Consider the following 144,179-nt stretch of genomic DNA (forward strand, 5'->3'; position numbering starts at 1 on the left):
ATGTAAACCTTTGGCATTAATCCCATGGTATCTTGTAATCATGGGAAGCAATAAGTCTGAATCTGTTACTTCTTCATGATTCGTCCCCTGAATTTCTAGAGTGTCGATCTGTTTCCATAACCCCGATGAAGCCTATCTTCTCACCTCTCGGGCTATATATATGGGCCATGGCTGTGGATCAAAAAACAACCTACTTCGTCCCAAACCCTCTGTGTCTTTGGTGCAATTTTGCTTTCTTGTAGGTTCGAAGGCATGGAGAACAGCAAGAGGTCTGCTGAAGAGTCCTTTGATGGGTCTGTGTCACCACACCAGCGTCTTCATCATTAGGAGGATGCAACCCGTGATCTTGAGTGGATGGACCTTCATCTGAACATGCAGCAAGATGCTCCCATCATCTCGGAGCATAGGGTCGACTCCACTCAACCTCCGAGGTCGTCTTCATCAATAATTCGCTGCTTGCTCCCCCACTACCTGAGGAAGCAGATCAACAACGATGATCTGATCGCATCCATCGATCAGGTTGGCCAGAAGCTCACCGACTGCCTCTCCGTCGTGGAATCGGCTTTGACCACTTTGGTTCAGCGCCGACCACCCTCTGAATCCGATCCATCGGAGGCCAATCAGGAAACTCCAGGGGTTGCGGCCGCCATCCATCAAGATGCCCTAAGGGGCAGATCTGCTGACCAGGTGGAGGACAGGTTGGCCGAGGCCGAGGCCAGAATTATGGGTGAGGTGCCTACCATAGTTTTCTGTTTCTTCTTAGTTTTGTCTTCAAGATCTTGATTATCCCTTCCTCGAATCTTTCTAGATCTATCGGCCTAGTTGGAAAGCCTTCGATCAGCTACAGAGTACGTGGCAGGATTAGTCAACGCCTAGGGTGCCATGCTAGTGGTTAGCTTGTATGACGTCCCAAACTAATCAGAGAGGTTGCCCTTCACGGTGTTCGTCATGGTGCTGCCATGGCATTGGCTGTTGCGCAAGCTCGCTCTGGCCATGAGCTTTGACTTCTTCCCCATGGTTTTCTAGCCACCGAACACCCTGAGGATCATGAGCGCCTGGTCAAGGATTTCTTCAAGGCCGCCAACTCCGTAGCCCTTGCTTCCTAGGCCGAAGACATAGTAAATAAAGTGTTTTTTGGCCTTTAGCTTGTAATAGGAGAAGCTAGCAAACAATCTCTTCATTTTAAGTGGTTTCTCTTTTGCCCTGTACTCATACTTCACATACCAATCTGTGTTTGTTCTTGCTCTATAGGCGATACATATCGTACCGGCTTTTATCCCCTTCGGGTTTATTTTGAACTAGAGGCGATACCCTTCTGGTATCGGCTATTAGAGCCGATGACCGAACAAATCGGCTATCAAATACTAATCAAAACGCTAGGATAATATTTCTTTAGATATTTTCTATTGATTGCTCTGTCAAACTCATCTTCTCCTCCTAGTGTTTCTAAAATATAAACATTGCCAGGTGCACAACGTTTGATCCGATAAGGTCCTTCCCAATTAGGTGACCACTTGCCGAACTTGCTGTCTCTTGATCCAATCGGTAATTTCACCTTCCAGACCAAGTCCCCTTAAGAAAATTGCTTGCTCTTGACCTTCTTATTGTAATACTTCGCAATCCTTAGTTTATTGGCTTCGATATTTTTAAGAGCACGCAGTCAATGACAACTTAAGTCTTCTAAGTCATCCATCATAAGATGCTTGTAAACTTTGGCTGACAAATCATTTTGCAGTGTGACACACCTCGATCTAGTTTGAACTTCCCACAGAAGGACCGCATTATGACCATACACAAGTTCATAAGGTGATGCTTTAATCGATCCCTGACAGACCATCCTATACACCCATAACACCTCATTAAGCGTTGAATGCCAATGCTATAGAGAGACGGGGATATTGATGAAGATGTTAGCCATAGAATCAAAGCAGGGTGGAGAAGTGGTGCCAAGCATCTAGTGTCCTATATGACAAAAGGGTACCACAGAAGCTAAAAGGCAAGTTTTATAGGACGGCGATTAGACCTACTATGTTGTATGGTGCAGAATGTTGGCCTACGAAAAGACGACATGTTCAACAGATAAGTGTCGCAGAAATGCGTATGTTGCGTTGGATTTGCGGTCATACGAGAAGGGATCGAGTTCGGAATGATGATATACGTGATAGATTAGGGGTAGCACCAATTGAAGAAAAGCTTGTCCAACACCGGTTGAGATGGTTTGGACATGTCCAACAGAGACCTCGAGAGGCACCGGTGCATAGTGGAATCCTAAACCAGGATAGTAACGTGAAGAGAGGCAGAAGAAGACCAAAGTTGACTTGGGTAGAGGCAATAAAAGGAGACTTGAAAGGATGGAATATACCCAAAGACTTAGCCTTAAATAGGACTGCTTGGAAAACAGCTATTCACGTGCCTGAACCTTGATGGCTTCTGTTAGGTTTCAACTCTAGCCTACCCCAACTTGTTTGAAACTTAAAGGCTTTGTTGTTGTTGTTGTTGTACTATTTTCTTAATTCGTACGATTTCTTATGAACATTGGTTCACTAAATTTAGGGGTCCAGTATCATATTAGTCATGTAATATATATATATATATATATATATATATATATATATATATATATATATATATATATATATATATACATACATTTTCTTCATGATTATGCCAGTTAGATGTTGTTCCATGCTTGTGCTATTTGGCTATTTTTTCATGCTTATGGTAGTTACTGGTGCCACTGAAACTGTTTCCTTAAAGCATATCTTCTTCTTTGTTGTGATAAAAAAAATCTTCTTCTTTGTTAGCAGAGATGAACTATGTCACTATGTGTAGCTCCAGGTTCACAGGCTTCAAACAGTTATGCTGGCAGGTAACTAGCATTGCTTTTTTTCCTGTTGCTGGCATCCTTATTGAATATTCTACAACATAATCTATTTGACATGTTCCAAATTTCTAATGATTGAAGGTTTCTTTATGATTCTGACCAATGTTAGCACTGTAATAGTGGCATACATGTTGCCCAATGGTATCAGATATCCTTAGTGTGTGTGTGTGTATCTGACATATACGAACTGAATTAAAATCTATTTCCTCTTTGTTTTTAGCCATTTTTGTTGTTACAACAGGCCATTTAGTCATCTGATATTTTATATTTAAGCTACATGTATGAACTGAGTTAAAATATTTTGATGTTTCAAGAATGAAGATCTAGGCTTTCAGGAATTTTAATCTTTGTGCTTATTTTGTGGTCCATAACTTTTGTACTATTCATTGCTCTTTTGGGTGATGACACTTCACAATCATGAAAAATGTCAACAAATACGTTGTTTTATCTTCTATCTTGCTTTGTCAGAGCTTACATATTCTTTCGTGTGAGCCAAGGTTTTTGCCATCCTAATACTTGACAATTTATAGTCATGTTTGTCGGACTTCAAACATTTATTTCAGCAGGGTGTAGCACTAGACATGTATAGCTCATTTGAGCAGCAGAACATTACCTTATCTAAAACATTGTACACCTCTTATTAAGGAGGTAAAGTTTGGTTGTTTCCCCTTTTGTTCAGTAAAGTGGCCAAGGGCCACCTGGACCCGGCTAGCCTATATGTTTTGTCTCCTGTTAAGATTATAGATCTGAGTGTTTTGTAACAAACTAATATTTCTCATGATGTAGTCAACAATGCAGATTAAATAATGAAAATATGTTCACTACTCTTTGCAACCTCGATTTCCCCCTTTTTTAGATAACAAAATTTGTTTATACAGTGCTTCTGTATTGTCCATTCCTTCCATATGTTGTCTTTTCACAGTCCATTGGTTTTACCATTGCTAATGGCGTATCTCATATAGGACTGAGTTATGCCCAGATAAATCTGTCAACTACAACATGCTCAAATGTGCAGTCCTGCCTGTGCTTTCTTTGATCTCAGATCTTTTTGCTCAGGTTTGGTTCCACCTGCGCACATCAGTTGTTTCTTTCATCTTTGCTTCTTGACTACCTCAGCTATATTGTGCTCCCTGTCCTTAGTGGTACAGGTGGTTGTTCATACCCTTTATTCAATTTTCTGATTAACTACACTATATCCCTTTCTTGGAGAAACCATGTATCATTTCGCTGGATGAATAAACTATTATGTTGTTGGAGAACATATGATGTTCGCTTGATGAATATAGCAGCTTATACTTTCCCTTTTGGCTTCTACTGATGAAATGTAGCTAAGCCACACTGTCGATTAGGTGAATTGAATTTTTGGGTTCATCCAGGGGATTGCCGTTTACTTTCGTGGTTATTTCTTTCTAATCCTGACCACACAGACAGTTGATTGATTTGAATTTTATTTTTTGAATATGCATGTTAAAAATGACAGTTGATAACCTTGCCTGATTAGATGGTATTTGTTTTATATTTGTTGGCACAGACGGTTTTGGCTTAAACGATCGTAGATTATTTACTACTGGCTAGTTTGGTGTGAGAGAAAAATATTGTTCCAGCTTATAATCCACGATCGTATACGAGCAAGCGAACAGGCTTTTAGAATTAAAAAGCACAAAGCATGACAAATACACATGTATACATTTATACTCCCTTCCTTTCTGTTTACACACACCTGTGCATGCCTGTGATTGTTTTCGTAGCACAGGCTACCTGCTACTCTTTTGCTTCCATGTCTATAGTTATATCCTACAGGCTCAAAGCACATGCTATTCTTTTTGCAGTTGAGTTCTGAACAACTGAGTTATGCCTCTGGAATTAATCTGCAGGTGGTTCAGCTGGCATAGTGACCTGTAGTCTTCGAGCGCCTCCTATTATCTAAAGCGAGCAGAAGAACGAAGCCAAAAAAATCAGGCTTTTCAAAAGGAGAGATGCTATTTCTTCTTAGATGAAAACAAAAGTGAAGTGTGCCATTACTGTTTGCTTATGAGAGAACATAACCTTAGGTGTGCACCATGTTGGAATGTCAAAATACCAACCTTTTGTGTGTGTATACTTATTTCAGTATAACATTTAGTGAGCCTTCTGCTGTGTTTCTAAGCTTATGCTTGCTGTATAAAATCTTCTAAGCAGTGTCTAATTTTGTCCAAAATTTTTGGTGTTTTAGATATAGGCTTCACATATACTCTGGAATTGTTAGTTTCAGACCCGGTCACTGAATTGTTTCAAAAAAAAAGGTCCAGTCACCGAACACAGAGAAAACAAGAAAAGAGGCTACAACGTGTTATTACCAGCGCTCAGCCTATGCGGGCGCGGCGGAGCGCGCCGGACGTCCTAGTTACTGTCAACAAGAACACCGAGGAGCAGAGGAGAGACGAGGAGCAGCCACATCTTTTTAGTGAAATTTGTTCATATTTCTCCCATCCTCTCAAGACTCGCCAATTCGTGCCCAAAATCTCCCACCACTTCTTTACTTGATTGGATAGCAATGCGTATATACCTCATTGTATAATCATATTTGGTTATGACTATGTTCTAGTATATACCTCATTGTGTAACCATATTTGGTTATGACTCTGTTCTAGTTACAACAGGTATTATACCTATACCTTTGCAATGCTTAATTCTGTATAAGTTCTTGAGTTAATTAAAGCATTTGTCTTAGTAGATTGATGGTAAACGTGGTGGACATCTAGGTCTTAGTGATGCAACTAAGGACATGTTTAGATACCATGAAGTAATCTTTAGCTAGCTAATTTTAGCTCAAATTAGCTCTAGTGTATCTAAACGAGAGAGCTAATAAGTGGATTAATTTTTTTTAGCCAAGTCTTCAACTGCCAGTTGTTAGCCAACTAGCTAGCAACCATAACTAATTTCGACTAATTTTTATCTCAACTAATAACTAGTCATGTGTATCAATCATGTCCTAATAGCGCGCGCTTTGTTTGTTCATCTTACTCTTACTCTTGACGTTATGTGGCAAAAGAAGAGAGGGGGCAGGAATGACTTATTATTAATGTACTCCCATTAATTATTTTTGTAAACCATGTCTAATTATGACCGGAAATACTATCATTAGCATACATTTGTGAAAATTAAACTTTCCATTTTACAAGTATATAAACACGTTGTCCAAGCTGAGAACGAGCATTGTTTACTGTACGAGTTCTTTTACGGCCACACGTGTGCCGCTTACCAACCCAAATGGCGCCTCTACAAAACAAAAGAACGCTACTAGAATAGTCGCACGCACAGGCACAATCACGTGGAGCGAACTGGGAAGCGTACAAAAGCTTGGATCTGACGAGAGAGGGGCCAAAGAAGAACGGATTCGCGTGTCCAAAGCCTCAAAGGCAGAACGAAACATGCCAGGTGCCACCACCTTGGCTGATTAGCACTAATGTCTCGCTACATGTTCCTAACTACGGTGTGCGATTCAATCCACAAGACATCGAGTTCAAGTAAATGATGATAAGGTGTCCGTGCACTTATAAGAAAAGACGTTCTTGAACAATTCTAAGCCTCCTTGCACGTAGTAAGGTCCTCAGCAGTGTCCGTGCACTTACAAGATCTACACTCTACAGGCAGCCGTGTTCAAACTTGAAACTAATAAACAACAAAATATTGCGTCAACTTGAACGTCTTGAAGAAGCTAATGAGAATAGTTCAGGGCGAAAATTTAAACTGAAACCTATGTAGACAGTTGGGGATCGGTACAACCGCAATTAAGAGTTCTTGACTCACTGGAATCCTGCAGAGTTCTTTATTGGGGGTGATGATTTGTTGCATTCGAGTATGGTATATTTCAACACAAATCAGTTATTTTTATTTTACAGTTTGCGCTCTGGAAGTAATGTTAACGCCTTAAACCCATAGCTGATGATTGAACTTTGTAGGAAGGCAATGGCATCTTGGACTCGTGATATATGTTTTGGTTTCTATTGTATTGCTCGAATTTATCTATATTCCTGAAGGAAGCATTTCAATAACAGACGACCATAGTTCACAACCCTTGGGACTTGTTACATGGATGTATCAGTTTAGATTGTCATACAATAATAATTGAGTACTGAGAACCAGCGTCCTTTAGTACAGTGGATGCCAGAGCTTCGCCGATTTTCACCTAGTGTTCCGGTAGTTCTTGTTGGAACCAAACTAGGTAAGGTTGATACCATTATAGCCTAAACAATCCAAACATAATAGTTATGTATTTATCCAGGCGAAGACAGATCTTCTCAGTTCAAACTTTCTGCCACTGCAGATCTCCGTGAAGACAGATCTTACCTTGCTGACCATTCTGCTGCTTCCATCATCTCTACCGAACAGGTAATATGACCAAAGAATGGAATCATCATTCAATCAATTTAGGAAATTTTTTCTTAAGAACTCAAAGGGGCACAGCAGTCACTGCAACTGATAACATTATTCTCTTATAACGCTAGGGAGAAGAGCTCAGAAAGCAGATAGGTGCTGTGGCGTACATAGAATGCAGCTCAAAGACACAGAGGGTATGTTTCTGCTCATTACAGTTTACACTTTACAGCCTGACAATATCTGGTTCTCCCTTGTGACATCCTCTCCAAATAAACATACGTTGTCAAGAACTTCAGGAAAGATTAATAATGAGTTTTAATCATCTGAAAACAGAACATAAAGGCTGTGTTCGACGCTGCAATTAAAGTAGTGCTGCAACCACCAAGGAGAAGAGAAGTCACCAGGGCCTTGTTTAGTTGCAAAAATTTTGGCGAAATGGATACTGTAGCATTTTCGTTGTTATTTGGTAAATAGTGTCCAAACATAGTCTAATTAGGCTTAAAAGATTCGTCTCGTGGATTTCGTCTAAACTGCGTAATTAGTTTTATTTTTTATTTATATTTAATGCTTCATGCATGCGTCCAAAGATTCGATGTGACGGGGAATGTGAAAAATTTTGCAAAATTTTTGGGTAACCAAACTGGGCCCAGGAAGAAAATGAAGACAAGTTCAAATCAGTCTGTGAGGTAAGCTGTGATCATGGACTGATCTCTGTCAAAGTATTATCTTTCGCTGTACATAGAAATTTGCACGGTATGAATTAAATTTTGGTGGATCCATTGTGCTAACAACGTGGAGGATTTATCATGAATATTCTATTGCTGGGTTGGTCAAGGACAGAATATTTAAAACCAAACCCATGTGACTTCAGAATTTTAAATTAGGGCATAGTACATCTCATGTTTACAGTTTTGAATGTAGCATCGCTGAGTCTCAAATTTACACCTAGACAATTGGGCATTCAATTAGTGTTAGGCATTTTTTCCTTCCCTGCATATAAAAATTTGGGAAATTTGTAAGACAATCTACATCAGGATTCAGGCACATCTTACCTTTGTGTTGTGATATGGACACTACAGGTTTTGTTTAAGAACTTGCACCAGCCATTGTGGCTTATTTGAGCAATTCATGCGTTATCTTCAAACCAAATCGACGACGATTATTCAAATATATTTTTAGAGAACAAAAATACTCGACATGTTTTGAACTACCTTATCATGTTATTGATTGCAAGTTTCTTCACTAAGAGCTCTTGTCACTTCTCAAGTCCTGTTTGAAATCGCTATCTTTTATAGTACTATTATCTATGCAAATGCTCCTTACATACAACTCTACATACTAGATGAAACAAAAACAAAAGAAAACGGTACAGAGTGGAGCAAAAAAAAGGTTACATTCACTAATTTTTCTGAACTTTGTTTTTAACCTATACAAAAAAATTGCAATCCTCTATATATAGCCTGCTTTTGTATTTTACAGTCTTTATTGATTTTTTCCCAATTATGTATATAAGCATTTTACAAGAAATGTACTTTATGTATACTAGGAGTGAATGCTTCATAAAAAAAGGGAAACTGTAGAAGGTAGAATTATCCAATAAAATTAGGGGCACTAAGTTAAACATACTACCTCCCTCAAAATAAATCAATTCCTAGAATCATCCTAAGTCAAACTATCTTAAGTTTGACGAGCTTTATAGAAAAAAGTAACAACATTCATGAAACCAAGGACTGTCTTAAATATTGGTGCTCTTTCTATAAACATAAAATAGTTTGACTTAGGGCAACTCGAGAAGTTGATTTAATTTGAGATGGAGGGAGTACATAAATCGACCTTCATTCCTCTTAATACCATGGATCAAAAAAGGAAAATATTACGGTTCGACTCAAGTAAATGGCTATGTTCTAGGAGATCATCATTTGTAAATCATGCTGTTATCACAAGGTATTTCAATGTTTTAACACTTCTCGGATGATTGTGCAGAAGATACCTCTGTGGAAGTGCACGTTTCACATGGTAAAGCACAGACTCTTCTGCAATTGTTGTACTGGATTTGCCAGATGGCGTCAGCTCTATGAATGAATAGTTCCCAAGGCAGCCACTGGGAACTTCTGGTTCTCTTCTACCTTCCGATAGAGAGCCCTTTTGCGTTCTCCAGCTGTGAAAAATGAAGGAAGGTTCTAGTTTCTACATTCCCTACGAGTTGTACCTCCATTAATATGAATGGTGGGCTATTTAGTAGTTTCAGCAAAGTGTGAAGTGACCCTTCTATGCATGTTTTGTTTCCTAAAACTGCTGTCGCTAAATGCCCATTAATCGTTATGGTCGCACTGGGAGAAAAGAAGTTAATGTAGACTATCAATTTCAGTTTTTACTATTCATCGTCAGAGATGCATGTCCTCACTTTACATTTACGAGATGTGTAACCAGCGGCATTATTGTCACTGCTGAATAATCTGAAAAATAGGTGAAAAGTTTGAAATGCAGCACGGACTGCATTTGCCGAAGATGTCATATCTGATCCGTTTCAATCAGGTTGGAAATGGATGGCTTTTTTTTCGCAAGCGTGTCCTTTTGACACGTATTTCATTAAGAAGAAGTAGAGTTGAACAGGTTACAACTAACTCAGGTAATCCAAAGATTACCCAACACATAAAAAGAGAGAAAGAACAACGAAGGGAAGAACCCACAACCCCAATACCCTACTAGCCAAACCTGCGAGAAGATACATCAACGCAAAAGCTGCCTACAGAGCGTACCAGGCCACGGTGACAAAGCATCCACCTAGAGAACTCGAAGAACCAGCGACAACGGCGGCAAAGTATCCGCCCGAGAGGATCAAAGCAACCTTGGCGGCAAAGCATCAGCAAGGTAAGAGGCCCACACACGCTCGGCAGCAAAGTATCTGCCAGAGAAGGGGGCCAGCAACAACGACGACGATGGATGGCTTTTTTTTTTGAAACTGGGTAGATGTATTACTCATGGGCTGAAACCGCACAAAATTAGTGAAGAATTATTTTTCTTATGTTCTTGACATTATTGGTGTTTAGTTACTAGCATTTCTGGAACGTAGTTCTGCAACCATGTATTTGTATGCTGCAAATCGGTCCCGAAAGGTTAAGCATCCGTTCACAGACATTGATCAATGATCACAATTATCACATTCAGTTGTGTGCACATGTTGAATCTTGATCATGGCTTCAGGCGTTGGACTCTTGCTGAAAGCACACATAATCAAACCATGAACAATGGGCATCAAAATGCTGTTCTTCAATCTATTCCATCAACAATTATATTTCTAGGATTTTTAGAACAACTAAGCCACATGGAAAAAGACTAAGGCCGGTAGGAAAGGTTGAGAATTGATCTAATTATTTTAGAGTGCGCAGCAAATCTAACCCATCTCGTTATATCCACGAGCTAGTGCCCCTAAGACCCAAGCTTAGGTCCATAGAGCCCACTGGCATACAAAGACATCAATTTATGACGTGGGACTAAAACTAACAAATCAAAGCCCCTTTAACTAAGGTTACTCTAGGAATGCTTTCATTTGTAGACAAATCTGATGTCAGAAATGCATATATTTGAGGATGAAGAAAGTGTATTGTTAAAGCCCGTGGTTTTCTCAAGTTCTAGTGCCACTAACATTGATTATAAGAATGCTATCAGGGACTGCTTGAAAGCATCTAGGCCCCTAGTTGGGTTTCGATGATTAATGACAATACGAGATTACTATGACTAACGTGTGTTTTACAGAGGCAATTAAGTTAGGTCATGGTAATGGCAATTGATTGGGCAATCATGGTTGTCATGCCCTATGATGGATATCGTTTCGGTTTTCAAAGGATGGACGACAAGGTTAAAGATGGACTAGTTCCAAGTGTCGTTTGGTGCTGAAGAGACACTTAGAGTAGTTTAGGACTTTTTTTTCCTTTGGCCGTACTATTAAGGGGGTATGGACTAGTAGCTTGACCTAGGTGAGTCTAGTGGGTTAGGTGTGGTGCACACTTATCAAATCTAGCACGATGTAGCTCAGGAGTAGCCCTAAGATCAATTGGAGCAAACTTCATTCACATATGATTTCGAGTTGAAAGTGAATGGAGGGTCAAATGACTGACCGGACGCTGGTCTAGTTGTGACCGGACGCTAAAGGGTGAGTTCGGTCAGTTTATTTAATCAACTGGAGCCGTCTGGTTGCGACCGGACGCTGAGTCAAAAGTGACCGGACGTTGAGTTCCTGCGTCCGGTCAACTCTAGAGAGGGAGTTTCCTGATCAGACGCGTCCGGTCAATGCTGACCGGACGCTGGTCAGGATCCAGTTACTTATCGGACGCTGAACAGCGAAGTGACCGAACTCTGGGTGCCAGCGTCCGGTCAACATCAGTAAGGTTCTAGAGAGCAGTTTTTGTGACCGGACGTGTCTGGTCAGTGCTGACCGGACGCAGGTCAGAGTCCGGTCACAACTTAACGGCTCTATGGCGGGATAACTGACCGGAGCGTCTGATCACCCTGACCAGAGCATCCGGTCACCCCACAAAGTGCTAACTCAACCTCCTAACGGTTCGTTTTGAATGAGGGGTATAAATACTTCCTCTATTCATCCAAGGGAGGTCTCTTGCCCATTTGTTTAGCTGAGAAACACCCTTGAGAGTGCTAAGGAAAGCAAGAGCCTAGTGAAGTGATTGAGATTTGAGAATCCAAGATTAAGGCCTCATTAGTGCAAGGAGAGTAGCAAGTGTGCATCCACCCTTCTCATTAGGCTTGTTGTGGTCAAGTGAGAGTTCGTGCTTGTTACTCTTGGTGATCGCCATCACCTAGACGGCTTGGTGGTGATTGGGAGTTTGGTGATCATCCGTCGGAGCTTGTGGATGACCCAACTCAAGTTGTGAGCGGTTGTGGGCGATTCACCGCGGCGGAGTGTCAAAGAATCAGCCCGTAGAGAGCACTTGATCCTTGCGCAGATCAAGGGAGAGCTACACCCTTGCGCAGGTACTCCAACGAGGACTAGTGGGGAGTGGCGACTCTCCGATACCTTGGCAAAACATCGTCATGTTCATTCTCCTCTCTTTACTTTAAGCATTTATATTTGAGCAATTCAATTTTTGTCTTTACATTCTTAGAATTACCATGCTAGAGTAGGATTGGAACCTAGGGTGTAAAACTTTTGTGCGGTAAAACAATAGGAACACATTCTAGGCACAAGGGGTGAAGTGGGCTAAGTGTAGGGTTTGATTATTGCAAAGAATTTTAGAATTAGCCATATTCACCCCTCCTCTTGGGCATCTTGATCCTTTCAATTGGTATCAGAGCCTCATGCTCACGAATTTAGACTTAACCGCCTAGAGAAAGATGTCCCATGGGGATGGACCTCCTCCTATCTTTGAGGGAGATAATTTTCCTTATTGGAAAATCTGTATGGAGGCTTACTTAGAAGCTCTAGATATTGGAATTCTTAGAGCCGCCTCTCAAGGTTTCCCAAAACCTAAGGATCTCACACACCTTCAAGATGATGAAGTCAATTATGAGAAATGGAATGCAAAGGCTAGAAACACCATCTTTAGAGTCCTTTGCAAAGATGTGTTTAATCGTGTGCGGAACCACAAGAACGCCCATGCACTATGGTCGGACATTTGTGCGCTCCATGAGGGAACAAAGAGTAAGCATGAGGAACACTATCATCTTGTCATGAAAAAGCTTAATTCTTTTGAGATGCTTCCTAAAGAAAGTGCTAATGAGATGTATTCACGCTTAAATATTCTTGTAGAGGAAGTCAATGGGCTTAGACTTACACAAATGCAACCATCTGATGTTGTAAGAAAGATCTTGAGTGTCCTCCCCATTGACAAATATGGGCACATTGTGACCATGCTTCATCAAGGTGATCTTTCCACTGCTACCCCAACCCAAATATTGGGAAAGATCAACGCACATGAGATGTATATGCACATCACACCACAAGATGGCTCTTCTTCCACCAAGAAAAAAGACTTGGCATTCAAGGCTAGTCAAGAGAAGGGCAAAGCAAGAGTTGAATATGAGAGCTCAAGTGATGATGAAATTGATGATGCAAGTTTTTCTCTCATGGTGAGAAGAACCGCCAAGATGCTTAAGAAGCTCAACAAGAACGGTGTCAAGTTTGATAGCAAAAAGAAGAAGTTCTTCACTAGCAATAGAAGGAAGCCAATCTTCGAGATGGATTGCTATAATTATGGAGCACTTGGTCATCTAGCACATCAATGCCCCAAACCAAAGAAAGACAAATACAAGAAGAAGTACAAGGGCAAGAAAGATGACTCAAGCAATGAAGATGATGATGAGAAGAAGAAAAACAATCCATACAAGAAGGATGCCAAGAAGAAAGATTTCCACAAGAAGAAGAAAAATGACAAGGCATACATCGTCGGTGATTGGCTAACGGATATTGATTCATCAAGTTGCTCATCCGATGATGATAGTGAGAACAAGAAGGTGGCCGCTATTGTGATTGACTCTTCATCATCTTCACCGACACCACCACCATCATCCTCTACACACCTATGCCTTATGGCCAAGGGTGAACGAAAGGTATCAAATGATGATGATAGTAGTGGTGATGATCATGCTAGCAATGATGATAGTAATAGTGATGATGAATTTGAATCACCTTCTTATGATGATCTTGTCAAGTTGCTTAACCAATATACTAAAATTATTAGAAAGAGAAGAGCTAAAAATGAAAAGCTAGAACTTAAGAATGATTCACTTTTAGCTAAATATGACATAGCGGAAAAAGCTAGTGTTGAGCTTAGAGAAGAAAATGAAGCTATGTCATCCAAACTCAATGAGCTCAAATCTTCTAAGAAGGAGCTTAAAGAAAAACATGATAAACTTGAGAGGATACATAATGAGCTCATCACTAGCTACAACATGCTAAAAGAATAATATACAAATCTCAAGATCAATCATGATAATCTTGTTGTTTCTCATGAGCTATTATCCAATGAACCACATGATGCTACTAACCATGTTGTTAAGATTGATATAGCTACATCATGTGTTGATTTTATTATTGAGAGCATTGAGCAAGGTTCTAGTACCAAAGGCAAGCAAGTGGTTTAGTCCAATAACTATGATGAGTATGTCAAGATCAAGAATGAGAATGAGAAGCTCAAGAAAGATCTTGAAAAGCTATCAACCACCAACACCATTGTGATAGAGAACCTTGACCATGATAGTGATCTAGCTCTTGAGAATGAGATGCTCAAAGAAGAGAACAAGAGACTAAAGAAGGAAAAAATCATGATGAACTCAAAGAAAAGAACAAGAATCTCAAGTTAGAAAAAGAACATCTCAAGACCGGCTTGAGCAAGTTTACAAGAGGTCAACATCTTCAAAGTGAGCTACTCATGAACACCGTCATGAAGATGGATAGAAGTGGAATTGAATACTTGGCACATCAAGAGAAGAAGGCTCAAGCTCAACACCAACAACAACACAAGCCAAAGCCAAGGCCAGAGAGGTGTTTTGAGTGTGGACAAGAAGGTCACTTTGCCCATGAATGTCAAACTCCACCACCACAATCCTTTCCCAAGCATGCTAGACCTTTTGCTTTCAATGCTCATTACATGCTTAGAAAGGACTCTAGTGGTAAAATGAAAGTCATGTTCTTAGGATCTCCCAACAAGAATAGGCCTAAGAAAATTTGGGTTGCAAAGTCACTTGTTGAAAAAGTCAAGGGCCCTCAACAAGTTTGGGTCCCTAAACAAGCTTGATCTCTTGTGTGTAGGTGAACTACAATACCGGTGGAAGTCATTGGGTAATTGATAGTGGTTGCACTCAACATATGACCGGTGATCCTCGTATGTTCACCTCACTAGATGAAGAAGTTGTTGGTCAAGAAAGAATTACATTTGGTTATAATTGAAAGGGCAAAGTTAACGAATTGGGCAAAGTGGCAATATCAAATGATCATTCAATCTTAAATGTGCTATATGTTGCTTCTTTGAGCTTCAACTTGTTATCCGTTGGTCAATTGTGTGATCTTGGCTTTCAATGCTTGTTTACTAAGAAGGAAGTGATTGTATCTAAGAAAGATGATGATCAAGCTATATTCAAGGGATTTAGATACAACAACCTATATCTAGCGGATTTCACCTTTGAAGATGCTAACTTGAAGACATGCCTATTCATCAAAACATCACTTGGGTGGCTATGGCATAGAAGACTTGCTCATGTTGGGATGAGCTCACTCAAGGAGCTTATGAAGAATGAGTTGGTGAGAGGGTTGAAGGATGTGAAATTTGAGAAGGACAAGCTTTGTAGTGCATGTCAAGCCAGCAAGCAAGATGCAAACACTCATCCAACAAAAGCTTTCATGTCAACAACAAGAGTGCTAGAGCTCCTTCACATGGACTTATTTGGACCAACAACTTACAAAAGTTTGGGAGGAAATCTTTATTGTCTTGTGATTGTTGATGACTACTCTAGATATACATGGGTGTTCTTCCTTCATGACAAGACCGAAGTTACATCATGTTTCAAGAAGTTTGCCAAGAGAGCACAAAATGAGTTTGAAGTGAAGTTCAAGAAGATAAGAAGTGATAATGGAAAAGAGTTTGACAACACAAACATTGAAGCTTATTGTGATGAAGTTGGAATCAAGCATGAGGTCTCCACAACATACACTCCTCAACAAAATGGTGTAGTTGAGAGAAAGAACCGGACACTTATCAAACTTACAAGAACAATGCTTGATGAGTACAATACACCCGAAGCTCTATGGGCGGAAGCTATCAACACCATATGCTATGCATCCAACCGCTTATTCCTTCAAAAGTTTCTTGGCAAGACACCTTATGAGTTGCTCAATGAGAAGAAGCCGGATGTCTCATTCTTCTAGCTGTTTTGTTGTAAATGCTACATCTACAAGAAGCGGCAATACCTAGGGAAGTTTCAAAGATGTTGTGATATTGGCTTTCTTGTTGGTTACTCATCAAAGTCCAAAGCATATCGGGTATTTAATCATGCCACCGGCTTGGTTGAAGAAACATATGATGTGGAATTTGATGAATCTAACTGCTCCCAAGGAGCACATGAGAATCTTGATGATGTAGGTGATGAACTATTGAGGGAGGCTATGAAGAACATTCCGGTTGGAGACATCAAGCCTAAAGATGATGAAGATGATGTACAAGTGATTGATCCACTTTCTTCATCAAATGTGCCACAAGATGGTGATAAAGATGGGAGAGTAGAAAATGAAGATACTCATGTCTCTCATGATCAAATGATGGCACAAGCACAAGATGTTGATGCTCCACAACCTCCCCCTCAAGTGGTTGATAGAAGAAAATTCACCTCTACTACAAGCTCATCAACAAGATCTCATCATAGGGAGTCCTTCAAAGGCTGTAATGACTCGCTCTCAAAAGCTTGCTTCATTCATTGAACATCACTCTTTTGTCTCTTGTATTGAACCTAAGAATGTAGAAGAGGCTCTTCAAGATTTGGATTGGATAAATGCCATGCATGAAGAGATGAACAACTTCACTCGCAATGAAGTTTGGACTCTTGAAGAGCGACCACAAGGTACAAGAGTCATTGGAACAAAGTGGGTGTTCCACAACAAGCAAGATGATCAAGGCGTTGTAGTGAGGAACAAGGCATGACTAGTTGCAAAGGGGTTCTCTCAAGTTGAAGGGTTGGATTTTGGAGAGACCTTTGCACCGGTTGCAAGACTTGAAGCCATTTGTATCCTCCTTGCATATGCATCGCATCATGAAATGAAATTATATTAAATGGATGTTAAAAGTGCATTTTTAAATGGCTTCATAAATGAACTAGTCTATGTTGATCAACCTCCCGGGTTTAAAGACCCTAGATATCCTAATCATGTTTATAGGTTGTTCAATGCGCTATATGGGCTTAAGCAATCCCCAAGAGCTTGGTATGAACGCCTTCAGGATTTTCTTATTGAGAAGGGCTTCACCATTGGGAAGGTCAACACCACACTATTCGCCAAGAAGCTTGATGGAGAAATCTTTATTTGTCAAGTATATGTTGATGATATCATCTTTGGGTCATCAAATGAAGATTATTGCAAAGAGTTTGGTGAATTGATGTCGAAGGAGTTCGAGATGTCTATGATTGGAGAGCTTACATTCTTTCTTGGTTTTCAAGTCAAGCAAATGAGAGAAGGGATTTCCATCTCTCAAGAAAAGTATACCAAGGATCTTCTCAAGAGGTTCAATATGGATGAATGTAAGCCAATCAAGACACCAATGTCATCTAATGGACATCTCGACCTAAATGAGGGAGGTAAAACGGTTGATCAAACTCTCTACCACTCTATGATTGGTAGCTTGTTATATTTAACCGCATCTAGGCCTGACATCATGTTTAGCGTGTGTATGTGTGCTAGATTTCAAGCTAGTCCTAAGGAAGCTCACATGGTTGCCGTTAAAAGAATCCGTAGGTACCTTAAGCACACACCAAGCATTGGTCTTTGGTATCCCAAAGGAGCTAGATTTTAATTAGTTGGCTATTCCAATTCAGATTATGTTGGTTGCCAAGTTGATAGGAAAAGCACATCTGGAGGGTGCCATTTGCTTGGTAGATCACTTATGTCATGGTCCTCCAAGAAACAAAATAGTGTGGCTTTGTCCACCGCCGAAGCATAATACACTGCCACAGGTGCTTGTTGTGCACAAATACTTTACATGAAGCAAACTTTGCTAAACTATGGTGTAGTTCTAGAAAAGGTATCTCTTTTGTGTGACATTGAGAGCGCGGTAAAGTTTGCTAATAATCCGGTTCAACACTCTCGCACCAAGCACATAGATATCCGCCATCACATTCTTAGAGATCATGTGGCTAAAAATGATATTTCACTAGAAGGTGTAAGGACCGAGGATCAATTGGTGGATATCTTCACAAAACCGCAAGATGAGGCTACTTTTTGTCGGTTGAGGAATGAGCTCAATGTGCTTGATTTTAGTAACTTCACTAAAAAATGAGCTTGTGATGTCCCTTGCATTGCACTGTAATATACAACATGTTTAATTTTTTGTAATACATTTAGGGCTTGTCTGACATGGTTAAGATAACCGCCAAAAAGCATGTGAAGAAGCTTAACCTTGGATCAAACTTGACAAGCAACTAGAATTACTTTCAAGTATTGCATTGCATATGCATGTGTGTTGTTTTGTCGTTTCCTTTTGATTACCCTTTTGTTGCCTATTTTCTTAAAAAGAAGTATAGCCTAAGGCAAAATATTTTGAAAAAATTGAGGGTTTGAGAGAGGTCACTCACATCAGTCCTAATTGGTGTTTATTTGGGTTTTATTAAAGTTGGGACTTGATTGGGAACAGGCAGCACGAAGGAATTTTGAAGATTTGCTGAAAAAGGGTGACCGAACGCTGCACCGGACTCTGGTTTCCAGCGTCCGATCAGTTCACAGAAGATGAACAGAAGCGCAAAGGAGTGACCGGACGCTGAAACAGTGTTCTTCCTGCATCCGGTCAGATGGTGTCCCTGCGTCCGGTCAAGCGAAGAAGATGAATACAGGATCGACCGGACTCTGGCTGCATCCGGTCAAGGGTAATCGGATGCGTCCGGTCGTGACTTGAGGGGATATGGACCTCTCTGTAGTCGACCGGACTCTGGGTGGCAGCGTTCAGTCATTGCCACCGGAGCGTCCGGTCAGTGGAAAACGTTTGGATCTAGGACTCTATTCCATTCCTTTTCTCATCTGTCATGGGGGCCCCATCATATAACCAGTACCAATCGCGCTGACATCGTCCATGCCCTTGCCGCCGCCTCCACGCAGCAGCGTCGCGCACACATGCCCTAGCGCCGCCGCGCCCACACCAGCACACAACCGAGCCCACGCCACCACCGCATCGCCGCCTGCCCATGCCACCTGCTGCACCGCCTGCCCGCGCCTCCGCCGTTGAGCCACCAGCTTCCACGCCCGCAGTCGTGCTCCCTTCCCGCAATAGCGCCGCCATGCCCGTGCCCTAGCTTGCGCCGCCATTCATTGTCTCCACCATCGCGTCGTTGCGCTCGCGTCCGCACGTCGTCAGAACCCTAACCCTAGGCATTTTCCAGTGGTGCCCCGTGATCCGTTCCTTTGCTCTTCGGTTCGCCGATTCATCATGTAGCAAGCCATCGCCTCTAATTTTGTATCTATTGCTTGCTTCTTAGGGTTTCGTATCTCTAGATGTATATTATAATTATTCATATATCCAATCTATTCTATTGTGCAACGAGTCGTTGTTTTTGAGGTTGCTTTAGCAGTTGTCAGATAACTCGGGGCCAAGCCCACAAGTACAGATCGAGGCCAAGCCTCAGAAGTGTTAGTTGGCAGTCGGTTCTTATTAGTGGTAGTAATTCTCTATAGCTCTAGCAATGGCATGTGTCAAGAATGTCAGAGGTGGTCCAGGTGATAAGGATCCAAGGCCTCTGCCTCGCTTGACTGCTTAGGAGAAAGGCAAGGCCAAGAAGACTACGACGAAGAAGCGGAAGCTCGTCGATGTAGAGGCTGAGAGAGCAGCAGCAGCTAAGCGAGCAGAGAGAGGTGGAGCTTGGAGTGGTGTCCGTATTGCAGATCAGCTCTCACCAACTCAGAGGGCCGCCGTTGAGAGGGTTGAGAGTCTTCATGGTAGTCTAGCTGTGACTATCATGTTTGGAGGACGACGTGTCACCTTAGAGGAGAGTTAGCCTTAGGGGGAGCCACAGCAGTAGACACAACCACCAGTGCAGTCAGAGGATACTCATCAAGCTGAGCAGACTGAGCAAGCAGAGCAGACCGAGGAGATAGAGCAGGCACCTCAGCCATAGTTACGACGCTCTGGTCATACTCACGCTCCGGTGATGCCGAGGCCTGAGACACAGAGGAGGGGTTCTCGTCTGCCTCCTAGACCACAAGGTCCGCCTCCAGTGACTCACCTTGACTTGAGGGCAGCCACAGCCAAGCAGGTGCAGCAGCTCTGCTTTGTGCAGTTTGAGGACTGGTTTCCACTGAGGCGAGATGAGCATGCTTTAGAGCACTTCTACACACCACTGTAGGAGGATTTCTATCAGGCATATCTTAACAGTGGAGTTGCTTTCATATCACACAGGGTTTGCTCTATTGAGGCACTTGTAGCAGCAGCAGGTGAGCAGATCTGCCCACACCTCTCTTATCTATCAGGGTTGATAGACCTACTTGGATGGACTAGCTGATATGTTCTATCATGGGTCCATGAGTTCTACTCTTCACTTTGGATTGACCTGGGGCACATGTTCATACACTTTACATTCAGAGGCCATGACTACAAGCTGTAGAGCTCAACGATCAGAGAGATTCTCAGGATTCTAGAGTCACCCATCCGCCTTCACGAGGTTTGCTATGGTCAGACAGAGCCTCCCAGACGCCCTCACGATGGTCTTGTGCCTCCCACAGATCTGGTCCGACCATGCTTCACAGAGCCATTTGGCGAGGGGTCAAGTAGGACACCATGGGATCTTACTCCTATAGCTCAACTTCTTGATGCTATCATGAGGAGGACCCTGCTCCCGAGGATGGGTTATCGCGAGGGATTGACTCACATTCAGTTATGGTTGGTGAACTCTCTTGTGCAGTAGACAATATTTGATAATTGGGATGTTATTCTTTTAGAGATGGAGGACACTCTTGTAGAGGGGTTCAGAGGCCATCGTCAGTTGCCCTATGCTCACTGGATCACATTCTTGATTCATAAGGCAGTTACAGTGAAGTCTCCAGAGACGATGGCAGAGTATTGGTGCTACTACTAAGTTTCCTCCATACAACATGACCCAGATGCTCCGTCATAGCAGTGCGAGGACACCTAGCCAGCCGCACCATCGCCTAGAAGTGTCAGAGACTGTAGCCCAGCAGGATGAGATTATTAGGGGCATTGCAGCGATAGAGGAGCAGTAGCTAGATGCTCAGCTAGAGGGTGTGGTTGAGAGAGACCCTAGTGATAGTTCAGATGATGATTATTAGGCTATTCCTCAGATGCCTCCTCGACCATATGACAGAGAGGCCAGTGGCTCCAGCTTTGCTCCACAGCCACCGCAGACAGACCTCGCTCTTCTAGCTATTCTTGAGCGGATGAGGCAGCATCAGGCATGCCAGGCCTAGGAGATCGCCGCTGCAGTAGCATAGGTTCAGGATAGACAGGACGAGTTCTAGAGACAATAGTTGGCCATACAGCAGCAGCAGCAGCAACTCCTGATGCAGCAGTAGTTACTTGGATTTATGTAGCATGTTGTCACTGTTATTGGGGTTGCTCCACCACCGTTGACACCTCAACTCGGCCAGTCTGCCACCACTTCAGTGACTCTAGCTATACAGCCCAGTGGGCTTCAGAGTTAGGGATAGCTAGCTACTCAGTTTGCTTCACCTACAGAGCAGGTGTCCCAGTGGTTTGCTTCGCTAGTGATAGCCCAGGGTCCTCAATTCACACCTATTGTTACGGGCTTCACACCGGCTCAGAGTTCCTCGGTGCTTGTGACTGACACCCCAGTTTCCAGCAGCCTTGGTGCCACTTTCAGCGAGCTTATAGGGCAGCCTACACCGCTAGAGTTGCGAGTCCCTATACCTACCACCGTTGCTCCAGTTACTGGGACTATAGAGATGCTCCCTTCTTCTGTTGCATCATCAGAGCCACCTGCTTCAGTGATACCTACAGAGTCACAGGCCGCACCAGTCCTAGAGCAGACCCAGACCACTTCAGCTTCACTTCCAGCGATAGAGGGTTAGACAGCTCAGAGCTCTGGATCAGGGCATGATGCTACACAGTTTCAGATCGCTCACAGTACCTCAGCACTCGACTCATCTGCTGCTGCCCTGCCGACAGACCCTTAGGTTTTGGTGCTTGACGCCAAAGGGGGGCAGGGATTGAGTATATTAGATCTAGGAGCGATATATCTAGGGGGAGCTTATGATTTATTACTTTTCGCTTTTTATGTGTGATACATTGTTATGCATTCACGTTTACTTTCATGCATTAAACTACATACGTGTGATTGTGATACTTATGTGATATGTGACATGTGTGCTCTCTACTTTGATCTATATATATGTCATGTCACTTCATTATGCTCATTTGCTTTGCTTCCACGTTTTACTCCAATTCAAATGAGCTTTATTTCTTGTACTCATGCTTATTTCATATCTATTGAGTACACCATGTTGGCTTGGGTTATATAAGCATGCCTAACTCCTTTGCTCTTATTGTCAAAAGCTTATATGAACCAAGCATGTTGAAAACCTCATCTCTTACACATACTCGAGGTTGTATTGTCATCAATCACTGAAAAGGGGAAGATTAAAAGCATCTAGGCCCCTAGTTGGGTTTCGGTGATTAAAGACAATATTAGATTACTATGACTAACGTGTATTTTGTAGAGGCAATTAAGTTAGGTCATGGTAATGGCAATTGATTGGGCAATCATGGTTGTCATGCCCCTACGATGGATATCGTTTCGGTTTTCAAAGGATGGACGACAAGGTTAAAGATGGACTAGTTCTAAGTGTCATTTGGTGTTGAAGAGACACTTATAGTAGTTAAGACTTTGTTTTCCTTTGGCCGTACTATTAAGGGAGGTATGGACTAGTAGCTTGACCTAGGTGAGTGTAGTGGGTTAGGTGTGGTGCACACTTGTCAAATTTAGCACTAGATAGCTCAGGAGTAGCCCTAAGATCAATTGGAGCAAACTTCATTCACATATGATTTCGAGTTGGAAGTGAATGGAGGGTCAAATGACTGATCGGACGTTGGTCTGGTTGTGACTGGACACTGAAAGGTGAGTCCGCTCAGTTCATTTGATCAACTAGAGCCATCTGGTTGCGACCAGATGCTGAGTGAAAAGTGATCAGACGTTGGATTCCTGCGTCCGGTCAACTCCAGAGAGGTTCCAGAGAGAGAGTTTCCTGATCGGACGCGTCCAGTTAGTGTTGACTGAACGCTGGTTAGGATCCAGTTACTGACAGGATGCAGGTCAGAGTCCGGTCATAGCTTAACGGCTCTGTGGCGGGGATAACTGACCGGAGCGTCCGGTCACCCCACAGAGTGCTGACTCAACCTCCTAACGGTTCGTTTTGAATGAGGGGTATAAATACTTCCTCTATTCATCCAAGGAAGGTCTCTTGCCCATTTGTTCAGCTGAGAAACACCCTTAAAAGTGCTAAGGAGAGCAAGAGCCTAATAAGATGATTGAGATTTGAGAATCCAAGATTAAGGCCTCATTAGTACAAGGGGAGTAGCAAGTGTGCATCCACCCTTCTCATTAGGCTTGTTGTGGTCAAGTGAGAGTTCGTGCTTGTTACTCTTGGTGATCATCATCCCCTAGACGGCTTGGTGGTGATCGAAAGTTTGGTGATCATCCGACGGAGCTTGTGGATGACCCAACTCAAGTTATAAGCGGTTGTGGGCGATTCACCGTGACGGAGTGTCAAAGAATCAGCTCGTAGAGAGCACTTGATCCTTGCGCGGATCAAGGGGGAGGTACACCCTTACGCGGGTGCTCCAACGAGGACTAGTAGGGAGTGACGACTCTCGGATACCTCCGCAAAACATCGCCGCGTTCCTTCTCCTCTCTTTACTTTAAGCATTTATATTTGAGCAATTCAATTCTTATCTTTACATTCTTAGAATTGTCATGCTAGAGTAGGATTGGAACCTAGGTGTAAAATTTTTGTGCAGTAAAACAATAGGAACACATTCTAAGCACAAGGGGTGAAGTAGGCTAAGTGTAGGGTTTGATTATTGCAAAGAATTTTAGAATTACCCCAATTCACCCCCTCTTGGGCATCTTGATCCTTTCATTGTTATACATTGATATTTCTCCATTGACTAGTTTGCAAACCTAGGTTGCAAGCAGGAAATTACAGGGAAATAACACAACATACTTGAAAAGAACAAACAATATTAGTGGTGCCATTCTCTAGCATCAAATTTAACGAGTTAGTGATAAAAAGATATACAAGTATAGATATGGTTACGTCACAACTTTCTCTAGCACCATGCCTTATACACGTGTTCCATTACATCCTGCAAACTTAGCTTTTCTTTGGCATTGCAGCAAGTTTTGTATACATTTTTGCCATCGATGTTCCATTACATCCTGCAAACTTAGTTTTTCTTTGGCATTGCAGCAAGTTTTGTATACATTTTTGCCATCGATTGAAAGCCTCTGATGTCACCGGATCGTAGAAGATTGCCTACAACAGTGACATAAAATGAATGTATAAGAGCACAGCACAAGATTTTTTGAAGATTCAGATTCAAACTTACATAAGAAAATTAGATCAAACTAGATACACCTATCTACCATCCAGAGTAAGTTGCCCAGGTCGCTTGGATTACTCCATGAATCAATCCATTTGGAAATGAGATATTTATCATATTGTTCGCCACGGTGGGGAGGAAGAGTGTGGGGAGGAAGAGAGGCCGACTGCGCCTAAGTATACCTATATATACGTGTAGACGAATATCGGGCCATCCTTTTCCGTGGCGGGCTTTTAACGTTGTCCGCCATGGTAAATTGATTTACCATGGCGGACACCTTACGATGTCCGCCACGGTAAATAGGGTATTTACCGTGGCGGACATCTTAATATGTCCGCCACGGTAAATCGATTTACCGTGGCGGACACCTTACGATGTCCGCCACGGTAAATAGGGTATTTACCGTGGCGGACATATTAAGATGCCCGCCACGGTAAATCGATTTACCGTGGCGGGCAAAAGTGCCCGCTGCGGTAAATAAAAAATGCCCGCCGCGGTAAATCGTGGGATTTACCGCAGCGGGCAAAAATAGGTGCCCGCCACGGAGTGCAAAAGTGCAGCGCTGCGCATATTCGTTTGTGTAGTAGTGATACATTCTTAAGTCAAGATGGGCCAGAAACATCAAGGCTATGTTTCAATAAGGACAAGTCATATTAACAGTGGTTCTTTAGGTAAACACTATTAGATGAAACTGGTTTTGTTTAATGCAAAAATTAGAGAGCTTGGCTTCAAAGGAAAAAAATGCAACCCCCTCAAGAATTTCAGTGAGGAAATGAATGTGTAGATGAAAATTGTGAACCAGTTCATGAAGGCAATGGAGCAGATATCACTTGACTCATGTTGACAAAGTTATTGGTGCAACTCAACAGTCTACGGGGTCATTAACTTGAGAGCTGCTGCTGCTCGAGCTGCTATCTCTCTCAGACAAACATATGCTAGGAAAAGAAAGTGTCCAAGGAAGATAGCTGCTGCACAAGATACAGCTGAAGAAGAAAACAGTGATAATTATGAGAGAGATGAAGCACAAGGGCAGCAATCTGAATCAAAAGTAGGAACGGATGAGGATGAAGATTCTAGTGCACCTGCAACTATAGCAGCAACTAGAGATGGAGGGGCATTTCAATTGAATGATGATTTGCTTATTTAATTGGCTGGCTGCTTGTGTTGAATTGTTGATATGCATTCAGCAACTAAAATTGTGTTGCCTGTACTGTACTGAACTTGTTTGGTTAATTGTTTTTTTTTCTTGAATATGCAAGAGAGCTGGTATCAATATATTAGGAAGAAAAGGGTTTTAGAACCCATACACACCACACAAACAACAACACATATACAGAACACCCACACATTAAGTAGCTCGCCAATGACTACAAACAGCAGACAACCTCGACCATCAAACTAACTATTACTGGACCCAAGGGCGAGGAGATGTGTTTGGTTAAGTGTTATGTATGCTGGCTGCTATGATAGCATGTTTGCTGATTCAATCCACATCCAAATGAAAGGAGTCCATGGAATATCCAAATATGAGATCCGAATCCGTGTAGAATTTAAAAGGAAGAAAATCCAATCCAATAACTGTAAAATCCAACAAAATATCCAATTATCAAAGTACTCTAAGGTTTTGTCATGCTGCTGGACGCCTCTAGGTGATTCCAATTGCTACAGGCGGCCGGGCAGAGCTGCGGGTTGAGATTGCAGCGATTCAGAGGACGTTGTGGCTCAAGCACATCGCTGTGGCATCTGACGCGGGCTTTGCCTGCGGCAGCCGCCGGCGTCGCTGATACATCTGCTGATCATCCAACACAGCCGCCATTGCATCGTATGAAACCAAGGACGGAAAGACCTCATCGATTTTGCTTCGTGCCACCACGCTGTCATGGTCTCTGGATGATGCCCTGGCCACATGCCCATTCCTGCAAGGGGAGGAGGCCTAGGTGGACCCGGCACTGCCCGACCTCACAACCGTGTTGTGCGCTGCAGGGGACAGCAAGTGCTGGCACAAGCACGGTACCTTCCTGGCCCTGACATGACACCATCTTCCAGCCCAACATCGGCCTCACCCACATCGACACCCCAGCCACCCTCTTCTGCGTTCTCAAGAGGTAGGGGCAGTGTAGAGACACACCTTACACCAAATATGGGGATGACCTTTATATATATAGCCAATATGACCAGGTATACAAGGAATACAATTAAGTATACATAACAGGTGCTAATTATAGCTAATCACATATAGACCTGCCTAATACCCACCCGCAGTCTAAGCGGGAGGATCCCGGACCCATAGATTGGACCTGAATTGAGTAAACAGATGTACAGGAAGGCCTTTGGTCATGATGTCTGCGAACTGGTGAGAGGACGGCACATGAAGAACCCAAACTTGTCCCAAGGCGACCTTCTCACGGACGAAGTGAATGTCAATCTCAATGTGCTTCGTACGACGATGATAAACGGGGTTGGTTGTCATGTAGACAGTGCTGACATTGTCGTAGTAGACAACCGTCGCCGAAGCAATGGAGACGTGGAGCTCCTGCAGGAGCTGGCACAGCCAGCGACACTCGGCCACCATATGAGCAACAACACGGTACTCTGCTTCTGCACTGGAGCGGGAGACCGTGGTCTGACGCTTAGAGGACCAAGAAATCAGATTGTCGCCGAGGTAGACACAATAGCTGGAGGTGGAGCGCCGAGAATCTAGGCAGCAGCCCAGATGGCATTGGAGTAGGCGACCAGTGACTGAACAGGGCCGACACCGATGTGGAGGCCGGAGGAGAGACTGCCCTTCAGATAGCGTAGGATCCGCTTGATCATCGAGAGGTGCAGCTCGCGAGGATCATGCATGAAGAGGCACACCTGTTGGACGGCGTATGCCAAGTCAGGACGAGTCAGCGTGAGGTACTAGAGTGCACCAGCAAGGCTCCGGTACGCGGACGGATCAGCAACAGGAGCACCGGCGGTTGCGGATAGCTTGGCCTGAGTGTCGACAGGTGTCAACGTAGAGTGACACTCAGCCATGCCGGCACGTTGAAGAAGCTCAACGGCGTACTGTCGCTGGGATAAGAACAAGCCGTCGGCGGAGCGAGTGACGGAGATCCCGAGGAAGTGATGGAGTGCGCCCAAGTCAGTCATGGCAAACTCAGAGTGGAGGCGCCCAGTGACCTGCTGAAGAAATGCCGTCGAGGATGCAGTAAGGACGATGTCGTCGATATAGAGGAGCAAGTAGGCGATACTGGTCCCGTCTTTGTAGACAAAGAGGGAGGTGTCGGAAGTCGAGGCGACGAAGCCAAGCTGGCGAATGTATGTCGCAAAACGCTAGTACCAGGCTCAGGAAGCCTGCTTCAGGCCATAGAGGGAGCGTTGCAACAGACACACATGGTCAGGAAAAACAGGGTCGACGAAGCCTAGGGGCTGCTGGCAGTAGACGGTCTGCTCCAGATGTCCATGGAGAAAAGTGTTCTTGACGTCTAGCTGATGGATAGGCCAGGCGCATGAGGCAGCAATGCTGGGAACAGCCCGGATGGTTCCTGGTTTGACCACCGGGCTGAATGGCTCGTCGTAGTCGATGTCGTGGCTCTAGGAGAAGCCATGAACCACCCAGCGAGCCTTGTGGTGGGCAAGGGTACCATCGGAGTGGTACTTGTGCTTGAATATCCACTTACCTGACAACGTTGGCGCCGGGTGGCCAGGGCACGAGGCGCCATGTCCCGTTGTCGATGAGCGCCTTGTACTCCTCAGCCATGGCCACATGCTAGTTTGGATCAGCCAAACTGCTATGGTAGTTGGTGGGAAGCGAAGACGAAGTGGTTGTCGTAGAGTGACCCACATACCGCATAACCAGTATGGCCCCGGACTAGGTCCGCGTGATGCGTCGTTCCTGCTGTACAGGAGGTGCTGGTGGAGTTGCGGGCACCTGTGGCTACTGGACAGGAGCAGGAGCCTGCTGTACAAGGGCAGGAGCCGGTCCTGGTGCTATAGAGGACCCATCATGCGCCTAGGGACGCCGGCTGTAGACAAGTCGGATGTCCTGAGCTGGTGGAGCAGCGTGAGCAACAGCTGGAGCCGGGGCAGCCGCTGGAGGAGCAGTAGGTGGTGGATCGGCTATTGGTGGAGCAGCAGGCAGTACGGGGCTATGAAATAAGATCGTGGGGTCATCGGTCAGCTCCTCAATGAATCCTTGGTGTGGCTGCCCAACAGCAGTGGGCAAGGATGCAGGATGCACCGACACTGTAGTACCTGTGAGCAAAAAATCTAGGTCACTTGGTGAGGGCCTAGAGGGATAAAGCCCGAAGGGAAAACAAGTCTCATCGAAGACCACATGGCGAGAGATGATGACGCGCTGAGTGGCCATGTCGAGGCAGCGGTACCCCTTGTGGGAAGAGGGATAGCCGAGAAAAACACAAGCTGTGGAGCGAGGGGAGAGTTTGTAGCGAGCCATGGCGGTCAAGTTCGGATAACATAGACACCCAAAGACATGTAAGCGGGAGTACTCGAAAGGTTTGTTGTGGAGGAGGGTATATGGAATGGTGTGGCGAACAACAGAGCATGGACGCCTGTTCAGAAGATATGTGGCTATGGCGAGCGCCTCAGCCCTGTACTGAGCAGGCATGTGTGCATGGAGAAGCATCGTGCGGCTGATGTTGTTCAATGTGCGAAGAAGGCATTCAGCCTTGCCATTTGTGGGGAGGTATATGGACACGAGAGGCATAAATGAATACCACGGGAAGCAAAGAGAGTATGGAGGGTATTGTTTACGAACTCAGTGCCGTTGTCGGCTTGGACAGCTTTGATGGCAAGGCTGAATTGAGTGTGGACATAATTGCAAAAATTTGTAATATGTGTGGGGACTTCAGATTTGTGAGTGAGGGGAAAAGTCCAACAGAAATGAGTGAAATCATCAAGTATAACAAGATAATATTGATACCCGGATAGACCGGCAACCGGGGATGTCCATACATCACAGTGAACAAGTTCAAAAGGCATGGGGCTAAATGAACTAGAATCTAAAAAAGGAAGACGCACATGTTTGCCAAGCTGACAAGTGAAAGCATCTAGGCCCCTAGTTGGGTTTCGGTGATTAATGACAATAGGTGATTACTGTGACTAACTTGTGTTTTGTAGAGGCAATTAAGTTAGGTCACGATAATGGAGATCGATTGGGCTATCATGGTGGTCATGTCCCTACGATGGAAATCGTTTTGGTTTTCAAAGGATGGATGACAAGGTTAAGGATGGACTAGTTCTAAGTGTCGTTTGGTGTTGAGAAGACACTTAGAGTAGTTTAGGACTTTGTTTTTCCTTTGGCCGTACTATTAAGGGGGTATGGACGGATAGCTTGACCTAGGTGAGTCTAGTGGGTTAGATGTGGTGCACACTTGCTAAATCTAGCACTAGGTAGCTCCTAAAAAGCCCTTAGATCCATTGGAGCAAACTTCATTCACGTATGATCGAGAGTTGGAAGTGAATGAAGGGTCAAATGCTGACCGGACGCAGGTTCCGAAGTGACCGGATGCTGGCGCAGAGTTCGGTCAGTTCATTTGATCAAGGTGAAATCGTCTAGACGTGACTAGACGCTGAGAGGTGAGTGACCGGATGCTGGGTGTCAGCGTCCAGTCGACTCTAGTAAGGTTTCAGAGAGGGAAAATCATGAGCGAACGCGTCCGGTCAGTGCTGACCAGACGCTGTCTAGCGTCCGGTCACAACTTAAACACTAGAGTTCAGGAAGAACTGACCGGAGCGTTCGATCAACATGACCGGAGCCTCCGGTCACCCCACAGAGGCACATAACGGTTCATTTTTCAACCAAGATTATAAATACTTCCTCCATTCGTGTGAGCGGGTACTTTTGCTCATTCCAACAGCTGAGAAACACCTTTGAGAGTGCAAGAGGAGCAAGGTCTAAGTGTGGTGATTGAGATTTGAGAATCCCAAAGAGATCCCTCATTAGTGAAAGCAAGAGTAGCAAAGTGTGCATCCACCCTTCTCATTAGTCTTGTCGTGGTCAAGTGAGAGTTCGTGCTTGTTACTCTTGATGATCGCCATCACCTAGACGGCTTGGTGGTGATTGGGAGCTTGGTAATCATCCAGCGGAGCTTGTAGATGACCCAACTCAAGTTGTGAGCGGTTGTGGGTGATTCACCGCGATGGAGTGTCGAAGAATCAACCTGTAGAGAGCACTTGATCCTTGCGCGGATCAAGGGGGAGCTACACCCTTGCGTGGGTGCTCCAACGAGGACTAGTGGGGAGTGGCGACTCTTTGATACCTCGGCAAAATATCGCCATGTTCCTCCTTCTCTCTTTACTTTGAGCATATACTTTGAGCAATTCAATTCTTGTCATTTACATTCATAGAATTGTCATGCTAGAGTAGGATTGGAACATAGGTTGCTAAACTTTTGTGCGGTAGATCAATAGAAACACTTTCTAAGCACAAGGGGTTAATTGGGCTAACCGTATGACTTAATTATTGCAAAGAAATTTAGAATTAGCCCAATTCACCCCCCCCCCCCCCTCTTAGGCATCTTGATTCTTTCAATTGGTTTCAGAGCCTCGTGCTCATGAATTAGACTTAACCGTCTAGAGAAAGATGTCTCACGGGGATGAACCTCCTCCTATCTTTGAGGGGGATGATTTTCTATATTGAAAAATCCGCATGGAGGCGTATTTAGAAGCTCTATGTGTTGGAATACTTAGAGCCGCCTCACAAGGCTTCCCAAAACCTTAGGATGCTACGCACCTACAAGGCGATGAGGTAAATTATGAGAAATGGAATGCAAAGGCTTGAAACACCATCTTTAGAGGCCTTTGCAAAGATGTGTTTAACTGGGTGAGGAACCACAAGAACGCTCATGCACTATGGTCGGACGTTTGTGCGCTCCATGAGGGAACAAAGAGTGAACGTGAGGAACGCTATCATCTTGTCATGAAAAAGTTTAACTCTTTTCAGATGCTTCCTAAAGAATGTGCTAATGGGATGTACTCACGTTTGAATGTTCTTGTAGAGGAAATCAATATGCTTGGACTCACTCAAATGCAACCATCCGATGTTGTAAGAAAAATCTTGAGTGTCCTCCCCATTAATAAATATGGGCATATTGTGACCGTGCTTCATCAAGGTGATCTTTCCACCGCTACACCAACACAAATCTTGGGAAAGGTCAATGCTCATGAGATGTACATGCACATCACACCACAAGATAGCTCATCCTCTACTAAGAAGAAAGAAAAAAACTTAGCATTCAAAGCTAGCCAAGAGAAGGGCAATGCAAGGCTTGAGTATGAGAGCTCAAGTGATAATGAAATTGATGATGCAAGTCTTGCTCTCATGGTGAGAAGAACCACCAAGATCCTAAAGAAGCTCAATAAGAGTGGCATCAAATTTGATGGCAAGAAGAAGAAGTTCTTCACTAGCTCTAGAAGAAAGCCAATCTCTAATATGGATTGCTACAATTGTGGAGAACTTGGTCATCTAGCACACCAATGCACCAAGCCCAAGAAAGACAAGTTCAAGAACAAGTACAAGGGCAAGAAAGATGACTCAAGCAATGAAGAAAAAGATGAGAAGAAGAAAAATAAGCCATACAAGAAAAGAGATGGCAAGGACTTCCATAAGAAGAATAAAAGTAGAAAGGCATACATCATCGGTGATTGGCTCACGGACATTGATTCATCTAGTGGCTTATCCGATGATGATAGTGACAATGAGAAGGTGACCGCCATTGTTATTGACACTTCATCATCTTCACCACCACCACCGCCATCATCCTCTACACACCTATGCCTTATGGCCAACGGTGATCGCAAGGTATCAAATGATGATAGTAGTGGTGATGAACATGCTAGCAATGGTGATAGCGATAGTGATGATGATGAATATGAATCACCTTCTTATGATGATCTTATTAAATTGCTAAATCAATACAATAAGATCATTAGAAAGAGTAGATCTAAGAATAAAAAACTAGAAGCTAAGAATGATTCTCTTTTAGCTAAATGTGATGTAGCTGAAAAGGCTAGTGTTGAGCTTAGAGAAGCAAATGATGCTATATCATCCAAACTCAAGGAGCTCAAATCTTCCAAGAAAGAGCTTAAAGAAAAACATGATAAACTTGAGAGGATACACAATGAGCTCATCACTAGCGACAACATGCTAAAAGAAGAATATACTACTCTTAAGATTAATCATGATAATCTTGTCATTGCTAAAGAATATTTATCCAATGAGCCACATGATGCTACTAACAATGTTGTTAAGATTGATATAGCTACATCATGTGATGATTTGATCATTAAGAGCATTAAGCAAAGTTCTAGTAGCAAGGGCAAGCAAGTGGTTGAGACCGATAGTTATGATGAGTATGTCAAGCTCAAGAATGACAATGAAAAACTCAAGAAAGATCTTGAAGAGATCATAAGCCAAAACACAATTGTGCTAGAAACTCTTGATCATGATGGTGACTTGATTCTTGAGAATGAGAAGCTCAAAGAACAAAACAAGAAACTCAAGGAAGATAAAAACAATGATGCACTCAAGGAAGAGAACAAGAACCTCAAGTTGGAGAAAGAGCATCTCAAGATTGCATTGAGCAAGTTCACAAGAGGCAAGCATCTTCAAAGTGAGCTACTAATGAACACCATCATGAAGATGGATAGAAGTGGCATTGGGTACTTGGCAAACCAAGAGAAGAAGGCTCAAGCTCAACAACAACAAAAGTCAAAGCCAAAGCCAAAGAGATGTTTTGAGTATGGACAAGAATGCCACTTTGCCAATGAGTGCCAAACTCCACCACCACAACCCTTGCCCAAGCATACTAGACCTTTTGCTTTCAATGCTCATTACATGCTTAGAAAGGATTCTAGTGGGAAGATGAAAGTCATGTTCTTAGGACCTCCCAACAAGAATAGGCCTAAGAAAATTTGGGTAGCAAAGTCACTTGTTGAGAAGGTGAAGGGTCATCAACAAGTTTGGGTTCCTAAAGCTTGATCTCTTGTGTGTAGGTTAACTACAAGACCGGTGGAAGTCATTGGGTTATTGATAGTGATTGCATACAACATATGACCGGTGATCCTCGTATGTTCACCTCACTATATGAAGAAGTAGATGGACTAGAAAGAATCACATTTGGAGATAATTCAAAGGGTAAGGTTAAAGGATTGGGAAAAGTGGCAATATCAAATGATCATTCTATCTCAAATGTGTTATATGTTGCTTCATTGAGCTTCAACTTGCTATCCGTTGGATAATTATATGATCTTGGCTTCCAATGCTTGTTTACCGAGAAGGAAGTTGTTGTATCCAAGAATGATGATGATCAAGTGATATTCAAAGGATTTAGATAAAACAACCTATATCTAGTGGACTTCACCTCCGAAGATACTAATTTGAAGACTTGCCTATTCACCAAAACAACACTTAGGTGGCTATGGCATAGAAGACTTCCTCATGTTGGGATGAGCTCACTCAAGAAGCTAATGAAGAATGATTTGGTGAGAGGGTTGAAGGATGTGAAGTTTGAGAAGGACAAGCTTTGTATTGAATCTCAAGCCGGCAAGCAAGTTGCAAATACTCATCCAACAAAAGCCTTCATGTCAACCACAAGAGAGCTATAACTCCTTCACATGGATTTATTTGGACCAACAACATACAAGAATTTGGAAGGAAATCTTTATTGTCTTGTGATTGTTGATGACTATTCAAGATATAAATGGATATTCTTCCTTCATGACAAATCTAAAGTTGCATCTTGCTTCAAGAAGTTTGCCAAGATAGCACAAAATGAGTTTGAAGTAAAGCTCAAGAAGATTAGAAGTGACAACGACAAAGAATTTGACAATACAAACATACAAGCCTATTGTGATGAAGTTGGGATCAAGCATGAGGTCTCCGCAACATATACTCCTTAACAAAATGGTGTAGTTGAGAGAAAGAACTGGACATTGATCACTCTTGTAAGAACAATGCTTGATGAGTACAACACTCCTGAAGCTCTATGGGCGGAAGCTATCAACACCGCATGCTATGCATCTAACCGTCTATTCCTTCAAAAGTTTATTGACAAGACACCTTATGAGTTGCTCAATGGGAAGAAGTCAGACATCTCCTTCTTTAGGGTGTTTCGTTGCAAATGCTACATTTAAAAGAAGCGGCAACACCTAGGGAAGTTTCAAAGATGTTGTGATATTGGTTTTCTTGTTGGTTACTCATTAAAGTCCAAAGCATATCGAGTATTTAATCATGCCACCGGCTTGGTTGGAGAAACATATGATGTGGAATTTGATTAATCTAACGGCTCCCAAGGAGCACATGAGAATCTTGATGATGTAGGTGATGAACCATTGAGGGAGGCTATGAAGAACATTCCGGTTGAAGACATCAAGCCTAATGATGATGAAGATGATGTGCAAGTGATCAATCCTCCTTCATCAAGTGTGCCACGAGATGGTGAAAAAGATGGGAGAGTAGAAAATAAAGATACTCATGTCTCCCATGAGAAAATGGTGACACAAGCATAAGATGTTGATGCTCCACATCCTCCCCCTCAAGTGGTTGATAGAAGAAATTCACCTCTACTACAAGCTCATCCACAAGATCTCATCATAGGGAGTCCATCAAAGGGAGTAATGACTCGCTCACAAAAACTTGCTTCATTTATTGAATATCACTGAAGGGCGGGCCTAATGCAAGCGGTAGAGTCTTACCGCCTGTGACCGAAAGGTCCCAGGTTCGAGTCGCGGTCTTCTCGCATTGCACAGGTGAGGGTAAGAATTGCCACTAACACCCTTCCCCAGACCCCACACAGAGCGGGAGCTCTCTGCACTAGGTACGCCCTTTATTTATTGAATATCACTCTTTTGTCTCTTGCTTTCAGCCTACTAAGGTAGAAGAAGCTCTTCAAGATCCGGATTGGATCAATGCCATGCATAAAGAGTTGAACAACTTCACCCGCAATGAAGTTTGGACTCTTGAAGAGCGACCAAAAGGTGCAAGAGTCATTGGAACAAAGTGGGTGTTTCGCAACAAGCAAGATGATCAAGGTGTTGTTGTGAGGAACAAAGCAAGACTAGTTGTAAAGGGGTTCTCTTAAGTTGAAGGTTTGGATTTTGGAGAGACCTTTGCACCGGTTGTAAGACTAGACGCCATCCGTATCCTCCTTGCATATGCATCACATCATGAAATGAAACTATATCAAATGAATGTAAAAAGTGCATTTTTAAATGGCTTTATTAATGAACTAGTCTATGTTGATCAACCTCCCAGGTTTGAAGACCCTAGATATCCTAATCATGTTTATAGGTTATCCAAGGCATTATATGAGCTTAAGCAAGCCCCAAGAGCTTGGTATGAGCACCTTCGGGGCTTCCTCATTGAGAAGGGCTTTACCATTGGAAAGATCGACACCACACTATTCACCAAGAAGCTTGATGGACATATCTTCATTTGTTAAGTGTATGTTGATGATATCATCTTTGCATCATCAAATGAAGATTCTTGCAAAGAATTTGGTGAATTGATGTCGAAGGAGTTCAAGATGTTAATGATTGGAGAGCTTACATTCTTTCTTGGTTTCAAATCAAGCAAATGAGAGAAGGGATTTTCATCTCTCAAGAGAAATATACAAATGATCTTCTCAAGAGATTCAAGATGGATGAATGTAAGCCAATCAAGACACCAATGCCAACTAATGGACATCTCGACCTAGATGAGGGAGGTAACACGGTTGATCAAACTCTCTACCGCTCTATGATTGGTAGCTTGTTATATTTAACTACACCTAGGCCCGACATCATGTTTAGTGTATGTGTGCTAGATTTCAAGCTAATCCTAAGAAAATTCATTTGATTGCCATTAAAAGAATCCTTAGGTATCTTAAGCACACACCAAGCATTGGTCTTTGGTATCCCAAAGGAGATATATTTGAATTAGTTGGCTACTCCGATTCGGATTATGCTGGTTGCAAAGTTGATAGAAAAAACACTTTCGGAGGGTGCCATTTGCTTGGTAGATCACTTATGTCTTGGTCCTCCAAGAAACAAAATAGTGTGGCTTTGTTCACCACCAAAGTGGAATACATTGCCGCGGGTGCTTGTTGTGCACAAATTCTTTACATGAAACAAACTTTGCTAGACTATGGTGTAGTTCTAGAAAAAATACCTCTTTTGTGCGACAATGAAAGCACGGTAAAACTTGCAAATAATCCGGTTTAACACTCTCGCACCAAGCACATAGATATCCGCCATCACTTTCTTAGAGATCATGTTGCAAAGAATGATATTTTATTAGAAGGTGTAAGGACCAATGATCAATTGGTGGATATCTTCACTAAACTGCTGGATGAGGCGACTTTTTGTCGATTGCGAAATGAGCTCAATGTGCTTGATTTTAGTAACTTCACTAAAAAATGAGCTTGTGTTGTCCCTTGCATTGCATTGTATTATACAACATGTTTACTTTATGGTAATGCACTTAGGGCTTGTCTAACATGGTTAAGATAACCGCCGAAAAGCGAGTGAAGAAGCTTAACCTTGGATCAAACTTGACAAGTAACTAGATTTACTTTCAAGTATTGCATTGCATATGCATGAATGTTGCTTTGTTGTTTATCTTCAATTGTCCTCTTATTGCCTATTTTCTTAAAAAGAATTATAGCCTAAGGCAAAATATTTTGAAAAATTTGAGGGTTTGAGAGAGGTCACTCATATCAGTCCCAATTGGTGTTTATTTGGATCTTATTTAAGTTGGGACTTGATTGGGAACAGGCAGCATGAAGGACTTTGAAGATTTGCTGGAAAAAGAGTGATCGGACGCTGCACTGGACTCTGGTGTCCAGTGTTCGGTCAGTTCACAGGAGGTGAACCTGCTGCGATAAAGTGACCGGACTCTACTGTTCAGCGTCCGATCAAATGGTGGTTCAGCGTCCGATCGAGCGAAGATGATGGAGGAAGTGTGGACCAGAGTCTGGCCGCGTCCGATTGGGGTTCACTAGACGCGTCCGGTCATGATTCCAAGGGTTTGGACCTCTCTGGAATCGACCAGACTCTAGGTGGCAGTGTTCGGTCGTTGCCACCGAAGCGTCCGGTGAGTGGAAATCGTGCGAATTCAGGACTTCTTCTCTGTTTCCTTTTCTATTTCATCGAGGGCCACCATATAACCGCCATCGCCGATTGACCAAATCTTCATCCACTGCGAATCCACCGCCCCACGTGCCGACTTCACCGTCTCGAGCCACAGCGCTGCGCCCTAGCCACCAAATCCGCCAGCGGCGCACCTGCCTGTGCCGCCTGCCTGCCACGCCCTGCTCCCGCGCCTGCCCCACCATGAGCTCGTGTCTCTAGCACCACCACACCGTGCTTCCATGCCTGATCCGCCACCGTTCACCGCACTGCATTGCCTCGCCGCTGTGCCCGCGCACAGCCACTCCAGCGCGCCGCCTCCAGTCCACGCCTCAACCACAGCGCCACTGTAGTGCCCGCGCCTCTGCCCTAGCGCCGTCGAGCCCCTGCCCTAACACTGTTGAGCTCATGCACTAGCGCCGCCCTCACCACAGCCAAGTAGCAGTGCCACATTGCTCCACATCGTGCCCAAATCCACTACCCTACATCTTCTCGGCTGTCGCAGCACTTCGTCGAAACCCTGGCTTCACAGTGCCGATCCGGTGGTTCCCCGATCCGTTCCTTGTTCTTCGGTTCACCGGTTCATCAGGTAGCAAGCCCTCATTTTCAATTTCATATCTATTGCTTGCTTCTTAGGGTTTCGTATCTCTAGATATGTTGTAATTATTTATAAATCTGATCTATTCTAACGTGCAGCGAGTCGGTGTTTCTGGGGTCACTTTGACAGTTGTCAGTTAACTCGGGGCCAAGCTCGTGAGTATGGATCGAGGCCAAGCCTCGGAAGTGATAGTTGGCAGTTGATTCTTGTTAGGGAAGTTGTTCTTTTTAGCTTCATCAGATGGCTCATGTCAAGAATGTCAGAGTAGGTTCTAGTGATGAGGATCCGAGGCCCCCGCCTCGCCAGCCTATAGATACAAAAGGCAAGGCGACGAAGAAGCTAGCAATGAGGAAGCGCAAGTACCCTGGTGCAGATACAGCGAGAGCAGCCATAGTTGGAGAGGCCGCAGAGTGCGCAGAGAGAGGAGGTACTCACAGTGGTGTTGTTATTGTAGATTAGCTTTCTCCATCTATGAGGGCTGCACTTGAGCAGGTTGAGCGCCGTCATGGTGGTCCAACTAGGACTGTCATGATTGGAGGATGGCGTGTGGCTATTGACGAGAGTCAGCCTCAGGGGGGAGTCACAGCAGCAACCATAGCCAGCAGATTAGACTCAGGAGGGAGAGCAGGCCAAGGAGACAGAGCAAGCACCTCAGCCACAGTTACGCCACCCTGGACGTACATGTGCTCTAGTCACACCGAGGCTAGAGACACAGCGGAGGGGTTCTCGTCCGCCTCCTAGACCACAGGGTCCACCTCTAGTGACTCATCTAGATTTGAGGGTCGTCACGGCCAAGCAGGTGTAGCAGCTCAGATTTGTGGACTTTGAGCAGTGGTTCCTGTCGAGGAGGGATGATCGAGCTTTAGAGGGCTTCTACACACCACTGTAGGAAGATTTTTATAATACATATCTTAACAGTGGGGCAGTATTCAGATCTCAGAGGGTGTGCAACATTGAGTCTATTGTAGCAGCAGCTGGAGAGCATATTCACTCTTTCCTATCTTACCTGCCAGGGCTGACAGATTTACTTGGATGGACAGGCTTATATGTTCCATCTTGAGTCCGTGAGTTCTATGCTACACTTTGGATTGACCCGCTGCACAGATTCATTCACTTTGCTTTTAGAGGTAGAGATTACAGGCTAATGAGCTCTAGGGTCAGAGAGATACTCAGACTTTAGGAGCAGCCCATCCGGCTACATGAGGTTTGCTATGGACAGACAGCGCCTCCTAGACGCCCTCACGGCGGTCTTGTGCCCCCTACAGATCTAGTCCACCATTACTTCATAGAGCCTTTTGGCGCGGGGTCGAGCAGGACACCCAGTGATCTCACTCCTACTGCTAGAGTGCTTGATGCTATTATGAGAAGGACACTGCTTCCGAGGATGGGCTATCGCGAGGGCTTGACTCGCATATAGCTATGGCTACTGAACTCTGATGCAGCAGACTGTGTTTGATATTTGGGATCTCCTTCTATTAGAGATGGAGGATACTATTGCAGAGGGGTTTAGGGGTCACAGGCAGTTGTCATATGCTCACTGGATTACATTCTTGATCCACTAGGTAGTTACTGTGAGGCCACCTGAGATGGTGGCAGAGTATAGTGGTGCTACTACAGAGTTCCCTGCATACAACATGACTCAGATGATCCGCCATAGTGCATTAAGGACTCCTAGCCAGCCGTGTCGTCGTCCAAAGGTGCTAGAGACTGCAGCTCAATAGGATGAGACCATCAGGGGCATAACAGCTATAGAGGAGGAGCAGTTAGATGCTCAGCGGGAGAGGATGGTCATGAGCGACCCCAGTGATAGCTCAGATGATGACTACCAGCCTATCCCTCAGATGCCTCCTCGATGACATGACCATGAGGACAGAAGCTCCAGTTTAGCTCCACCTGCACCGCAGACAGACCCCGCTCTACTTGCTATCCTTGAGCGGATGAGGTAGAATCAGGCTCGCCAGGCACAGGAGACCGCTGCTACATTTGCACAGTTTCTGACTCAGCAGGATGAGTTCCAGCGATAGCAGTAGGCGATCCAGCAGCAGCAGGCCATGCATCAGCAGTAGCTTCTCATGCAGCAACAGCTACTTGGGTTTATGTAGCATGTAGTGACAGCTATTGTGGCTCCACTACCACAGCCTTCACCCCAACTTGGTTAGCCTGCCACCACTTCTATGACTCCAGTTGTATAGCCCAGTGGGCTTCAGAGTTAGGGACCGCCAGTGCCATAGTTTCCTTCACCTACAGAGTAGGGTCCCAGTGGTTTGCTTCGCTAGTGCCAGCCCCACAGTTCACTCCTCTTCATACTGGCTTTACTCCGCCTTAGAGTTCGTCAGTGCTCACCCCAGTTTTTAGGAGCCTTGGTGCTTCATTCAGTGAGTTGACAGGGCAGCCTACTCCGCTAGAGCTACATGTCCCAGGTCCTTCCACAGTTGCACCTATTACCAGGACTACAGAGATGCTCCCTTCTTCAGTTGCATCATCAGAGCTGCCTGCTATAGTCATACCTGCAAAGTCTCAGGCCGCACCTGTCCCTGATCCGACCCAGACCGATTCAGCATCGCTTCTAGCTACAGAGGGTCAGACTGCTAAGAGCTCAGGATTAGATGATGATGGCACACAGTTCCAGCTCGCTCCTCACACCTCAGCACCTGACTCATCCGCTACAGCCCCGTCGACCGACCCTTAGGTTTTGGTGTTTGACGCCAAAGGGGGAGAGGGATCAAGTATGTTAATCTTAAGGGGAGCGATACTTTTAGGGGGAGTCTATCTATTAGCTTATAGCTTATCTATTACATTTGGAGTTTTATGTGTGATACATTATGCATTCATGTTTACTATTATGTATTGAACTACTTAAGTGTGATCGTAATCGTGATATTAATGTGATCATGATATTTATGTGATATGTGACATGTGTGCTCTCTACTTCGAATTATTTATATGTCATATCACTTGTGTTATGCTCATTTGCTTTGCTTCCGCGTTTAACTCCGATGCAAATGAGCTTTATTACTTGTACTCATGCTTATTTCATACCTTTGGAGTACATTATGTTGGCTTGGGTCATATAAGCTTGCCTAACTCTTTTGTTCTTATTGACAAAAGCTTATATGATCCAAGCATGCTAAAAACCTCAACTCTTTCACATACTCGAGGTGGTTTTGTCATTAATCACCAAAAAGGGGGAGATTGAAAGCATCTAGGCCCCTAGTTAGGTTTCAGTGATTAATGACAATACGTGATTACTGTGACTAACGTGTGTTTTGCAGAGGCAATTAAATTAGGTCACGGTAATGGAGATTGATTGGGCTATCATGGTGGTCACGCCCCTACGATGGAAATCATTTTGGTTTTCAAAGGATGGAGAACAAGGTTAAGGGTGGACTAGTTCTAAGTGTCGTTTGGTATTGAGGAGACACTTAGAATAGTTTAGGACTTTGTTTTTCCTTTGGCCGTACTATTAAGGGGGGTATGGATGGGTAACTTGACCTAGGTGAGTCTAATGGGTTAGGTGTGGTGCACACTTGCTAAATCTAGCACAAGGTAGCTCCTAAAAAGCCCATAGATCCATTGGAGCAAACTTCATTCACGTATGATCGAGAGTTGGAAGTGAATAGAGAGTCAAATGCTAACCGGACGTTGGTTCCAAAGTGACCGGACGCTGGCGAAGAGTCCGGTCAGTTCATTTGATCAAGGTGAAATAGTCTAGACGCGACCGGACGCTGAGAGGTGAGTGACCGGATGCTGAGGTGCCAGCGTCCAGTCGACTCTAGTAAGGTTTCAGAGAGGGAAAATCATGAGCGAACGCATCCGGTCAGTGCTGACTAGACACTGTCTAGCGTCCGATCACAACTTAAATACTGGAGTTCAGGAAGAACTGACCGGAGCGTCCGATCAACATGACCGAAGCCTCCGGTCACCCCGCAGAGGAACATAACGGTTCATTTTTCAACCAAGATTATAAATACTTCCTCCATTCGTGTGAGCGGGTACTTTTGCTCATTCCAACAGCTGAGAAATACCTTTGAGAGTGCAAGAAGAGCAAGGTCTAAGTGTGGTGATTGAGATTTGAGAATCCCAAAGAGAGCCCTCATTAGTGAAAGCAAGAGTAGCAAAGTGTGCATCCACCCTTCTCATTAGGCTTGTCGTTGTCAAGTGAGAGTTCATGCTTGTTACTCTTGGTGATCGCCATCACCTAGATGGCTTGGTGGTGATTGGGAGCTTGGTGATCATCCGGCGGAGCTTGTATATGACCTAACTCAAGTTGTGAGCGGTTGTGGGTGATTCACCACGACGGAGTGTCAAAGAATCAACTCGTAGAGAGGACTTGATCCTTGCGCGGATCAAGGGGGAGCTACATCCTTGCGCGAGTGCTCCAACGAGGACTAGTGGGGAGTGGCGACTCTCCGATACCTCGACAAAACATCACCGCATTCCTCCTTCTCTCTTTACTTTGAGCATTTACTTTGAGCAATTCAATTTTTGACATTTACATTCATAGAATTGTCATGCTAGAGTAGGATTGAAACATATGTTGCTAAACTTTTGTGTGGTAGATCGATAGAAACACTTTCTAGGCACGAGGGGTTAGTTGGTCTGACCGTAAGACTTAATTATTGCAAAGAAATTTAGAATTAGCCCAATTCACCCCCCCCCCTCTTAGGCATCTTGATCCTTTGAACAAGAATGACATAGTTGGTGCTCTACTTTTATTACAGCTGATGGACACATTACGATGAAGAATGTCAATGGTGGCGGAGCTGGGATGACCAAGACAATGATGCCAAGGTTAGTGGAGATGGCGATGCTGGCGTGTGGAGTGAAAGACACAGCAGGGAAGGTGTAAAGGTCGCTAGCACTATTGTAGCGAAGCATCACGCGTTGGGTCAGGATATCCTTGATAGAAAAACCAAGAGCGTCAAATTCTATAGAGCAATTGTTGTCCCTAGTAAATTGATGGACAGATAGCAGATTGTAGACTAGGGATGGGACAACTAAGACATTATTAAGATGAAAATTTGACTCTGGTGTATGAAGGACAGACTCGCCACGACATGAAATAGGAAGAGTTTGACCATTGCCAACGGTAATAGAAGAGTAAGGGGAGCATGGCAAGAAAGGAGTATATCATCCAAGGAGTTCATGTGGGAGGAGGCGCTAGAGTCCAAGACCCAGGGATGCTGGCCCTAGAGATGAATCTGATTGAGTGCAGCAACGAGACCATCCTGGTTCCACATGGGAGCCAGTTGGGAGACGTTGAGCGACGCAAATGTCATCGGGGGTTGCGTAGGTGCGAAGGCCGTGTGAGCCTGAGGAGGAGGGGCACCAAGCACGCCGGGGCGCTAGCCGCCCTACAGAGCCGAAGGAGGGCCCTATGGCGCCCATGGATTGTAGCAAATCCAGGGGCCCATGGGTCGGTATTGGCCGTTCTGGCTAGCCGGCTAGGATGCGCTTGCAACGCCACCACGCTACTATGTAGGGCCGTTGTTCCAGCCACGCCGGCCCTTGCCCTTGCTCTTGCTGTTGCTGCTGTTGCCACCACCGCCGCCCTTGTTGCTGCTGTCGTAGCCGGTCACGTGTGGGTTGTGTGCACCTCTAGAGGTGGCTGTGGCAGCGAGAGCATGGCACCCGCCCAGGCTGGTGCAGCCAGACCTGGCGGTGGCGAGGAGGGCGGTGCTGGCGACCGTCTTTTCATCATTAGCGAGACAGAGCTCCTTTAGTGCCAGCATGTCATGGGCTCTGGTGAATGTGGGAAGTACAGCGGAGTTGGCGATGTCATCGGCAGTGATGGAGAAGCGAGGATTGAGGCCACGCAGAATGGCGAGGACGAGTTACGAGTCCTCGACAAGATGGCCGACATTGTGAAGAGCGGTGACCTTGGTCTTTAGCCGCTGGCAGTACGCCGAGATGGTGCTATCACCATGCACCATGGAGTGAAAATCGTTGAGGAGGAAGATGGCACACGGCTCCCGGTTGGCGCGGAAGATCCCCTCAATGGCCACCCACAGATCACGGACGGTTGGATTAGCATCGTCCATGGCAAGGTCGAGGACGAAGTCATCGAAGGAGCCGGAGATCTAGCCCCGGACGCAGCACTCCACGGCATCCCACTGAGGATCATCAGGTCGAGGGGGAGCAGAGTCGTCGATGTATGAGCGAAGGCCGAACTTGCCTCATAGTGACTTGAAGAAGAACGCCCACTTGGAGTAGTTGGATTGAAGGTCCAGCGTAATCGGGATGTGGGACTTGACATTGACTGTGGCGTAGTGGTGAGCCACGATCGGTGCAGCAGCGATGGTGCTCATGGCAGGCATGGTGGGAGTGCCTATCGCGGGCAGGGTGTCAGCACCAGTGGCCGGGGAGGAGTCGGAGGCGAGGGAGGCTGACGAGTTCATCAGGGAGGAGAGAGGGAGCAGCTGGTGAGGGTGGACGGGCGCGAGGGAGTCGCACACGTTGGGGCTACAGCGCAATCAGGAAGGGGTCGCGCGGGGGGGAGGGCGGAAAAATAGGATCTGATAGTCTGATACCATGTAGAGACACACCTCACACCCAATATGGGGGGTGACCTTCATATATATAGCCAATATGGCTGGGTATACAAGGAATACAATCAAGTATACATAGCAGGTGCTAATTATAGCTAATCACACATAGACCTACCTAATAGGCAGCAACTAATCCATAATGAGCTGATTTTCCACTACAACGACTAGGAGCTCGTCGATGTCCTGGCAAGCTCGGAGGCATCACTCTGGCCTCATGGATGCCCAGCATAGGGTGTTTTATGCTGGGTGATCCATGGATGTTTGGATTTTGCATGTAGGATATCCAATAATCCATGTTTTTTTACTTCATATCCACATATATCGAAGTCCAGAATATATCCAGTCCATTGAAATCCAAGAAGGAAAAATCCAATGGGACTCTGGACATTCTAAGTCCAATTCCATGTCTAGCTCTACTGCTTCTGCTCTGGTTACACCGTTATTTATTTGTTTCACAGCTACTTCAGTTCTTTGTTATTGCAGCAGCAAATCAGCAAGAATATGGAGTCTAGAACTGGGATCTTGAGTTCTGGACACTTTAGAAATCAAACCTAATGGGCGACCAACTGACCATCCATGCTGTCTTAATTAGGGATGCAAGTGGACTAGCCCGTGAACCCGCATATCAGCTTAATTTTGTGGGTTACTCATGGAAACCCACAAAATTAAGCCTATATGCAGGTTCATGGGCTAACCCACTTACACCTAGGGATGAAAACGGATCGGATACGGATGGATATCACCGATATTACATTTGTTTTCATATTTCTGTCCGGATTCGGATTCGAATACGGATAGTGTAACTATGTCGGATAGGATACGATTGGATATCGACATCATAAATATGCGATTTGAGTATTTGGATACGGATACGGTATCGGATGTTGGATATCCGGACTCGGATACGGACAGATCTCAACCCCTCTAAACGGATTCGGTTTCGAATACGGTCGGAAAATATCCGTACCGTTTTCATCCCTACTTACACCCCTAGCCTTAATTCTTGCTTTATATAGCCTCTATACCATAGATACTATATAGTAACTATATAGTATAATGGTTTTGGTACATACAGGATGACATGGTTGACTAGGCCTGACTAATCGAGCTGGTTGATGACTAATCACGACTAATCATCTTATCGGTGCCATGGCGATTCGGGTCAATTAGATGATTTAAAAACATAGACCAGCTTCAGCTAAGCCAGGCACTTCTTTTCAGTGCCATGAATTTTGATTTGTGATAGATCTCATATGCACATGTTTTTCTACATTTGTAGCCATGCCCTGATTTGTAACATCAATATCGAAGTTCCTAACTAACCTCAAAGTCAAACTTTATAGTGAAAGGGGTTCTGTTATCTAAAGAAACTGCCCACTTTAGAAAAAAAAAAGCATAATAATAAAGTTGTTGAATAGGCAAATTGTATGTTCAATAATTATGTCAAAAGACAAATTATAATAATGAAGTTGTTGAAATGTAAATATCGATTTTAGTAACAAAACTGAATAAAATTGTTAGCTTCATCAGCATGTATCTACTATATCTAAATAGGAGATCCCCACTAGCTGATTTCTCTGCAATATCCTACAGCCACGTCATCATGACCACTAGCGTCCTCTCCCTCTCCCCTACTATCATGGAACCGACCAATTTATAAGAGCACAAGTACAAAAACAATCGCCGAAACGATCAAATTCTTGAACTTGAGCCCATATAAACCCGGTAGTCAACCAAAATCTCGAAGGATTCCAAACCAACTTGCATACAACCAAGATCACAGTAATTCAACATAACATATCATACGTTACAACATTTCACAGACGTTCGTAAATAGGTTACATCATCACAGAGTCATCGTTATTACAAAACAAGTCTTGTAAACATGCGGAAGCAAATAGTTTAACTCACACACCGAGTTCAAATACACATACTGGTTTGCTGATCATGGCCCACAAAATCATTCAGATAAGAGAACGGAGATCATGCCCATGATCTAGTCTTCATCACCCGCCGGGTGGAGACAATACTTACAGAATCCCTGATATAGAAGGTCATCTGCAACAAGAGGGAATAAACCCTGAGTACGGGAATGTACTCAGCTAGACTTACCCGTCGAAAACCAAACAAATGACACCAAGGATTATGCAAAGCTTCAGGTAGTGGAGCTAGCTGACACTTTCTTTTTGCAGAAAAGCATAAGTAGTATGATCAACTCTTATCCTGACTAGCAGTGACTTTTTAGCCATTAACCTGTCATCTATATTAGCACCTGTACTAGGCAATCATTTTATTAGGGTGCAGACATTAATAACCATATCAGGTATTCATTGTGGCAACCTTATCATCATCATCCATTTAACCATATCGTTAAATTAATTGAATCTACGTTGCCGCTGCTCAGTCAAGTTCTCACTATCCGGGAGAGATGGCGATTCGAATCGATTCCTATCCAGCAGAAGGGGTATTCCTAAACACAAACCCTGCTTCCCCCGTCAGGGTCGCAAACAAGTCACCTTTGGTACGATTCAGGAGTCGCGAGTCTGAACAGATCGACATTCTCAGAGAACCACTCTGCCAAGGTTGTTCGGGACTCTAACCCGCCTTGGACTTATGCCAATGGCTCTCCGCACATCCTTACTACCTCCAGAATGTCGCCACTGCTCGCGTCCCCAGCCTAAGTCGAGCTACTAGGCTTCGCGGTTGGAACGACTTATCCAGCCAGCTAAGTGTTAGGTTGCGTTCAACATGACATGAGGACGTACAGCGTATCGGTCCTTAAATGACTCAGACGGAGTCACTATGTTCAAACCTACACAAGACCCCGCCCGGTCTTAATTCATTATTCACATGGTTCTTTTCCACGATAGCAAATATAGCCAACCATGATCCACCTCATCCTAAAGCTCGCATGTGACAGGAAATCACCTGACTTCTACCACACTAAGCATGGCTAAGCATTTAACTCGTTCCTGAACTTAAATAGGATTCCAGTGCGATATCTGGACAAGGAATGATATATAATGCAGCAATTGGTTCCAACCAATTCCTATACTTAATGCATCATCAACAATAAAAGATACTCAATATATTTGTAAAAACATGGGAGGCTTAATATGCTCTGGGGCTTGCCTTTCAGGAACGAGGAAGGCTGGTGGTCAGGGCACTCGGGCAATTCCTCCGCAGCAACTGCTTCGTCGGTTTCCTGCTCCTCGGGTTCCTCCTCCTGGTTGGCTCCCTTGAACTCCAGCAATGTCACTCCCTCCGGCACACCTATTGCATGAATGCGCAAGATAAATATCATGGATGCACATGAACGAATGTCAGGGATGCTCGGGGAATGCACATGTTCGCTGCAGTTTGCATATTCCAACTTAAGCCCTATTCAAATCACTTTACTTACCAAGTTTATACAACCTAATGTATAATTGCTCATCTTCAGTTAATGACCTAGCACCTGCACCTAAGCATATTCTCAAGTTAGGCTAACCCCTAAACAATCAACGAGAACCTTGCAACAACATACACTCAAGTATTTGTATTTCAGCAAAATGAATACTATGTAGCGGTGCAGTAAACTAGCCATAACTGGAGATTTATAATTCCAAATGACATGCAACAAGACAATCTGGAAAGCTTATGAAATTGTCTACAATTCATTTTCAGATCTCAAAGCATGATTCAACACTTTACCAAGTCGAATTCATAAATCAACAGAACTCTGTCCTTACAAGGCAGAGAGTAAGCAAAACTGGAACCTAACTTTAAACACCTGTAGTTTCTAAACTACTGGGCCAAATGCCCTGAAATTTTGACAGGAGCTAGATACATAAATTATCTACAACTCTTGTATTCATCACAATCACAGAAAACCAAAATATATAGGGAACTTTCCAAAGTCCCCAGATCTGTCCAGAGGGACATAATGCAAACAAATAATTATTAACTTATTATTTAAACACTTACTTGGATAAAACTAACTTTACTCACATATCACACATATCACAAGAACACCAGAAAGTAGGGTGTCCATCCCAAAACATTTCTTTTAATACCTTTCTTAATTTATTTAATTAATTAAAGGAAATAGTAAACATATATGAAAACTACCCCATTAAATCTACAAAAATTACAGTAGACACTACATGCCCTAAGTAGACTACCATAAAACTTTCACACCATTTGAGTAAGTATAACAACCTACACAAAAAATGGTAAGGCAGAATGGCTCAAAATGGCATAATTAGAAAACCTTAGTGAAAAGTGTCAAGCGACAGATTTCATATTTTTCCTAGCATCCTTAAGGTACTAAGATACTACCTACCAAGTTTGATGGCCATAGGATCCCTAGAAATTTTACAAAAATTCACACAAGTATCTACCAATGATAAAACGAAAATCTATAACTCAAAAACTACACATGCAATGACTCCCAAATTTTAACCAGAGCTTCTACTATACAAGACTAGCTTACCCACAAAATTTCATAATTTTTGGATCACGGAAGCTCAAGATATGATTTAAACAAGTTTGCATGCATTCAAAAACTCATTTAAAGTTTCAATTTAATTCTTCCATAAACTCTACTACAAGTGCTCATATTATATTTTTCTTAAATACTACACTTCACTATGAGTCTAACAAAATTGGAATCACAGTATGTGGATCTACACATTTGAAGATACAAAAATCTCAAATTAGCATTCAAAACTGCATTTTTGAACTAGCCCTATGAATGCACAGCCACTGCTGTGTGGGACCCGGGTGTCAACCGACCCCACCCGTCAGCGAGACGAAAACAGAGGAGGCGGCTTTGACGGCGCGGCGACGGTGGAACTCGTCGACGGCGACTCCTCCGGTGAATTGGACAGCACCGGCGTGCTCCCCAAGTTCCCACACGTCGATTGACCTACAAATCTGAAGCTCTAGCGGTCCTTAAGTGCTCCGGCCACGGAGCTCGGTGGCTCGGCCATGGCGCATGGCGGCGCTCGGCCGTGCCCCGGCGCGGCTGGACCGGCATTGGTGGTAGCCGTTACATCCAAGCATCTACACGTGATGGAGAAGACTAAATGCGAGCTAAGAAAGGAGGAGGGGAACGGTGCCGTGCTGGCCACGGTGAGGTCACCGGCGCGGCCATGGCGCGGCGGTGCACGGAATGGTCACAGCGACCTTACCCAAGCTCCAATGGCCCGGCTAAGTGGTGGAGAAGGTCGCGAGGAACACAGCGGAGCTACGGTGAAGATGTAGCGCGCGTTTTCGCAGCGGCACGCGAGCTCGGTGACGACGAAGCAGGAGCGGCAATGGCGGAGCAGCTGCTTGCGGGCTGCACTTGCTGTGGCGAGCGAAGAAATGAAAATGGGATGGCAAGCAGGTCAGGCAGGCGCGCGGCTTCAAGTGGAGGACACCGGCAGCGGCGTCAGGCCAGCCACGGCGTGTGGCCTGCGCGGTCAGGCGACCAGTGACGCGCGTCACCCACGCGGCGGGCGTTTTCTGAAATGGAGATCACTGTAGCTTGACTGAAACGCTAATTCAGTTAACCTTATCGAGCCTGACAGCAAAGATTGATTGCGTTTGATTTCTCAATTCGTGGCGAATCAGTGGAAACAATATACATGAAAGTTGTAGAGTTATAGTAGGGCTACAACTTTGGTTTAGCAATCAATAGCCAGTTCTCCATGGATCAAGAGTTATATCAAGCCAAAGTCGGCCCATTCAAACTGAAATTGCATTTAGGACTTGGCAAAATTTTCAAGTGTTGCATCAACTTTCAATTCTGACTTGTGGGTCCTTTTTGAACATGTTGTGCACATTTTCATGAGATGGCCATAAAACAACTTTTGTTCCTTATATAATTTGCTACAACTTTGTTTTAGGTTGCTCAGACATGCAAACATCCTAAGCTACACTTTTTAAACAGTCAAACACAGGAGCTCTAGGGGTCCAAATTGGTCAAACCATGACTTGGAAACCTAATTAGGCAAAATGATCAACATGAACAATGTTCCAAATGACATCTTAGGTGTAACTAAGTTACTTACAAGCATTTTTAGCCACACCATGCATTGGTCACACAAGAATCAAGCAAGGTATGTACTGAAACAATGAAAAACACAAGAAATGTTGCAAATGTTTCATAGTCATGTTTCACACGTTTCATGATCTTGTTGCATAGTATTAACTAACTTTGCTTCACTAAAGTGAGTGGCACATGTTACACTTAAGTGTTGCACACTTTACATTTCATAAAAGAAACAACACACATGAAATATACAACATGTTGCAATGTTTCGAAATCATGTTTCATGTGATATAAGTTCACGAAGGGATGCATGATGCTCATGTTCATGAAATGCAGTGCAAATGTGGAAGCTAAACACCTGGGGTGTTACACCTACCGAGTTCGCTGGGCGCTGGACTCCGATCCCACTCCCACCAAATATCACGGAGTAGATCAAGAGACACCGATGGCTGATTTCTCTGCAATACCCTGCAGCCACGTCATCATGACCACTAGCGTCTTCTCCCTCTCCCCTATTGAGTTCGTTGGGCGCTGGACTCCGATCCCACTCCCACCAAATATCACGGAGTAGATCAAGAGACACCAATGGGCTCCCACTCTGAGCAATTGATGCATCAGCCATTCACACATCAGGAAACTGCTAGATAGGCAGACGAATGGTTGACCAATGATATACTATTTATATTACTTCCTTGAGGCATCTGATGGTCACAATTTGGATGACTTGAGCCATCTCCCCTCCCCAATTCGTCTCCAGTGGTGGACTGGTGGGTACATCAAGGCGGCAACAGTGCTGCCCCAATAGATGAGATCCAGATGCGACGTCGAAGTTTGTGGGCATGGCTCATGAGCGGCGATGAAAAGCGCAAACACTTCCACATGCGTGCAGCCATGTGATCAGTGGCAGATCCAGAAATGGACCAAGGGGGGGGCTAAACAACATAGGCCAAAAAAAATTTGCTCGCTGGACACAGTACACTAATAAGCATACTAGCATAGAATTAGATAATTGATTCAAAGTGCTCAAAGTCAAAGATACATAGAATTATGATAATAAGCATAGAAAAGTACCAAATACAAGGAGTCTTCCATCTTCAAGAATTCACACCACTTGAACCGCCATGCTCAATGCTACATAATTTTTAAATGTCAACCACTTCTTCAATAACCAAGATAACAAATACAAACAAAAGCTCTAAAACAATACGCACCTTGGGACCTTGGGTGGCAAGTTTATCTTACGGTTTCTTAAGCCTTGAAAGCGCTTTAAAATTTTATCATCTTCAATGGATGCAAACAAATCCCGCTCTGTTGACACCGTTTTTTGCACGTGTCAAAATAATCGGAGTGGACTAATCGGCAGGGGGAAAGTTATTGAATACTTTGATAGCCGATGAAAGCCAGCTTGTAAAGATGGTTGCCGATGGCTGGTAATGGTCGATGGAAAGGTTGATTTGGACTCGGGCGTTGCCGATGAGGTTGGAGGTGTTATTGTCGATGCCGATGAAGGGAGGATTGAAGACTACTGCCGATGAAACGGGGAGTATGCCGATGAAGGAAGACTTGAAGACTACTGCCGATGAAATAGGGAGTATGCCGATGGGAAGGAGGACGGTGAGATTTCCATCGTAATTGAGGCGGACAGGGAAATAGATAGGAGTTGATTTCCTTTTCTATATTTGTTGGAGTATGATTCATGTAAGAGTCACGTGTTTCCTTAGATATGGGATTGGTGTCCTAGTTGTGTTTGGTTGTGTCTCTTTAGATCAGGGTATAAATATAGAGTAAGGGGCAATGTAATAGATATATGAATCAATATCAAAACCAATTTTTACTCCTATTTGCATCTACTTACTTTTCGGCGACTTCGTCAATTTGCATATTTTTCCTTTTTTACGAGTTCTCATTGATTCGGCGAGCTGCATCGTTTCAGTACGACCTTCGGCGATTCTTGAGTTCCGCGTGAGCACCTCTTGGCCGTGACTTCCGGGCGTATCGCTGTTGTCAGGACCAAAGTGTTCGTATCTTCATCCTTGTCGATTAGCAGGTCAAATCGACTGGCACGCTTTGGATATCGATTCGGGTATTAGCCCTTTGTGTTTGCAGATCCACTTTTGCATCAACACATCTTTTGGCACACTCGGTGGGACCAATCAATCAATATGTTCAATCCCGAGATCGATTCAGGGAACATTATCGCAGTATCAGAAGAAGATCTCAAGGAAGAACAGAGGCAGGCTATGGAAAAGGCTGTAGAAGAATACAAGCAGCTTTGTCTGAGATCGTTTAGCTTGAACAAGAGTGGACAAGTCATCCAGAAGCAAGATTTGTCGTTGCCTCGGCAGGTTACCTTTGACTCCAATCCTGGTAAACTTCAAGAGATGGTTAACTCTGCAGTAAATCATGCTTTGATTAATCACTCCAATGTGCTGTCCAATACTGTTCATAATGCTGTGGTTCGAACTCTCAAAGAAGGACAAGCGGCACCACATTACGTTGGGCCTGCCTATCATCAACCAGAGCCGGCATCTGTCAAAACTCCATCGGCTCCTTCGGCCGTTGTGGGTACGGAAGTTACTTCCCCTCCAGTATTGGCAGGTTCACCTAATATTCAATCTACACCGATACAATCAGATCAGGTACTACCAGGAGGGCGAGTTCAGCTTAATACAGATCTATCGGCATCGGCTATGTCAGGCCCTGTGTCCCAGAATAACCAGATTCCTACTAGTTGGTGGGGATATGGCATGCCTCCAGAGTCATCTGCTTTCAATCCTAGATTACCTCAAGTGTTTGATGCAGTAGGAAGAGCGCCTATACCATCGGCCGTTTCGCCGATGGCTCAAGTGCCTCAATATGCCGCAGCTACTTCTGTGCAACCAACTCTAGGAGGTTTCCATATGCCTATGGTTCAAACATTCAATTCAAGTCCATCGGCGAGCTTACTGCCGATGCAGCAGAAAGCCCCTGCTATGAGTCAAACTGGGGTTCAGTTCATGCCTCAAACCGGTTATAATTATCCAACAATATCAGCAAATTATCAGCCATCGCAGGTTGTAGGGATTCAACAAGGTCATATGCAAGCTGGTTTCTAGAATCAAGCATCGGCAGCCCAGCCGATGAATCCTTTCCAACAGGCTAATGGACCACAAGTAACGGCAAATATGCCGATTGCTGGAGATCGTGGGCCACAAAGATATGTGGAGGGATGTCAGCAGGCACTTCCTGTAGAAATTCAACCAGTTCGTCAGCAGGAGGCTGATGCTTTTTGGGCCGATAAGATAGCAGAAATTATGAAGGATCAGTTTGGGATAAAGCCCAAGGTCAATACTTATTCTTATCGGACTCCATACCCTCCTGCATACGATTTAATTCCTCTCCCAAATCGGTACAAGGTACCGGATTTCACTAAATTCTCTGGGCAAGATGATACATCAACAATGGAACATGTCAATCGCTTCATTATTCAATGTGGAGAGGCAGCTAACAGAGATGAATTAAGAGTTCGGTTATTTTCATCATCTTTGTCTGGATCAGCATTTACATGGTTCATTTCATTACCACCAAATTCTATTATTACTTGGGTTGATCTAGAAAAACAATTCCATAAGTATTTCTTTGCTGGAATCCATGAAAAGAAGCTTACCGATTTAGTAAAGTTGAGACAGCGTAATGATGAATCGGTAGAAAGCTTTGTACAAAGGCTACGAGATGTAAAAAATAAGTGCTACAGCCTGGTGCTGGATGATCGGCAGCTTGCCGATCTGGCTTTCCAAGGGTTATTGCCACATCTTAAAGACAGATATGCTTCTCAGGAGTTTGAAAGCCTCAGTCATCTCGTGCAAAGGATCTCTGATCAAGATACTAGGGTTTTTGAACCTAAAAAGAATTGGAGTAAAAAGGTATCATTTGTTGAAGAAGTAGGAGATTCTGACTCTGATGAAGAACCAGTTATCGGCTTAGCTGAGTGGGTTAAGAATAAAAAGCCGATATCATGTCCCTTTGGTCAAAAAGAGCCAGAAAAGTTTACCTTTGATATCACCAAGGCCGATAAAATATTTGATCTTCTGCTTCAAGAGGGCCAAATTAAGCTATCACCTAATCATGTGATCCCATCGGCAGAAGAGTTGAAGAAGATCTTGTACTGCAAATGGCACAATGCAACTTCACACAGTACAAATGAGTGCAAGGTATTCAGGCAACAGTTACAATCGGCTATTGAATCTGGGAGAATTAAGTTTGGTACTTCCAAGGCCCAGAAGCCAATGAAAATTGATCAACACCCTTTTCCAGCAAATATGTTGGATGCCAAAGGAAAGACCAAGGTATTGACGTCAGAGGCTGCTGAGAAAAACGCGTCAGTGGACCCCCAACATCGGATAACTACCGATGATGCAAAAAGTAAGGGTTTGCTAGGAGAAAACAGTAGTTCCAAAAAACCTCCTCGACCTGGCATTGTGATTACTCATCGAAGGCAGCAGGAGGGTTGGCGTCAACGTAATGACCGATATCGACAACAGCAAGAAGTGAGACGTCAGGAAGAATGGAATCGACATAAAGATCATTGGAGATGTCCATTTTTCATCCATTGCTGGGAAGAAGGTATTAAATTGCCAACTGTTGAAAATTGCCCTGAGTGTAATGGTTATTATGGAGTCAATCGCTCAGAAAGGAGGTTTCAACTTAGTAATCAAGGTTTGTCTATCAATGAGCCGATCAGAGGCAGAGCATCAGTGCATGATCGGCTGGGGGGCAGACTTAGTGTACATGAGAGGCTTGGTAAACGCGCTGGATATTTTCCAAGAAATCAAGAGGATCTTGAGGAGATGGCAAACGCAAGAGTTCCCGATGAGGAAATATTCTACAGGGACCCTAATATACGTCGTGTAGAACCAACTAGGACTTGTTATCAGCCGGTTTGGAAAACCAAGTTTCCTCGATGGTGCCCAGAGGGTCTAACAAAGATGCAGAGAAGGAGGATGCAACGTGAGCGTTAGGAGGATTTATACCAAGAGGAAAATTCCTCCAATGAAAGGCCTGGTCATCAGCAGTGGCAGGTAAAACACAAAATAAGGGTCCATCGGCAGATGTTAATATGGTATTCATGTTGCCGATGGAGTTTTTGGCACTATCTGATAATGAGGAAGAAGTTGTTCTTTCTGATCAAGTAGCTCAGTTAACACTAGATCCAATGATGGCTGTTTTTGAGAAACCTACCGATGACGAGAGACAGCATCTTAAGGCTTTATTTGTGAAGGGCAGAGTTGATGGGCAGCCTGTGTCTAAGGTACTTATTGATGGAGGGGCTGCGATTAATATTATGCCTTACGTGATGTATCGGAAGCTTGGTAAGGGAGATCAAGACTTGACCAAAACCGATATGATGTTGAAAGATTTTGAAGGCAATGTGTCACCAGCTAAAGGGGCAGTGTGCGTTGAATTGACTATCAGCAGCAAAACCTTGCCAACGACATTCTTTGTTATTAACGGCAAGGGTGCATATAATCTGCTTCTAGGGAGGGATTGGATTCATGCTAATTGTTGTGTTCCTTCTACAATGCATCAATGCCTCGTACAGTGGATTGGGGATAAGATTGAGGTCGTCCCTGGTGATTCTTCTTATATCATCGCATCGGCAGAATCAGATACTTATGAGCGAACTAAATGCATATCAGGAGAAGCTTGGGAAAAAGAGTTCCTTAGAGTTGCTGACTATGAAATTCCACCGATCCAAGCAGTCGGTTCTGAAGAGGAGTTTTAATGGATAGGTTTGCCGATGATGGAAAATTAGGTCAAGGGTTCACATCGGCAGATGATTTAGTAGAAGTAGATATTGGTGATGGTGATAGGTCAAGACCTACTTTTATTAGTGCTAAGTTAGATTCCAAGTGTAAGCAGCAAATAACAGATTTGTTAAAAGAATATAAAGATTGTTTTGCTTGGGATTATACTGAGATGCCTGGATTAGACCGATCGATAGTTGAACATCGGTTACCTATCAAATCTGGATTTCGGCCACATCAGCAGCCAGCGCACCGATGCAACCCTAATGTACTTCCTGACATTAAGGCCGAGATAACTAAATTAATTGAAGCAAAGTTTATTCGGCAATGTCGATACGCAGAGTGGATCTCTAATGTGGTTCCTGTTTATAAGAAAAATGGAAAACTTCGTGTCTGTATTGATTTCAGGAATCTCAACAAAGCCACACCGATGGATGGCTATCCAATGCCGATTGCTAATTTGTTGATTGATGCTGCGGCTGGACATCAAATTATCAGCTTCATGGATGGTAATGCAGGTTACAATCAAATATTCATGGCTGAGGAAGATATTCCCAAGACTGCTTTCAGATGTCCAGGTCATGTGGGGTTATTCGAGTGGATAGTCATGACGTTTGGTTTGAAAAATGCCGGTGCTACTTATCAAAGAGCTATGAACTTTATTTTTCATGAATACATCGGCACATTAGTGGAGATCTACATTGATGATGTAGTGATTAAGTCTGGAGATATCACAGCACATTTAGCCGATCTGCGAAAGATACTGGAGTGCACAAGGAAGCATGGATTGAAGATGAATCCTAATAAATGTGCATTTGGTGTATCGGCAGGACAATTCTTGGGTTTTATGGTACATCAGCGGGGCATTGAAATCAGTAGGAAGTCTATTGATGCAATTAACAAGGTGATTGCTCCTGCCAATAAGACTGAATTGCAATCTTTGATCGGTAAGATTAATTTCATTAGAAGATTCATATCTAATCTGTCGGGTAAGATCAAGGCTTTCAGCCCACTACTTAAATTGAAAGCTGATCAGGAATTTGTATGGGGAGTTGAACAGCAATTAGCCCTTGATGAAATTAAGAAATATTTATCAAATCCTCTAGTGCTAGTTCCACCTCAACATGGGAAGCCTTTCAGGTTATATTTGTCAACTGATGATACAGTTATCGGTTCAGCTCTTATTCAAGAATTTGAAGGGAAAGAACGTGTTATTTATTATTTGAGCAGAAGATTAGTGGATGCTGAGACGAGGTATTCGGCCATTGAAAAATTGTGTCTGTGTTTATACTTTTCTTGTGTCAAATTAAGGCATTATTTGTTATCTGCCGAATGTACGGTCATATGCAAAGACGATGTGGTCAAGTATATGCTGTCGATGCCGATATTAAGTGGTAGAATCGGCAAATGGATTTTAGCATTATCAGAATTTGAACTACGTTACAAATCAACTAAGGCAGTTAAAGGGCAAGTGATGGCTGATTTTGTCACTCAGCATTGTAATACAGTGGACTCTCTGGAGATTGCTCCCTGGACACTTTTCTTCGATGGGTCCACATGTGGTGAAGGAGCAGGTATCGGCATTGTGTTAATTTCACCTCAAGGAAGGAAATATGAGTTTTCATTGCCGATTGTTGCTACAGCGACAAACAATCAAGCTGAATACCAAGCCTTGATAAAAGGGTTAGAATTGTTGAAGGAGATACGTGCCGATGTTGTTGAAATCTTTGGTGATTCTATGCTAGTTATAAATCAATTGGCTGGAACTTATGAATGCCGAAGTGAAGCTTTGATTTCGTATTATGAAAGATGTTTGCAATTGTTGAAAGGATTTAGAGATTTTCGTCTTGAACATATCTCTCGATTGCATAATAAGGAAGCTAATCGACTAGCTCAGCATGCTTCCGGGTATCAGCCTATTCAGGAAGTGCTAACATCGGCAGTTGATACCGATGACTGGAGGAAAGAGATTGTCGATTATTTAAAGGATCCATATAGAAAGGTTGAGAGACGTATAAGGTTCCAAGCTACAAAATATGTGCTCCTCGATGATGAATTATATTATCGAACTATAGATGGAGTTTTACTTAGATGTGTTAGCAATGATGAATCGAAAAGCTTGATGGGTGAAATTCATGAAGGAGTATGTGGGGCACATCAATCGGCTTTCAAGATGAAATGGATGATCAGAAGGAATGGGTATTATTGGCCGACTATTCTTGAAGATTGTTTTAAATATTTTAAAGGATGCCAGGGGTGTCAAAAGTTTGGTAATATTCAAAGAGCGCCTGCATCGGCTATGAATCCTATAATCAAACCGTGGTCGTTCCGGGGATGGGCTATTGATCTCATTGGTCAGATTTATCCGCCATCGAGTAAAGGACATAAATTTATTCTGGTTGCTACCGATTATTTCACAAAGTGGGTTGAGGCAATTCCTTTAAAAAAGGTGACATCGGTCAATATGATTGATTTTGTGAAAGAGCATATTGTTTACCGATTTGGTATTCCTCAGACTATCACTACCGATCAGGGCACTATGTTTACATCAGGAGAATTTGATGAGTTTGCTGTAGGTATGGGAATTAAAATTTTAAATTCTTCTCCATATTATGCTCAAGCTAATGGTCAAGCTGAGGCTTCTAACAAAGGGATTATCAAACTCATTAAGCGCAAAATTGAAGAAAATCCTAGGAGGTGGCATACAGTATTAAATGAAGCCTTGTGGTCATATCGGATGTCATGTCATGGTGCAACCAAAGTAACGCCTTATCAGTTAGTATATGGGCACGATGCAGTATTGCCTTGGGAAATTAAGGTTGGCTCTAGACGAATACGTTCTCAAAATCAGCTGACAGCCGATGATTATAATACTCTTATGAAAGATGAGTTGGAAGATGTGGCGGGTCATCGGTTAAGGGCTTTAGTTAGTATCGAAGAAAATAAGAAAAGAGTAGCTAGATGGTATGACAAGAAGGTGAAAGTAAAAGAGTTTGCCGATGGAGATCTGGTCTGGAAATTGATTTTACCGATTGGGACTAAAAGTTCAAAGTTTGGAAAGTGGTCTCCTAATTGGGAAGGTCCATATCGGATAAATCAGTCTGTTCCTGGTAATGCATATATTTTAGAAACTCTCGAAGGGGTTGTGTTTCCCAGAGCGTTAAATGGAAAATATTTAAATAAATATTACCCTAGTATCTGGATAGATGCATAAAAGTATAAGTGCCGATAACAGTACTATCAGCTAGAATTATGCAAGGATGTCAATGTCTCATAAAGTGCCGATACAATAAATAAGATTACACGTTCAACAAGGATTGGATAGCTAATATCGCACGCAGGCGAATCTGGTCGGCTTCCTCCATTTCTTTGATATCGTCATCGGCAGCACCTTCCACAGGCTTGAGTTTTTTCTTCATGGCTAAAGCTTTACGAGCTTGGATATCTCTTTCTTGCTGAAGGGCTTTGACGGCATCGGGTAGCTGGCTTTCTTCTTGTTGAGCATGAGTTAAGGCTGCATCAACTTCTTTCAATTCAGCCAATAGAGCTATCTTCCTTGCTGATAAATCCAAGATTTTCTGCTTAAGTGCAGCACCCGAAGTCTGCAAGTTGACGATGTCCTTGTGCTTCTCATCGGCAATTTGTTTCAGTTGTAGCATCTCTTCTTTGAGTTGAGCTTGAGCTGCTCTATCGGCAATACGCTGAGCAGCCCGTTGATATTGCAGTTGGCGGCTTTCTAAATGAGCTGCTGGGAAGAGTACTTCTTCAACATCGGCAGGGACCTGGCCACGAATTGTTTTGAAAATTGCCTTTGCAGGGTCCGAGTCATCTACCAGTTGGGCGGTACCTTGCTGTAGCAAGTTCAGGAGGGTTTCCAACTTGGATTTAGTCTCTGCCGATATTGTTCCCAGTGCAAGGGAAGAACTTGTCTCCTCTCCATCGTCGTCAGAAATGTCAATGGCAAAGGAAAATAGGCTGTTCGGGGAATCTTGTTCCTGAGAGAGAGAAAAGGAGATCAGTTAGGGGTAAGTACGAGTATTGTAAATCAGCTAGGTTGATCGGTTTACCTGTTTCAAGGCAATTTCCTGTGCTTGACTGGAGGAAGCAACCTGGAGTATGTCGTGTGGGGGATCGGCTGAGCTTGCCGATGGGATATCCTCTGTGACTTCATTGGTGGTGGGCTCTTGAGGTATGATGACCGATGACATTGGGGTAGATGTAGGGATCGGCATGGACCTTTGTCGTTTTGGCTGTGCTTCAGTATCTGTTGAAGCTTTGCGCTTTGCTTGGGCATTGGCAACGATTGGCTGGGGGGCATCGACACTTGTTGGTCGTGAAGCTTGGACATCTGGTACGTTTGCCGATGTACCCAATTGTTGCTGCAAAACAAGTGTAAGATATGATATTTAACAGATAAAATGTAAAGTCAAGAAGCTACCTCTGAAGGTTCATCGAAAGAAGTGGTGCTTGATATCGGCGGAATTGCCGATGACGATCCAGTAGCAGCTCTTACCCCCTGATGATTAAGGTTAATACAGTTTGTGATCGGCATAAGTAAAAATAAACAAGGTTGTTACCTTGAATGCTTTGACCAAGGTTGTAGCAGCGGCCGATGGAGTAGTCCTGGATGTAGCCAATTTGGACTTGGAAGTGATGGTCTTGGTACGAATCTTCTGGTGGGTCAAAGCGGCTAAGGTGGGAGCGTTGTAGCCGATCGGCGATGTTGGGGAAACAGGCCGGATATTGAAGGGTTTCCCACTTTTGCTCACCGATGGTGCTGGGTTGTTAACCTATTACAAGAGAATCAGTTACTGATATATGAAGGGAAAAGCAGAAGGGAGTTAAAGGAAATTTACCGCGTCGTCAGGGATGGCATATTCAGGGTCGATCATGTGCCGATATGTGTGAGCAGAAGTTGCGAACAGTTGTTCTTTCCACTCTCGCCACCATTGCTTATATGACTCGGTGATGAAAGATATTGGTGTCCAGGTGGATATATCAACATCTGTAGTATCGGCATCGGGGGAGAGTTGTACTACCATGTTCCAATCTGTTCTGCAGGTGATTGTTTCCCTGGGTTTGATCACATCGGCAAAGCAGAGTTTGATTGGCAGTTGCCCAAAAGCCAATTGGCGGGATACTGCCGATGGGTTGTAAAATTCATATGTAATGTTGGTATTTTTCCCGCTGCCGAATGTGTTTACTGGAATTGCCCTGGGAGTGATGATAGCCATCATGAGCTCATTATCTTGATTCAGAGTGTCATCGGCAAAGTTGAAAAGAAGGGGGAATCTGTTTTCTTCGTCAATATAAGGCACCCAGGCCCTATGATCACGAGAAAGACCATTGTAGAAGCTTTGAAAGAATCTGCCGATTTGGTCTTCGTTGGCTTCTGTTCCAGGAAGGACAATTATGGCTTCACCAAAATTGAGGGGTGAGCGTGTTGCTGATTCATCATCCCCAAGCACATAGTCTTCAGCAATTTCTCGTGGGAATTGTTGAGCAAAAAAGTCCCATTGCAAACGTTTGTGCATATGGGCATTCAGCCACATGTTGATAAACCACCATGGGCCTCCCAGGTTGCCGATGGGTTCGCCAAGCAAAAGTTTTTGAGACACTTGATGAAGAAGATGATAAGTAGAGCTCAGAAGGTATCGGCCGAGAGGAAACCTTACGCCATGAGCCAAAAGTTCAGCTGCAGGGAGGAAGGCGTTGGTTGGTCCTACTGATCGACCACAGAAGATAAATTTTTCTAACCACATATTCAGGAATGTGGCATGTTCCCTCTGGCTAAGTGTCCCGGTTTTCTGGTATTCTTGAATATATCCTGTCCAACCGCCGATGTTGCGGGTATTCACCCTATATTCAGACTTTCTACCATAGATGGAGCCTTCATCGGCAGTTGAGATGTCCAAGCCAGTAAGCATGTGGATATCGGCAAGGGTAGGAGTAGCTGGGCCATGTCCAAACATAAAAGCGTTGGTCGTGTCTGACCAGAAATAAGCAGCTGCAATTATCATTGATTCATTTTTCTGCATATCGGCAATAGAGAGCCTAATGCATTGGTCTAACCTTCGTTCTGCCCAGTATACTTGCATCGATCTATTAACCCTCAAGTACCAATCTTTCCACCCTTTGGTGGTTTTGGGCCAAGATCGGAATGTGTCTTTCCACAAATTCAGAGAGAAATTTTGGGCTCTAAAGGGGATTCTGTTAACCTCTGCATTGATCAGATCGGTTGGATCTGGGTTGCCCATTGGTCCAAGGCATTGGACGTGCGGCTGATCGGTTGGGATAACTAATTTGTTGCGCAGTTCCTAAGGTTACAGAATCCAGAGAACAGAAGAAAGGAAAAATCACCAACTGAATGAATTTGCAAAAAGATCAAAGTAAAAGGTAATGGAAGTGGAGCGAACCGCGGGGACGTCGAAGTTGATGGCCATTGTCTTGAGGAAGGTGGAGGTACGAGCCGGAAACTTGAAGTTAGCGCTGGAGAAGGGTTCTTGTTGGTTGAGGTCGCGCGGTTGTTCGTCGGAGTCGCCTCCGGAGAGAGAGAATGCCAAGGATTGGAGGCTAAAGATAGAAAATGAGGGTTCCGGGGAAATCTATTTATAAGCCGCCCGGAATAAGGGTATTTTGGACTTATCTCTATGTCGCGCGCATATAGGTCAAGGCGGTTCAGAGGGATATGATAACTGTTCGCGCGATAATCAGGGGATTGTGCAGATGAGTTGATGACAAGTAATCATGACTTGGAAGGGATATCGATACAGGATATTTTAATTCTGAAAATGGCAGCATTATCATGTTAAGATCTTGCCGATGGGTTATTGTTTCGGTATCTTAACCATAATCAAGGCAAGAGTGGTTGGCGATTGTGCGATATTTACTGAAGTGCGTGAATCAAGATTAGATTTGATTGGATTTGGTAACAAATCAAGTTTTGGCTTGGGGAATGAGTTACGGTAATCGGGCAAAGGCAAGTGTTATCTGGAGTAAATTTCGGAGTATTAATGGTTTTATACTCCAAAATTGGGGGGCATGTGTTGACACCGTTTTTTGCACGTGTCAAAATAATCGGAGTGGACTAATCGGCAGGGGAAAGTTATTGAATACTTTGATAGCCGATGAAAGCCAGCTTGTAAAGATGGTTGCCGATGGCTGGTAATGGTCGATGGAAAGGTTGATTTGGACTCGGGCGTTGCCGATGAGGTTGGAGGTGTTATTGTCGATGCCGATGAAGGGAGGATTGAAGACTACTGCCGATGAAACGGGGAGTATGCCGATGAAGGAAGACTTGAAGACTACTGCCGATGAAATAGGGAGTATGCCGATGGGAAGGAGGACGGTGAGATTTCCATCGTAATTGAGGCGGACAGGGAAATAGATAGGAGTTGATTTCCTTTTCTATATTTGTTGGAGTATGATTCATGTAAGAGTCACGTGTTTCCTTAGATATGGGATTGGTGTCCTAGTTGTGTTTGGTTGTGTCTCTTTAGATCAGGGTATAAATATAGAGTAAGGGGCAATGTAATAGATATATGAATCAATATCAAAACCAATTTTTACTCCTATTTGCATCTACTTACTTTTCGGCGACTTCGTCAATTTGCATATTTTTCCTTTTTTACGAGTTCTCATTGATTCGGCGAGCTGCATCGTTTCAGTACGACCTTCGGCGATTCTCGAGTTCCGCGTGAGCACCTCTTGGCCGTGACTTCCGGGCATATCGCTGTTGTCAGGACCAAAGTGTTCGTATCTTCATCCTTGTCGATTAGCAGGTCAAATCGACTAGCACGCTTTGGATATCGATTCGGGTATTAGCCCTTTGTGTTTGCAGATCCACTTTTGCATCAACACGCTCAATATAGCATATCATGCTATTATTCATCCAATCATCATTCATTTTATTCCTCCTGTCGGTCTTGATAATATTCATAGCAGAGAAGGCTCTTTCAACTGTTGCTGTTGCCACGGGCAATATCAATGCAAGCTCAATGAGGCGATACACCAAAGGAAAATATGTATGTCTATCAGTTTTAACCATCTTCTTAGCAAGGCCACCAAGATCAATACAAGAGCAAAATTCTTCATCTTCATCATGTTTGACTTCATCTATGAAATTTTCAAGCTCAGTTCTTAGCTTTTCACATTCATAATCACTAAAGTCAGCATAATAAATCTTAGCAAGCTCAACTAATTTCTCTATCTCAAAGTTGGCAAACTCATTTGTCGGATCAAGACAAGCAACACATCTCAATAGTTGAGTTGATCTTTCTGGAAATCGATTGTTCAACTCACAAATTATTTGATCAAGGACAACATTGAAAATCCCATGATGAATATGATGGTAGTAGGTCACATATTTGGCTCCACGACATTTTGAACGACCTCTCATTGGTATCATATCTTCCATATTAGGAATGTCTATATTGTGTTTGGCAGCAAAGGCTTTTGTCTTCTCTAAAAGATCATCCCAACCATTTTCCCTCATGGCATTTATATTTCTCATCACAGAACCAATCAATCCTATTGCACAAACAATGTTTTGATTTTTCTTTTGCAAACATTGTGATAGGTCTTGAGTTATCCCCAATACTCTAATCATCAGATGCAATATGAACATAAATTGAAATGACTCCATTTTTTCTATCAATCCAGATGCTATAGTTTTTTTCCCCATCAGTACCATCATCACTAATATTCTCTAACACCTCAAGCACAGGTTCCCACATGAGCATAAGACGTACTAATGTTTTGTGATGTGTACCCCATCGTGTATCACCAGGCCTAGCAAGACTAGTTTCTTGGTTTTTCCCTCTCCCAGGAGATATTTCACCACTATCTAATTGCTGAACAAGAGTATCATGGTGTTTTTGGAGAAGTTGATCTTTTCTCTTGCAAGAAGTACTAACAGTATTGACAACTGAAGTGACATAATTGAAGAAATCATCAGTTGAAGCACAACATCTGGCTACAGCAACTACCACAAGCTGCAATTGATGAGCAAAACAGTGGATGTAAAAAGCAAAAGGGTTTTCATTCAATACCAGCCTTTGTAACCCATGAAACTGCCCTCTCATGTTTGAAGCTCCATCGTATCCCTGTCCTCTAACCTTGGCTATAGATAACCCGTATCTCGCAATCATAGAAACCAATGCTTCCTTCAGTGAAGATGATGTGGTGTCAGAAACATGTTGTAGGCCAAGGAACCTCTCAATCACACTTCCTTTATCATTGACAAACCTATAAAACAAAAGGAAACATAGTGTTAATTGGAAGCCACAAAACAAAAGAAATGAAATACACGAATAGATGATATATACCTCACAACCACGGCCATTTGTTCCTTAATTGATGCATCACGAGCCTCATCAACAAGCACCGCAAACCAACGATCTCCAATTTCACTCCTAATTAATTCACTTGTCTCCTCTGCACAAGCTCTTACCAAATCTTTTTGAATTGTTGGACAACTCATTTGATTATTCCCTAGAGCATTCTCAGCTATCACAAGTGCAGCCTTAGGATCCTTCTTTCTATACCAATCAAGCATCTCCAAAAAGTTCCCTTTATTTTTAGATGTTTTAGACTCATCATGCCCACGAAATGCCAGAGCTTGCAAAAGAAGAAATCTAGCAATGCCTAACATTATAGTTAAACGAGCTTTATATGCCTCCTCTTCTGCTGCAGTTGTTACTGCCCACACATGTTCTACACTTTGTCTTTGATTTTTGAAATCATTTGCTCGTTTTCTTGCTGCACTATGGTAGCCATCAATTGATTGAGTATGCTTAAGCAAAGAAGCCTTTCCCTTTTTTCCAATTTTTGAACCCTACTCTGGTGAATGCCTCATTATCATCAAAATTGCTTGCTGATGGTGGCTTAAAGAGGTAGCAATAAAAGCAATAGGCTGCATCCTTGGCAGGACTGTACTCTAACCAATCAAATTGAGTAAACCATGATTTAACAAAACCTCTAGTTTGAGTTTTACCCGCTGTTCTTTCATACTCACAATTTGGTTGATATGGACTCATCTGTAAATATGCTCTCCTAGCATCATCCCTAATATCATGGTGGAATTCATCAATTGGCTTTCTAAGACCTGGATCAGCAACTATATCATTCATATCAAGCTCAATGCGGGGTCTTTTTTGCACAACCCGACTCTCTTGAGTAGAAGCATCTTTCTTAGCAAAAAATTTTTCCATTCTACAACTACAAAGTAAAACCAATCGAATCACTGACTGAAAAAAATAAAAGAGGGCAGAGCCGCACAGAGGGGACCTGGCACCTGGGGGCTGGCTGGTTGGGGACTTGCCGACTTGGGGGCTTGGGGCTGACCGGCCGCGCCACCACGGGCCGCCCGATGGCGACGCCCGTCCTCCCTGGCTGCAGCCTGCAGGCTGCCGGCTGCACGCTGCTGGCTCCGGCCGCCCAGCGCGGCGGTGCCCATCCTCGCTGGCCGATGCGCGGAGCAGAGGGGGCGGGAGGGGGGCGAGGCCGCGAGGGGGCAAGGAGCGAGGGGAGGCGCGACGCACGAGCAGGCGAGCCGCGAGCCCGCGAGGAGGCGCGGTGGGCGACGGCGGGGCGCGATGCTGCGCCTGCGCAACGCGCGAGGAGCGCTGCGGCGATGCGTCTGGGCGTCTGGGCGTCTGGCCGTGAGGCCGTCTCCTCTGCAGCCCCCCCCGCCCCCCCCCCCCCCCGTACGTCCGCCAATGCATGTGATGGTCAGGGTGTGAACGACGGTGTAGCACCGGCGTGCACATGCGGACAACACAGGGATTGCGGGGGCGGTTAGTGGTGGCCACGTGCAGGCTGCATGGTATTTGTCGCATCATAGTTGTGACATGTGCACAGGTGGGAATCCTTGACCTGAAATTAGTGATTGGTGTGTGTTGACGCCTGAATAATCCTGGATCACACACCAGCTAGGACTAGATCGCCCGGGTCGCCACAGACCGAAAAACGCAGCAGATAACCAGCACGCTTTCACAGTGAAGAGCGGCGAGGTGTACAAGCAAACCACAAAAGGATAACCAACGTGCTTACATGACGAAGAACAGGCTAGTTTTCAGGCAAACTAGCAAAGAAACCGTCGAAGCTCTCGCCCGGGAGGGACCCGCAAGGACGTCGCCGGGTTATCCTAGGTCGGCCGGCAAGCCTAGGACGCCATCCTTGGTCATCGGATCAAGGGATGAATAGCATGAGGGCTGGAAAAGAGAGTAAAAGGGTTGAAGTAGATTGATTTGTTTTTTGACAATTGTGTAGTTGGAATACCTCAATCAGTCGTCACCCTTTATATTTATAAGGCGGCTGGTCTTTCCTATAGAGAGGCCAAAATAGCCTATCGATGAAACTCAATCTAATCTGGTTCAGTTAGCCGTCCGCTGCGTGAGCTGTCTTTCCACCTTTGGCTTCTAAGTAATCACGGCATTTATTGTAGAGTCAAAAATCAACTTGCTTACATACTTGCCTTGTATATGCATATATATGCATAATCTTTCTATCTTTATCCCCCATGCATTTGCATGAGCGTAAGCATCAAGCATTCATATATGAGCTTTTACATGTGAAACATACAATTGAAATATGTGAAACATGCCTTGTTATTCTATGTTTTTCATGTGTATGCTTATGATAATGTGTGATTAAGTGCAAGTGGTTGATGTTGGTCACTAAAACACCTTAGCTACACTTAGGATGCCTAATGGAACAATGTTCATGTGGATCACCTTACCTAATTAAACTCCTAAGTGATGCTATGCTTAGTGTGACCTAGAAAGTACCTATGTGTGACCAATGTATGATATGATTAGTGTGACCTAGGAAGTACCTATGTGTGGCCAATGTATGAAATGCTTGTGGGACCTTAGAGGTACCTTAAACATGTTTAGAATGTCACTAGGAACAACTTTGGTATTCATGACTAAGGCTAGTTTGGTCTCTAAGTCATACCTATAGTGTAAATTACCATTTTCATGATGTATGTTTGACCTAAGTTGAACTATAGCATAGAGTGTTTGCATGACTGTGCACCCTTAAGCAAAGTTGTAGTACTTGAGTAGTATAACTTTTATTTTTGGGTCATAGGCTAATTCAGCTCCTAACCTGCTTGAATTTGGATCACCAAAATCAATGCAGTGTTGTTTTTCAAACTTAGAAAATTTTCTAAGTCAAACTGAGTTCACAGTGTTGATGTGTCCTACTTTGTGATGGTGTAACTTCCTAACCATTGCGAATTAGAAGATGATTTCTAAAGTAATCTTGTAGCCCTCACATAGATCTACAATTTTTATTAATGGATCTCTTGCTAACTCGCCACGGTTTAAGATTTAAGAGGGGGAGAAAACGGGTTGTCAGTCGTTTGATGTCGGGACTGATGACCATCACGGTCAGGCCGTCATGGCCGATCGGGCGCTGGCCACGCGCACCATTTGTCATCCGTACGCCGATGTCGGGACCACTAACTAGGCCAGGGGAAGCAGCAAAGCCGCCACGACGCGCTGCTGCTCTCGTTCGCTTCATTCGCCTTGTCCGTGCCACGCGAAAGCGAGTCTCCGAGCCGTGCCATTGCCGCCGAGAACGCCGCCGCCGCCTAGCTCCCTCGCCACCGTGCCATTGCCGCCTCCAGCTAGCCAATAGCTTCGCCGTCTTCCTCTCTACCTGCTCGACGTAGTTGCTGGACCGGGCAAGCCACGATGAGGGTGAATTTTGCCGTTCTTGTCTCGCTGGAGTTCGCTGTCTCCATGGCCGCCGTCACGGCGAGCTCGCCGCTGCTCTGCTCCCTTCCTCATTTCTTCTTTCTTCTTCACGTTAGCACTAGCTAAGGGTGTAGTCTAGCCTCGATGATGATCTCACGGTGAACCGTAGCTTCGCCGATGTTGAACACGACGGTCAGTGCCGTCGCGCACTCGCCGCCGCACCTCCGCGCACGCGGGCGACCCTCGCCGGCGCTTCCACCCGAACCCTAGGTAGCCTAGATAGGTCCGCATGGTCACCATAGAGCTATTGCGCCCCTTGCCTGGACCTGCCATGGCCGGAGACGGTCGGCGCACCTCCGCACAGCGCTGCCGTGCCGCCATGGCCGGTGACGAGCTATCTCCCGTGCGCCTCCATGCCAACTTACTATACCTATAGACGCGGAAGAGAGTGAGGATCATGTTGGTGGGGTCGGTTTCGCCGGAAAGTTCGCCGTCGATGAGCTAGCGCCGGTCAAACCACCTCCCCTGTCTCTGTGTGACTGATCAGTGGGGTCCCTTGACTTTTGGGTCCCGCATGTCAGCGTCTGTAGTGTTAGGTTTTGTTTATTTCTTTTCCTGAATTTTGTGCTAACTTTGGAAAATGATATCTAGAGCTAGGAGTGTCCAAATTTTGTTGGATTCCTCATGAAGTGTAGTATTTGATAAAAATATGAAATGCACTAGTTCTGGTATTTTTCTTGGAGAATAAAATAGAGCTAGATAAATGCTTTTATATGGTTTCAATCTTGTAAAATCTATAACTTGAGCTAGGAAAGTGATAAAAATGTGTTTCCAATTTTGTTGGTCTTGTATTGTCATGTACTACCTGGAAAAAATATTGGTTGCACAGTGATCTTGCTGGAAATAGGAGTTTGCTATTTATCTTAAATAAATGCTAGATTCTTGTGCTATTTTTCATGGTAAAAACATGTATCCAATGAGCATGAAATTTATTGCACAGTGTTCTTGTGCTATGATGAAGCTAAGAAAAATATGAATACTGTTGTTTGACACTTTTTAATAGGATTTCCTATTTATGCTATTTTAAACCCTGCTGGCTTGTCATTTTTGTGTAGAATGTTCTACTTGTTCAAATGCTATAAAATTTATACAGCAACCTATTGGAGACATGTATAAGCTACTGTAATGTTTGTGGAATTTACTATACACTTTTGCTATATGTTTATTATTTCACCTAATTATCTAAATAAAATAATAAAGGCATGAAAAGAATTTATTTGAGAATGACCACTATGTTTTCTAGTGCTCATTTGAGGTATATTAACCGTTGGTTACATTGGTAGTGCTCAAAATACTATTCTTGCATGTAGTGAAATATTATTTTCCCTAAAATTCACTTATAGTGACTTTCTGGACAGATTCTAGAGTTAAGCAAATTACATGGTGAAGATGATGTTTGCTATGAATCTTGTCTATAACAAAGTTGTAGATAACTCACTTATCTAGCTTGTGTTAAATTTTCATGGCATTTGGCCAAATGGTTTGTGAGTTATGACTGTTCAAAGTTGGTCTTCAAAACTAGTGGTTCTCTGAAATTTCTGGACTAGGTTTGATAAATGTGCTTGTTTGGCCTTGTTAACATGGGAATCATGCTGAGATGATTAAATATGAATTGTAGACAATTTCATAAGCTTTCTAGATTGTCTTGTTGCATGTCTTTTGGGTCTGTACAACTCCAGTTATGAGTTAAACTAGCAGCTGCTGTTGGCAGCCCTAAATCTGTGAATGCAGTGAATGACTTATTGCTTTATATGAGTCGATGTGATGATTTAGATGCTTAGGCTAATTAAGATAAATTGTTAGTTGCAGGTGCTAGACCTCTTACTAGAGATGAACAACTTTATATTAGGTTGTTAGAGCTTGGTGAGTGTGTAGTTCTTGTTTTTAAGAAGAGATATGCACCTACTCAGTAAAATAAATGTTAATCTTGTATCATCATGTCATTCATGTGTTAATCTATACATGGTTGTACATTTCATTACACCTTCCATCTCTTATGCATCCATGACTCTTATTCTATGCATATGCATGCAATAGGTGTTCCGGAGGGAGTCACTCTTCTAGAATTCAAAAAAAGACTTCCGAAGGAGCAGCAGCAAGTTCAAGAGCAGGAAGTGCAGGCCCCAGAAGGAGGAGTCAACGAAGAAGTTCTTGAGTGTCCCGATCACCAACCTTCCACTTTTCTGAAAGGCAAGCTCCAGAGCATTCTAAGTCTTCTATGTTTTAAAAATGTTACTTTTAGTATCTTTACATGTTTGATGCATTAAGTTATAGGAGTTGGATGCAAACACTTATTGCATACCTATCTCTTCCTTGTCCAGTAAATGTACCCTGAATCCTATTTAAGTCTAGGAGCGAATCAATGCTTAGCCATGCTTAGATCGGTAAAGTCGGGTAACTTCCTATCACCTGCAAGATAGGATGATATCTGGTCACGGTTGGCTATATTTGCTATCGTGGAAAAATAACCATGTGTTAATAATGAATGAAGATCAGACAGGATATCGATAGAGAAGCAACAAGTCAAGAAGGTCTTGGGTGTGGATCTATCCCCGTCTGCGTCGGTTAAGGACCGATTCACTGTACGTCCTCATGTCATGTTGAACGCATGCCTATCACTTAGTTGGCCGGATAACTCGTTCTGGCCGCGAAGCTAAGTAGCTCAACTAAGGTCGGAAGCCGGGAAGTGAAAGTGCGCACTCTGGCGGTAGTAAGGATGTGCGGGGAGCCATTGGCGTAAGTCCAAAGGGCAGATTGACGTCCTGGCAGAGTGGATTCACTCAGAGTGCGGCGCTGCTCGGACCCATGAATTTGTTCCTGAGCTGTACCAAAGGTGACCCGAGGCGACCACTGATCAGGTTGCTTGGGTGTGTGTTAGGAATAATTCCCCAGCTGGGTACGAATCGATTGAGTCACCGTCTCTCCCATATAGTGAGAACTTGACTGAGCAGCGGCAACGTAGAGACACTTAATTGAGCTTGATGGTTATAATGAGGATGGTGATGTTACAACATCATACCGGATATGGTTACTAATGTTTGGATTCTAATCAAGTGCTTGCTCTAGTACAGGTGCTAATCTAGATGATAGGTTTAATATTGGTAACTTGTTGCTTAACTAATAATTTAAATTATGCTCTTGTATCATTAAAGCTTTTATACAAAATGGTTGTCAAACGAGATCCACTGATAAAGCCTTGCATACTCCTTGGTGTCATTTGTTGTTTACGACGGGTAAGTCTAGCTGAGTACATTCTCGTACTCAGGGTTTCTTCCCTCTTGTTGCAGATGACGTGCTCTATAACGGTTACTGCAAGTCTCCACCCTGCTGGTGATGAAGACTAGATCATGAGCATGATCTTCTATGTTATCTTATCATGATGCTTTTGCTGGATATGACTATGGAACTAGCTTGTATTTGAACCAATGATACTTTGGTAGATTTTTAGCCTTAGAAAGTAGCAACTCTAAAGATCTGTGTTGAGGACAACGGATGCCTTGACGTCATAGTTCATAAGTGCATACATGATGGCAGACAATGCGCGCGCGCGCGCACACACACACACACACACACACACACACACACACACACACATATATATATATATATATATATATATATATATATATATATATATATATATATATATATATATATATATATATATATATATGAAGGGCGGGCTTGGTGCAAGCGGTAGAGTCTTACCGTCTGTGATCGAAAGGTCCCAGGTTCGAGTCGCGGTCTCCTCGCATTGCACAAGCGAGGGTAAGGCTTGCCACTGACACCCTTCCCCAGACCCCGTACAGAGCGGGAGTTCTCTGCACGGGTATATATATATATATATATATATATATATATATATATATATATATATATATATATATATATATATATTATTTTGTAGCCAGATATTCAGTAGTCAGCTACAAAATAAGTTATTCTATAGTCACCTCCATTTACGATAATTTTATATACTAATTTACGATAATGTCAATACATATTTACGATAGTTGAGTTACTATAACACATGGGAATATTTACCATAACGTTATAGTAAACCACTTAGTAAAGAGTTACTATAATTTCATAAATTAACATAGTAATTATCGTAACTCAAAGTGGTTATAGAATAAGTTATATATATATATACCCATGTCTCCTACTAATTTTTTTTCTGTTTTTCATTCATACATAGTGTTGTTGTGGCAGCAAAAACAGCTTCGTTTAGCATCTTTCGATGCAAATTACCAATTAGTAGTTTTGATGTACAAATACAACCACGATTTATGCATTTATGACATTTTTCCAATTAATTTTTGTGCCCAAACATCCTTTAAATCATCAACCTTCTCTAGCAGTTTAGCAAAATATTATACCTACATTTCTATAACAAACATATATGTGCATGCAAGACTCAAAAAGTAGATGGAACTGAAGTTACCTGAGTCACAGTTAAGTGGACTGTCTGGCTCTGGATGAGCCATCAATGCAATTATGGCCCTACAAACAGATTGGAGGGTCCATGCAGGGCTCCATGCATTCTTCAAGATATCCAAGCAAATTTAACCAGTCTAGATGAATAAATCATAACAAATATAACATATTATTATTAAAATCATCATTATTTGCATCCAAACAATATGTTACGATCAAAAAAATGTGAAGAGCACAGAGCAACTTGGGAACAGCAAAAAGGAATGTACTTCACAACTAAGTGCATTTTTTGGCACTTTAGAAAATAACCTTGAAATGCACGTTTGTGTGGAAAATTTGGTCAGAAATCGAACTTGGGGAGGTAGTAGAGGATATTGCTCTGGGATAGCAAAGGCAAGCTGGAAGACACCACCTTCATAAGGAGTCTCTGAGGGTCCCTAATAACAAAAGAGATAGTTGATAGAAAATAATTTAAACAGTTCCTTCGTCGGGTTCTGTTGATGTCACCAAAAACTATACCTTGATGAGAGCAGTCCATTTGAATATGTTTGAATCATCACAAATCAATTGGATATCAGGATCAGCTGATTTCTCCCGCTGTACCTCCTTATACTCTTTGAAAAGCCTAGCCCTAGATGCCTATTAACATATTATTGTCATAGTCAAAGCTTCGTGTTAGAGATTGGCACCATTTGCTATTCCTAAAAACAAGAACTTCAATTCAATAAAGAAAATGCAGAACAAGATTGCAAAACAATGCAATTATTATATGTACATATGCTGATATGTTACCTTATTCATCCTACAATACTAACAAGTGCCTTTCATATCATTAAATGATAGCACCAAATTTCAAGATAAGAATGTAGCAGCATGAAGAAGTGGCATAACTATATTTCCAGGGGGCAAAACAGGGTTTCTTCCCCTTTTTCTTAAAGATATGCAGCTCTCCTGCATGTTTGAGGGAAAAAGAAAGATGGACAGCAAACAAAGAAGAGTTCTCGGACAGAAGTAATTAACTAATTATATATCCTGTGTCATACTTAGATAAAATATTTGTTCAGTGCACCACAGGAAAATCTATTATTTATCAATATTAGTTTTTAAAAGATGATAACCAAAAGTTCCACTCGCTACGGAAATGAAACAGGCAAAAAAGAGTTGGTAAGGGACAATTGCAACAGACCTGCATATTTCTTCTTCTTGAACAACAACAAACTTGATGATATCCCAAAGACGCTTACCGAAAACTGCAACTAACAGCACAGAATTAAGTCAGAACTAGGGACCTGATTGGTTTGCGACCAAAATTTGCCATGACATGGATTTGGCAAGCCAAAGTTAGGTAAAAATATTGCCATGGATTTGGCACACCAAATGTGAGAGGTTGACAAGTTTTGGTAGCAAATCAAACGCCAAAATCATGGCTTGCCAAATCATTGGCATGGCAAATTTTGGCCGCAGACCAATTAGGCCCTAGATACAAAGTCTTGAATGTGCCCAATCAATGTTCAAAAAGGCGCTAGGTGCTCTCTAGGCAGTGACTCACCGCCTAGAGCCTAGGTGAGCCTAGGCGTTTTTCTAAGTGATAGCTAATACATGTATATATACTTAAAAGAAAAGAAGAAAACAGAAGATCAGTGGTCATAGAATGGGGAGAAAGAGGAAAAGGCCCATTTAACGGCCCAACTTTCCCACCACAGCCCCCACCACGTCGTATGCCCTCCTCTGCTTTGTATAGCTCCCGAACTCTCTCCGCTCGCCCGCGCTGCCGGCAGCGCCCAAAGTTGCCTCCTTCGCCACCGGCCGTCGCCGCCTCCGTCAACGTTACCTCCTCCCCCACCGCCACCCGACGTCCGTGCCTCCCGACCGCGCCCGCAGCCCGCCTTCCTCCCGGCCGCACCCCAGACTCCGCCTGTCCGCCCTCCTCCGGGCCATGCCCGCACCCGCTGGATGCCACTAGCCTCCTCCTGGCGCGCTCACCACGACCCGTCGTCCCTCCCACAGGCAACGTAGCCCTGGATCTGGGGGCACACCGCCTTTCCTCCGCCTACCCCCTTAGGCGAGGCGGTGACCCTCCGCCTAGCGATAAGCACGCGTAGGCGAGCGCCTAGGAGCGCCTTTTTGAACCGTGTGCCCAATAGTTGCTAAAGGAATAGAAAAGGCATAAGTTGACAGTTTGGTAGGGTTAAAATGAAGAAAAAACAAACAAGAAAATATGTGGATAGTGAAAGCAGTTGCCTGTTTTATCTATCAATTTCCATGAGGGAAAGGTACTCTCACTGAAACCTTTTTTTGTCCTTACTGGCAGTGGATGGTACAAAAGTACAAATAATAAATAGAAACAAGATTTCAAATGTAGTTTCCATGTCTTTTTATGCAATCAATGAATTTCTTGTAGCTTATGCATTCCAAGAGACCTTAGATAACTGCAAACACTAATGTTTGCAACAAAGTCCTAATAAGTTATCCTAAAATATATGATATCTGAGCGATGCCCCTCATTAAAGGAGTCCACCAAGGGTCTGTTTGGTTGGGCAGATATGCTCCATCCTAGCCAAGTGAATCCATATAATCGGAGAAAGAGAAACAAGCCTGTTTGGTTGCCTGTTAAGGGATGGCCCAATGGATACGCTCAAAAGTGGATGCTAAGTATATCGTGCTGGCCCACACGTCATCCTCAAGCAAAGAGTCTATATCTGCCCATACAGGTAACCAAACATCTTCACATGGTTATGGCATGCACGGATGCAGGGTTACTGCATCTGCCCATGCAGCCAACCAAACAATATTTTCAGGTCACTGCATCCACTCAACATGCTTACAGTCAGCCAGAATACAGCCACAGGCAAGCAAGCAACACACCCCAATTGATTGGCACAATTTCAGAAGGCCACTTTGACTAACACAGGCCTTGAATGGATGGTACTAATCATGTTGCACAAGTTACCAAAAAAGAGATTAGTGCCAATAGTTATTGTTTTGTCAAAATAACCTCCTGTTAAGCTAGAAGTCTGCACATTTTGAGACAATTTTTAAATGCTAGAACCTTATATTACGGGATGGAGAATATTAGTTAAGCACATGAAGAATCTAAGGATCAGCTTACAACAAAGATTAGTAAAATCAAGTTCCATTCATCAAACAATTGTAGAAATGTTCCTTCCAATGACTATTTTTAGAAATAAACAAAACTTAATATTCAACTTAGTTTGGAAGTTGGAACTGCCCATTGGAAATTAATTTTACATCATGATTAAATTTCAACTAAAGCATTGAAAAAATGAACATTTCTATTGAAGGTGTAATGTAGACATATTAGAGCACTAACCATGCTCCAGCTTGTGATCAATCCCTACTCCCTAGTCCATTAGATACTGATCAAAAAATAAATAGATACTAAAAAAGTGCATCCAAAAAGATCATTAACTAATTCCTTATCAAAAAGTGCATCCAGAAAGATCATTAATTCCTTATCAACACACCTGTATGATCAGAAAAAAGGAAGGGATTGTTACATTTTGCTGCATCATCTGGCTTGTGTTCTTCATGCAGCACTCAGATTACCAAATTCTATATTTACATAAAAAGAAATCTTTCTTTTTTTTAGTTTTCTTAATCTTCTTATTCTTATCTATTCATTTCAATATGCAGTTCCTTAGGAAGGACTACAAGAGATATTTTGGAAACAGGAAAAGTGATTGCATAAGTTACAAACTTACAGTTGAGTTTGGTTCAGTAGGTAGAATGCTGAGAAATATTTCATTTGTGCTAGGTGTATTTGCGACGGTTACACATGGAAACAAAACATCGTCCAAAGTTAATCTTTCATAAAAGTGTAAGAGTAACCATGTCTTCCTAATCTGCTATCTCATCCAGGAGCGGACCCAGCAAAGGACATGGATGTACAAACGTACACCCGAGAATTTTTTTTGCATAAGAACGAAATCAGGAGGCATAATAATACATGTATACACTTACAATTAGATCAGATCCGATTAAAAATAGCCAAAATAGGTAGATTAGGTTAAGCTTGGGGGTGCTCGTTTCGCACAGAAGGCAGGGAATACAAGGGGGCAAGCATACCTGGTGGGTGCTTGGAGAAGGGCCTGATGAAGACGCGGGAACCTGGCATAGAGCGGTAGTCGTCGCGGAGAGCGAGCGAGCGAGAGAACACGCGGGCAAACGGCTGCCGAGGAGGAGACAGCGCACCCGCAGTCCCGCAGGGTGCCAGGTAATTAAGTTAGTAAATTAGTTAATCTACTTTAGGTAATTTAGTTAGTAAATTTTTTAGAATATTTAGCAAATTTAGTTAGCAAATTTAGTTACATAGGTTGAAAGTTAGATGCTTATTTATTTAGTTATATTATATACTTAGGAATATATGTATGTAGCTTATTTAGTTAGATTAGATTGTTAGAGACATAATTAGGGAGTTAGTTACCTATTGATTTAGTTAGCTAGTTAGTAAGTGTAGTTACCAAATCTATTATCTTGTTATAGAGATAGTTAGATAGTTAGATACTTATTTGTTTAGGTCGATACTTAAGTAACTTAGTAAGCAAATGTAGTTAGATATTATGGGTAGCTATCTTATAATAATATACCCGTAATAACTTGGTTGATGTGCATATTAACTAGATGGACAACGTAGTCACCCTGTATCATGGAGGAAGTGTGGAGGAAGATGAGTTTAGTAATGTCAGTTTTATTAGAATGCAAAGGGTGCCAGTGATATTCGATGATCGGCCATTGTTTTGTGAGTTGTTTGGTAGGGCTCGTGATGAGCTTAAATACAATTCAAATGAAGATGACATCTTAGTTGAGGGGGTACTTCACCATGGGAGGTCAGGGATAATTTTGAGGCGGTTGGTCCCAATTGCATAAGAGGCTCAATAGGACAAATATGTCAAAACTGTCATGAAGAATGAGTTTCAATGTTTGGATTTGGTTGTACGGAAGTTGTCCAATGATCCCACCCCTAATGGGTATTCACCCCCTAATGCTCATTCACCCCCTCATGGATTGTCGCCAGCACTAGAGAATCCGGCACCCTCTGAGCCTCTGTTACCCAACCGTGAGGTGGATGTGGAAGATGCAGTTGTGGTGCCCGATGCTCAATCCGCCCCCAATGAGGTTGGTGTATGTCCTGGTGTCCGTGCAGAATGTGGGCCTGATGATGTTATAGGTGCCCCTCAGGAGATCTCTTTGACCCAGAATCATCCTAGTAAGTGATTTAGTAACACTTTTGCTTTCCTTATTCTTTGTACATTCCATTCCTTTGTCTCAGTGCTATCCATATTTGTGCTTTAAATGTAGGAGACAATCCTGATAATGATGGTTGTGCTCTTATTCCTCCATCAACCAACGTAGACCCAGGGTTTATGGCCTCTAACAGTGTAGATGTTGATATTGCAGATGATGAGGAGCCTTATGGCACAGCAAGGGCCGTTGATTCTGATGATGACCGCCCAGTTGCCGCTTTGAGCGAACAAGAAATGGAGCTCATCAGACGCTTGTGTCCTGATCGTGATCCACTGGTTCATGAATTCAGCAACCTTAGTCATTCTCAACATGCTTATGTAGAAGGAAGAGATGACGAGCTGCTAGAGGCTCCTGAGGCTGATGACAACGTGGAAATTCAGTTGGGCATGGTCTTCAAGGACTTGCCCACCTTAAGAAGGTGGCTACAGGAATATTCTGTGAGGCGTAAGAGACCATTCAAGGTGAGGCACTCCCATGTGGAGCGTCGTTACATGGTGGTGTGCGAGATGGAAGATTGCAATTGGAGGGTCTGTGCTCACAAATAGAAGGCCACAGGGAATTTCAAGATGACCAAAATTGTAGATCCACACACTTGTGTCCAGACAGATCTAAAACAGAAGCATAGACAGCTGACCTCTACCCTCATTGCCAGAAAGTTATACACAACAGCCCAACTTGAAGATCAGGACAATTATGGAGATGACTAAGGAGATATTTAAGTATGACATAAAGTATGGGAAAGCATGGAGAGCAAAGCAACGGGCCTAGAAGATGATATATGGGGACTGAGAGGAGGGGTACGAGCAGTTGCCTGCAATGTTCAATGCAATGAAAGTAGCAAATCCAGGCATGTATTACGAGTATATCCCGAAGCCGAATGAATGGAAGGACGGGAGGCAGATATTCTTTCGTACATTCTGGTGCTTTCCCTAGTGCATCGAGGCCTTCAGGCACTGTCGTCCAGTGTTATCCATTGATGGTGCTTTTTTGCTTGGCAAGTACATGGGCACACTTTTGGTAGCCATTTCGTGTAACGCAGACAAGGCATTGGTTCCTTTGGCTTTCACTTTGGTGGAGAGGGAGAACAAAGATAGCTGGGGATGGTTCTTGCAGCTTGTTAGGATCCATGTCGTTGGCCCTCATAGGGACGTAGGTGTCATATCTAATAGACACTAGGGCATACTCAATGTCATACAGGAGCAGATTTCGGGGTATGCACCTTTGCACCACCGTTGGTGCACTCGACACCTTGCCGAGAATTTACTTCAAAAGGATGGTATGAAGGACAACTTTCCTCTATTAGAGGAGGCTACTTGCATGCTTGCGGTGCCGTTCTTCGAGGAGAAGTTGGAGCAGCTAAAAACGACAACAAACGCAGAAGGTAGGCAGTGGATGAGAGGATTGATGAGAGAACCTGAGAAATGGACAAGAGCCTACAACGATGGTGGATGGAGGTACGAGTTTCAGACTAGCAACATGGCAGAGTCATTTAATAGTGTACTCACGGGTATACGTGCCATGCCCATCAATGCCATTGTATCATTCACCTTTTATAGGCTAGTTGCATGGTTTAACGATAGACACGCTCAAGCAATGGCACTACAGAGTAATAATCAGAAATGGGCACCTAAACCTAAGAAGCATCTCGACAAGACAAAGGAAAGGGTTGTCACACATAACGTCGATTGCTTTGACCACAGCACCGACAAGTACCAGGTCACAGAAAGGGGTGGTACAACGTCCGATTGTGAGGTCCGGCCATCAAGGAGTTATATTGTGGTACTTAGTAATTTCTCATGCCGATGTGGGAAAACCAGGCAGTACCACTTCCCATGTTCTCATTATGTGGCAGCATCTCAGCATCGCAACTTTGCCTACGAGACCCAGATACTGTCGGAGTTTAGTGTTGTCAACCTTGTACAGACTTGGTCTCCCTGTTTCGAGCCTTTCCTAGACGAGGGTCAGTGGCCACCTTACACTAGGCTGAAATACATTACGGATCCAGGTACCCGTTGGGATAAACGTGGAACCCAAAAGAGGATGAGGCACAAGATGGTCATGGACCAGGTTTTCAGTAGAACAAGGCGAGGGAGAGCAACCCCCTTTCTTACTGACCCCGAGCAGAACCAATGTGGCAAATGTGGTAGACTTGGGCATAATTCACGTACATGCCATTGGCCGCTTAGTCAGGTGCAAATAACTAATGTTTCACATGCATGTTTACTAGTACCAAAAAGTTATTTATTTGTTCATATAAAACTAATATGTACTTTGTCATTATATTTTGTAGGATGGAGCCGTACTACGAGGAGAACCACCGAGGATGACTCACCGTGGAGGGGGAGGTAACGACTTTACTTCTTCATGTTATTTTTCCTCTACATATGTACTTGTGTTCATGAATTAATTCTTTGCAAGAACTGAACCCTCTTCGTCCTCGTTCCCACAATAAGTTCGAGGACATGCGGTACGACGATAGGTACACTCCTCTCCTTGAGAGGGCTGGACTTGACGTTGTATCGTTCCAGGTTCATCGTGGGGTGCCTGCCTTTAACCCCGCAGCGATCTCAGCTCTAGTCGATAGGTACCAAAATTATGAACAGACTCACTTCCATTTATATTTTCGGTTGTCGATGTGCATATAACCTCAGTACTTCTTTCTTGTTTTGTAGATGGAGGCCAAAGACGCACAGCTTCCACCTACCTTGCGGTGAGATGACCGTTACTCTTTAGGACACGCAGAAGTTCCTAGGTGTCCGTATAAGTGGGCGTCCTGTTATCGGCCACTGCACTGCTGCTGGTTGGAGAGGTAGAGTGGAGGTCTTCCTTGGAAGAGAGCTTCCTCCAGAGACACCGGGTGCCTGCTCCTCTGGAGTACTCATTAGTTGGCTGAGGAAGAACTTTAGTCAGTGTCCTAATTATCCAGACGAGCAGACAGTTACCTACTACTACAGGGCATGGATCATGCATCTTTTTGGTTGTGTTATGTTCCCCGACGCGATGGGAGACACCGCGCCATGGATGTACCTGCCCTGTCTTACTGACTGGGACACGGCGGTGGGCTACAACTGGGGTTCCGCAGTGCTGGGGTACTTGTACCGGCAACTTTGCGAGGCTTGCCGCCGTAGTTCGGCGAACTCTTCATTAGGAGGATGTGTTTACCTACTTCAGCTTTGGATGTGGTCTCGTCTACCAGTCGGTCGGCCCCAAGTTGGTGATCCTCGTCCCTGGTTCGAGGTGCATGGCCTTCGATGTCGGCCGACGTATGCCTACCTTTGGGACTAGGTTAAGGGTCCCTTTGCCCGGAGTAAGCGCGCCTACATCGAGTTTGCGAACGAGCTCGACGCACTCACGCAAGGGCTGGTGAGTTAGCTGCATTTCACATACTAATTTGTTTTTCCGATGTAAGCACTACGTGACTGAAGAATCAAATGCAAATTACTTGGGAGCCGTACGACGACGAACAGTACGAGCACATTGGGTTCAACATCATGTGCAAGATGGACGAAGACCTGTACCTAATGCGGTGCCCGTTGATCTGTTTCTACGCGGTTGAGTTCCATCTGCCACACCGGGTTGCACGCCAGTTTAGGTTGAGGCAGGAGTGACCGTGGAGCCGGTCTCGACGTCAATAGACTGCACAAGTAAGCGTCTTTGAACTGTTGTATACTTTATTAGTAAACATGCTCATTCATTACGACATGACATACAATTAGTTGTGCAGTGTTGGTGGCATTACAATAAGCTAGCTGTTTTTCTTGGATTTAATTATTTTGTGGCTCAACCCTAAATCAAACAATAAGCTAGCTTTTGTTTTTTTTTTTTTTTTTTGGCTTTGCTGCCGGCTGCCCAAATATTCAGTGCCTTTTTTTTTCGGCCAGAGGCCAGACCAAAGCAGCAGTGCTTCCACCAGTGATGACTGATGAGCCCTGGTGGCCGCTTCATTTCGCAAATACTTTATTTGGTGACCATCTGAGAAATGCTGCACGGCTGTGAAACTTCTGGAGCTTTTCGATAGAGTGCTAACTGTTGAGGATAGTATCCACTACCTGCATTGCATAACAAAAAAGAAAGTACAATCAAAATAAAGCCATATAACTACTTTAGATGATACATTTTACTTAATAACTTATAATCTACAGCTGTGGTACATTCTCAACGACATTTAAAACGGCAAAGCACTATAAAAATTTTACATGGTTGCTGTTAATAAAAATCTGCAGTTGTGAATGCAGCACGACTGTGTGCATATAGCATCTTGGTTAAAAAAAGCTTTCCCCACCTGTTACTTGATTAAAAAAATAAAAAAGCTTAAAGTTTGTGCCGACTAATATGTGAAGCTCTGTAGACTGCAATTTCATTTCTGTCACCTTATAGGATCGATTGTCGGAAACAAAAGGAGTCAGACTTTGAGACCTTGCACCGTGACTACATCGACCACTGGGATGACTTTCATGAGAACTTGTATGAGAATGACCGGCCCCACATGAACAAGAACTTCAGAGCGTACCTATCTTGGTACAGACGGGCAACAAGGACCAAGCTGAAGGTGCAATGGACCCAAACAGACTATGCCGACATCGAGTCCTCCGACGTTGAGCAAATGTCTTACGACCTTGCGACGAGGGCCGAGACACAGGTGGAGCCTGCGCCGATCCTGAACCGAGTGGTAATGTCAACTATAACCCAATCATTTAAATACCATTCATAGACTTAGTTCTTTTGGCATTTGACTTTCAGTTGAAAAGTGCCTTGGAATATCTCAAGTATTATACTTCACACAAAGCTAACTTGTACAGTTAAATTAAGTAGTTGCAAAGGTACCATAACAACTATTAGCTGCAGCAATCTTTCAAAAAAAAAATTAGCTGTAGCAATATAGAACAGGCTTGTAGCTAAGCATGCTCTGAGATAATCGACACAGTCAAGCAGCATATATATATAAAAAAAACAATCTGAGCTCAGTCATGTAGCAGTGATCTTATTTTTCTTATTGTTGTCAACCAAATAACCAATACTAGCAGCAACCTCTTCTAGTGAATGATAACGAGAACGAAATGGTTAGGACTGAGAAGCGGATTATGTGGCTGAATGTGAGTCTAAAATGACAGTGTGAAATGTTACCTAATAGTGTGAGTCTGAATGTGAAATGACATTTTTGCTTGTTTTCTACTAGTGAACTGAATGATGACAAGTGGTACATGTACTTGTGCATTTCACTTGGTTTCTGTTTCGGCGTTGCACTAATTTTCTGAAAACTATGAACTACTAAGCATGTTAGTGTCATCCTGCTATGAACTACTAAGCATGCTGCTGCTGTGATCCTTTGCAAAAAAATACCTGAATATTTACTGGATGCTGCTGCTGCAGCTTGTCTGAAAATTTGGACTGAATACTTGTGAATATTTTTTAGTCCTCCAAAGTTATCAGCTTTCACAGCAGATTGCCCTACCTGCTTAGAGTCCTCCATGTCATGATTTGTTAGTGTAAGCAAACAAATTTATAAAATGTCACTTAATGCAAAAAACTTAATCCAAATTACATGGTACTTGATGTGTTATGGGGCCATGGGCTTAGGGCCATCGGCTACACGGCAAGGTAGAAGCAGCATACAGAAGCAGTGCACCAACCAAAAGCAGCTCGCGTCCAGGAACTAGCAAGCTGGATTAGCATGCACACATGATTTACATGATAGTTGGCTTCAATGCATGGTTAGCTAATTATAGTTCACCCTTCTTGTAGATGTACCTTGCCCAGTTGGCCATAGCTGAATCGTTTGCTCTGACAATGATTTAAGCAAGTTGCTATTCGCTAATTAGCCGGCCACATTACAGCAGACCTGCTACTTAAAATATGTGGTGTCAACGTATGGGTGATTTCTATTTGCTCTTCATTTTCATCGTTTGCAAAACTAAATCTCATACTGCATTATGCTACCTATTAGTTAGTACCTGTTCCATCATTAGATTCTGTGATTCACATTCCTTTTTACCTAGAGGGTGTCAGACACCATACCTGGGCAGGTATACAACTGCTCCCTAGCTTGTATATATATGTATGCAATGTGCAATGCATAGAACAGCTTAACAAGTAGGCGAATTAGAAATATATTTACTGCTTCCCCCTACTGTTTTCGCAAAAAAATAAACACGTAGGGCAATTAGAAATATATGTAAATGATGCACTACTGCTTCTTGGCATTTTGAACAAGTAATTTCAATATCAAAATTTTAGTAAGTTTCTAATTTCAGATTTTAAGCGCATTAATATTTGTTTTTTTTTGCAGGGCAACGCGCTGAGGTAATCTATTATTGAGATCGAACTGTTTCCAAGGACAGGCGTGGACGACCACACACTAAACAGCTTTCTTGGAGTAAGTCGACACTGGCCCTCTTGGTGTTTTCTTGGAGTATGCACTCAATAGCTTACTAATTGCGTCTTTGCATGACAGAGGCTAGCACGTAGGCTGCGGCGTGCTGCGGCTCGTTGTGGTTGTGGTACTAGCGCTGCGATGGACGTACACGGGCCACACGCACGACAATGGGACACACCTGTACTGTAGGCCTCGTTTTTTCTTCTCGCGGAGGTACTAGCGCTGCGACTGTGGACACTTTCCAAGGCCACGGAGACGAGGACGACGAGGAGGCCAAGGAGCATGGTTATGATGAGCTTGCCGAGTCTCAGCTCCAGGACGCTCCTTCGACTCACCCTACACAGGTTGCAGGAAAGGGAAGACGTCGTCCGCCTTGCACGTACACTCCAGGCACCGACGCTCTTGGCCACAAGGACAAGGGTAAGACTAGGAGGCATTGACGACGACTTGTAGGTTAAGACTATGGTAACAACTAAGATTCGATGCCACAAACTATTTGGGTTGCATGTGCTTTGTTTATTTTGCATGTGTGGAGATTTGGAAAGTATGTAGTTACTTTCCTATAACTATTTGGGACTGTATGGATATTGTGTACTATTTGAACTATGTAGGACATGTTATGTTGATTGTGATGTTCGATGTGGTTGTATTGTGGTCTATAGACGATTAAATGTTTAGATTATATAATGATGTCTCTGCTTGTAACCGTGGATGCTCCAGAAACAAGGTAAACTTTTACGAATTTTTTTCATGAATCATTAATTATACTACACTGCTAAAAAGGCACAAATGTAGTACATAGATTAAATATAAATTCATTAGAACATGTATAGTCCAATCGTATCGTGTAGACGCTTTGCTGATGAATCTAGGCTTTTCAGTAACAGTGAACAAATCTAGACTTTTCAGACAATAGTACACCTATAGAAATGGCGGTTTGCTCAAGGTAGGAAGGCATGCAAGGAAGCACAACTCTACTCCATCTCCACCATCCATCTTATTACTGTTTAATCCAAGGGCTGAGGTGAAGAGGCACACAGATCGCTGACATGGCACATTAAGAGGCCTCCATTCCTACTCTCAATCTATAAATAACCCATCACTCTCTCTCATTCACACACACAACAAGGAAGAAGAGCAATCCTTAGCATTTTTTTCATTGCAGTACCAATGTTTAGAGGGTCGTCCAGAGGGAGAGGAAAGAGAAAGAGAACTACCATTAGGTGGGAGGGTCCTCTTGGTCCCGATTTCTTTAAGGAAGCTCTTTTTGAGAGGTTCCCAATTGAGAGCAAAAGTGATTTCACCAAAGAGACACCACTGAGAGGATACGATGAACGAAAAGAAGAGTGGCCAAAATGCATGCATGGTGAGGACTGCTTAGCGCAGATGTTCACCGAGGGAATAGACAGAGGTCATCGTTTCTTCAAATGCCCACGAGCATAGGTAATTGCTATTACTATTTGTTTTCTCAATATGTTCCTCTTCTATACAACTTACATGACATACTTATTGCAGTCTTCCTTGGTCGAAGAAAACTATGGGTTCACTAGGTGGGTCGATCCTCGACCTATTTATCCGCATGCGGAGTACATCTACTACCTGCAGGATCGTATCTTCGATCTAGAAAGGGAAGTTAGCAGTGGTTACAAGGACGACGAACAGGAAGACGACAACAATGGTGCTAGTTCATAGGAGACACTCTGCAATGATCCATATTACACATGCCCTAATCACAGGAACAAGGGTCCTCTGCCGCCACCACCACCAACAATGGGAGGATACTTTGGAGAAGGTGCAACACAATTTGCTATGTGGCCACACTACTAGGACAAACTAATCTTTTTAACAGGCCACATCCATGTGTTTATTTTTTTGCTTTAATCACCTAAGACATGTTAGGGTTAGTCGAAGGAAATATGTACCTTTGTTTGGCACATGTTCTCACATGCTATTTCATGTGCTTATTGTTTGCTTCAATTACCTAAGGCATGTTAGGTTTAGTCCAGGACCTCTGTACCCTAGTTTGATACATGTTATCACATGCCATTTTCATATGTTTTATGTGTTGAATTAGGTAATCCACTACTTCGTTATGTTTTATTTGCACTACGTGAGCTCGTTTCACTACCTATGCAATATTAAACTCAATATTATGACAACAAATAATGAAACCAACAATACTATGAAAGGTCCAATAATAGAGCACATTAATCAACATAAACAACATTTGAAGTACATAACGACAAACTAAAAGTGCATTACATGACAACACAATGCAAAGTCCAAGATTAGACAACATTGTTCGTGAATATACCATAGAACTAGCAAGTTATGAAGACTACTGAGTGCAACGATGCCACTTTCCCTTCCTCTAGGCATCGAGATTCTCCTCCATCGCTGCCTTCGCTCGCTGCGCACGCTCAAGCTTCCTCTCCCTCTCCTCCCTGTGCGAAGCAACACGCCTCCTTTCCTCCTCTTCCTTGTGCTCCTTTTCTAGAGCCTCCTCTCTGTGTCACTTCTCCATTATCTTCTTGTCCTTTGTCTCCCACCGTAACAGTTTCTGCATCCACCCCTTTCTTCCGGCTTGATCTCAGTGTCGATCCACTGCTCAAAATCACAGAGCGATGGAGGGGTCTGCAACAAATGCAATTGTTACAAAACAAATAAATCATGCAATACTTTATTTGACACAAAATAAATATTAAACAACATCAATTTCTCACCATCTTGTTAATGCGGCGCTGACGAAGTGTAGGCTCAAACGCAAAATTGGCACACATCCAATACCTGTGCCTATACGTGTCCTCTTCATCGAACTTGGCTACCTTGCAAGGATCGCCGCAAAAGCACATGGGCACTAGAACACCACTAGGTAGAGGCAATGGGTCGAAGGCATTTCTGGTCATCCGGCCATAACTACAATTGAACCAAATTTATTCTAAGAATTGAAAGCAATGAACATTAAACCCTAAACCTAGGGTTTTTCTATTTGTTGCAAATAAATGAAAACATAATATAACACGATGATAAAAGATTACCTTGGCTTACTAGCTTTACCATGCATTGGTATCCTACTGTCACATAATACAAAAAATAAAAAAATCACTTCAAACATTAGGTACTAACGTATCTAGGGTTGCAAAATAGACGTAATATATACCAAATCAATGCGTAAAATTTGATAAGAGGAGAGAGGATACCTTGCTCGTGAAGATGTATGGATCAAATCTAAGTATCTAAAGTCAAATCCGTCGATTCAAGATATTGGGCGAGGTAGTGAGTGGAAGAAACCGAGAGGGGGGAGAAGAAATGAGAGCAACGTCAGCAAGGGAAACTTGGTTGCAGGCTTTGAATCAATGCTCGGCGCCAGAATACATGGCGCCGAGGTACCGGCCACGTGAACACCGTCTAGGATGGTCTGCTGTGCTCAAGCAGGCACCTCGGCGCCAAGATCTGTGGCGCCGAGACGTGTTACCTCGGCGCCATAAGTCCTGGCGCCGACCCCCAGGGTCTAAAGATGAGTTTAAGTCTCTCAGAGGGTCAAACGTAAAATTTATTAAAAAAAAGAGCTAAATTATAAAAAATTAGGCCGGCCTTCTCCTGGGACATAGGGGTGATGGGGCGTTACCCCTTTTTTTCAAACAGTTTTTTTTTTGCAATTTCGTTATTTCTCCTTTCTTTCGGTTTTTATTTTGACAATGACTAGGGGAACATTTATCAGTGAAATCATAATAATTTATTGGATCATTTTTATGACCCTATTTAAGATTTTTTTGAGAAATATTACTCTATTTAAGATGGAACCTTATTCTCGGGAAGCTTCAAACATTTCTCTCTTTGAACAACATTTTTCCCTTTGAACCTGAAACAATATTCAAGAAGCTAGAATATTTTTCTTTTGAACTAGAACTTTTTTCTTTTGAATATGGAACAATGTTCTCACTGTTGATGTCTCACCGACAGATTGATTATGAGACGGTGGCCTCGTTCGCTGGTCTGTAACTTGGCTGAAACTAACTGAAAAACATTGTTCTGGCTGAATTATTGTGAGAGAAAACACTGTTCCGGCTGAAAAAACAAGCCGAATATGGGGGTAAGCTGAACAGGGCCGGTATGCGTGTAATTTACCGACATGTTTGGAAAGTCATCTAATTTTATTGGAGAGTCAAAACATCTTAAGTTTAACCAAAATTATAGAGAGAACTATAAAGATTTATGATATTGAATAGGTATACCATAAAAATATAATTAATGAAGAATCTAATGATATTTATTTGGTATCATAAATATTATTATTTTATTATATAAATTTAGTTAAACTTGAGATGCTCTGACTCTCCAAGAAAGTTGGCATGAATTATAATTTGGGATGGAGAGAGTATATACGAGATAGATGTTGTTTGTTCTTCAATTGCTTGTAGGATGGGTGCCCTCTTGTGGCTACGTTGGTCGATAATCGTTAAAACAAACTAAGATTTTTTGAATAAAAATCTGATCCTCTACACAATTATGATATATATAGTTCTACTTCAGGAAAATGGCACCTAGCAAGGGCTATACTACCTTCGTCCCTAAATAACTATCGTTTTTCTTTAAAAGAAATAACTTTGACTATATATATATTAATATTTACGGTATAAAATTAATATAATTAGATAGATCATTAAATCTATTTTTATAACAAATTTATTTGAAGATATAAATGTTGTACGTATTTTCTATAAATTCAGTTGAACTTATGGCACGGAAATCAAAAGCGACAGTTATTTAGGGATGGAGGGAATATATGATTGGGTGTGTCTCCACAGCAGTTGCCTGAAATTTTGCATAAGCTTCAGTCATTTTCAACCTCTTTGCTTCGCCGAGTGCCCCGAGCTAGCCAGCCCTTGGTGGCGTCCTGCCTCGTCGTGTAAGTGTGCAACTGCAGCCGCAAAAGCATCGCTTGCTGACCCGTGCGCCGGGCCGCCGGCCCTTCCTTGCTTGCTTGCTTGACCTGGCTATACCTACCAGCCTGTGCGCCCTGGACTGCACCGCACAGGAACCCCCGATGTGCAAGCTCCCCTGAGCTATCTAGCAGCGTCAATGGACCGGCACGCGGTGCCTGGCTGGCTGGGAGAGATCGCTGGCCGGCCGGTGCCTGGCTGGGCACAGCGTCAGAGTTAATTAGTCAATCGTTCATCTTCTTGTGAGCTCGTCGACTGACGGATAAGGCAACTGTCCTTGAGTATTTCTCTATATGATTATGGTAGTTGATTGACAACATCATCATTTGGACTAATATTGTTGCTAGTACACTATTATATTATACAAGGTATTTAGTCTATCGAATGCAAGGATAGACTTAGACAAAAAGGCAACATGAAGATATAAGTGATCAACACCTCAAGGAAGGGCACGAAGCTGTTGTTGAAGATTTAGAAGCAATGCAACAAGTCAAGACATCAAGTGAAATAAATCTGAACGGAAAGACGCCAAGGGAGTGGCTTACTATGCACACAGAGGAGCATCAGAATTATCCGGTTCCATCCTGCACACACCTGAGTAAAGGGCCGCGCCTTTTGATCACATCTCTAGCACTCAGACGGTCTTTAACAGCTCATGCAAAGGGCGACGCAAACCCAAAATAGGTCATGCACAATATTTTTGCTGAAGAAAACCGGCTCCAACAGAAGATGCAAACAGAGCATGCATTTTGGGTACGAGGCCAACCGGGACTCTTATTTGCGTCGTCTTTCTCCAAGACGCAAAGTCTTCGGCGCGGGACCGCTCGTAGACAACGGGAAGAGGAGGCGGAGGGCTCGCCATGTCGCGGTATGCCTTGTCGATGACGAGAGGAGGTGCAGGGCTCGTCGACGATGGGAGGAGGAGGCGAAGTGCTCGCCGTGTCGCGGTACGGTTCGTTGATGACTGGTGGAGGAGCCACGGGCTCCGACTCAGACGACCCCGCCTCCTCTGCCTGCGGCTGCAGCGACGCAAGGGAGGGCGGCATTGGATCCCCTGCGGCGAGGAGGGGAGGGAGAGGCGAGGGAAGGTCGAGCCGCGTGGTGTCCCCCGTGTCCGCGGCCGTGGCCGCGCCCATCGCCGCCATGGCGTCCTCGCCCGAGGGAGCCTGGGCGGCCACGGAGGTGAAGAAGGGGTTGAGGACGCGCAACAACTGGCGGGTCTCCTCCGACACCAACTCCATGCGGTTCTGGTGCATGGACGGCGCGGTGTGGAGGTGGGCGGTGGCCGTCATCGTGGACGGGTAGCGGTGGTGGTGGTGGTGGGGACCGTGGCCGTGGTGCTAGAGGTGGACATGCTGGGAGTGGGCGGCGGTGGTGGAGAGGAGCAGAAAGGCGAGGAGGAGGGGTAGGTGGAACGGTGAAGATGCCATGGCTGCTCTGCTGTGGGCGAGGGAAAAGGCTGTTGCGGCTGAAAGCCTGAAACAGAGTGGGTGGTGGGTTCTAGGCTGGACCACGGCGGGGCATGGCCGGCTCGGCGAGGCGAGCTCACCGTGGGAGCACCTCCGGAGCCACCGGCCTTGGTTGCCTCGCCAGATCTGGGACCGCTCCCCCACCACCAGTGATGAGCAGCGCCGCGTCGGGGCGGAGGTGCTCGCGCAGCGCTCGCCGGATCTCGTAGGGAGGGAGGGAGTTCTCCGGGCGAGGCGGGCCTGACGACGACGACGACGACGCGCGAGGCGGGGAGGGAGGCGGGCAGCGCTCACCGGATCTCGCAGGGAGGGATGGAGGCCGTGTAGGGGAGGGAGCTCGCTGGCGATGCGGGCCCGATGACGACGGCGAGGCGGGGAGGGAAGCGGGCTGTTGGAGAAGGAAGATTTTGGGTCAGTGACCTACTTACTGAGTAGAACCCAAATCCTAGAATAGATCGCTGATTTAGGTATCGGCCGTTGGAGATAGCCTCACAGAAAAATTCGGATGGTGAGGAGGATACCAGCACCGGAGCTTAGGCCGCAAGGCCAACAATCGAGCAGCACATCCTCTGTAGAAGGTTTTCATCCTCTGTAGAAGGTTTTCAAGGCCACCGGATTTCTCCGGTGATGGTCAAGTGGAAGCATCGGAGAAAGCGTTGTTGCCCAAGGTTTATACAGAAGATTTAGGAGCCCTGGATTTCTTCGGTGATCACCAAAGGAGCTGCGTCGGAGAAAATGTGTCTCAACGGTCAGCAACACAGCTAGCCTAACGACTAGTACACGTGGCACCACCAAATTTCTCCGGTGGGATGCACCGAACATTTCCGATGCCCTCTGCACGAATGCAGTCCAGTCACAACAACTATATCCGCATGGAGACCATATATACCCCCCAAAGCCGAGCATTTGAGTGTTGCTGGAGCGTGATGAAGTTGCTAGTGAGTTTATGCTCTGTCCAAGTGCCCTAGACACCAAAAGTGTTGAAGGAAATATTATGTGTTTAGCGAAGTGCTTAGACTAGTTAGACTACACAATTGACGTCTTACTTTAGGCTTAGGCTTAGTGTTTTAGTGAGGTTTGCTTACCGTTTTTCACTCAGTGCTTACGCACACCATTATTGTCTACTAGGAGCTTGTAATCTTATGACATCACACCAACCATGTTTTATGGTGTGACTGTCTAGCTTGTGCCGGAGAAAACGAGGCCAACAACGCTTGAGCTAGAAACTTAATAGTGAAGACGGTGGTGAGTGATATGTGGTATATGGGAGAAGGCCACACAGAGACCAAGGCTATCCACGAAGTTACACGACTGGGAGACCCTTGCGAGACGTCTTTGCGATATGCTCCAATAAGGACTAGGGAGAAGCATGAGCTTCTCGATATCTCGGAAAAAATACCATCATCAATGGGAGTTTGAGAGTTTGCATCTCTAACCCATTTAAGCTTTCGCGCTTACATAACTTTTCTAGGTTATGTGGTTATCTTTCCTAGTTTAGTTTGCTATTCTAGTTAATAGGATCAGAACCTAGGTAACGCATTTAACCGTAGTACACATTTAAATAGAAATCTTGCATACGTTTTGATAATTAGAATTAGAGGCCAAGTAGAGTTTTAAGTAGCTTAATTCAAGCCCACCTCTTAGGCGTTGTGAAGAAGGAAAAAATTATTTAGATGTTGACCAAGAGTCGACCAACACCTTTAGAGGATTTTATTTAATTTGCAAATAATTTTGTGGGGTTTGTTTTTTTAAACAAGGTAAGGGAGGTGGAAGGTTGACTTAGTTTGACTTCCAAACTATATGCAACACAGTTCCCAACAATGTTTAAGAAAAAAAAATCCCCCCCCCCCCCCATAAGCAATCATTGGAGTTGTATCAGTCGCTAAGACATAGCACACTTTCACGCCTGTAGTCAAGCCACGAACATGAACCCCGTCCACCAATCAAATAATTTGTCCGTACTAAAAGATTGAGACCAATCCACCATCAGCTTCCCTCTCATGCTCGTGAATAAAACAGGAAGGGTCGGTTTGGTTGCCCGCACAATCTCTTACCAGGTTCCCAAAGTGCAGTTCGTGCTCTTTAGTTACCTGCGGAAGCCATATATAGGCTAGCACTATCCTCAAAGCAAATGCAGCTTGCATCCTACAATTTAGCCAAATCCTGAATAGCTTAAGCAAGCTCACTGCGCGTTTAGTTCGCGAAAAGTGCGAAATTTGGCTACTGTAGCAATTTCGTTTTTATTTGGCAATTAGTGTTCAATCATGGACTAATTAGGCTCAAAACGTTCGTCTCGCAATTTCCAACCAAACTGTGCAATTAATTTTTATTTTCGTCTACATTTAATGCTCCATGCACATACCGCAAGATTCGATGTGACGGGTACTGTAGCACTTTTTGGGAAAACTTTTCGCGAACTAAACAAGGGCTCAGTCTGCATCTTACAATTCAGCCAAATTCTATATATTGAGCTATGCACCCTTCCTTCTACTTCTGCTCTGCACCCAAAACACAGGAAACCAATCACATGCATAACACTGTACATCTTCCTATCTAGATAAACAAAACAACAACAAATTGTATTGTTTTTTACTATGAAAATGTGAATAAACAGATCTTTTAAAAATTCGTGGAGATTAATAAAGAGCGTACCCAGTGCAGAGCGCTCTCGCTCTGTACGGGGTTTGGGAAGGATGTCAGTGGTAAGCCTTACTCTCGCCTGTGCAATGCAAGCAGACCGCGACTCGAACCCAGGACCTTCCGGTCACATGCTGTAAGACTCTACCGCTTGCACCAGATCACAATAAAAATATTTGTTTTCTTAAACAAAACAATAAAACATTTGTGAAATGTGAATCCATTAATACATCGTCGTAAATATGCAAAAGTTTGAAGATTCAACTTTATTAAATCACAATACCTTATATAGATATATTATAGAAAAATAAGAGAAGCTAATAGCGTAGAGGTACAGATTCGTGGTCTGAAGAGACGGTAGTTTCACAGCAAGCGAGCAAGGAATTTTTTTTTAAATTTTAACATTTTTTGAAAACTAATTTTAAATCTAACACGGTCGGTTTTTTTTAACTAACACTTTTGGCCGTGCCTATTGCCCTGGCGTGGCCAAATGCCTGTGCCGCGTCATGCATGGTGGCGCGGCACAGGACTGACGTGGCGGTAACCGGGTTCGCTGACCGCTGACGGGGCAGGGTCTGTCGCGCCACCGATCTTGGCGCGGCTGCGCCAAATAAAACCCCGCTGCCAGTCATGCCTGCCCGAGCAGCAAGCAAGCCAGGCAGTCGCGCCCGCCGCCATTCCAGAATACGTCGCGCCGATAGTGGGAGTTATTCTAAGTATTGCTTAACGTAAAGTCAATAATGAATTTGTTTCTATATTTTGTTAATTTTTTTTCGCGACCGAATAGAGAATTTGATAAGCCAATGATATTTTTGGCCCCCATATTGTAGGATCGGCGGCGACACGACCATCGACCCCGGCTTCCTCGACCCCTCGCGCAAGACGTCGGCCACCGACGTCGAGATACCCCGGGACTACCAGTTTCTAAACTAGTTGCTACTTAATCTCGCAAGCAGTGATGACGCGATGCATTGAAACGGATATGAAGCAAATAACATAAGTTGACAAGCTGCCACATAACATTTTAATTCGTTTGACATAAGTTCGACATAACATAACCAACTAAGCCTGCAAATTTCGGATGCCAATAATAGTTCGACCTAACAAACTAAGACCCAGGAGTGTAAGGATCCCTCGGACGCCTTTGTCTCTTCGGATTTGTTGGCAACACATTGGGAGTGTAGCCAACATCAGTATGATCGCGTTGCCGGTGCGTACGGTTCGTACCTTGCAAGTATGTGATATGCATGATTACTTAGAATTCTTTATGATCGTTAGTTCATGTAGCCTACGTATTTAAAGAAACTACTTTTGTTAGTACCTGTGAGGCTCCTTGGGTACCAAGCGGGGCACCACTTAGCTGAGACATGCCGATCTCGTCCTGCGGCCAATCTTTCCACTGGTCATCGTCGTCATCCTCGTCTTCGGTTGCAGGGTCCTTGCCAGTGCTATGATGTGGTGGTGTACGCACCGCGGAAGTGGCACCCTGTCATCTGCTGAGAAGAGCTGGCTAGTGTCCTCAAAGAGGTTGAAGACGTGCCACCCGACCGCGCCAGGAGTGGCGGTTCCTCATAAGGAGTGTCCATGCAGCTCAGCTTCTGAGCTAGCTTCCTGCAGCTCTTCTTCACCTTCTGCATAAATAGACGTTAAAGTTAGTGCATTTCCCAAATGCATATACACTGAACAAACATTTTGGAACGGACAAGTTTATGTTTATCTCCACAAAACCTGCGAGAACGCCTGGCCCCAGCCCTCTAGACTCGTGAAGCCGGTACGCTGCTTCGTTGGACAGCCTCGACAATTGTGTCGCCTAGGTATAGAAACATGGTTGAACAGTTTTAGTATACATACTTAATACCAAATGGATAACAAATTGTACCATTCAAGTATCTTACCACGTATCTTTGTATCGGGGCTCTCTGTAGCTATGTGTCCTCTCTAGTGGCAACGTCGTACACATCTTCGATCGCATCTTCCTCCGAGTCCTCGTCAATCGCTTCCTCAGTGTACGGGGGCTTGATATGTGTCCTCGTAGACCTGTGAAGCCAGCGCAGGTACTCATCGAAGGAGTGCTGGTCGTGTGGAGGACCCGCATGGACCGGCTGCCGTTCCCTGGTCTCCCACAAGTGGATGTGCGCGTTGTGTGTCACGCGCCAATTCTTGGTCTTGTACCTCTTCCTGCGGTCATACCTGCAACAAAACGATGTTAGTTGTACCACACACACCTCTGAATTGTAGCTGTTATTAATCGATAACTCACTCGTGCAATCCTTGGTTGGTGGAGTAAAACGGTGGTGGGCAGCCTGTCATTCTTCCAAACTATCTGCAGACCCTAACGGGCATGTGAATCTCAACTACATGGAAGAAAATAAGAGGGATGTTGCAGCGATAATCGTCTAACTCGTCCCTAGTGACAGGACTGAGATAATACTGGAGCTCCGGAGCATCCCAAGGACACGAATGCACCTGAACATTTCGTAATTGAGTTAGGCTGTGATATAGTATAGATCGAACAAGACACATGTATGATAGTAAAAAGAGCGTAACCTGGTGCTGTGTCAGGACGTCGAGACCGTCTGTGTACTCCCTGTACTTGCGCCTCGCATTCCCTCTAACTAACTCTGATTTCGTCCAGATAAACAGAGCTGTAGGGAGTGTATCATGTCCGTTCTAGTGCTGCATTGAACACGATAATGAATTAGCCATTAATAAACTCATCATATGTAACCATATCGAAGAATATAATAAACCAAAGTACTTACCAGTAAACTAGTATTAAGGGGCCTCCCAACGGGCCATCGTTCCCAACACCAAACCTAGAGTAGGTACGAGCAACACCCAAGGTTCGCGTACACTAAGGTGCGATGGCAGGAAACGCATAGCTATCGATACGTCTATGCCAGGACTACGCTGCCCCAGCTGTACGCTGCTATGTTCTCCCACGGCTGGCGTAGTATGTCAAGGAAGATCCGGCTGATGGTGTTGCCTGAGGCGTCTGGGAAGAGGAAAGCACCAAGAAAATGCTAAAGCCAAACTCGAGCGAATCTGTCGATCTGAGCCTCCTCAGCCTGTGGGTCTAAGTAATCAAAGCGCTCCGTGATCCAGGACGACAAAACACCGGAAAATTTCCTAAAATTTACCAAACAAAATGAGACCCGATGGCTGCAGAAAAGCAATGCAAGTATTAAATAAGCTTCAATTTCTCACTTATTTTTCTTGAAAGCCTCATCATTCGGTGAAAGAAAGCTAGTAAACTGAGCCACCAACTCCCTCTAGTGATCGTTGTCAACTATCCATATCACTGGAAGTCCCCCCAACCGAAGGCCAAAAATAGCCTTCACGTCTCGCATGGTCAAGGTCATCTCGCCATAAGGTAGGTGGAACGTGTGGGTCTCAGGCCTCCATCTGATATAAGAATAGAACGACTGTTACTTGCCTCAAATTTGTTACAAGAAAGTTTACGTATAAAGAATACACTCGCACCTGTCTACAACTGCAGTAAGTAAGTAGTGCTAGGTCAAGGGGCAGAAGACCGTGGTTGACAACACGGACAAGCTCGAGAAAGCCGGCATGCCGTATGTACGGCGCGTAACGCTCGTCCCACTGGTACGCCCTGGTGTGCGTGCGGGGCCTCAAAGGAGGCAAGACCACCTCTGCGTCCTTGTCACTCAAGATATGTGCTCGGTGCTGGTCGTCGTACTCCATCTCAAGAATGTGGTACAACGGGTGCTGCGTGGGTGGGGCCATCCTGTTACAAATTGATAAAAAAGTGTTAGAATATTTAAATTAACAAAATTCAAATTAACATTATGTAGCATTGCAAAATTTGAACTACTTGTTATACAATACGAACACAATATGAAAGCACATGTATATATTCAAAATAACATTAACAACATATCACACACTTGTAACATAAACAACTTCACTAGGAATATAAGCATTTGACAAAACTTCATGAAGTCATCAAAATCGACGTATCAAGCACTAGTAAGTACCGACGTTTGTAAAGTAGTAGGTATACCCAAAATCCCTAACTACATAACTAACTATAAACTAATTAATAAATATCTAATCAATCCCTAAACCCAAATTCCTAACTATACTAGAACACACAACCTCGAACCTAAAAACTACCTACGTAAATCACAAACAAATTCACTAACCTAACTATCCTAAATCAGTAAGTATCCTAAATTTGACAAACTATCATAAATCAATAACAATCATAAAACCCTAACTATCCTAAATTACTAACTACCATAAATCACTAATTATCCTCAATCACTAATTATCCTAAAATAATAATAATCAAAATAACATGAAATCGAGAGGAAGGTACCTTTGGAGCTGACGGCCTTGACGCGCGGGCGTTCGTGGCATGGCCGGCGCGGGCGTTGCGCGGCGGGACTGGCCAGGCGCGGCGTGGGTGGGCGGGCGCGGGCGCTGCGCGCCAGGAGTGGCCGAGCACGGCGTGGGCAGGCGGGCGCGGCGTAGGCAGCCGCGGGAGCTACGCTGCGATGGGGCAGAGGCGGCTAGCGGGCAGGGCAGTGGGCGGGCGACCTCGCTGCGGGGTTTTATTTGGCACAGCCGCACCATGCTCCGTGGCGCGGCACTGCCACGCCAAGATCGGTAGTGCAGCAGGCCCTACCCCGTTAGCGGTCAGCAGACCCGATTACCGCCACGTCAGCCCTGTGCCACGCCACTATGCATAGCGTGGCACAGGCATTTGGCCGCACAAAGAAATAGACGCGGCTAAAAGTGTTAGTTTAAAAAAAAACCCGGCCGTGTTAGATTTAAAATTAGTTTTCAAAAAGTGTTCCGAGTCCGAGAGACTAAATGGCAAACCTAGCCTGTATAACATGTGTGATCCTTTTCGAGAAATTCCATAAAATGTCAAATTACTAACCTTTTTGAAAGATCAGATTGACGATACGAATATGCGACTGAACGAATTTATTGCATTGTAGCACTAGAGTCTAGAACCCAAAAAAAAAAAAGATTTACTGAAGCTACTATACTCATGTCGACTCACTAGCCTAATACAGCAAATCAGATGATGTACAACATTTTGTTTCCCTGATATACCCAGCGTTACACTACATCCTTTTGATTTTTTGAACAAGGGTCCCAGGGGGCCATCGTTCTGGGACCCTTCACCTTCCTATCTAAGCTTCTGATAAGTTAGTACAATGAATGATACAACTTACAACATGACAATCAAATGAATGAGACTGAACAACAGAAGGGATAAACCATTTGATTGGGGAACATCTAACTGGGGAACCCAGACTCCTTCCATCTGACCCCCGCAGATAAATGAGTATACGTCCTATTGATATTCACAAAGCATGAGTCACTGAATTGGGCTAGCAGCTTTCCAACCGGAGCATGACTAGCACTAGCAGTTTTCCAACCGGAGCATGACTGGAAATGAACTCTTCAACCGATGGGCCTGCCATGAAGACCGTTCACACTAGAAAGACCTTGTACATCATGAGACAATGCAAACTTGGGTGGAAGCACCATGGGAAGGTCATCTCCAGTCTTGTTCAGATAGGCCATGGGCAGGGCATACCCAAGTGCACGACCGACAGGTACAGCCACTGCATTTCCAATCTGGCGGTATCTGCAACCGGGTTCATCACATTATAACTTAATCTACTAACTGAACAGCTGAAAGAAAACAAAATGGGCAATGCTACAGTATTCCAGTTACCTATGTAATAAGTCAAAGCAATTTGAGCCATCGATTTATTAGATTTTATAAATTAATTAATTAAAAAACCTAAGAAAAGAAAAGAAAATTTTCCAAAATCCCATAATCACAGAAAACAAAAACAGGGGGGGGGGGGGGGGGGGGGTCTCTTTTTCCGTTCGTGCGTGGCGCATAGCGCAACATGGGCAGCAGCTGGCGTGCACGGTATAGGAAGCAGTCATGTACAGCGGGAATGGAAAGTTACATGTTACATGCTAAATCAAATTAAGGCGGGAACAAAAAGTTACATGCTAATCAAATTATTTTAGGTACTAAGCTGTCATGGCGGTGGGAACAAAAAGTTAGATGCTAATCAAATTATTTCATGTACATATCTGTCATGACAGTTTATGCTAATCAAATTATGTCATGTCCAAAGTTACAAAATTAAAAGATTTACCATATCCAATAGATCACGCATGTATGAATTAGATCTAGCAAAAAAAATATATCTATAACTTTTCTTATTTATCCTATTTTACAAAATTAAAAATTAAATAAATATATATTTCACATGTTACCTCCTATGAAGTAATAGATCCTAACCACCAGATCTAAGTAAATAAATGGAAAATGGCTCACATTCATTTGAGAGTACCACAGCAAAGCCCAACCAAAAATACCTGTCTTTGACTGTTCCAGGAAACCTGAAGCTGTCAGGAAAACCTTGCAAACGAGCACTTTCACGAATAGTTAGCAGTCTGTCTTGTGCAAGAGTTATATTTTGAAATCATAAGCAAAATGAAAGAGACAAATAGTTAGCAGTCTGTCTTGTGCAAGAGTTATATTTTGAAATCATAAGCAAAATGAAAGAGGGGAGAGGGGGGAGAGGGGGGAAGGGGGATGTCAGCTCACCTGCATGCGAGCATTTGGACATGTCAGCACAGTTCCCACTACCTCGTCCCACCAGAGTCGACCATATGGTCTGCAACATATTACAAGGGAAAAACTAAAATATGAATGTGGAAACAGGCATATAAATAAATATATAATATAAATTGAAATCCATGAAACTAACCTTAACGATTTACCATTCTCGTAGGCTAGGACACAATCAATCACCTAATGTACAAGGGAAATTTATCAAAACTTACATGTAAAGAAAAGTACAGTGCATCTCAGAGGTGTTTTGTCACAAGCATCTTACCAGAGGATTACCAGATGGCAATAGTATTCTCTCCTTAGTTGGATATAATCTAGCTATGTTGTCAGGACCTACTATGACTCCTGGAAGGTCTCTAAAATTAGCTCCCTGAAAAAAGACTGATGAGATTGTAGAGATTTCTCTAACCCAGAGTTGAATTATGTTCATACAAGCATGTTAGACAACCTTTTTCTTGGGAATCTGCAGTACTCTTAAGTAGTTATCATCATCCAGTGCCCTTGGTCGATGGTCATACAATTTTGATTTAGACACTTTTGTGACATGAGCTCTGGATCCAAGCACTTCTGCGCATGGAAGAAACACGATTTCATGTGTCAGTTTTGCACCATAGCTATCATGAAGTAATGCCGACAAACATGGTCACTGAAGTTGAAAATAGCAGTGGTCACAAAAAAAAGGAGTCATTATATCTTTCTTTTTCCAAAATTTCAACACTTTTGACTAAAGTTTCTCCTCTTAGCACTTTCTCAATCCCAAGGAAAAATTTTGTAAAAACCCAAACTGACATATTAACAAAGAAAATTTTGGTAACACTTTTGGCAAAAATTTGATTTCCCTGATATATGGTCACAGTAACAAGTACTTAGAACTGAGGGCATATCTCGTGCATGTTGTTTCCGGTTTCTTTTTCAACTATCTTTATGAATTTATACTTATTTTATTAAACAAATTCCTACCATTTATAGTAAATAGGTTATCTTCAAAACAGTTTTAGTAAATGCAAAATACCATTAGAAAAGCATACAAGCTAATTTATCGTCCCTCAAAAATGGAAACCGTCATCTTAATATTACTCTAGTGTGCAAAATAAATATTTCTAGCCATCAGAACCTATTATTCAATGACATCGAATAAAAAGAAAATCCAAGTCCTTTCCACACCAATGTAAGCAATCAACACATTACACACCAGAATTAAAAAGGGCAGACCCAGTGCCGGAGGCTCCCACATGAGTGGGGTCTGGGGAAGGGATAAACCGAGACAAGCCTTTCGCCCGCAAAATCTGCGGAGAGGCTGCTTCGAACCCACGACCTGGTGACTCAGTGAGACAGCTCTCACCACTGCATCAGGCCTGCCCTTCAACACACTAGAATTAAATGACCGAATATATCTTTGGAATTCCATTTGAGGTCCCTTAACATATAGCATTTCTTCTCGTTTTTCTCCATTCTCCACATACAAAAGATTTACAGAACAGCTTCTGAATTAAAGGACTATTAAATTAAGTGAAAATTGCTTCCGCCTATGTTGTCTCAACATAGCAGGTCCCAAGCCCTGGTAAAGGAGGAGGGTTGTGTTAGGCGTGGCGAGCCAACGTTAAATCTAGCCATTCTAATGGAGATGAAACCCGAAAGAAAATCGTTGGGGCGTAACCCTCTTAGCGACGCGCCATATCGGAACCCGGGTATGGTGTTAAATGAGCAAGGGCCGGGTCGTCACCCCCGTGACGCGCCGTGTCGCGATCTGGGCACGGTGTCAAGTGATCAAGGATCGGGTCGTCGCATTCTTAGTGGCGCGCTACATCGGCGCCCGGGTGTAGTGAAAAATGAGCAAGGGTCTTCACATCTGATTCGACGGGTGCGAAGGGTAAGGAAGCTAGTCGAACCAACTAGGATCCGTTTAGGCAGTTGGAATGTAGGGTCGTTTACAGGCAAGTTAAGAGAATTAGTTGATACCACGACTAGGAGACGTGTAAATATATTATGCGTTCAAGAGACTAAATGGAAGGGTCAGAAGGTGAAGGAGGTGGACAATACAGGAGCTTTGGTACACAGGGACAGTTGCGAATATAAATGGAGTAGGAGTTTTGATTGATAAGAGCCTCAAGAATAGTGTGGTGGGAGTGAGAAGGTAAAGAGATAGGATTATCTTAGTCAAGCTTATCATTGGTGATATGGTCTTGAACGTAATTAGTTCGTATGCCCCCCAAGTAGGCCTCGACGAGAGTGCTAAGAGACAGTTCTGGGAAGACTTAGATGGCCTGATTAGAGTTGTACCTAGTAGTGAGAAGCTTTTTATAGGAGGATATCTTAATGGGTATGTAGGTACTACAAGCGCAGGTTTCGAGGCAGTTCATGGAGGTTTTGGATATGGTAGTAGGGATCAGGAGGGAAAGGAAGTTCTAGACTTCGTGGTAGCTTTTGACCTGATGATAGCCAACACTTTCTTTAGAAAGAGAAAATCTCATCTAGTGACCTTCAGTAGCGGACAACACTCTAGCCAGATTGACTTTGTCCTCACAAGAAGAAAGGACAAACGAGCATGCTTGGGTTGCAAGGTGATACCAGGGGAGTGTGTTGTTTCTCAACATAAACTTTTGGTGGCAGACTTTCGTTTTCAGGTGCGTGCCCATAGGGATAAACAAGCTAAGTTTGAAAGAACAAAATGGTGGAAACTGAAAGGGGAGACGTCAGAGGTATTCAGAGAAAATGTTATCAAAGAGGGCTCTTAGAAGGAAGAAGAGGACATAAACAACATGTGGGAGAAGATGGCAACCAACATTCGGAAGGTGGCCTCAGAGGTGTGTAGAGTAACCAAAGGAAGTGGAGGCGAGGCTAAAGATACTTGGTGGTGGAACGAGGAAGTCCAAAGGGATATTAAGGAGAAGAAAGAGTGCTATAGACGCTTGTACCATGACAGGAGTGTGGACAACATAGAGAAGTATAAGGTGGCAAAGAAGACTGCAAAGCGAGCTGTAAGTGTGGCAAAGGGTAGAGTGTACGAGGATCTTTACCAACGTTTGAGTACGAAGGAAGGAGAGAAGAACATTTATAGGATAGCTAGAGTTCGTGAGAGAAAGACAAGGGACTTCAACCAAGTTAAGTGCATTAAGGATGAAAGGGAACATCTCTTGGTGAAGGAGGATGAGATCCGACATCGATGGCAAGAGTATTTTGAGAAATTGTTCAATGGTGAGAATACGGACACAACCTTTCAGTTGGATGACTCTTTTGATGACACCAATAGACGCTTTGTGCAAAGAATCCAAGAATCTGAGGTCAGAGAAGCGTTGAAAAGGATGAAAGGAGGTAAGGCGATAGGACCGGATGGTATCCCAATCGAGGTGTGGAGATGTCTCGGGGACATAGCTATAGTATGGCTAACCAAGCTGTTCAACTATATTTTTTGATCGAACAAGATGCCTGATGAGTGGATGAGAAATATATTGGTACCGATCTACAAGAATAAAGGGGATATTCAAAGTTGTACTAATTACTGGAGAATTAAGTTGATGAGTCATACTATGAAGCTATGGGAGAGAGTTATTGAGCATCGCTTGAGAGCAATAATGCGGATCTCTATGAACCAATTTAGTTTCATGCCCGAAAGGTCAACCATGGAAGCTATTTTCTTAATAAGACAAGTTATGGAGCGGTATAGGAGGAAGAAGAAGGACCTACACATGGTTTTTATTGACTTGGAGAAGGCTTATAATAAAATACCAAGGAATGTTATGTAGTGGGCTTTGGACAAACATAAAGTCCCAACGAAGTACGTCGGGCTCATTAAGGACATGTACAACAATGTTGTGACTAGAGTTCGAACAAGTGATAGAGACACGGATAACTTTCCGATTAGGATAGGACTACATCAAGGGTCAGCTTTGAGCCCTTATTTGTTTGCCTTAGTAATGGATGAAGTCACAAGGGATATACAAGGGGACATCCCTTGGTGTATGCTTTTCGCTAACGATGTAGTGCTAGTTGATGAAAGCCGAACAGGAGTGAATCAGAAACTGGAGTTATGGCGGGAGACTTTGGAGTCCAAAGGTTTTAGACTCAGTAGAACTAAAACTGAGTATATGAGATGTGACTTCGGCACTACTATTCGAGAGGAGGAAGATATTAGTTTGAAAGATCAAGTAATGCCTAGGAAGAATACCTTTCGATATTTAGGATCAATGCTACAGAGAGACGGGGATATTGATGAAGATGTTAGCCATAGAATCAAAGCAGGGAGGATGAAGTGGCGGCAAGCATTTGGTGTCCTATGTGACAAAAGGATACCACAGAAGCTAAAAGGGTTTTATAGGACGGCGATTAGACCTGCTATATTGTATGGTGTAGAATGTTGGTCTACGAAAAGACGACATGTTCAACAGATAAGTGTCACGGAAATGCGTATGTTGCGTTGGATTTACGGTCATACAAGAAGGGATCGAGTTCAGAACGATGATATACGTGATAGATTAGGGGTAGCACCAATTGAAGAGAAGCTTGTCCAACACCGGTTGAGATGGTTTGGACATGTCCAATGGAGACCTCCAGAGGCACCGGTGCGTAGTGGAATCCTAGGCCAGGATAGTAACGTGAAGAAAGGCAGAGGAAGACCGAAGTTGACTTGGGTAGAGGCAATAAAAGGAGACCTGAAAGGATGGAATATACCCAAAGACTTAGCCTTAGATAGGAGTGCTTGGAAGACAGCTATTCACGTGCCTGAACCTTGATTGCTTCTGCTGGGTTTCAACTCTAGCCTACCCCAACTTGTTTGGGACTTAAAGGCTTTGTTGTTGTTGTTGCTGCTTATATCTAACCCAAAGTCAGCAAATGTACCCTCACAAGTAAACTACCATTTCATGCTGGAACATAGTGTAGCCCCAGGCCCCAGTCCTACCCACTTGATTTATTTTTCCTTTGGGTGATGTGGACAAGGCAAGGTAGAACATGGACAGATAGGTCTGGAATCTTTAAGATTGTTACTTACTTCTGGAAGATCAGATAGAGCATCTTCGAGAACAATTGGTTTTTCTAGTTGCATTGGCATGCTGTTGGACCATCCAACCAAATTACGCAACAAAAGAGATAATGATGGTGTTGTTACTTCACCCGACATACTAATTCTCAGTATTAGGGGAAAAGATTAGCATAAAGAAGTAGACTACAATAAACAGATCAAGTAGGAAATGAATTTTCAATAGAAATGGATGTCCAGAGAAGAAATAAGCCAATCCTTAGATCGATCAAGTAAAGCAGGTCATATTTACCTCAAAAGCCAAGGGGCAACCATTCTTCACAATTGCCTCATGAGTAGGCAGAGGAAACGGGGGTAATTTCTACAGGGTAGAGGTATAGAAATAAGGGGAAAACAGAAGAAAGTGACTTCATAATACAGGGGAACTATTATTTGCCTCCTTTGGATGACAGCCACCAAAAAGACACGCATTCGGAATTGTGGGAGGCCATAACATCCAGCAGCCATGATCCCTAGTTTTGCTTGATAATGCATAGCAACTAGCCGACTTTGAGCATATCTTGCAAGTGTTGCATCAGCAAACTTCAGTATATCAAGGACATTTTCCATATAAATGTATTTGGGCTTCAAAAATTGCATTACATCCATGAAGACAATGATCTGCTTATTTCTCTCAGAGTTGAATGGTGCATCAAATTCCCTATTGCGGTTGTAGCCACTAATGCCTTGGCATGGTGGTCCACCACATATGACATCCACATCACCCTGAATTCATACAAGATATCAGAAGTGCTGAGTAACTGTAGCAAGTCACAACAATACCACAACGGTTACATTAAATAACCAGTATTAACAAGAAAGACTGTAAGGAGTATTACTTCCATGCAGGAAGCAGCATGTTGGCAGCTTGATAACACCAGCACAAGGAATATTTATGGTTTATGACTGAACCGACCCCCCCCCCTCCCCCCTTGTGGCTCTAAATAATCTGTAGGCATGGTTGCCTCAGAAGTGGGTGGTGGCACCGATGCGGGCAGCAGAGGTCCTATGGTCGGATACGGTAGGGGCAACCAGGGAGAAGGTGATGCAGGTGGTGCTGGCAAGGAGAAAGATGTGCATTCATGCTACCATTAGTTCGCCTTACATCTTCACTATTAATTTATTTTAATCTACTTTCAACATGTGTGGAGGCGACTTCCAGTTTCCCACATATGATTTTTTTTTTGGGTTCACATATACAAGTTTGTCACCATAAATATACTATTTGTCATGATTTTTGGTCAAAGAAATTCACATAATGTTATCAATAGAATTAAACTATAATTTTGAGTAAATGACCATTTACTAATGCTATCAAAACATTAAGATATGCAAGTAGCTGTCAAATGCCAAAAGTTCCACATAAATGAAAAAACAAGATATTCCATCAAGCCTTTAAGAGAACCATGACAGCACTGAGTGGGGCATGGTCACAAAGTACAATTCTGCATTATTGCAAAATTGCTCACCTTAGTCCTGCTTTAATTTGTTAACATCTATTTATGACAAATTGAGATTAGACTATATTTTAAATCTAGAGTCTGTTATGACTTCTTTTTTTTCTTTTCTTCCTTCCTTCCTTTTTTTCAGCTTGGAGAGGATGTAGAGTTCAGTTGACAAGTTAACATCATACGCTCTTCTGAGTCATGCTAGCATATTGTTCAAAGCATCAAGGCTGACTGGCTGAGATTCATACTAAACTCAACCATGAATAACACTTACAGGAAGTGGTAAGATCTTTTTCTTATGCCCTTCAATAACAAAATCCCTAATTGCATCTTTGCAGTTCCTGCAAAAGCCAAATTGTTCAAATCATGGTGAAATTGGTAAGTTTTAAAACCTTTTATTCTTACTTTAGCCCTTCCATTGGCTCCCATGTGTCATCATTAGGGCCATAACCTTTCCAGCGGACCTACACATGATATCATAATTGTTTCAGTACAGATCAATACAACGTTCAATGGAAAACCAATGGTATGCACATGTAATTTGTAAACATACAGCCTGCACCAGAGTTGAGGCAATAGAGCCAAACTAATTATTGGATCAAATAACAAGGAAATTGTTTACGTATTTAACAGCATTGAGTTATATCATTAACCTGTAAAGTAGAAGGGCAAATTCCCATTACCACGTTATGATTCTGACAAGTAATTAAGTTGGTACTCTTAACTACAAGACTATAAAGCAAGCAAACCATCACAAACCTTAAAGTATAAGCCACGCTTTCTGACACCATTTGGATCACCGAAGCAAATATCAACTAGCTTCCATAGTCCATACTTCGAATTCTTCAGTAGAAAATGTAGAACAATCTGGAGTTCCATTACTGGATTGTGTTGGAATGAGACTTTACTTTACTGCAGGGCTTCACATAGGTTTTGCATAGCTTTCCCCATTCCTTCAACAACTCAAGGAAATCGTCGGTGGTTTCGTTTCGGACCTATGCAATGAGTAGATGTGCATAAGTGAGCCAGAACTGACATTTAACACAGCAGCAGATCCAATTAAACTAAGAGGAAGATAGGGAAGGAGGAGGTGAGGGCAGAAGAAGGAAGAGAGGAGTTGAGGAAGGAAGAAGAACCCCCCCCCCCCCCCCTCAGTTTGCTGCTGGGTCCACCCCTGGAATAACATAAAGCACGAAGGTCAGTACCTGAGTTTCTGGATGATTTAGCCTGAAGCTTTCACATGCAACTTCATCGCCATCAACAGCCCATCTCTACTAATGGTAAGGAAATCATTAAAAAAAATAAATTACTATACTAAGCAATAAAAAGCCATAACACATCTAAGATGTTAGCATATAAGTACCACTACAAGATTCACACCACCACCACGAGCCCCAAGACAAAGTCCAGTAGACATTCCCCCACAACCACAGTACAGATCTAACAGGTAAAGCTCCCTCATCTCTGGTGTGGGAGACTTCTGCTTTTCAGTGAAATCAATCCTTTTTGCATTGTTGCTACTAGTGTAATGTGAATGTAACGTGTCATTTGGATCTCCTGCATTTTATAAACCTTAAGTTAGGCTAATAAGCTCATAATATTATCAAAATACATAAGAGAACAAAAGCTATAACAATTACAGACTACAAGATAATACACATTAGAATTAAAGTATGATCAACATGATAGAAAAATAATAAGAGAAAGGTGCTTCAATATAAATTATAAATTATAAATGTGAAGAGTAGATCTCAAATCCAAGTGATGATTGATTGATTCACCAATATTGCGAATAATTTGACATCACATGCGAACCACTGTGTTTTACGAGGACTTACCCATTTCCATGGTAGAAAATGTACTATAGTCCAGAGAGTACTTCATGTCATAGTAATAGTGGAATGAAGGAAAAGGAATTGACCGAGACTTTTCATTTATCTGTAGCAAAAATTGAAAATCTACTTTTCATACAAAGAAGTATCATTAAACCAATACAAGAAAATGTATAATTAAAAGTTCCTACACTTGGAGAAACTGGCACAATGTTAACTTTAGAAACAATGCAGTCTAGTAAATTGTCATCCTTCAGGTCTGAGTAAAAGAGCCTCCTTGGGTCATGAGACTGTGCTTGGTCTTCCATGACCTGAGATTGAATAAGAGGTTAAAAGCATGATTAAGTACCCTAACATAAACAGGATTATCGGATTTTAATTGTGCAAGCTGAAACATGAAGTTATGTTTCATTAATTCAGGCCTCCTTACAAGATCTCATCAGGCCTCCTGAGATTGAATAATGATGCATCCATGAAGAGAGCAGTAACAGTTAAACCGCATGCCTACCTTCTTCAGAAGGAAATGATTGCTCCGGTAGCGGTGCGGCCATCTCTTCTGAGCCTCCTCATCAGGCACTGCATCACCCACAAAGAAATAGGAACCATCCATGCTATCCACCATTTCAGAATCAGTACAGTGAGTATCCAATGGTTTATTCTCTGGAGCTGAGGTCCGTTTATCCTCCGGAGCTGAGGTCACTGTGATCATTGGTAGTTCACAGATTGAGCTACTACTGTTCTCTGCCCTCTTCAAACTCAATGAACATTTCCCTAAGGATATCCTGGGCTGCTTTGCCTTTGGAGGTTGAGATGATGCTGCATCTACCTCTAGGGGCGTCCCATGGATCGCTTTGTTAGCACTCATTAATCCAGAGTTGTGTAACACAGCATCCACTCTCTCCAAATTGGGCAAGCACTTCTCAGAAGCAAGCTTATGCTTCCTAGGAGGTATACTAGAACTGGCTTTATGCACAGCAGGCACACAATTCATCACTGGCGAAACAGTTGATACCCTGTTGGAATTCACCACCACCTTTGAGGATGATCTAGTCTTCCTTGGAGAAGACGACACTACTTTATTCTTCAAGGACCTTTTACTCACCACTGGTAAAGCCACCACAACATCGGTAGAGGAGCTGTGTATGGCAACAATCTCTGGTGATCCTCGCGGTTTGACCCCATCGGGCAAGTGAACTGGTTTTCCTGAAGCAACAGTGGTCTCCTCAAATAACCTAGCAGATACAGGTTGTTGGCTCCCTTCGCTAATACTGCCCTGCCGAGAAACCACTAGGCGGTGCTTGGAAGCTCTAGATGATTCTATTTCCTGTTCCAAAGATGCGGCATCTGCTTTGGTCTTGATTGCCACAATCCTTGGAGATCTTTGGAGCGGTGTGCCATCCCCAGTAGCGATATCTGACTCACACATACTGCAGTTAGCAGCATTGTCCCCAGGATGTTCCGTCACAGCCATATCAATAACTGGCATGGATCCTGAGGGAACTTTCAGCAAGGAGGACCAATCGTTGGGACCGTCCTCTGCCCCCAAATCAGGGCGATCTGAAGAAGGCAGAGCCGGTGGCAACGGCACTGAATTGAGGGTGCACTCGAGAATTCCCTCTTCTAGTTTGGCTTCCGAAGAAGCCACTGCTAGCGGCAGCCCAGGCTCCCAGCTGGGGATCACCACAGGCGCACGCTCCTCTAAAGCCACCGGAATTGGGGAGCACGATGGCGACGGGACCGGTGAAGAAAAATCAGGCCCGGAATGAATCGGCAAGACCTCTAGCACGGCTCCCTGGGAAGTTGCCGTGGTGGTATCGGAGGCGGCAATCAAGAAGTCGGAGAACCCGGCTGCCGGAGTGGGGTTCAGCAGCGTCGTCGTGCACGTGGCCGGGCCCTCGCCGGCGACGACCCCGGTGGACCTCCAGGGCGCGCCGTCCCAGGGCCCTTCCGCGTCGTCCACATCGGCCTCCGCCTCCGGATCCGGGGCGGCGAATTCCGCGCCGACACCGAACTCCCTCGGCGGCGACCACATTGGCTCCAGCTCCGCTGGGTCGCCGAAGAGGAGCGACCATAGTGGCTCCGCCTCGTCGCCCTCCGCCCCGCCGTCGCCGCCCGCCGGAGAACCCTCAGAGGCGGCGGCAGTGGGGCCTGTCGCCGGCGGCGAGGACGGCGGGGGCTCGGGCTCCATTGAGCACGGGGGAGTGAGGACTGGACTAGACTGGAGGACGGATGGAGATGGAACAACCCCCGAGGAAGTTTGGTGAAGTCAATGGATGCGGCCAGTCGACTGATGCACTTTTTTGCTGTTTTCACGCACGCACGGCACGGCCACGGCTGGCTGACGCGCGAGACACTCCTGCTCTCGATTTCCATATTCGGTTGCATGCCTACCCCACGCGCGAGACACTCATTGCCAAATACAAACGAAAGTGTTACAATAGCCAAACCCAAAAATTTTTAGATTTAAACGCGGCCTAAAGTTAAAAAAAACCTACTCCACGACCCTACTAAGAGTACATTCGGCTGGGCTGACCGGCGCACTCACAAAATCACTGTTTACATAAACAGTGATTTTAGATAGAATAATATTTTTTTTTTTTAACAATCAGTTGAATCAGTATTTTAACTTATTTTCTGGTCCTGCCAGACAGACTCTGGAGCCCTCAAATTCGAGAGGCCTATCGAATCACCCCTCCAGCCCTGTGGCCTTCTTTTTTTCGTCGTGCCCTCCTTCCCCTTGCGCGCGAAGCCCCCGCGTGCGCCGCCAAAATTTCCCCTCGCGCTCTTCCCCTTCCGCCCACAAGAACGACGAGACCGGCCATCGGCGCCACCTGCAATCTGCTCGCGAGTTCCCGCGCCCTCCTTCCCCTCCCGGCCACAAGAACGACGAGACCGACGCTCCCTGAGATCTGTTCGCGAGCGTCCCCGCCATCCCCGTCGCTGCGCCCGGAAGGAGGAGCACCAGCATCGGTACGTGCTCCCCACCTCCCCACAGTGAATATGTGAATGATTATGTATCCGATTTGAATGCTGCTGTGTGTGAATTTGAGGCCACAGTGAATATGTGAATGTTTTTTTATTCCTATTTCTCAACTTATGAAATGTTCGATTGAAGCACTTGTGTGAATTATTTTGGATCCTAGTATGCTCATGCTGTAGCAGTTGTAGCAGCACATATAATTTAGTAGTAGTTCCCTTGCCTGTTGCTGTGACGAGATCCTTTTAGCATCTGATAGTCTCCTGGGTGTCAAATAAATTATTATATAGTGTGATGTTCATATATATATATATATATATATATATATATATATATATATATATATATATATAGTGTATATATATATATATAGTGTATATATAGTGTATAAAAAAATAGAAGTAATTGGAAAGTAGGGGTCCTATTCTGGAAGTTTCTGCTGAAGTTCAGTCTAGAAAACAGAGCTCTTGAAAATAAGGACACCCCTCAAATAAAAAGTAGGGACTTTTTTTTTTCTATTGCTGGAGTTGCTCTTGCAGCCTGTGCGAGCGATAGTGCCGGCGTTTTGTTCCGCATCGGGATCTCGTGCTTCTTCCACACCGTCCCCATCTACACCAGCCCGTAGCCATTGTTTTGCTTGCGGCCTTAGAGAACCTTCCATTGTTAGGTCGCTGGAGGCCGCCGCTGTGGTGGTCTTGCCCGTGCTGCTGGAGACCAGAGGAGGACGCCGACACGGCGGCCGGCCGGGGGCGTAAGGCTGTGACGGCTGTCCGCGGCCGGGAATCGCTAGAGCGCGCTGCTCCAGGTTCCTCCGGGGGCCCATTTTGGATCTTTCTTTTCTATTTTCCTTGGATGCGTTTTGTCTGCTGCATTGAACATACGAGCTAAAGCTTCCATCGCTTTCCAACGGAAGCACAAGATTATTTGCTTTCCTAATGCTGAATTTATGAAATAATTTTCTATCACACAAGTGCTTTTTTTTACTCTGAAAAAAGGCTTCAGACCTTTGGGATGCGACCCAGTGGCCCAGTCGCATAGTCATATTTCGTGTTCCAGATGAGAGACATGTTCTAGGAGCAAAATAAAGCTTTTTGAAACTAACCAGTTATATGTTTCTTTAATCAGTTATTCTTCTGCTATTCTGTTGTTTTGGTACATATGTATGGATGAACACAATTGTATGTGTTTGACAAAATGGCTACAAAGATATGATGAAGCCACAGCTGATGAGATGCACCTACTAGTATTAAATACTGAGATCTTTAAAAGAAAGGGCTAACAGCCAACCTAATAGCCCGCTTATTATACAGGTATATGTTGATGAAGGCTTCAAGTGACATGGCATTTGTATGCAGCCAGCAGCTGGCTGGGTTATTATCATTGCTCTTATATGAAAATGTTTCCGGCTATGATCAGCGCGTTATGAAGGGAGATCTTCTTTTATATCTGTAGGACGATCGTGTCTCTTTGTAGTAGAACCTGAAACTAATGTGTTTATATATTCAGATTAACAATTAAGCAATTCATACATGCAATAATTTGTTTGTATCGTACCGTCCGCCAATCCATTATCCGTTAGGGTTAGGATCCATTAATGGTACTCCTTTCGTTTTTTTTTACATATTGTATTAGGTTTATCGTCCTAAATAAAATATTTCTATGTTTGATCATTATTTAAAAAAATCTATATAATTTCGCAACGTAAGGACTATATATATTATAAAAGTATTTTCTATAGTGAATCACTTGGTTGTGTTACTTGTGGTATTGTCCCGGGTTCAAGTCATCGACTTGCCACGGGTGCTCGCATTTTTCTGAATTTATTTCAGGATTTAACGGCGCTATGTTTTCAGTGGTAGGCGATGTCCCCGTCGACAGCGAGGTGCCTGTGGTGACTTCGTGAATCTCGAGATCTGTCGGCTCGGTTCTTCGAAGGTGCTCATAGGGGTAGGGTTTACGTATATGTATTCATAGGGGTGAATGTGTGGGCGTGTTATGGGCGTCTATGTTATACTGTGTGGGCAAGTGTGGGCGTAACCAATAAATTTTTTAAAATTGATGATAAAAGAGAAATATTTGACTTTGGACAACTAATATCACATATATATGAAAATAGGGGAGGGAGTATAAGGCTGTTAGGGAACCTATTTGTTGAGCCCAGTTTGTATTTTTCATCTAACAATTATTTCTCTTTTTATTCTTTCGATACCGACTTCATTCCTTTCTTTCAGTACGCCCAGGAGAAAATTCTTTCAATACCATCAAAATCTATATTTTTTCTTATATGCCATTGAAAATTAGAGTTTGATCTCTTTGCCATTGATTTATAACTTTTGTTCCTTATATGCCATTGTCATTACTTTTGAGTCTCCACCATGCACACTGTAAGAACCATGGCCACCTAGTCTCTCTGGCGCTCGGAGCCTGTCGCCTGCCTAGCCTCGCACCTATTACCATCGAGTGCTCGCTGCCCATGCATCCACAATCGTTGGGCTGTCCTCGCTTGCGCGCCATCGTCGGCAGCAGGCATCCTCGTCTCCACCACGCTCGATAGTCGACACCACTGAGCGGTCAGCACCCGTGCGTGCAGGCCACACTTGCCCATCGTCGGCCTCCCCCACTCTATTCGCAACCACCCATGCATGTCGCGAATGTTGGCGACTCACTGTCCGTGCCTGCATGCAGCGAACGCTAGGCCACGCTCGTAGTCCATCCTCCTCGCTACCCGAGAGTGCCACAAACGCAGGGTCACGCTCGCTGTCCGTGCATGCGTTCCATCGCCAGCCTCCCTCGCTCTATCCGCCACTACCCACGCATGTTGCGAATGTCCGGCCGTACTCACCATCTGCGCATGCACTCCTCGAACGCCAGGTCACACTGGTGGTCTATGCACGTGCGTCATAGCCAGCCTCCCTCACACTCAACGCCACCAATTACTCGTCGCTCACGTGTGCCATGCCATGACCGCACAACCGCGCTCGCCGTCCGCGTACGTACGCCATCTCTAGATGCTTTGCCTCCGCGCGTGGCACAGTGCGGAAGCGGGTTAACAACGGTATTGAGGTGGCGGAGGAAGCCAAAGATGTGCACGAGAAGGACCTGCTGGGAGAGAACGAGCGGTATGAGGGCACGCTGATATAACCGTAGGGGGCGGGTTCGGGGTGGCTGTAGGGCGTGGTCATGCTCCCATATTCGACCTACAGGAACCCAACCTCTATGCACGGAATCGAGGTGCACGAGGCCAGATCGAGTGGAGAGGGTAGTGTTAGACTATAGGATCATGCATAGATCTTGCCGGGTACTTGCTGTTGAATGGGTAGCATGTTCTAGTGCATGTTCTAGACAGAGATTAGAGGGAGGAGTGGAGGAACGTGTCGAACCTGACACCGCAGAGAAGGATCCGCTCGCGTCCGCCATGGAGACGGTGTCTGCGCTAGGGCAGCGACGGTTGGGGAAGAGGACGGTGATGAGCAGTGGCGACCGGCGGTGAAGACCGGTGGCGGCGTAGTGTAGTCCGACGTCGTGGGAGCCCTTCGGTGTAGATGCAGAGGCGGCACCGCTGGTGGCTTCCTGTCACTGGCTGCGCCCCTCTAGATCGGATTAGGGTTTAGGGATTTCGATGGGGAGCTCGGCTTAGGCGAACCTCATGACTTGAGCCGCCGGCCCCCACCTTTATTTATTACGCAGTGTGACAGGGGCCCTCCAGCCATAGTGGGCTAGGCGCCCTCGATCAGGGCGCGGATCAAAGGCCCAACTGGGCTATTGGACCCAGTTTGGGATTAGAGATCAACCTAACAATCTCCCCCTTGATCTCCTACCATCTTTCAATTTCATATTATTTACTTTTGTTCATTCCATTACAGATTAGCGCATAGAGCATGTTTCATTATCACGGTCAATTGCCGATAGATTTAACAGCTACAACACACCACTCTGTTCTGAAATAGATACTTATCTTTGGGCCTTCTTTTGTCTAGGAATTATAGGCTTTCCCTTAAATCCATGTCGGCTACATGTTCCCTGAACATGTTGGGTGGTAAGCCTTTTGTAAGCGGATCCGCGAGCATCTTTTTGGTACTTATATGCTCAAGACTTATGACATGATCCAGGACTTTATCTTTCACAACATAATACTTTATGTCAATGTGTTTGACAGCACCACTTGACTTATTGTTGTGAGCATACTGTACTGCTGGATTATTATCGCAGTATAACTTAAGTGGTCTATAAATGTCGTCAACCACCTTCAAACTGGGTATGAACTTCTTTAACCAGTTCACCTGCCCCGTTGCCTCATAACACGCTACAAACTCGGCATACATTGTGGACGATGTAGTGACGGTTTGCTTTGAGCTTTTCCATGAAATAGCTCCTCCTGCAAGAGTGAATACATATCCAGACGTGGATTTTCTATCATCTCCCGCATAATCAGAATCTAAATATCCCACTATATGGAGTGAATCAGATCTTCTATACATCATCATGAGGCCTTTTGTTTCTTGCAAATAACGCAAGACTTTCTTTACTAATTTCTAGTGTTCTGTTCTAGGATTGCTCTGGAATCTGCTAAGTAACCCGGTAACAAATGCCAAGTTAGGGCGCGTACATACTTGAGCATATTGCAAGCTTCCGACAGCTGAAGCATATGGAACCACTTTCATTTGATCGATCTCATATTGGTTCCTAGGGCATTGAAAATTCCCATATCTGTCGCCCTTGACTATTGGAGCAGGTGAGGGACTACATTTGTGCATACTAAATTTCTTTAAGATTCTTTCTATGTATGCCATTTGTGATAGTTCTAATACCCCTTTACTTCTAACTCGGTGAATGTCGATCCATAGAACGAACGAGGCTTCACCAAGATCTTTCATATCAAATTTTGAGGACAGAAACTTCTTTGTCTCTAGTAGTAGACTGACATCACTACTAGCAAGTAAGATGTCGTCCACATACAGGACAAGGAAGATAAACTTCCCATTCTTAAACTTTGCATAGACACAATTGTCCTCAATATTCTCTTTAAACCCAAAATTTCTTATTGTCTGATCAAACTTCAAATACCACTGTCTTGAAGCTTATTTTAATCCATAAATGGATTTCTTTAGGCGGCATCCCATTCGTTCTTTTCCTTCCATGACAAAACCTTTCGGTTGTGCCATGTAAACATTTTCTTCCAAGTCCTCGTTGAGAAATGCCGTCTTTTCATCCATCTGATGTAATTCTAAATCGTAATGTGCCACTAATGCCATTATGATTCTGAAGGAATCTTTACATGAGACTGGAGAAAAGATCTCTTGTAATCAATCCCTTCTCTTTGCGTAAAGCCTTTTGCCATAAGTCGCGTTTTATATCTCTCTATATTCCCTTGAAAGTCAAGTTTTGTTTTGTAGACCCATTTACAGCCTACTATTTGGCTCCTTTAGGAATTATTTCCAAGTCCTAAATTTTATTGGCATTCATAGATTTTATTTCATCTTCCATGGCCTCAAGCCACTTTGATGAATGATCACTTCTCATGGCTTCTTCAAATGAGGTGGGATCATCCTCTATTTGAAATTCCTCAGTATTGTATACTTCATAGTCAGCAGGAATAGTTGATTTTCTAACTTTTTGAGACCTTCTAGGGGCCTCCACATTTGGCACATCTTCTGTTTGAGGCTGTTGTTGCTCCTCCTCATGTGTGGCAATAGGTTATACAGGATCCTGAAGAACAGGTTCCTCATCGTCATTCATTGTTGCCACAGGCAGAATAACAATAGGTGCTGGCACCACAGTGTCTTGCACTGTCAGTGCAGCGACAACAGGTAGTGAGAAAAATGGCTCATGAATCATCGGAGTGGGCGCATACACCCGCTTCTCTTCAAGGTCAATTTCTCGAGCTACCATGCTCCCCCCCATCATTTCATCCTCTAGGAAGACAGCGTGTCTTGTTTCCACAAACTTTGTATGTATGTCTAGACAGTAGAAACGAAAACCTTTTGACTTTTCTAGGTAGCCAATGAAATAGTAACTTACTGTTTTGGGATCTAGTTTCCCAATATTTGGGTTAAATACTTTTGCCTCAACAGGACTCCTCCACACACGTAAGTGGTTTAGTGAGGGTACTCTTCCTGTCCACAACTCATACGGTGTTTTGGGCACCGACTTACTTGGTACTCTATTGAGAATATGAATGACGATTTTTAACGCCTCTATCCACAGGCTCAACGGTAAGGTGGAGTAACTTATCATACTGCGCACCATATCCATCAGGGTACGATTGCGCCTTTCAGCTACTCCATTCTGCTGAGGTTCGCTCGGTGTAGAATACTGGGCTACTATGCCATTCTCCTGTAAGAACCTTGCAAAAGGTCCAGGAACTTGGCCATATGGGGTATGTCGACCGTAGTACCCCCCATGGTCGGACTTGACTATCTTAATCTTTAAATTGTGTTGGTTTTGAACTTCTGCCTTAAATATCTTAAATTTATCCAATGCTTATGTTCTTTCTTTGATTGGATAAATGTAGCCATAACGAGAGTAATCATCTATGAATGTTATGAACAAATCATAACCATCCACACTCTTTATAGGAAACAGACCACAGATGTCTATGTGAATAATCTGTAAAATTCCCGCGCTTCATTTGGCATCTTTCTTAATTTTCTTTACATACTTTCCTTTTATGCATTCTCTGCATTATTCTAAATCTGAGAGCTCTAATGGAGGAAGAATATCATTCTTAACTAGTCTTTTTATTCTCCCCCTCGAAATATGGTCTAAACGACAGTGCCATAATTTCGACAACGCATCGTGAGTTCTCTTTCGTTTTCTGTTTACATCCGCAGACGAGGATACATTCTCATTGTCACACGCAACGTTCCCATCATCGCATACAACATTCACATCATCACGTAGTGATAACAAATAAAGCTCATTTTGTAAGATAGCAAGACCAACACATGCATTATTAAATGTTATCTTACATTTGCCATTTCTAAAATGGCAATCATATCCATCATTGTCCAAGCATGAAACACTAATCAAGTTTCTCTGTAGGGAGGGAACATAAAGTACATCTCTCAGTAAAAGTGTGAAACCATCAGCAAGCTCTAGAGAAAAGATCGCCAACGGCTTCAACATCTGCTCGGACTCTATTTGCAACTTTAATGTGTCTTTCGCTTCTTTGCGTAGTCCTCGTCGAACGGAATCCCTATAAAGAATTAGCAACATGAACAGTTGCACCTGAGTCAATCCACCAAGTAGATTTCGAATACTGTACATACATGATTCATTTATGAACGTAATAATGTTCTCACCTTTCTTTACCATGATCATCTTTAAGTAATCGGGACAATCTTTCTTTTAATGTCCCATCTTCTTGCAATAGAGACACTAGTCTTTCTCTACTATGAACTTGTTCTGCTGAGGCTGATGCAGCATGGGACCCTTTCCCTTTGACTTTGAGGAGGAGTTAGCATTAGTATTCTTTTTCTTGTTGTCTTTAAGATAATTGATAGTGCTACCATTGGCAGTTTTCATTCTCTTCTCTTGCACACACATAGCCTTGAGCCTCTCCATGTCCCACTTCTCGGGCTGTATGTTGTAGTTGACAACAAAAGTGTCAAACTCTTTTGGCAAGGAAGAAAAAATCAGATGGATAAGGAACTCTTCCTTGAGAGCTAGATCCATTGGTTTTAGCTTGGATGCCAAATTGCTCATCCTTAGTATGTGCTCTCTTATGCCACCATTACCAGAGTACCTCTCTGTCACCAGCTGCTTTCTCAGCTGGGTAGCATATGTTTTTAAAGACCCAGTGATCTGACTCTTTATTCTATCAAGGTACTCGGTGACCGTATCACACTCTGGGATTGAGCCCACAATTACAGGCTCAATCGTGTTCTTTATCACAGCCAAACATTTCTTGTTGGCAGTGACCCACTTCCTATGCTCAAGGTCATAGTACATATTTTGGGATGCAAAATCCCTCTCTCTGGTTGCCCAAGCGGCATCAACCTCGTTTGTCTCCCTCACCGGTGCCATAGGCTCAGTGGAACACGGTGAGGTGACTACCCAGTCCACCTCAGCCAAGATGAAGGCCAGGTAAATTTTTTTCTTCCACTCCATGTAGTTATCACCTTTGAGAGTGCGGATCTCTTTGATACAACCCATTAAGTTGTATCCACTTGAAAACACAATTCATATAGAGTGAGAACATAAACATAATAATAACAATTGCATGCCTTAGTTCCAACGTTGGTCAAAATTAAAATATACAATTGTCCTCTACACTAATTCTACATCATCGTTGGGCAGAAATAGAATTAATGTAGGACAAAACTCATCATAATATTGTCATTAATCAACATTGGTTAGAATAATAACAATATTATAATAAGATAGAAACATATCCATGTTTTCAAAATTAAATTCTCCCGTTAGTTTGAATTTAATAATGAAAATAACAACTTTAAAATACGCAATGGGAAAATGAACTCATTTTCTTGAATTTTTTTACCCACAAGGAAAAATACTTTTTTTATTTTCTTTTGAGCCAATTTCCATTTTTCAATTTTCCTGGAAAAAGAAAAATACGAAACCAGGCTCTTGCTCTTCCTTTCTCAGCCCAAACCGGCTCAGCCCACTGCTATGCACGGCGCTTGGCCACACCCAGGCCGCAACGTGGCCCTGGGCCGGTAAAGTGTCGTGGCCGCACGTGCCCGCCTAGGCCATGAGATAGCCCGATCGATGAGGACATCGCCACGCTGGACACACCGACGCCATGGTCTTCCCCAAGTTGCAATTCGTTCCTAACTCAGCTGCCACGTCACCCTCGGATTCAGTAGACACGTCGTCACTGTTTTGGTCATCACTTTCTCATACGACATCGAAACGGGCCGTTCTTGGATGCGTTGGAAAGGGGACGATGATGCCGTCGTTTTGGATCTAGTCCCAGCTCCAGAAGGTCCGTGGATCATTCTGTGTGACCACGGCAAGGTGCCGCGTCACCTATTTGGGCCAACTTCGCCATGTATCGTGTCGGGCCTTAAGCCCAAGTTGTGGGCGCCCAACCCCTGGCCGTCCCCAACCCTAGGTCGAGTCTTAGACTATAAACACAGCCACCGCCGCTGCTACACAATTGGGTTTTGTTTAGAGTTTAGTTTTCCATCGAGAAACTGAATCGTTCATTGTAACTGTGGTGACAAATCCTTTTACAGTGATCCAGGGCCCCCGTTCTTGATCTCCTCCACTGTGTTGATTAGTCCTTTGGAACCGAGTTCTTGAATCCTCTATTGAAATTCGCGTCATTCATATTTGCAATTTCAGATTGCGTGTTTTACCTTCTTGCTTGTGCTCTTCGATTCGCTTGCAGGAAAAGCCTTCTTGGCGAGGTCAATCAAGTTGTGCTTGGTTGATAACCAACGGAGCAGTGGTGTAACGGTTGCAGGGTTCGAATCATGTCTGATTTGAAGCTGGATCGCCAACGTTGAGATCTCCACAAATCGAACTTACCGGCTACCTCTCGGAAGATCGGGCCTGTACTCATCAATTGGTATCAGATATTTTAGGTTTACCGCGAGGTATAATCTCGTTTGCCTTAGATTCATATTTGTTCATTACCTAGAGTCCACAAAAAGCCCAAAAATATTTCAATTTCCGCTGTCCTATCACCCTTTGTGCCTTTGCAATTTCGTTTCAGATTCGTGTTGTTGAGTTTGTGTCCGTGGTCGAGTCTTGTTGCTGGTTTAGGATTGTGTTCGTGGTCGTAGTTCAATCGCCCGTTGCTGTGATTTTTGTTTTCCGCCGCTATCCCATCCACCGTTTCCAAACAACAAGTCGAAGCCACCACATTACTCGACTTGCCCCGCTAGCCGCCTTGTGTAACTTCTCGCCACCGCGCAAACCCTAGATAGGTTGCCAGCCGCTCTTATTTTGCCTGCATCGCAGCCCTCCTTACATCATCAGGCGAATACCTACTGCTGTTAGTCACAGTGACGATCCTGTGATCGGTGTTAGAGTTTAGGGACGCTTTGCCCTAACTGCCGCCGCCGTGTTGTGCCTTCCGGAAAACATACCTTGAGATACCTTCGGTAAAACAGGCATAACTTTTCGCTCGTTTATCAGAAAAATCTGAAATTTTTTCAGCAGCTTCTTGACACCATTTGGAGCCGACCCAAACTCGGCTACGCCCTGTTTGGTTTCCTCAGAATTGCCAAAAAAATTCGGGAAAATATAGAACAAAAATTGTCAAAGTTTTTGCACGCTTTTCAGAGAACGTGCTGAATTTCTGTAGACCACATCCCACCTCAGTTGTAGGTGCCAATTTTTGTGGTTGCATCTTTTGTGTTCCTTGTTCAGAGAAAAGTATAAAAAAATAGTAAGAAATTTTTTTTTGTTTCCTACTGTGCCTTTTGGAAAAATCCGGGAAAAAAATCAGGAAAAAGGAGAAATCTGGGCTATTTGCTTGTTCTGTGAGTTCTTTCGATCGTCCTTTGTTTTCACCTTGTTGCGCTACATCTCGACACGTCTTAGCTAGCACCTGTGATTTGTACTTTGGATCTAGATTGAACAATCGTTACTCTGCACTCGTTAATTGCTAATCCTTGCTGTCATATTGTGTGTCTACCCATAGCTCCACATATTCTTTTGTCAGTACAGGTTCATCTTGCAACTGTTACCCACGCTCAACAACAGATTGCTTCGCCACTTTGGTTTTGCTCCTGTTTGGCGTTGGTAAGAATACAGGCAAGACGGTGGTAAGCTGCTTGTGATTTTTCATTCCACTTTCACCACCATCACCACCACTTGTTTCCTTTTAGTTGATAGGGATAATACTTTGGTGTTGTCTTTTTCTATCTTCTAACCATGGCAGGAACTCCGACGGACTTCATTGAGTGCGTGTCCAAGGGCGAGCTTGCAACGTTCATGACTGAACAACGCAATCTTATGACCGAGCTGACGCGCAACGTGAACAATCTGGTCACCCGCATTGAACAGCTTGAACAACGCCCTCCACCTTATCATGCTGATGATGAAGATGCGGATGCTTTTGGTGATGAAGATGCGTATGCTGACGGTGGTGCCCATCGCCGCCTCAACTTCAATCGTCGCGGTATGGCAGGTAATAATCATGGTAATAATGATCCTTTTGCTAAAATTAAATTTAGTCTACCTCCTTTTGCTGGTAATGTTGATCCAGAGGCATATTTAGATTGGGAGCTTGCTGTTCAACAAAAATTTGATTCTCATAATGTTCCCGCTGAGCATAGAGTTAGACTTGCTACTAGTGAGTTTACTAATTTTGCTTTGTTCTGGTGGAGTGATCTTTGCAATGCCAATAATGCTGCTGCTGTGCCACAAACTTGGAATGTTTTAAAGCAACGTATGACATCTCATTTTGTTCCTCCTTATTACCAACGTGATTTACGTTTGAAACTACAAACTTTAAAACATGGTGATAAAGGAGTGGAAGCATACTATCAAGAATTGCTTATTGGTTTAGCACGTTGTGGTATAAATGAAGATGATCATGATGCTAGTGCTAGATTTTTTGGTGGTTTAAACCATGATATACAGAACATACTTGATTACAAAGAATGGCACAATTTTTCCCAATTGTATCATCTTGCTATTAAGGCAGAACGAGAAGTACAGGGACGCAAACAACACCAGCCTTTTAGGTCTAACAATGGGAGGAATTTTCAGCAGCGTTCCGAGCCGGAGACGCCCAAGCTTCCTGTTGCACCACAGCCATCTACACCTCCATTTTCTTCCGGGGTAAGTAAATTGTCTAATGTGCAGTTTCCACAGCTAAAGAAAGGTGGCACTCCGGGTGCTTCTACTAGCTCCTCCTCGTCTAGCTCTAAAATCATTTGCCACCGATGCAAAGGCATGGGACATGTCATGAAGGAATGCCCCAGTCGTCGCGCTTTCATTGCTACCGAGGATGGATATGTAAGTGCTAGTGATGTTGAAGATGATTTAGCCCTTGCTACTAACATTGATGCAGATCCCACCGAGGGCGATCAAGACAAGGAGGCCATCACCATTGACTCCGTGGCTGCTGCCGCGGACTTCCCTAGCCTTCTTGTGCAGCGTGTGTTGAGTACACATGTGGGACATGAAGATCCAACGCCACAATTTGTTCCACATGTATCTTATTGTGCAGGGTTGTCGTGTTCTCACTATCATTGATAGCAGAAGTTGCAACAACTTGGTGAGTTCAGATTTGGTTGACAAGCTTGGCTTGACCACACGACAACATTTGTATCCATATAAACTTCAATGGTTCAATAATAGTGGTAAGACTAAGGTAACTAAATCAGCACGCATTAGCTTTTTCACAGGCTCTTATCATGATACTGCTGATTTTGATGTTGTCCCTATGCAAGCTTGCTCCATTTTGTTAGGTCGCCCATGGGAATTTGATAATGATGCTTTACACCATGGTAGAACTAATACATACACTATCATACATAAGGATAAGAAAATTACATTGCTGCCTTTGTCTCCTACGGATATTATTAAACATGCTAATGAGATAAAAAATAAACCTCCAACAGATATTGCTAAAAATAATGGGATTAAGTTAAAAGGAGGTGCTTTTCTTGCTACAACTTCTGCTACTGCTGAGTTATGTGATAATCCTGATGCACCATGTTATACTATGTTTTGTCAACCTTTTATGTCTGGTGCATTGCCTGCTGTCACTAACCTTTTGCAGGAGTTCGTTGATGATAGGATGGAGGGGATGATGAGGAGGAGGGGATGACAAGGACATCGCCAAGATGGAGTCGAGGACGACTCCAATTCGAGAAGGGGGGATGATGAGGACATCGCCACGCTGGACACACCGATGCCATGGTCTTCCCCAAGTTGCAATTCGTTCCCAACTCAGCTGCCACGTCACCCTCGGATTCAGCAGACACGTCATCACTGTTTTGGTCATAACTTTCTCATACGACATCGAAACGGGCCGTTCTTGGATGCATTGGAAAGGGGACGATGATGCCGTCGTTTTGGATCTGGTCCTAGCTCCAGAAGGTCCGTGGATCATTTTGTGTGACCACGGCAAGGTGCTGCGTCACCTATTTGGGCCAACTTGGCCATGTATCGTGTCGGGCCTTAAGCCCAAGTTGTGGGCGCCCAACCCCTGGCCGTCCCCAACCCTAGGTCGAGTCTTAGACTATAAACACAGCCGCCACCGCTGCTACACAATTGGGTTTTGTTTAGAGTTTAGTTTTCCATCGAGAAACTGAATCGTTCATTGTAACTGTGGTGACAAATCCTTTTACAGTGATCCAGGGCCCCCGTTCTTGATCTCCTCCACTGTGTCAATTAGTCCTTTGGAACCAAGTTCTTGAATCCTCTATTGAAATTCGCGTCATTCATATTTGCAATTTCAGATTGCGTGTTTTACCTTCTTGCTTGTGCTCTTCGATTCGCTTGCAGGAAAAGCCTTCTTGGCGAGGTCAATCAAGTTGTGCTTGGTTGATAACCAACGGAGCAGTGGTGTAACGGTTGCAGGGTTCGAATCATGTCTGATTTGAAGCCGGATCGCCAACGTCGAGATCTCCACAAATCGAACTTACCGGCTACCTCTCGGAAGATCGGGCCTGTACTCATCAATTGGTATCAGATATTTCAGGTTTACCACGAGGTATAATCTCGTTTGCCTTAGATTCATATTTGTTCATTACCTAGAGTCCACAAAAAGCCCAAAAATATTTCAATTTCCGCTGTCCTATCACCCTTTGTGCCTTTGCAATTTCGTTTCAGATTCGTGTTGTTGAGTTTGTGTCCGTGGTCGAGTCTTGTTGCTGGTTTAGGATTGTGTTCGTGGTCGTAGTTCAATCGCCCGTTGCTGTGATTTTTGTTTTCCGCCGCTATCCCATCCACCGTTTCCAAACAACAAGTCGAAGCCACCACATTACTCGACTTGCCCCGCTAGCCGCCTTGTGTAACTTCTCGCCACCGCGCAAACCTTAGATAGGTTGCCAGCCGCTCTTATTTTGCCTGCATCGCAGCCCTCCTTACATCATCAGGCGAATTCCTACTGCTGTTAGTCACAGTGACGATCCTGTGATCGGTGTTAGAGTTTAGGGACGCTTTGCCCTAACTGCCGCCACCGTGTTGTGCCTTCCAGAAAACATACCTTGAGATACCTTCGGTAAAACAGGCATAACTTTTCGCTCGTTTATCAGAAAAATCTGAAATTTTTTCAGCAGCTTCTTGACACCATTTGGAGCCGACCCAAACTCGGCTACGCCCTGTTTGGTTTCCTCAGAATTGCCAAAAAATTCGGGAAAATATAGAACAAAAATTATCAAAGTTTTTGCACGCTTTTCAGAGAACGTGCTGAATTTCTGTAGACCACATCCCACCTCAGTTGTAGGTGCCAATTTTTGTGGTTGCATCTTTTGTGATCCTTGTTCAGAGAAAAGTATAAAAAAAATAGTAAGAAAAAAAAATTTGTTTCCTACTAGTGCCTTTTGGAAAAATTCGGGAAAAAATTCAGGAAAAAGGAGAAATCCGGGCTATTTGCTTGTTCTGTGAGTTCTTTCGATCGTCCTTTGTTTTCACCTTGTTGCGCTACATCTCGACACGTCTTAGCCAGCACCTGTGATTTGTACTTTGGATCCGGATTGAACAATCGTTACTCTGCACTCGTTAATTGCTAATCCTTGCTGTCATATTGTGTGTCTACCCATAGCTCCACATATTCTTCTGTCAGCACAGGTTCATCTTGCAACTGTTACCCACGCTCAACAACAGATTGCTCGCCACTTTAGTTTTGCTCCTGTTTGGCGTTGGTAAGAATACAGGCAAGACGGTGGTAAGCCGCTTGTGATTTTGCATTCCACTTTCACCACCATCACCACCACTTGTTTCCTTTTAGTTGATAGGGATAATACTTTGGTGTTGTCTTTTTCTATCTTCTAACCATGGCAAAAACTCCGACGGACTTCAATGAGTGCGTGTCCAAGGGTGAGCTTGCAACGTTCATGACTGAACAACGCAATCTTATGACCGAGATGACGCGCAACGTGAACAATCTGGTCACCCGCATTGAACAGCTTGAGCAACGCCCTCCACCTTATCGTGCTGATGATGAAGATGCGGATGCTTTTGGTGATGAAGATGCGTATGCTGACGGTGGTGCCCATCACCGCCTCAACTTCAATCGTCGCGGTATGGCAGGTAATAATCATGGTAATAATGATCCTTTTGCTAAAATTAAATTTAGTCTACCTCCTTTTGCTAGTAATGTTGATCCAGAGGCATATTTACATTGGGAGCTTGCTGTTCAACAAAAATTTGATTCTCATAATGTTCCTGCAGAGCATAGAGTTAGACTTGCTACTAGTGAGTTTACTAATTTTGCTTTGTTCTGGTGGAGTGATCTTTGCAATGCCAATAATGCTGCTGCTGTGCCACAAACTTGGAATGTTTTAAAGCAACGTATGACATCTCGTTTTGTTCCTCCTTATTACCAACGTGATTTACGTTTGAAACTACAAACTTTAAAACAAGGTGATAAAGGAGTGGAAGCATACTATCAAGAATTGCTTATTGGTTTAGCACGTTTTGGTATAAATGAAGATGATCATGATGCTAGTGCTAGATTTTTTGGTGGTTTAAACCATGATATACAGAACATACTTGATTACAAAGAATGGCACAATTTTTCCTAATTGTATCATCTTGCTATTAAGGCAGAACGAGAAGTACAGGGACGCAAACAACACCAGCCTTTTAGGTCTAACAATGGGAGGAATTTTCAGCAGTGTTTTGAGCCGGAGACGCCCAAGCTTCCTGTTGCACCACAGCCATCTACACCTCTATTTTCTTCTAGGGTAAGTAAATTGTCTAATGTGCAGTTTCCACAGCTAAAGAAAGGTGGCACTCCGGGTGCTTCTACTAGCTCCTCCTCGTCTAGCTCTAAAATCATTTGCCACCGATGCAAAGGCATGGGACATGTCATGAAGGAATGCCCCAGTCGTCGCGCTTTCATTGCTACCGAGGATGGATATGTAAGTGCTAGTGATGTTGAAGATGATTTAGCCCTTGCTGCTAACATTGATGCAGATCCCACCGAGGGCGATCAAGACAAGGAGGCCATCACCATTGACTCTGTGGCTGCTGCCACGGACTACCCTAGCCTTCTTGTGCAGCGTGTGTTGATTACACATGTGGGACATGAAGAAGAGATGAAGATCCAACGCCACAATTTGTTCCACATGTATCTCATTGTGCAGGGTTGTCGTGTTCTCACTATCATTGATAGCGGGAGTTTCAACAACTTGGTGAGTTTAGATTTGGTTGACAAGCTTGGCTTGACCACACGACAACATTCGTATCCATATAAACTTCAATGGTTCAATAATAGTGGTAAGACTAAGGTAACTAAATCAGCACGCTTTAGCTTTTTCACAGGCTCTTATCATGATACTGCTGATTTTGATGTTGTCCCTATGCAAGCTTGCTCCATTTTGTTAGGTCACCCATGGGAATTTGATAATGATGCTTTACACCATGGTAGAACTAATACATACACTATCATACATAAGGACAAGAAAATTACATTGCTGCCTTTGTCTCCTACGGATATTATTAAACATGCTAATGAGATAAAAAATAAACCTCCAACAGACATTGCTAAAAATAATGGGATTAAGTTAAAAGGAGGTGCTTTTCTTGCTACAACTTCTGCTACTGCTGAGTTATGTGATAATCCTGATGCACCATGTTATACTATGTTTTATCAACCTTTTATGTCTAGTGCATTGCCTGCTGTCACTAACCTTTTGCAGGAGTTCATTGATGATGGGATGGAGGGGATGATGATGAGGAGGGGATGATGAGGACATCGCCAAGATGGAGTCGAGGACGACTCCAATTCGAGAAGGGGAGGATGATGAGGACATCACCACGCTGGACACACCGATGCCATGGTCTTCCCCAAGTTGCAATTCGTTCCCAACTCAGCTGCCACGTCACCCTCGGATTCAGCAGACACGTCATCACTGTTTCGGTCATAACTTTCTCATACGACATCAAAACGGGCCGTTCTTAGATGCGTTGGAAAGGGGACGACGATGCCGTCGTTTTGGATCTGGTCCCAGCTCCAGAAGGTCCGTGGATCATTCTGTGTGACCATGGCAAGGTGATGCATCACCTATTTGGGCCAACTTGGCCATGTATCGTGTCGGGCCTTAAGCCCAAGTTGTGGGCGCCCAACCCCTGGCCGTCCCCAACCCTAGGTCGAGTCTTAGACTATAAACATAGCCACCACCGCTGCTACACAATTAGGTTTTGTTTAGAGTTTAGTTTTCCATCGAGAAACTGAATCGTTCATTGTAACTGTGGTGACAAATCCTTTTACAGTGATCCAGGGCCCCCGTTCTTGATCTCCTCCACTGTGTCGATTAGTCCTTTGGAACCGAGTTCTTGAATCCTCTATTGAAATTCACGTCATTCATATTTGCAATTTCAGATTGCGTGTTTTACCTTCTTGCTTGTGCTCTTCGATTCACTTGTAGGAAAAGCCTTCTTGGCGAGGTCAATCAAGTTGTGCTTGGTTGATAACCAACGGAGCAGTGGTGTAACGGTTGCAGGGTTCGAATCGTGTCTGATTTGAAGCCGGATCGCCAACGTCGAGATCTCCACAAATCGAACTTACCGGCTAACTCTCGGAAGATCGGACCTGTACTCATCAGCTCGTCTGCATCGGACGGCTGCGCGTGAACATCGGTCGAACAAAACAGTGATGGCCGCGGCCCCCTGAAAACCCTAACCCCATTCTCTTCCTTCCTCTCTCTTTCTTCACCTAGCTCCTTCTTCAGCGCACCAGCAGCGACGCGCGACCGAGCAAAAATGGAGAGACCATGGCGCCGTTGCCGGCCCCCTCGCCGGAGCGTGCGCTCCCCATGTGGGTGAGCGCACCATCGTCGAGCAGACTAGCGGTGGTGCCCTGATCCCCACGGTGAGGAGCTCCCGAAACCCCAAAACCCTAGATCTCTCGGCCTCTTCTCCACCTTCTCTCTTAGCCCCACGAGCACGCGCCCGGCGGCTCGCCCGTCCTTTTCGCGAGCCGACAAGGCGACAGTGCGATACAGTGGTGAAGTTTGCCATTTCCCTTTCCCGTTTCTACTTTGATTGGATTTTTCTTCTTTTCTTCTCGAATCTATCCGATTTCTACCTTTTCTTTTCGGATCTATCCGATTTAGGGTTGGGGATGGAATTAGGGTTGAAATTTGGGTTTGGTTAGGGTTAGGGTTTCATTGTTGTTCTTCTTTCTTTTACCCAGTTAGGGTTAGGGTTAGGAAAACCCTCTTCTTTTCTCAGATCCAAACGGATCTACTCTATGTTTTATTGTTCACCCATTCTAGATCTAAAACTATAGAAAACCTATCTCTGGTACCAATGTTAGACTATAGGATCACGCATAGATCTAGCTGGGTACTTGCTGTTGAATGGGTAGCATGTCCTAGTGCATGTTCTAGACAGAGATTAGAGGGAGGAGTGGAGGAATGTGTCGAACCTAACACCGTAGAGGAGGATCCGCTCATGTCCGCCATGGAGTCGATGTCTGCGCTAGGGCAGCGATGGTTGGGGAAGAGGACGGTGATGAGCAGTGGCGACTGGCGGTGAAGACCAGTGGCGGCACAGTGCAGTCCGGCGTCGTGGGAGCCCTTCGGTGTAGATGCAGAGGCGGCGCCGCAGGTGGCTTCCCGTCACTGGCTGCGCCCCTCTAGATTGAATTAGGGTTTAGGGATTTCGGTGGGGAGCTCGGCTCAGGCGAACCTCATGACTTGAGCCGCCGCCCACCACCTCTATTTATTGCGTAGTGTGACAGAGGCCCTCCAGCCATAGTGGGTTGGGCGCCCCCGATTAGGGTGCGGATCAAAGGCCCAACTGGACCATTGGGCTTAGTTTGGGATTAGAGATCAACCTAACAGGTAGAAATCGAGAGGGTGCATGCAGGCGGATCGACCATGCAGAGCGCCGACTTGAGTTTGGGGAGAGGTGGATTTTTGGATTAAAAAAATCTTGTTTTGATAAATAATGCCAAGGGTAAAAATATGAGTCTTTTACTTGTGTGTCGTTATAAAAGATGATCATGACGTGACCTATAAGCCACTAAAAAATTCGAGCGCATCTAGATGTCATCGACCAAAACTTTTTTGTCACACAAGCTATTCCATCCACCTTCTATTAGGTTTTCACCATTGGACAACCTTACATATGGGCCTGTCTGGTGACAATATTCAAAATACCCTCCTCTCACAGTCCTATCGTCTCACTTCTTCCTCTCTGCATGGTGTATCCGAGTTGTAAGGGACCCAGGGACCTTCTTCCTCCTCAAGAAGAGGAGCGCGAGGGGACCAGATGGTTGGGAAGAGCACGACAGCGCAAGGGGAGCGCGGTCGGCACCTCATCACCCACGGCAATGCTAGAGATGATGTTCGGGGTGCTGGAGTTGACGCCCGTGAAGGGGACAATGTAGCCGGGGAGGGAGCTCATCCGCGCGCCATCGTAGTGGCCGAGGCGGAGCTTGCCCGTGTGCCATCGTGGTGGCTGGGGCAGAGCTCGCCCACGCGCTGTCGCGGTAGCTAGGGCAGAGCTCGCCCAGTCCAGCGCACCGTCGGGCCACCATCACGTTGACGCACGCTGCTGCCATCGAGCCGTGGTCGCCTCCCTTGCCGCACGCCACTGCTGTGAGGACGAGCTCCCAACCAAGTGTCGCCGCCGCCGCTGTGCGCCCGCACCGTCGCCATAGTGCCTCCGCTCGACGTGTAGTCGGGCACGTGCCCCCGCCGTAGCCGCCGCGCATGCAACCCAGCCACCGCTATGTAGCCTACCGTCTATGCCGCACGAGACAGGCCCGCGCAGCCTCCACTGCTCCATGCGTGCAAGATTTAGGAAGAGAGTGGGAGGGAGACGGGAGAATGGACGCGACACGGGAGATAGGAAAGTGACGCCTCCATGGACGGCCTTCAGAAATACTTCCTTGAGATATACTTGAATTCTTTTTTCCTTTAGAAAAATAAATTTAGAAATACTTTGGAAAAAACACTTATACTCACAATGGACCTTCACCATTCATCTCTGGATCCTTGACTAAGATTAAAAGATCTCATGCACTTATACCAGCAAAACCGAGGGTAGTTTAGACTTTTTTCGACGCAGTTTGACATCGTTAGATGGAAAAGTGGACGGAATGGCTTGTGTGACATAAAGTTTTGGGCAGTGGCACCTAGATGCGCTCGAACTTTTTAACGGCATGAAAGTCATGACCATCTTTTATAATGGCACACAGGTACTCACAAGTTTTTAACGACGGGGCCCTTAAAACTCATGTCAATGGCACACAAGGGATTCAAAATATATATTGATGGCAACAAGGAAATCTATATTTTCTAGTGGCATATAAGGAATGATTATAAGTTTTGATGGCATTGAGGAAAATTTCAGAAATTGTGTAACTGCCCCTCTATGTGTTTTAAAGGTGAAAACTATGGGGGAGTTTCCCACTGTATGTCATTTTTTATTAAAAGGGTGTAAATACATACTTACAAAGTACAAGGTGGGGACACAAACATTAGCTAAAAGCATCTAGCCAAAAGCAAAAAGAAGACCTAACATCTTCCTTGAAGTGAGCTGACTGAAGGATACATTATGTTTTGGAGTTGGAGAACCAAGTGTTGTGACTTACACAATCAAGATGCCCAAGAGACCAGACGAATTGAGCTAATCTAAAATTCTCACGAAATTAAAACCTAACACTTAGGTCATTTCACCCCTTCTTCCTAATAGTGTTTCTATAATACACATAAGTATAGATGGGCAATGGGCCAGCCCGACCCGGCCCGCCACGGGCCCGTGCCAGGCACAGCCCGATTGGGGTCAGGCCGGCATGGCACATCGTGCCTCCCGAGCTGTGTCCAAGTAGGCCTCATACCTAACCAGCAGCCTAGGCATGGCCTACTAGGCCAATTATCGGGCTAGACTGGCCCAGAAAGCATGGCTTGCAGAGCAGGACAGGCTAGTCCGAGGCCCGTGTCATAGTGGAGCCGTGGGGGAGCATCGCTGCCGGCCACGTAGAGGAGCCGAGGGTCGAGGCCATGTAAGGGAGAGAGGCGAGAGGCGACGTCGACGCGAGTTAGGGGAGGTGGCGACAACGCAAGTCGACATGGAGGCGGTAGCCACTCGGCGGGGGCTACATTAGATCTATGACGTGGAGGTCAGTGGGGAAGAAAGATCCTAGATGCAGGTCAGGCCACTGGTGGCACATTGGTCGGAGAGGAGTGCGAGACGGGACGAGTCGGTGTCATGGGTGGCCGTGTGAAGGAAGAAGAGGAGCGCGAGATGGGGTGAGCGAGTTCGTGCGGTGGAGCAGGGATGGAGGAGTGGACTCACGAGTCATGGTGGGGAATGGGATATCCGTATCATGGCCAAGGTAGTCAATGACTTAATGAGCAGGTCTACTATTAGAGATAAGATGTTGGGTTGTGGTGTGGATGGATATTAGTCTATTTAGCAGGCCAAATACTAGGCCATGTCTATTTAGTGGGCCGGTCCATGCTGCCCGACATGCCTGAACAGCGGCCCAAGCATGACCCTAAGCATCGGGTCGGGCTAGCCCGGGCCCTCTCAACACCGGGCCGGGCCGGGCTCACGACGGACCAAAATTGCGGGCCTCATGCTGGGCTGCCGAGCCTCAGCTGCATGCCCATATATACGCACAAGAGTTTTGCAACCTAGCTTCAATCCTACACTAGAATAAATTCTAGTAATGTAAAGACATGGAAGTAATTGCAAATATAAATGCTTAATGTAAAGAGAGGGATAAGAATATAGTGATGTTTTTTCGAGGTATTGGAGAGTCGGTACTCCCCACTAATCCTCGTTGGAGCACCCGTGCAAGGGTATAGCTCCTCTTTGATCTAAGCAAGGACCAAATGCTCTCTATGGGTTGATTCTTCGCCACTCCGTCATGGTGAATTGCCCACAAATGCTCACAACATCACTTGGGCCTCCCACAATCACCACTAAGAGATCACCAAGCTTTCAATTACCACGAAGCCATCTAGGTAATGCCGATCACCAAGAGTAATAAGCACAAACTCTCACTTGACCTAACCAAGTCTATGAGAAGAGCGGATACATACTTGCTACTCTCTAAGCACTAATGGAGTCCTTAATCTTGAATTAGCACATGCAAATCACTCCTATAGACCAAACCTCTCTCTTGGACACACAAGGGTGTAGATGAAACTTCAGAATGCCAAGAGAGCCTCAATGCATGAGATGGGGGGTATTTATAGCCCCAAGCCAAGGAACTAGTCATTGCCCCACTACTCAAAGAAAACATGAGCAGGTGCAGTCTTGGTCTCGGTATCAGACACGTCCGATGAGGCTTTAATGCCTAGTTGTCAAAACTAACCATTTAGAGTACGACATGTCACGTGCACCCGTCTGGTGCACACCAGATAGCACCGGTGAATGCTAAGTCACAAAGTCCCACTTGCAACCCTCTCTAGTATGTAGAATGGTATGGTGCACTAGTCCGGTGAGTGCACTGGCGCTGTGCCAGCCCTTGCCACTCCATGGGATTACCTGTCCAGTGCACCAGGTCCGGTGCACACCGAACAACAATGTGGTGGCCCTGATTTTCAATAGAAAACTAGAACACGGTGCACGTCTAGTTCATGCCCAGCACCACTAACTCGTCCAATTCAGATACTCTTTGAGTTGTGTTTCGATTCCAATCCATCTGGGGCTTCATCTGAGCTACCTAGCGCTAGTTTTCATAAGTGTGCACCATATCCACTCACTAGACTCAACTAGGTTAAGCTACCCATTCATACCCGCCTTTATAGTATGACCAAAGGAGAAACAAGGATCCTATCACTACTCTAAGTGTCCCTCAACACCATTTACACTTAGAACTAGTTGATCCTTATTACTCTTCGCACTTATTCTATGAAAACAAAAAATGAATACCATCAATAGGGGCATGAAAACCATGATTGTCCATCAACTAATCAGCATTGTGACCTCACTAAAGTAATGCCGCTGCAAAACACACATTAGTCACAATGATTGTTGTTGGGTATCTTAACAACCTGTAAAGAAATCCGCAAGCGTACGGATACCATTGTACTCCCTCCATGTTCCTAAAGAAAGTCGTTTTGAGGTTGTCTTAAGTCAAACATTTTAAACTTTGACTACAAATAAATTCTTTTGGGTTGAGTTTGAAAATATGAAAGTGATGTAAGTAGATTCATCTCGAGATGTAGTTTTATAAAATGTTGGCTATATTTTATTAGTTTTTTAGCAAAAAGTAGCGATTAAAGTTGTTTTGGAGACTGCGTCGGTGTCCAAAATGACTTTCTTAGGGACATGGAGGGAGTAGCTTTCACCAAGGAGTATTTTAAGGTTTAATCGAATCCACAAGGAACATGAGTGTTTTATCTAAGGTTTACATCTAAGGACTAGGGGAAGCTTGCGCGCTTCTCGATACCTCGGTAAAAATACCAGAGTCATTGACATGATTGCATCTCTACCTGATCTTTAGCTTCCACACTTATATTGTAATCTTGGTTGTGTGCTTTACCTTTCCTAACTTAGTCTATATGATTAGAACATAGGTTGCATAACTCTTTTGCGGTAGAGATAGTAACACACCTAGCAAAACCATAGTTGCACATTTAGATAGTTTACTTAATCACATAGGTTTTGCTAAGGTTGGAATTAGATGCCATAGTTAGAAATAGAATTTTATGTTGCCTAATTCACCCCCCTCTTAGGCATCATGGTCCCTAGAAGTAGTATCAGGGCTGGTTGGCTTAGCCACCGTTTGAGCCGATGCTATTTAGAGAGGAAAGGATGGATACCTCTAGGCCTTCGCACTTTGACTGCATTAATTTCCCCTACTATAGTGCTACAATGGCTTGCTACCTTGAGGTGGTAGATTTGGGTGTATGGAGAGTCACTCATGACGAGATGAAACCCCTAATAAATCCCAAGAAACCAACCACGAGTGATGATAAAGAAATTCATCTAAATGCGAGAGCTAAAAATTGCTTGTTTGAATCTTTAAGCATGGAAATATTTAACCAAGTGTTCACCTTAAAAAGTGCAAATGAAATTTCGTTAAAATTGCATGAGTTCCATGATGGCATAAGTAATGTCCATGAGCAAAATCATTGCCTAGCTAAATGGAGTTATGATTCATTTAAAATAAATGAAAATGAGCTTGTTCATGATATGTATTCTTATTTGAATCTAATTATCAATGAGTTCAATTCTATAGGATTGACAAAGCTAGGTGAAGCGACATTGTGAGAAAGATCATCTCTATGCTACCACATAACAATTATGCAAGCATCATCACCATTATTCATAACATGGAGGACTTGAGCAACATGACCTCGACCATTGTCATTGGCAAGCTAGTGGTATTTGAGATGTCACAGAAGATGGGTCAAGAAGAAGGCACCTCATCAAGCAAAGGAGCCGCTCTCACATGTGATGAGCACAAGAAGATGAAGGGCAAGCATGTTGAGTCAAGCTCAAGCTCAAGCTCCTCAATTAAAGATGAAGAAGAAGATGAGGATGATGATGACCATGAAGAATCAAGTGATGATCAATTCTCCACCTCCTTAGACATTGATGAAGATACAATCATGCTACTTGAGAAGGTGGTGAATAATCTGCACAAGTTGAATGTCAAGGGTGTGCCCATCCAAATTGAAGATTGCCTTTCACCAACCAAAGAAGAGAGCAAAGGAAGAAAGGATGCTATGGATGCAGCGAGAGAGGGCACATTGTGGAAGATTGTCCAAACAAGCCCACACCCAAGACCAAGAAGAAGGCAAGAAAAGCAAAAGGCCATGCTCTCACAACAATCAAGACTTGGGATGGTTCATCATGATGATGAAGCCCAACACAAGAGGCGCGGTAGCAAGTCATCATCTAGTTCTTACACGTATACCTCATGGCACGAGGTAACAAAAGCTCAAGTGAAAGTGAGAAGATGGTGATCTACCTTCTCTTAATGAACTTGTGAAAGCTAATGTGGAATATGCTAAGCTTTACACTTGCTAACAAAAAAAAAAAGAAGTAAAAGAAAAAAAATAGATGGCTCACAAAAAGACTATAAATTTTTGCTTGAACAATATGAAACTTTTCCAAATATTAATGTTGAGCTATCTAATAAAATTGAGCAACATGAAGCTAGTGCAAACACATCTACGGATCTACCGATGAGCAACTAATAAAGAAAAATGACAAGTTAAAAGCAAAGTTAGCTAGCTCACAAGAAGCTTATGAAAGTTTGCTTGCTAAAATGGAAACCCTTTGCAAACATAATGATTAGCTAGCTAATAAAGTTGCAAATCTTGAGGCTATCAGTACAACCCCCACCAAGGCACCTAAAATGAAAAGTTCAATCTTTGACATTCCTAAAAATGATGCCTTTACTTCTTGCGATCATTTATTTAAATTGGACTCACGCCTTTGCGACCAAGTTTGTTTTAAAAATGTGATTGTAGAAACATGTACACAAGAAGTCGCAATGGAGAAGGAGCAAGTCAAGCAAGAAGTGGCTCGCCTCACCAAGAACTTGATCCAAGTACAAGGCAAGATGGAGCAAGCATAACCTCATCAAGATAACACCATCAAGAGAGCAAAGAAGTTTGATGAGGGAGCAACCATGGTTTGCTACGTGTGCCACAAGGAAGGCCACAAGGCCTATGAGTGCAAGGTCATGAATTGGTGAGAAAAGAAGAAAGACAAAAACAAAAAGCAAACAAACAAGCTCTCCAACACCTACACCAACAAGGTGAACAAGAAGGCCTCCACATTTTATCTTTTGAAGAAGAAGAAGAATAACAAGGTGGTGGCCATCAAGGTGAACAAGCAAGCCAACACAAATGGGGCCAAATGCATTTGGGTGCCAAAGGTGATTATTTCCAACATGAAGAACACCAAGAAGGTTTGGATCCCAAAGGGGAAATAAGAAGTCCAATAGACTTTGGGGAATTTGGAGACTTAGCAAAGTTTGGGTGAATATATGGGGTGCATCGCATTGGATCATGCCATTGCCAAGTGGGTTAGTGAAGATTATGGACCAAATTCCCCTTACCATGTTAGGTAACTAGATTTAAATTCTTGTAATTTCAGTTAGCATCTAGTTCCTTTTATGCCTAGGTTTGCATTTGCACGTTTAAAATATTTATCATGCATACACTAGGTAAACCATATGGTAGGGTTGCTTGATTTCACTCTTACCCTTAGAGCAAACCTATATGGTTTAAATTGCTTAGGAGCACAACACATAGCTCATTTTAATTGGTTTATCTTATATGTACCGAAGTCCAAATTGTAGATAACTTACCCCAAATATCACCCTGAAAATGATTCTCACATTCAAGTGGTGTCATCTTTCAAAGTTGTATTTAGACCTTAAAAGTTAATGTGCATGTCTCCTACAAGTATTCCAAACTTTTATGCACACTTTTTGGGGGAGGTTATTCTACAAGTTGGAAGCTTTTAGACTAACACCTTCTTCAAGTTTATCATGTGTGTAGTAGTCTCATTGTAAGGAAAATGGAAGTCCCCAGAGATAAGCATCATGCTTTCAATTGCCTTTATTCGGTATCAATCCAATTGGATCTCTATATGTGGTATTCCTAAGCCAATATCATTATGTTGATTTTTAATTTGGTATCTTTTATGCTTCCTCCATGCATTATATAGATTAAACTCCCATTGATTTGTTGGTTATGCATATACCTTGCCTTACACCATATGTATGCATACACTTAGGGGAGTTTAGTCTTTGTAATGTGAGAGTCAAGTTTTGTGATCAATTCCATGCCACATACAAAGGATCACAAAATTTAACAATCCCTTATGCCACTAATGTCTTCCTTTTTAGTGTTTGATTCCAAAGGGGGATAAGTTGTATGACCAAAAGCAAGCCCAACCCATAATAATACCAAAATCCACAAGTTTAAAATTTTTGGAAGATTTCAAATGGTATCAAGATACAAGTGGTGACATTCTTCAATTGGTGTCAAGCCACATGTGGTTTTGGTTATGGGATGTTGAGAAGATCAAAGGGGAGAGCCCTAATTGGGAATGGTCTGAGAAAGGGAGGAAAGTGGATTATGGAGTTAGGGGAGGCTTAAGTCCACAATACCATAAAGGGACATTTACAAGGGCAAGATAAGTTGTAAAAGTTCCTTTCATTTGGTATCTTTTAGCATCATATAAACTTGCTTTTGCACTGCATCCTAGCAAGTAGATAGGTTTTTCATTTGGTATCTATTATTATTTGCTTGCTTTGGTCATTTTGTCATCAAGCACCAAAAAGGGAGAGATTGTAAGGAAAATGGACCCTTGGCCCATTTAGTCTGGATTTTGTGTTTGATGATCAACATGATCAAGTTGGACTAATGAATTTGCAAGTGTTTGTTTTATAGTTCAATAGGATTCACGGTGGACTTGGATTGGTTTGGAACAAGAAGTTGTTGATGAACACTAAAAAGAAGACCCTAGAAGATGCATTGTCAACCTAGAAATGAAGACATGAATCCAAGATGCAAAGAAGGAGAAGCCCAAACAATCAATGAATAAAGAAATAGAGATTGGGTAGCTGCATCAGTAGCATCGGACATGTGTGGTGATGCACCAGATACTCGCATCGGATTGGGGTTCTAGAGGGCATGCAGCGTGGGTTTCAGCAACCAGAGGGCACCTGCCACTCCGGTTTGCACCGAATATGAGTGCACTGGATATGGGGTCTAGAGAGGGTTGTAGCGAGGATTGGAGCAACCATAATGCACCGGTGACTGGACTCCACACACTTTGATAGGTTTGGTGCATCAATCAAAGCACTATGCTCCAATAGTCGGCTGTCAGATGCCTAATGGCTAGTCCACATGGTGGCACCTGTCATGCCTGGTGTAAAGCACCATGGCATCCGGTGCATACACAGAAATTCTATGTTTGCCCCAATGGCTAGTTTTGGCATGGGGGGCTATATATATGACCCCAACCAGCCATTTGAAGTGTGTAGGAGCTAAGGAACATACCAAGGGAGGTGCTACTCCATTCTAGTGCTTTTTCCCACATAAGTGTTTATGGAATCACTCAGTGATTAGCGTAGGTGCTTTTGCGAAGTACTTAGGTTACTTAGACCATGCTTATGTGCTTGCTCTAGGTGTTAGGCCTAGTGTTTAGTGAGGTTTGCATACCTTGTGATCTTAAGTGCTTGCATGCACCATTATCGTACTCAGTGAGGCTTGTAGTCTTGCAAGACCACACCATCTGTGTTTGTGGTGTGGCTACCACCTTGTACCAAAGGGACAAGGCCCATAGAGTTTCGACCGGAAGCTTGATAGTGAAGACAGCGTGGAGCGGTCTGAGAGAGGCTTTGCTGAGGAGGATTGACCGGAGACCCACTTGCACATGGGGAAGGCCCAGAGCTCTCCATGGAGTTACCCGACCAGGAGCTTGGCCCTTGTGAGGGATTCCTTACGAGGGGCTCCAATGAGGACTAGGGGGAAGCTTGCACGCTTCTCGATACCTTGGTAAAAATACCAGAGTCATCAACAGGAGTTTGCACATCATCTTAGCTTCCACACTAACATTGCAATCTTGGTTGTGTGCTTTACCTTTCCTAGCTTAGTTGATAGGCTTGTTGGTAGGATTAGAACCTAGGTTGCATAACTCTTTTGCGGTAGCGATAGCAACACACCTAGCAAAACCACAGTTGCACATTTAGATAGTTTACTTAATTGTATAGGTTTGGTAAGGTTGGAATTTGAGGCCATAGTTAGAAATAGAGTTTTAAGTTGAATAATTCACCCCTCCTCTTTGGCGTCATGGTTCCTACACGAGGTATCAAGAAGCACTCAAGCTTACCCTAGTCCTCGTTGGAGTCCCTCACAACGATGCCCTCACAAGGGCCAAGCTCTCGGTCAGGTAACTTCGTGAATAGCCCCCAGGCCTTCCCTAAGCGCAAGTGGGTCTCCAAGATGGCCTCTCTGGGACTGCTCACCATTGTCTTCACTATCAAGCTTTGGGCCAAACCACCGCAGACCACATTCCCACCATTACACGGTAGCGGGCACAACACAGACATGGTTGGTGTGGTTCCGCAAGACTACAAGGCCCTCTAGTGTACAACAATGGTGCATACAAGCACCTAATAGCAAGAGGTATGCTGTGGAAGAACCGCCTAATCTAATGCCTCCAAGGAGTACTTTCTTCCATTAGACACTAAGTACTCAAGGGAGGACACCAAATTACACAGTTCCATCGGGCACACCCCAAGGGAGAACCCGAAAATCCATATTTTTCCATGAGGATCATAAATGAGAGAATAAGGCTTACATTGTTATTAACCAATTCTTACATCACTTTCCATGCCACATCAGAGTATAATATTTATTGTTTATATAAGCAGAATATGATCATGTTATCTGAGTTATGAACAATTTAATTTAACAGCGGAATATAAACATGTGATCAGAGTTATAGCTGAAATAAATAGCTATTCATGACATGATGAAGCATTGATATATAAACTATGATAATAGATTATGAAACTTATATTTATAAAAACATTTAGTGAGAGTTATAGATAAAGACTATGATGGCAGCGTAAAGGAATCCTCTCTAAGCCCACCAGGAGGAATCCACACACAAGAGTCAGCTCTAGCATCCGCCTATCACCTGCAATAGAGGGAAATAAAACCCTAAGTACTCAATTGTACTCAACAAGACTTACCCGATAGGAGGAAAGAAAAGACTCAAAGGATATGAAAGGCTATCTGGCTTATGGGTTTGTTGTATCTGTAGGAAGCATTACTAAGCGTGCGTCCTTATATTTAATTTTTATTAGCAGTCAATATTAGTTCATTAACTAACCATTCTATGTAAGCACCTGTTCTACTTTCAAGCAGGTGGTAAGCAATTAGAATCATTTTACCATTTTTCATCTTTTAGTTCTTACTACGTTGCTAGACTATAGACAAGTCATACCAGATCACCGACGATTCTCAAATCAATGTGCCCAGCTGGGTACCCCAAAACACATGCCCCGCTTGTACACTAGGCACAAGCAGGACCAGCCCATCACTCTCCTATCATGGGGTCTAGGTCCCCATCCAAACTTGGACTCAAAGCCCGTGCTCCTAAGTCCTAGACTCAGTGCGGTGCTTAGACCTCCACCATCCCTGCCTCTAATCAGTCGGTTCGAAAAGAGCCAGAACCCACAACAAGAGAGCAACAAGCCTTCCCTGTGCCCATACCCAAGTATGTGCTCAGAATAATAAGTCTGTGACCTACCTAGAACCCAATGCAACGACCGGTTCTTAACCGACACAGGCGGAACAAATGCAATCTGAGCCTCGCTTGAATGCCAAACCAAGTCCAGATCCAAAGTACCATTCCGCCTGGTCTCTAATTATCATCCATATATATTCTAGGTGATAATAATATAGTAATAACAATAATATATTTCCTATCTCTCGCGAGTGACAGGCAATCACTCGACTTCTACCGGAGTCCTATAGCATAGCAATCTACATGATCCTGTCATACTAGTAAGACTCATAGGATAAAGATATATATATATGCAAGTGGGTTCCATTCAACTCCTTAAAACTTAATTCACAAACATAATTTAAAGTGCAGAAAAGTAGGGGTTATGCATCGGGGCTTGCCTGGGTAAAATATAACCAAAAGTTAGCATTCCATCTTTGTAACATGACTCCTGGCACCATCTTTTTAGCTACTCCAGTTGATTCCACAATCCACCATCGTCCCTATTATGGTATGCAATGCGATGCAGAGATGATGCAACAGTTAATTAACAAGGCAACAACAACTTTTAAAACAGAGTACATACTATGAACTATCAAGCTAGCTCTAATGACTAACGTACTAATCTACGTATCAACATCATCGAGAAAGGTGTCATTTTCCAACAAGTGTTTTAGTTATACAAACCCAAGTTGTTTCGTTATTCCGTTCTATCGATTTAATCTTTATTCGGAAAAGGGCATCATTATCTATCTAGCAAACTAATTATTCAGGAGCTACAAAAATTATAGTGAGTAGCTAATAATATTAGTAATTTACTGTAAAATTTTTAGAGTCAACACTATCACTGATTTATCACGAAAATTCCTACAAATTCACATTTTAACAATACTAAATATTTTAAAATAATTAGAGTAACCCTAGAAACATTTTAAAACTAGATGAACCAATAACGCTAATAGATAGATCATGATTTTAGGAGCCTAACAAAATTAGTTTGTCATTTTTATGATTTTTCTATGATTTACTATGAAATTTATAAGATCCTTATTTTGGTAAAAGAAAAAGACTAAGAAAAGGAAGATGACCGCTTGGGCCAACTCTGGTCCAGCTCGGCCCACGTGCGGTGCAGGCGCGACGGCAGCAGACTAGCCCAGCGCATAGGAGCATCTGGCATGGGCGGCACAAGGCCGGCCCAGACGGGACACGCGGCTGGCGGCCTAGGCCGTGGCCCACGGTGCGGCGAGCACTGCCCAACATGGGGGAGGGGCGCGAGCGGCCCAGCAAGCCGGCCCATGTGGCCAGGGCAAGGCGGTGGTGGTACATTTGCGAAGAGGCCCCTGAGTTATCCTCAAATCAAACTATAGTACACAAAAACACTATCCATGTGAGTCAGACTTTTACATTGGGGACCCTAGAAATATTTTATTATTACCCCGCAGTCCCTCTCGTCCTCCACACAAGCAGAGCATGGGC

At 43.8% G+C, this 144,179-nt stretch overlaps 1 protein-coding gene, 2 long non-coding RNA genes and 5 pseudogenes across 3 annotated transcripts; 4 read left to right on the forward strand and 4 right to left on the reverse strand.

Moving 5' to 3' along the window:
* Nucleotides 1-2,655: 2,655 nt before the first annotated feature.
* On the forward strand, nucleotides 2,656-5,186 carry LOC136518826 (uncharacterized). The gene is made up of 3 exons (XR_010774619.1): nucleotides 2,656-2,869; nucleotides 3,941-4,032; nucleotides 4,759-5,186. It is a non-coding gene; the product is annotated as an uncharacterized lncRNA (long non-coding RNA).
* Nucleotides 5,187-5,233: 47 nt separating this feature from the next.
* On the forward strand, nucleotides 5,234-7,717 carry LOC136515582 (rac-like GTP-binding protein 1). The gene is made up of 5 exons (XM_066509130.1): nucleotides 5,234-5,336; nucleotides 7,020-7,088; nucleotides 7,191-7,255; nucleotides 7,372-7,437; nucleotides 7,577-7,717. The coding sequence occupies exons 1-5, from the start codon at nucleotides 5,234-5,236 to the stop codon at nucleotides 7,715-7,717; spliced, it is 444 nt and encodes a 147-aa protein (XP_066365227.1).
* A 16,646-nt stretch (nucleotides 7,718-24,363) lies between these two features.
* LOC136515583 (protein PEROXIN-4-like) lies at nucleotides 24,364-78,410 on the reverse strand (annotated as a pseudogene).
* Nucleotides 64,561-67,033, reverse strand: LOC136518225 (uncharacterized; annotated as a pseudogene).
* Nucleotides 78,411-78,419: 9 nt separating the features above from the next.
* LOC136515584 (uncharacterized) lies at nucleotides 78,420-81,370 on the forward strand (annotated as a pseudogene).
* A 135-nt stretch (nucleotides 81,371-81,505) lies between these two features.
* LOC136515585 (protein MAIN-LIKE 1-like) lies at nucleotides 81,506-85,856 on the forward strand (annotated as a pseudogene).
* A 10,325-nt stretch (nucleotides 85,857-96,181) lies between these two features.
* On the reverse strand, nucleotides 96,182-98,207 carry LOC136515007 (uncharacterized). The gene is made up of 7 exons (XR_010773926.1): nucleotides 97,949-98,207; nucleotides 97,673-97,870; nucleotides 97,228-97,594; nucleotides 97,013-97,141; nucleotides 96,726-96,931; nucleotides 96,361-96,655; nucleotides 96,182-96,275 (listed from the first exon to the last, which is right to left on the reverse strand). It is a non-coding gene; the product is annotated as an uncharacterized lncRNA (long non-coding RNA).
* A 1,199-nt stretch (nucleotides 98,208-99,406) lies between these two features.
* LOC136516243 (DNA (cytosine-5)-methyltransferase CMT2-like) lies at nucleotides 99,407-111,659 on the reverse strand (annotated as a pseudogene).
* Between the last annotated feature and the right edge of the window lie 32,520 nt (nucleotides 111,660-144,179).

Source organism: Miscanthus floridulus, chromosome 17 (assembly GCF_019320115.1).
Source record: "Miscanthus floridulus cultivar M001 chromosome 17, ASM1932011v1, whole genome shotgun sequence".
Lineage (NCBI taxonomy): Eukaryota > Viridiplantae > Streptophyta > Magnoliopsida > Poales > Poaceae > Miscanthus > Miscanthus floridulus.

Coding starts and splice junctions, on each gene's coding strand:
- LOC136515582 (XM_066509130.1), top strand. CDS start 5,234: ATGCGGGCGCGGCGGAGCGCGCCGGACGTCCTAGTTACTGTCAACAAG. Junction 5,337..7,019: donor ACATCTTTTTAGTGAAATTT/GTTCATATTTCT, acceptor AGCGTCCTTTAG/TACAGTGGATGCCAGAGCTT. Junction 7,438..7,576: donor GCAGCTCAAAGACACAGAGG/GTATGTTTCTGC, acceptor ATCTGAAAACAG/AACATAAAGGCTGTGTTCGA.